The sequence below is a fragment of the Gymnoscopelus braueri genome, assembly GCF_963280865.1.
Source record: "Gymnoscopelus braueri genome assembly, chromosome: 6".
NCBI classification, from domain to species: domain Eukaryota; kingdom Metazoa; phylum Chordata; class Actinopteri; order Myctophiformes; family Myctophidae; genus Gymnoscopelus; species Gymnoscopelus braueri.
This window is the reverse complement of record NC_137607.1, coordinates 49,172,641-49,279,331: the sequence shown is the minus strand read 5'-3', so window position 1 is coordinate 49,279,331 and position 106,691 is coordinate 49,172,641. Positions and strand designations below refer to the sequence as shown.

Sequence of the window (106,691 nt, the reverse complement as noted above, 5' to 3'; positions counted from 1 at the left end):
TCTTAACAGAGTATAGAGATAAATAAAGCTGGGAATTGCCCTTGGTGGCTTGTGGGAATCTCCCAGCACGGTGCACAGCTTCAGGGACATTCCCAGGATACATCTGTCTTTGGAGTTGTCCAGTAAAATCCGCTGTAGTAAGGCTGTGATTTAATTGTGGCTTCCACACACATACATTTTACAGTTCTGGAAGTTGTGTAACAAATCTATTCTAAGGTAACCTTTGCCAAATGTACTATTAAAGTAGACTTAATTTAAGCACATAGCGCCGAAACCACTTCAAAATAATATGAAGTATTTTTTGCAACTCAAGTCCTAAAATCACCTGTTAATTATACCATGTAAACCCAGCCTGGGAGAGATTCCAGCAGAGCTGATAAACATCTTCTGGCAGGTAACTAAAGAGCATACCTGCCAACCTCAGACCGTCCGATAACAGGAGATTTTTTTTCCCAGGGGGGGGGGGGCTCTTGACCACGCTGGGGGTCCCGACCCCAGGACATTTTTAACAGAGTAGATGTAATTTCCAGTATTCTGGTGGATTTTGGGAGTTTGACACTTTTATCAGGCTTCACTTACATAGGATCCATTAAAAAGTTAAAAATAGCAATAAAAGATCCATATTTAATAATAACATTTTGCTGGGGACCCCCTGGAACCCCCCCAGGGCCCCTGGGGGTCCCCGGACCCCACTTTGAGAACCAATGCTTAACGCTTTTTGAAAGTCCTGAAAAAAAAAACAAGACTCGCGCAACAATAATCGGCAAGACTCCGGTTTACTTCCCGTATCTGCATAGTCTCACGTCTCGCGTAGCTATCTGCGTGAAGTGGGCGGACGCCTTTTTAGGAGACCGGAAGCAGGTTGGTTTAATTAGTTTCAAACTCTCAGCACCAGGTTTCCATGTTCAAGTCCCAGACCTACGGTAGTTGATTATGAAATTGCTGTGAATTTGTTAACATAAAAAAACTACTAAGTCATTGACTGAGTAATGGTGTAGTAATACACTAGTCTTTCAGCAGAGAGTTTCCATTGTCAAGTTTTGCAGCTAAACTACAAAAGAACAACTCAAGAGCATTCAAAGGCAAAAGCAGGGTCGAGCAGGAAAGTTACATAATGAAGCTTTAAATGCTGGAGTATTTCAACTTTACTAACTGAAGGCTAACACAAAATAGCGCTTCAAGTGTACGAAGAGACATAAGGTGAGTGGCTGAGAGATGGTGTAGTGGTCTAAAGATCAGACTCTCCGTAGTGAGATTCTATGTTCAAATCCCAGTCCTTCTTTGGTTCATTGCTTTTCAACTTTACTAACTGAAGGCTGCTTACATGTAAACACTTCAAGAGTACTAAGAGACATCAGCTAAGAGACAGTGAGAGATGGTGTAATGGGATAGTGATTGGACTCTCAGCACAGTGGTTCCATGATCAAATCCCAGTCATCCCGTATTTCAATGTTGTAGCACTTTGAAATTTTCAAGGCCAAAATACAAAAAAACAAGTCAAAATCACTAGAAGACACCTGTTGAAAGACAGTGAGAGATGGTGTAATGGGATGGTGATCAGACTCTCAGCACAGAGGTTCCATGTTCAAGTCCCAGTCGTCAATATTGTAGTACTTTGACATTTTCAAGGCCAGAATACAAAAAAACAAGTCAAAAGCAATAGAAGACACCTAGTGAGAGATGGTGTAATGGGATAGTGATCAGACTCTCAGCACAGAGGTTCCATGTTCAAATCCCAGTAGTCCCATTCTTCAATATTGTAGCCAAAATACAAAAAATCACACCCTGTGTGAAGTGGGCGGTGTCTTGCTAGCTAATCACAATACTGAATGGAGTCAACCAATCATGTACAAAAGATAAATACATTTATTGAAACACTCTTTATGATGGACGAAACCATAACTTGAAAAAAACCAAATTTGGTTTTTTTCAAGTTATGGTTGCTTATATAGGGCTATGCACATGTGTCATGTGACACTGGCCAATCACAGTCCTGAATAGACTGTGATTGGCCAATCACAGCGCAGGATAATTGTACAAATTTCCTGGGCCCAGATCACAGCGCAGGAAAATGTACATTTTTCCAAATCTCACTTATAGGGGCGGTTTCACCGCCCAAAAAGCAAGTCAAAATCACTAGAAGACACCTGCTAGTGCTGCACATATTCTTCACGACCATAACCTCAGATTTGGTTGAAAAACTACCCCCTCACTCTGGGTGCTATGGTGAAGAGTATGTTGACTCATTTTACGAAAAACAGGGTGTACGCAAAGATGATTTTAAACTCTCCCCTGTGAAAACAGAAGAGGTGTTTAAAAAATTGAGTGCTCTTCATCAACACAGAGCCACAGGCCTCGACAATATCCCCGCCAAATTTCTAAAAGACTCAGCCGGCTCCATTGCTCCAATCATTACCCACATAATAAACCTCTCCATCATACAGGGACGGGTCCCTAACGATTTCAAAAAAGCAAGGGTGACCCCTCTGTACAAAAAAGGAAACAAATTAAACCCTGGCAACCCTATTTCTATTCTTAGCTCCATCTCGAAAGTCATGGAAAAAATAGTCTATGAACAGAGGTCGATAAGTATCTTGCAGAGAAAAATCTAATCTACAAATTCCAATCTGGTTTCAGAACAAACCACTCCACTGACACATGCCTTCTCTTTTTGAACGACTCTATCAAACAAGATGTCGACAAGGGCAAATATTGCTGCATGGTCATGCTGGACCTCCAGAAGGCCTTTGACACCGTTAATCACCCAATTATGATCAATAAGCTCAAAGCAATAGGTTTTGATGATACGTCAGTGAACTGGATGAGATCCTACCTGGAAGGGAGGGAGCAAGTGGTGGAAGTAAACGGCACCCAGTCCCCCCCCCTCCCTGTGACTTGTGGTGTCCCTCAAGGAAGTATACTAGGACCTTTACTGTTCCTGATATATGTGAATGATATGTCATCAGCCTGCGACTGCAAACTGTTCCTGTTTGCAGATGACTCGGCCCTGCTAGTCTCGGACAGGCTGCAGGTTGAGAAAACTCTCAGCTCTGAACTCAACAAGATCTGCATCTGGCTCTCTGACAACAAAATTTCATTACACCTGGGTAAAACTGAATCCATCCTCTTTGGGTCCAGTCCTAACCTTAGCAAGGCCTCTGCCTTGCTAAGGTTAGTAGACCCACTTTCACGATCAAAGTGGGTGATGATGTCATCAAAAGAAAGGATGAAATTACCTACCTGGGCTCCATCTTGGAGGCAAACCTCTCTGGTAACAAAAACGCTGAAAAAGTGATCAAAAATGTCAACCAAACAACACGCTTTTTGTGGAGGATTGATCGTCTAGTCAGTAAGAATACTCTGAAGATTCTTGCAGGGGCCCTCATTCAAGGTCATTATGATTATGCATGCACTTCATGGTATCACAACACCTCCAAGGCCTTAAAAACAAGGCTCCAAACATCCCAAAACAAACTTGTAAGGCTACTTCTTGGCCTCAATCACAAAACCCATCTAACCCCTGCTCATTTTGCTAGGATTGGATGGCTTAGGGTTGAGGACAGAGTACAGCAACTTGCTATGGGCCTGGTCTTCAAGATACACCACAACATTGGGATCCCCCTGTATTTGTCAAAATACTTCCAAAATGTTAATGAAGTCCATGATCATAACACCAGAGGCAGCTCCACAAATCATGTTCAACCCAGATTTGGCTCAACTAAGGGAATGAACTCGTTCTCATGCTATTCATCAAAAATGTGGAATGCCCTACCAAAAGGAGTAAAGGAGTGTAAAACCCTACTCACTTTCAAAACTGCCCTAAAGATACACCTTCAGGAGGCTGCAATTCGAAAATGGCCCCTGTCTAAGTCTTAACCTGGCTCCCACGGGTCTACTATCTTTTTTCGCCTTTATCATAAAGGTTGCTGGACAATATATTGAGGATGAAATGCATAATGTATTAAATAATATAAAGGTAATATTAAATACATTGTAAAAAATGAGAGACATGACGCTTTATTAGCAAGACAGTCTTTTATTATATTTTTCCTCATTTTGCTGGTTTCCCCTAAAACCCCTTTACTGTTACAGAGTAGGACTGCCTTAGAATCTCTACTGATGATGTGGCCATAGCTGAATGGTTAGAGAGCCTGCCTGGCAAGCCATTAATACCAAGTTCGATCCCAGGCCTCAGCAGTGCGTCAAAATGTCCCTGAACAAACCACCATAAAGAATAATTCACCCCAAAAATACTTATTTTCTATCAATTACACACTCCATGAAGCCTTGAATTCATGGAGATTTTTTTGTTTTTGACACATTCCTGAGCACAGACTCAGACAAATTGGTTGGATGCATGGCGCATATAATAGGCTATCGCATTGTAGATTAGTAGGCGATAATTCCAATATTCACTATACACTCCTCATGTTTAAGCCTAACTGAATTATATATTCATGGACTTGTATATAAATTGTATGTATTTGTGGACGACTTGTGCATTTAATTTATCGGCAATACTTTGCCACGCTTTCTCCCTGGATCCATTTATTGCGGCCGTGTTTCCTTTCTTGCTTATTATACATTTTACTTCCTTGTATGATTCCGAGGAGACATCAAATTTCTCTTTTGGGTCTTGAGTCAAGACCCAGGCTCCCGGGGAGACATCAAATTTCTCTTTTGGGTCTTGAGTCTTGGACTCAAGACCCAAAAGAGAAATTTGATGTCTCCCCAGGAGCCTGGGTCTTGACTCAAGACTCTTTTGGGTCTTGAGTCTTGGGACTCAAGACCCAAAAGAGAAATTTGATGTCTCCCCGGGAGCCGGGACCCAAGCCTCAAGACTCTTGAGCCAAAAAGTGTGTGAACCACTGCCATTTAGAACAGTGGTTTTCAACCTATTTCATGCCAAGGACCCCTAAATTGATATACATTTGGCCGCGGACCCCCATCTGAAAATGTTTTGTGCCAGGGACCCCCAGAAGCAAAGATTTGAGTTAAAAACGTAAAAATGTACATATATTTCAAAGATATGCACACATTTTCAAGATTTTTCAAAAATAGCAGATCTAAGCTCATAGCGCAGCACTCGGTGCCGCGCTATGAGCTTGTAGATCTGCTATTTTTGAAAAATCTTGAAGCTAAGTGGCCAAAGCTAAGTGGTTATAAATGATTGTGACACTATCAGTTCAGTGGCGTACCCAGGCAGGAACAAAAATCTCGCTTCCCCTAGAAAATGAAGTAAAAGACTGACTGAAAAACAGGCAGTTAAAAAAATCCAAACAGAATAGTGGCCGTCGGACCATTAGCCCGCCTCCTCGTCCATTCATGCGGGCAGGCAGCTAATCACCACTGTATCCATTCAGCAGAGCGACCCTCGCCTATAAAGTGATGCAAATGTATGCCTTTGTCTTCATGGGGTACCAGGAGTGCCAGGGGTGGGGGTCTGGGCCATCACCTGTACTCACCTGGCATAAAAGGGGCTCTGAGAGCAGCTTGAGCCATTCATTACTAAACTACAACATGAAGAGACCACCGCTGAAGAATTGATTGATTGATTATACTTGCATATTGTTTTTATTAACGTTTTTCAGTTTTGTAGTCAGTGTAGTGTTGTTGTTAACTTGTTTCCCCCGAGATTTTCCCACAGAGTACCCCTGGGAAAATCCCTTGGGGGATCTCGCTTGCCCTGGGAACGCCACTGTTCCATGAGCTGCTGCAGAGCTGCTGCTCCACGATTGGTCAAGTTCAAGGATTCTGCTATCAACTTTCATGGTTTTGTATAGGAATACGTGAAGCCTGGCTTTACCATCCTGGTTCGACACAGCCTGGCTTGACAAGGTCTAGCTCAACAAAGTCGTTCCTTTTCAGCCTGGCTTGGCGTTCATGAAACGGAATAAACCAGGCTGTACGGACCAGACTTTGTCAAACCTGGATTTGACTTAAATCCAGGCTTATTTAATTCTCCTTTCGTGTAATAGGCGGCTGGTCTACAAATGACCTGGCATCTGTTTACATAACATGCTATCTAAATTACATTTTAGCCTTTGCAAAAGGCTCCATTATGTCTGGAGTTTATCCAGACATAATATACATAAAGCGACAGTAAAAGAGTAACATTCCCATTCTCTCAGAAAGAGGGTGTGTGTGCCAGAATCAAAGAGAGAGAGAGAGAGAGAGAGAGAGAGAGAGAGAGAGAGAGAGAGAGAGAGAGAGAGAGAGAGAGAGAGAGAGAGAGAGAGAGAGAGAGAGCCCACTCACAGAGTGGCAGGTATGACTAAAGAGGTCAGACCATCCGGACACCTTTCAGCAGTAAATGGTTTTCACTGTTTTGTTATGTGTGTTCAATATGCTCATATCACATTTTTATGGCTGTCACGTACAGTATGATGTGCCCGGAAAGCTTTAGGGTACATAATGTATCCATGAGCGCAAGTATGCCTGCAGGCCCTTTGTTTTATATCCTTTTTTTTATACCAGCACGCGCCCTCGGTGAACCTACAGTACAGAGTACAGACTGGAATTTCAGCGGAGACAGAGCCAAGCATCTCATTGACAATCTGTGATTTTTACATCGTATAATGTTCCTGTCTGTCAAGCACCATTAGTCTCAAGGTCTCATTGAAGTTATAGACAGAGTTATGCAACCATCAAAGAAAAATGAGAATTGGCCTGTTTCAATGGTTAAACTACACTGAAACTACGAGGTAGCCTACAACTATAACTGTGTAACTGTAGCACCTAAACGTATGGAATTCTTCCCCGAATTGCTGGATTATAATTGTATATTTACATCCAGATGATGGTTAAAAAAAACTAAAAAAAAACCTAACCCTAACCCTGGACAAACACTGTTTGGTTTGTTCAACTGAAATCCCATATGAAGACAGAGGTAGACATAATGTCATGGAGCCTGTTTAGTTACTCAGCCGCCACTTAATATCAGCCTGTCTGTCTGTGAACTGAACTGAACTTTTGTTCATTTCTAATTCAGGAAACAGAAGAGTAGAGACTCGAGAGATACGGGTCTCTTTGGGTAAACATCCTTGACAGCCACCTGCATGTGAAACCAGACCTTTTCTCCCCTCCTCCTCCATTCTATCCCCTTATTCTCTCTCTACTGACCTTTGATTCGGTATCGGTGCTGTAGCCAACCACTGAACCACACTGAGGTCTGACTATACACAAACGCCTCTCTTTTTCTGACATTGTTATTATTTTGTATTTATTTCATTTCTTTCAGTGTTACCGGACAACTAGTGTGTGGAGAGAGAGTGACAATAGAGGTGCGATTCCAGGCCTTAGCAATGCGTCGAAGTGTATGAGCAAGACTGATGATGTCAGTATCATGGTCAGTATATCATGTCTTTATCATGTCAGTATCATGGTCAATATCATGGTCAGTATCATGTCACAGGGTAACTTGTGACATAGCCTGACCACCCTGTGAAGGGGCCTGTGACAGCCCTGTCACAGGAATGTCAGGCCCTGTCACATCAGGCCCCTCTCACAGCACTGTGTGACAGGGATGTCAGGCCCTGTCACACAGTGCTGTGTGTGTATCAGCCTGATCAGAGCCCCCACTGACTTCCATTTAGAAATGAATGTTAAATATAATTATAAAAATGAGATTAAAAAAAAAAGTGGAGTTATAGTACTTCTTTGGCGCAGATCGGACCGGCGGTTTGAAGGAGAACACAGACACACAGAGACCAACCGTCTTCGGCTAGCCTCCTGCAGGGCCAGACACACACACACACACACACACACACACACACACACACACACACACACACACACACACACACACACACACACACACACACAGGCATTTTTTTGGTCTTAAAGGGGTAGTTCACCCCCAAAATAACTTTTTTTCTATTGATTACTGACCATCTGGAGCCTTGAATTCATAGATATTTTTTTGTTTTTGTCACATTCCTAAGCCAATAATTTGATTATAATAAATGTGTCCCCATTGATTCCGGTAGGAGACACAAATGCATTTGTGTCTCCTACCGGAATCAATGGGGCTAAATTTATTATAATCAAATAATAAAGGAAGGAATGCGACAAAAACAAATAAATATCCATGAATTCAAGGCTCCATGGGGTGAAAAAAAGTTATTTGGGGGGTGAACTACCCCTTTAAGGTTTCTGTACTTTATTGACTCTGTAGGGAGAGTTTGTTTTGGCCAGAAGGTATACATGTTTACTAGGGATGCACCGATATATCGGCCACATATCGGCATCGGCCAATATTTGCCGTTATCGGTTTGGTGTTTGTGATATGAAATGTAAGCTTACCATAATCACAGTAAACATTATCATGTCATATTCAAGGGCTTTTTTTTTAAACTAACTCCAGTCACTTTCAGTTCAGCACAGCTGACGCTCGTTGACACTCGTTAAAGTTACTTGCATCAAGGTGTTGTGTTTCTGCAGATTCTGAACAGTTATTTCTTATAATGACGATGTATTTGTTTCCCTGGCACAAAAGGGGGATATACTAATATATCGGTATCATCATAATAATGTCCATATGGGTGCATCCCTAATGTTTACAGATGTGACATACATCATAAGCATAATGTATATTCACTTCACTTAAGCCTACTGTCTAGTTATTGCTCTCTGTCTGTAACCAGGATTACCATAGCACCCAATTAGGTATTATTTACAAAGAAATACTCAGCAGTATGTTCAAATACTCATACATCTGTCAGTGAACATGTTCAGGTATATAGGCTTTTATTGATTCAAACTAACGTATCCCCAATACATACTAACCATGCAATTGTTATGAACATGGGCTTGCTAAGCCTATAAGTAATTGCTGGGAACCTTTAGGCAACGGCCCTGGACAGACATTCCATACATGCACTGCCCTTCAATGGGAAGGCTATTAATCACATTTTACCAAAAGTCCCAGCCTTTCTGATGTGTTTTTTGGGGGTCTTTTGTTCCCGACAGGCCGGCCCCTGTACTTGGCAGCTCATCTGAGGGCTCCGGGGGAAGATCTGTGACGTAGCGATGACAGATCCCCCTGCTAGCAGCCCTGTTCTGGACCGCTACGATGATGAGAGGAACAGAGGCAAAGCAGGTCGGAGGGGAGAAGACAAGGAGAGCGAGAGGTGAAAGTGAAGAATGGAGGGAAGGAGGAGAAAACAGAAAAGCGGCTCCTTAGATGCCTGGGGGCCGGGCCTCACACACACACAACGCACGTATAGGTGCACTCTCTCCACCACCGCCCCGCCGCCCTCCACCTCCATTGCTCTGTCACTCAGGACTAGACTATTTCATTTTAATAAGGCTAATCCCTCTTAGAAGTAAGCTGCTCATCACCTCTCTCCCTCCCTCGCTCCCCTTTCTCTCTCCTCCAGAAGAGAGCAATCTCCTTTCAATGTGAGGACAGGATGAGGGTTTGGGTCAGCTCCGCTTGATAGGAGAGAAAAATGTGAAAGGTGAGCCTGAGAAGGAGCCTTGATGGCAGCTGCGCGATGGCTCAGTGAGAAGATTGTGGGCCTTCCCCTGTAGGTTTGATAACTTTGCAGGTGGCACACACCTTCACCCAATGCTCAGTGATTCATCATCCATCTGTCCTTTTAGCATCACGCTGATGTGAGACTGAGCGATAGCTTTGTTCTCTGTAGGGGAAGTGGAGCGATACTGTTGGTATTTTAGTGTGATATGAAATCAGCTGCGGCCTCTCTTGAGTTTTCCTCAGCCTCTCAACAGCACTGGTTTCTGTCTTAATCCATTAAGACCTGAGGCCGATTCTACAAATGCCTTCTAAATCAGCTCTCACACTTTCAAGAATCTTTTTTTTTAAATGTTCAAAAATAGCAGATGTACAAGCTGGCAGCGCGACACATAGTGATGCGCTGTGAGCTTGTATATCTGCTATTTTTGAATAGCCAAGGCAACAAAAAAATAAAGCTTCCCAGCTTCTCAGGGAGAAAGTTCCCTGGAACATTGACCAGGACATAGGGAGCACCCCCCATTAAAGACGAGCTGAAATGAAAAACGTTTTTCACCCTTTTAGATCCACGGTCATAATAGGGTCAATAGAAACAGAAGAGAAATAGGAATTACATTTTTGAGTATTTTTTTTGTCAAAAGTCCAATCTTAATTGCTTCCTGTCAAACAAAAACGTAATTTGTGATTCCATCAGCAGGTACTAACGACATATTTTAACCAATTACAGTATGATGACATCCACCTGGAAATCATACAGGTGCTTGTATGATCATAGTCGATACCTGGGGGATGCGCACATCCAAACTACGTGCAAACTTGAGACCACAACTGCCACTACAGACCCACAGCCTAAGGTGAAATTGCTAAAAGTAAAAAAATCCGCTTCAATCAATTTCAGATCAATATACGAACCACTGACAATGAAAATGGCCACGTTACTGTATAAAAGTCCTGTGCACCATGCTGAGTGCTACTGTGGCTTCTTGCCCACACAACTGATGAGACCGTTTTGTATTTAAAGCTTCTGCTTTATTGACCAGACGCACGCACGCACGCACGCACGCACGCACGCACGCACGCACGCACGCACGCACGCACGCACGCACGCACGCACGCACGCACGCACGCACGCACGCACGCACGCACGCACGCACGCAGTATCATGGTCAGTATCATGTCAGTGTCATGGTCAGTATCATGGTCAGTATCATGGTCAATATCATGGTCAGTATCATGTCAGTATCATGTCAGTATCATGGTCAGAATCATGTCAGTATCATGGTCAGTATCATGGTCAGTATCATGTCAGTATCATGTCAGTATCATGTCAGTATCATGGTCAGTATCATGTCAGTATCATGGTCAGTATCATGGTCAGTATCATGTTAGTATATTGTCAGTATCATGTCAGTGTCATGGTCAGTATCATGTTAGTGTCATGTCAGTGTCATGGTCAGTATCATGTCAGTATCATGGTCAGTATCATGGTCAGTATCATGGTCAGTATCATGTCAGTATCATGGTCAGTATCATGGTCAGTATCATGTCAGTATCATGGTCAGTATCATGGTCAGTATCATGTCAGTATCATGGTCAGTATCATGTCAATATCATGGTCAGTATCATGTCAGTATCATGGTCAGTATCATGTCAGTATCATGTCAGTATCATGGTCAGTATCATGTTAGTGTCATGTCAGTATCATGGTCAGTATCATGGTCAGTATCATGTTAGTGTCATGTCAGTATCATGGTCAGTATCATGTTAGTGTCATGTCAGTATCATGGTCAGTATCATGGTCAGTATCATGTCCAGTATCATGGTCAGTATCATGTCAGTATCATGGTCAGTATCATGGTCAGTATCATGTCAGTATCATGGTCAGTATCATGGTCAGTATCATGTCAGTATCATGGTCAGTATCATGTTAGTGTCATGTCAGTATCATGGTCAGTATCATGGTCAGTATCATGTTAGTGTCATGTCAGTATCATGGTCAGTATCATGTTAGTGTCATGTCAGTATCATGGTCAGTATCATGTTAGTGTCATGTCAGTATCATAGTCAGTATCATGGTCAGTATCATGTTAGTGTCATGTCAGTATCATGGTCAGTATCATGGTCAGTATCATTTTAGTGTCATGTCAGTATCATGGTCAGTATCATGGTCAGTATCATGTTAGTGTCATGTCAGTATCATGGTCAGTGTCATGTCAGTATCATGTTAGTATCATGTCAGTTATTTTATTAAAAGTGAACCAAAACAATCACAATAAAAAACAATGCATAATATATGCATTTGTAATTACTTAAAAATAGGCCTGTGTCCAACTCAGGAATTATGCAAGTCGGGAACGTTGCAAGTTGTGCATACTCGTTGTACCCGTATCCGACCTACTCGACACCTGCGATGTGCACGTTGAGTTTGAGGTCAATCGGTCAGACAATTCTCAAGATACATTAACTACAGGTACACACACACACACATACAAGCTTTAATATAGGCTGTTTTATTGAGGAGAAAAGATATATTTTTATATTATTAAATCAGATATTTAAAGTCATGTTGTTTGGTGCAAAATGCACCAAATGCTGCTCATTACTGCTTTGGAGGGGGGGGGGGGGGGTGCAGTATTGTTACAGGAATCCAAACTGTTCAGAGCTTTCAAATTAGAAAATGAAGGGAGTCAAGAGGGAACATTCCAAAGCAGTGCCCCGGCCACCTGATCTCTTATGAGGTCAAGGGTCAACTAATGAAATCTACCACCAACCTCTCAAGGGTTTTAAAGAGAGACACAGCTTTAGGATACATGAACACACATAGCATGATAGACCCCAAACTTACTTCAGTTTTACAGGATTAAGTGGTTTCAGAGAGAATGAAGCCTATTCAGCACTATATATATATATCAGTACTGAAACTGGTCGACATACACTGTCAACCAGTTTCAGTACATATTCTGAAAACTTGTAAACTTGTCTCTTTCCATACTCTACTTCACACTCTTCAAAATAAATTGCATGTTGATCCGGTGCTCCTCTAGTCTATTAAACAAGTCCATGGTAGAGAAGAGCCATTGTATTGAGCCCTGCTGTCTCTCTCTCTCTCTCTCACTCTCTCTCTCAGTGGCACCCGCTCATATTTTGCCTTTGTGTCATGGGCCGTTTCACGACGTAGCCCGGAGCGAGCAGTCACTCCATGTGGCCTCAGATGTTGGCGGAGGAGGTGTGTTTGACTGTGCTGTTGTGTGTGTTTGCCCCCAGCAGTCGGGGTGAGCTAAGATGAACATGTGTGAAATGTGCGAGTACCCGTGCAAAGGGAGATTTAGAAGACCCCGACCCACCCCAACCCCCTCCTCCTCCCCAGCAGGAGAAGCTAGGAGGCCAAGCCTGAACAATGCCCAGGCAATGGCTTAATTCAGCTGGCCAGATTTATAGCCCCTTCTGCCCAGCACCTGCTTGCATTGTTTCCCAGGATTTGGGGTGAAAACCTTCAAGAATTGGTGATAAAAATTGGAATGTAGCCCCCCCCTATGTGCGCGTGCACCGCACCCCCCCCACACACACACACACACACACACACACACACACACACACACACACACACACACACACACACACACACACACACACACACACACACACACACACACACACACACACACACACACACACACACACACACACACACACACACACACACACACACACACACTCTCTCTCTTTTATGTTTGGGAAATCTCATGGGCTTAGAGATGAAGAAATCAACTGCGGAAAGTCTGACACTATGAATACCCTCCTCACTAGTGGGGTCAGTGGGTTTATGGCTGTGCTACTGTTGTGTGCTGCCTGCCTGCCTTCATGCACGCCAATTGTCAGCTAAAAGAAAACGTGACCAAACGGTCGTACGACAAAGTATATATTAGGCTTAAAAAAGCCAGGGAGCACCTGGAACAGCGAGGGTGAATCCATCCCACACTATATGTCTGTTGCCTCGCAGAAGGGAAAGAGCACATTCCTGAGTTTTGGTCTGGGAGAAAGAGTGGGGCGCCAGAGAGGAGAGGAGAGGGGCCCGCAAACAAAAAATTCCCAGAGAGGTCTGAGGAGAGGAGCGGAGAGAGAGAGAGGCCCCTTTTGTCACCATGGCCTTGTTGGTGCCTCAGGGGCCATATGGACGCCTGGCCTGGTTTGCGCTCTCAGGCAAAAAGCCCTTTTCCTTTACCCCCCCCCCTCCTCCTCTCTTCTCCTCCTCACACCACTCGGTGACAGGTCTGTCCTCGTCAATGAGTTATGGAGGGAGTGAAGTCAGCCATGTGCCGTTTAATCTGTTGGACACTGGCGTATCACACTTCCGTTCAGGAGGGCCCCCCATCCTCTGTTTTCTTTCTCCACCGTTTTCCCTTCTCTCTCTCTCTCTCTCTCATTGTGCGCCCCGTTTCCACTGTCATCTCTCATTCAGCCTTTCTCTTGTCCCTTATTTTACTCCGTCCTGATCCCCTGCCTTTCTCGCTCACCGGTGCTCGCAAGCAAGCACACTTTTTATGCTCTCCCTCCTTGTGTCTTTTAACCCATTCAACCAAGTAATTTAACCATTCAAACGCATCTACAAATGTCTTCTAAATCCTAACAGTTTTATGAAAACCGTATGTTGCCGGTATCAGTGGTGCTCAAACTTTTTAATGTCACGGACCCCCAAAATGATATGTATTTGGCCGGGGACCCCCATCTCAAAATATTTAGTTCCAGGGACCCCCCAGAAGCATTGATTTGAGTTACAAATGTTCGCTTCAAAAAATATACATATTGATAGAGTTGCAAAAATTTTCATGATTTAAAAAAAATTGCAGATCTACAAGCTCATAGAGCATATGAGCTTGTATATCTGCTATTTTTGAATAGGCAAAGTATAAAATAATGCTTTCCCGGTCTTAACTGGTTAAACACATTTTATACTCACTGTTTCATCTAACACAGTATTACGTATTAATATAGAGTACAGAGAATAGAGTATGAATGTAACATAACAGGCTTCTGCAATTGCCTAATACAGTTCTGCCTCCCCATCTCCCTGCCTCCACATCTCCCGCTATTCTCCTCTTTCACCCCCTTCAGCTGCCCTTGGCCTGAGATGTGAGCTTTCCTTATTCTTTCTATTCCCATGCAGGAGCAGAGCATGGCTAATGGGGGTGTTCGATTGGAAAATGACTTAGGAAGGGACACTCTCTGGCGTACCATAGTCATCTCTGTTAATGGTTAGTACAGCTAAGATAGCAGACATAGGATATTAATGAGGCTGTCAAGGAAGTGAGCACCGGTTCAGGTTAGGGCTTTCACCAACTAGTCGACTAGTCGACTAGTATAACCACTAGTCGACTAGTATAACCACTAGTCGACCTGGTTGGTACTAGTCGAATAGTTTTTTTTTTTTTCTCCATTGTTTTAATGCCATAGTAATGGCCCATTACTATTATTATTATTATCCTCCTGCCTTTATTTTTTTCAAAAGGGGGTCAAAAGTATGCCCAATAATAGCCTGTTATTGGGCAATAACCCCCTTTTGAGGATCCTTGGAGACGCTGCTGTGCTGCTGTGCCAGAAGCGCTTCCCTTAAAACGGCATAAAAATAAAAGGCAAGAGGATAATAATAATAGTAATGGTATTAAAACAATGGCAAAATTGTTGGCATTGTTTGGCAAAATTGGCAAAATTGTCGACTAGTCGACTACCACTAGGTCAAATTAGTCGAGCAGTAAAAATCTCTAGTCGTGAAAGCCCTAGTTCAGGTGTGGGTAGATGTTTGACACAGCTGCCAGTGGAGTGTTGAGTAAAAGTATTATTTTGACAATGTAACCCATCCTTTTTTTTAAGTTGCAGGTGCTACTGTATTGGTTATTTCCATTACAAAGGTTACACAAACATTTCTATACAGCTTAAATCTGAAGTATACCCATAATGAAGTACAGTAGTACCACCAGCCAAGCAACACTGCTGCAACTGTTTACATGATGTGGAGCGTAGCGCTACAGAGCTACACTATTTACCCTTTGCAGTATTTCTGCAGACTGAAAAACAATGTACCTTAAAATTGACTTTTTCGCTCCACTGATTCGAGGGAGATAATTTACGATGTGCCAGTGGTGTAGAGAGTGCCCTCCCTATGTGCTATGAGCACTGGGATGTTTCACAGAGTGCTGCAACAGCATGAATCAATGGTGTTTAATCAATAGCAGGCGAACACGAACCAAATTAATATTTCATATGACAGCCGAGCCATATGAAACTAAAGCACCATGAATAGATTTCCTGCCAAGTTCAGATCCTTGAGGTATTCCAGAATGTATTTTACTTGCGCGACTCCGGGGGAACAATGGTGAACATAGGGGACAAATGGATGGCATTACGCAGTAATCAGATCTCACGTGAGGGACGTGAAAAGTCACTCACTGACGCCGAACCTTCACCCCAACACTGTCTGAACTGGATATAATATTCCCACAATATCAACTACTGTACATATAAAATACTCAAAACCTTCAATTAACAACTATATCTTACTAATATGTCAGTGTTATTTGGCAAAAAAAATTACCAGAAAAACAAAAAAACATACTAAGTAGAAAAGTGCGCTTCTCGGAGTAGAAATCTCTGCGAGGCCGGGTTGCCTACACAGGGTCTGTGTCAGTCGGACACAGACATCAGTACATGAGGAAGCTGAGGGGGGGGGTTAGAGTTTGTACGAAAGAGGGTGCAACTATTCGCGTTTGTCGCGTTTATGGGCAAAAGTGAAAGGGGATGGGGGTGATTGGATGTTGCATTAAAGATATACATATGCAGTATTCGAAATAAATAGAATCCGGCCACAATTTGGTGAGTGTAACTAGGCAAACGATAAGTCATTGTCACATGACGCACAAGAGCATTTGTGCCCAATTTGGTGGAAAACAAAATCATGTTTCTGCAACAAAGAGTGATTTGTAGAATTTGTGGTGCCTCCCATGGGTGGACGTTAAATAGCTTTTGGCTCTGTGTTGTTGGCCCCTCAATGTGTGATTACTATTTGGGGCAGATCGGATCAGTTCATGATTTGTGGCTTTTTTTGCAAAACGGGCCCCTACCGCAAGCCAATCGTATCCAATCGGAATGGAATCTGAAAAATCTGACAGATACATCTTAATTACTCCAGAGATATTGTGTACTGATTTGAGTGAGTTTTAGACCATATCTGTAGGAGTTGTAGTAAAAAGCGTTTTTTGAAGAAAACGCAAAATGGTGGAAAATCTTGACAGGCAGAAATGGGCGGGGCATATAGGAGAGTTGTGTCAGGAATAAAGGCGGTTACACACCGGCGAACTCGTTCCGAATAATTAAAAGACGCTTTTTTCGCTCCGCGAAACTGACAAAGCTTGCATTGACTTTATAAGGTTTTTAAAAAAAAACGTATTATTCGCATGAAAAAAATCTCCCCGGTGTGTAAGGACCTTAACTCTTGAGTTATAGGCCAAAATATGAAGAGGTCTGTTATAGTGCCACCATGAGGCTGAGTTGGAAAAAAATGGGGAGGAGGTTCTTCCTTAAGATATTTACAGTAACACAAACAAACATACAAACGGACTGGGGCAAAAACATAACCTAATCATAAATTATTATCACTATTATTAAAAAAACATAATAATAGTAAGGAAGACAACCAAACTTGCCATAGCGTGAACTAATGCCTGATTTTATACTGCCACATTGCATCCCGACCTGTTGTGAGCTTGTAGATCGGCTATTTTCGGTGCGCAACACCAGCTCACAGTCACACGACTAAGTACAAATCAGGCTTAAAAGGTTTTCACAATGTCTGGGTATGTGTGTATGCGTGCATGTGTGCATGTTTGTGTGATGAAGACTGCAGGAAGAAAAGGGAGAGGTCAGGCGTGCTGTTTAGTGTGTCTGACGGAAGAGCCATGTCCCTGAGAATGGCTTCCTCCAGACTGCAGTAGTCGTCATATTCCTTTAAGCTCTCCTGTTCCATCTGTTCCAAAGACTTCTCCGGCACGATGGCCTCCTGCAGAGAAAAGCTGAATCAGTTATTACTTATCTTAACCACTTTCAACCTTGCTTCCCTATTTTGGGTATGTCATGCATGACAAATAGGGGATTTTTTTCTTTTTTCTTTTATTTATTCAGGGGAGCCCATTGAGAGCAAAGCTCTCAAGGACGCCCTGATAACAGCATCTAAAACAAATGAAATACATACATAATGAAAAACCATAACAAACATTTGAATCAAATTACGATCATCACAGATACAAATAAATATAGTGTTACATGAAACAGGTGCAGTTACTATGCAATGTGTCCTCAAGAAGTACCCTAAATGTTTCTATTGAGACCAATCGCAGTTTCACAGAGTCCTGAAGTTTGTTCCATTTGTGTGGAGCATAATACATGAAAGCAGTCTTTAGGCTTAAAGGGATATTTCACTTTCAAAAAAACTTTGGGTCATTTTATCGTCTACTCAGGCTTTTGTGAGCCCCCCAGACCGTTTTTAAGTTGCTTGATTCAGTATTTAGATATTTGATAATCATTTTATCAGACACGCCCCCTTCCTATACAAACCCATTATAACTTCAAACTCAATTTTTAACATGTTAGATTCATCAATAACACCCGTCCTTGGTTCTGGTGACTCACCCTGCCCGCCTAATACGTGAGGGGGCCGTGTTTTTTCGATTACTTTTTCATTTATTTAAAAAAATAAATAATTGTGTTTAACTTTTTTCATTTTCCCAAAAATATATAAAAAAATAAATGAAAAAAGTTATCGAAAAAACAAAAAGGGCAGGGTGAGTCACCAGAACCAAGGCCGGGTGTTTTTGATGAATCTAACATGTTAAAAATGGAGTTTGAAGTTATAATAGGTTTCTATAGGAAGGGGGCGTGTCTGATAAAAATGAATATCAAATATCTAAATACTGAATCAAGCAACTTAAAAACGGTCTGGGGGGCTCAAAAAAGCCTGAGTAGACGATAAAATGACCAAACGTTTTTTTGAAAGTGAAATATCCCTTTAAGGGTAGTTCACCCAAAAAAAATAGATTTTTTCGTTTTTGTCCAAAAAAATACAATTTGATGACCGGCAGAGTCTCCTACTGAGTCTCCTATTGACCGATGACCCGGTCATCAAATTATTATCTCAGGAATACGACAAAGTCCTTTTTTTGGGTGAACTACTCCTGCACATGACATTTTTGCCATTAGAATATACTGGAAAGACAATTGTGTAATGGCTACGTTATACAGTACTCTGTCAGAAGACTCACCGAAAATAGATTTTCAAATATATTGAAGTTGAAAATTATATTTTCAGTGAGCGACATGGTTGGTTGTCATAATGTGTAGGCCTACAAGATTATGGTAACAAGGTTGGTTCATGTTTGTTTTCTCTAATTATCACTTTGTCACAGCTGGAAAGGACAAATAAAATAAATGCACAGAGGCAGACAAATACACACTCAAGAATTGTAACCAATTCTTGAGATGCAGTGCATTCAATTCTGGAATGTCGTGTTTGTTTGAAATTCCTGAGCTGTCTTGTTGTCCTCATAAAGAATTTGACCTCATAGTTAATTAGTGCGTTCACAACTTCAGCTGAAATTGCCAAGCTATAGTTTGGAACAGGAATGAATGATTGCTGTTTTGCTTGAAAATACGTGCCTTTACTACTCATGTTCAATCATATTGTCAAGATATGTGAGATAAGTAACTCTCATGCCTTTATTTCAGAAGACCACAAGGAAATTAACAACCATAGCAATGGGAACAAAAATAGAACCTGTGCGAATGTTTTCTAAATAAGACACACCATCACTGTTTTCACGTGTGTGCCTAAACAAAGCCTGGCTAAAAACACACATCAAGTTTCCAATTGCTTCTAAAAAGCTTATAAAGATATACAGTACACCTCCTTGGTAAGATTTCCCCTACTAACAATACTTTACTCAAATGAATAGACAGAGATACAAAGAGGACATACATTTCATACCAAAATGACAAAAAACAGCATCAGCATTATAATGTATGCTGATAGTCATCACAGACTTTAAAGGTCTGAATACTCCCATGGAGATGTACTGTAGCCTCGGTTGGTTTAAAGCCAAGCATATCCCTCAGATAAATTATCAGGCATCAGCTGTCGATAACCACGCTCTCCATAGTACTGAGCTCAAATAACCATTTGAATGAACTAGAAGTTCAGAAGATTAATAATAGTAGAATAGGCAGAATAGGCAGCATAAAAGAGTTGGAGCATGGCACATCTCCACTGGGAGAGAGTTCCACAGGGTTGGGGCTGCCACACTGAAGACTCTGTCCCCAAAGGGTTCGCTATCACTTTACTCTAATGCAGCCTTTAACTCTTTGACTGCCAGAGTATTTTCATAAAGTACTCCCCCAGTGCCAGCAATTTTCGTGTTTTTTTATTTTTATATTTTGAATTTTTCTCATGAAAATAATTTAAGGACACATAATGTAAAGACCCAGCACAAATCCGCCACTAGAGCGCAGCACATGACAGCTTTGATCATGTCGTTGGGTCTCTCTCACCCTTCTTCATAGATTAGACAAGGAAAAACATGAAAACGGATGTGACGTCCCCCCCATTGTTTTGATCAGCGAAAATTACGTTGTGATATACGACGGCGATGACTGATCGTCACCCAGACCATAGATTATAGAAGAGAAACTGTCCGTTTGTCCGTCATACCGTGTGAAAGACCGTTTATTTACCTATTTTGGACGAAAATGACTGGGGAAAAGAATCAAAAACCGGAAACGGAATCCAGGTCATGAAACCGGATGCAGATGTCCGTGAAGTAAGTGGAACTCGAGAATAACATTGAATATTAAGCAGCATAGCGCAATCAGAGATTAAACAATGAACGCGCGTCCAGCGCGTCGAGCGCGTCGACGGCCAACTGGACAAAGTAGCACTTGACGCGTTATCGCGTCGTCCGCAGTCAAAGAGTTAAGACCAAAGATTATATTATTTTTCATTTTTCCCAATTTGGTCTTTATGCCAGCTCCCATTTCCCCCACGTACTGTGGTCCCTATACTGCTGACCTCTACACTGTTGGGTCTTGGGGAGCGTCACGATTGATGACCTTTATCTGCTTGACCCAGTACACGTACATGTGGTGAACCGCTCATCTAAGTAAGCATATTGATATGCGTGATACGATGACCATCAGCTACTTTATCAGAGAGACTGACGTCTGGGCACAATGACACAAGATGTTTTATTCTATCCTTGTCCTTGTTTTCATATCTTCTGGTCACGTCATGTGTCCACTGTCCAATACTAGTCTCTATGTGTGTATTAAACTTCAGAGTCGTTGTGATACTGCCTGGTGTCGTCATGTTTCTCAACAGAAACATCACTCACCAGCCTTAGTTAGAGGGAGACTCTTTAGGGACCATATGGTTGGTCAACCGATATCACAACAAGGAGGGTGAAGACGACCACATTTCCTCCAATACACGTGACATCGCCCAGCCGTGTCTTTTCACCTGACAGCAAGGAGTTTAAAACGGGAGGACTAACGCATGCAGAGGAACATGCTGTCCTTCTCAGTTCCGCTCCCTACTGACCAGGTGCCCCAACAAACCTATAGGCTTCCCACCCGTGAATGACGGTCAGTTGTGTTCGTGCCTGGCCAAGCTGGAGGGCACCGTCCTAAACATGAATAACAGTCTCTCCACGGCGGTGGGCAGGAAATGTTACTCCCTGTGCCACCCGAGCGCCCAGAAAAGACAACACTTAACACATGATAATCGCATGATTGAATGGGGAACGCATGACTTTGGCTATTCAAAAATAGCAGATCTACAAGCTCATAGCGCAGCAACGAGTACCGCGCGATGAGCTTGTATCTGCTACTTTTGAATAACCAAAGAAATCTAAAATGACACAGATGCGTTCCCGGGTTGAATGGGTGTTAAGTTATATCACAACACCATAATGGATCAATTCCATTTCTCACCGTCTTCTTTCGGACTTCCTCAGCCTCCATGTGCCTCTTCTCCTGGGCCCGCATCTCCTTCCTCTTACTGAAATACAGCAGCCTGTCCACGTCCTTCTCAAAGTACTTACTCATACTCAGCTTCTGCAATGCAGAGAGAGAGAGAGAGAGAGAGAGAGAGAGAGAGAGAGAGAGAGAGAGAGAGAGAGAGAGAGAGAGAGAGAGAGAGAGAGAGAGAGAGAGAGGAGAGAGAGAGAGAGAGAGAGAGAGGAGAGAGAACAGTAGCATCAAGAGCAAGGTCTGCATGTGCTGTAAAAGTAAATGAGATCAGGACAAGGACGCTGATACTGCATTCACTTTACTGGCGAACAAAAGCTAAAAACAGAGTGGCCGGCGGCTACATTGCTGCCGAGTCGCCGAAGCGTGAAAATGACTTGTAGCCTGTTGACTTGTCGAGTGTGAACGCAGTATGACGCAGTAGAAAACCAAAATACAAAAGTTCTGTTCAAAATTTATTTTAATTACACCTGCAGTGGTTGGTGAGTGCTGATGGCATTTCACCGCTCTTGTTCATATCATAAAAATGCACGGAATCTCTGTACGCACGTTCGTCTGTAATTCGCGTATCTCGAGAACCGTTCGACCAACCGAATTCAAATTCCGTACGCATGCCGCAGGCGACCCGCGGGAGTGCAGTGCCCGGCGTCGAGTCGGTCGGATAGGCGGTTTGTCCAGAACCACCAGAAAAGGCTCTGGCCGTGGCCCAAAATAAGCCAATTGATTGCCATGGCAACCCCAGCCTAAGCTTTATTTGGAATTCCCCAACCTGCCATTTGATTAGTTATAGTCAGTCTTAGTTTTCACAGTCAGTTTGCACTCTGCAGACATTCTCCACAGACGTTTACCACTGCACCAGGACTTTCCAGAACTGCCCGATATCCCCATATATGGCCATACCCATGTATGGATAACATCAGGGCTCTCCATATAATATATAATATGTATGTATGGACATGTATGGACATAAAGGGGACAAGAACACACAGACACAGATATAGAGAACTCCATATATGGGCATATACAAGGGACACAGACAGTTACAACGGGTACTCTGATAACGGGTATAACAGGTACCGCTTAACAGGGTGAGGCATGCATTCCCAACTTGCATCGATCCCGAGTAGGCCAGTGCGTTAACCCATTCAATCCAGGAATCTCTGTCATATAAGATTTATTTGGCTATTCAAAAATAGCAGATATATATTATATTTGTGCTTGTAGATCTGCTATTTTTGAAAAGCCAAAGACAACTAAAATGACAGAGATGCGTTCCCGGATTGAATGGGGTTGAAGTAAACCTGCAAAACATGACTCTCCCTCTCGTACGGTATCATTCTCGTACTCTTCGTCGTCAAGAGTTTCAGGAATCATAATCTGTTATGGGCGTCTTTAGAGTGAAACAGGAGGGGATTGGAATGTCTAACCTCATTACTGGAGGGTCTGCGGAGGGTCCACGGGATCTCAAGTATGTGGAGCGTTCCAAGTTCATCGGACGCTGCCAGGAGGTGCTGCTTGGCTGTGTTAAGACACGCACGCACGCACGACACACACACACACACACACACACACACACACACACACACACACACACACACACACACACACACACACACACACACACACACACACACACACACACACACACACACACACACACACACACACACACACACACACACACACACACACACACACACACACACACACACGCGCGTTGGTGAGGGTATCAATGATGATGATTTTCATAGCCCCAGCAGAGGCAAAGAAAATTAGGTTCAGAGGCACCAAGGACACAGGAAGGACTCACAGGAGACGATGCAGGGTTTGATGCAGGTGATCTTGACGGGGGAGACGTTCTGCACCTGCGAAGGCTCGTGGGTCTTTTCCAGCAGGTCCCACACCTCGACGTTGCCGTCCTCTTTTCCGATGAAGAAGACGGCCGGTCGCGACTGGGACCAGTAGCCCACCGTGCACATCTTCTGTGAGCACGACGACCGCACGACCGGGCCGACCTGGGCGAAGAGAGAGGTTATAGAATGTCATATCCATTCAGGCTCATGAAATGGGCTCATGAAATGTGCTACCCATTTAATCTTCTACGTCTCCATGCAGGGTCAAATTACATCAATGGCTTGGAATCAATTTAATTTAAATTTGACCTTGGAGGTCATGAGGGGGTGATATTTTAGAGTGGCGGCGGGTCTGAAATCTCTTGTTTCTGTGCTTAGAAGTCGTGCCAGGGTCAGTGGTTCAGATGCACTGAAATGCGATGCTTAACGTTACTTGCGGTCAGTTACTGTCGTTACCGTGACTCCCTCCTTCCAGATGGCAAATGTCCAGCCGCCAACTGTTAGAATGATGTCTTTGAAGAAGGGCGATCGCCGCACGGTGTTCACCGGCCCGTCGTGGATATTGAAACAGCGAGAAGGCTTGGCACCTCGGAAAGAGACAGAGACGAGCAACCGAAAGGTAGACACACAGACAGAAAAGAGACTATAAAATATATATATACTGTATAATTCCACACAAAACCCTGCACAGACGGCAAATAAATCACACTGGTTATGGACAGTAGTATTCAAGAGTGAATAAATCCACAGACAAATGGAGACACAATAAAAACACAATATAGACAGAGAGGGAGAGAAAGAGATGCTAGCTGTGTCTATTGTCTACTATACAGTCAGTGGTGTATAAAGTAACTAAGTACATTTACTCAAGTACTGTACTTAAGTACAATTTTGAGGTATTTTTACTTTACTGGAGTATTTCCAATTTCCAGTACTTTTACTTCTACTCCACTACAACTCAGAGGCAAATATTGTACTTTTACTCCACTACAATTATTTGAAAACTTTAGTTACTAGTTACTATATAAATTATTACAATATAAAACATACATTAACCACTTTAGCCTTATTTTATAATTAGGCAATTTGAAAATAGCCGATCTACAAGCTCACAACGCGACGCATCGCGACGTGTTGTGAGCTTGCATATTCAAACATTTTAGTACTTTTACTTTTGGTACTTTTAAGTACATTTTGATACCAATACTTTTGTACTTTTACTCAAGTAAATATTGAATTCCGGACTTTTACTTGTAACAGAGTACTTCTGCATTGAAGTATTGATACTTTTACTTAAGTTAAACATTTGAGTACTTTTTCCACCACTGTATACAGTATGTGTTGATCAATGTTAAAATGTGTTGATGGATGGTGCCATGTTTGTGTACCAGACACCCTGGCACTCAATGTAATGACATTTAGTTTAACTGGTCAAATAAGAAGTGCATTTTAAGGAAGCCTGTGCCGTGCAATAATGTAATTTCCCTTGGATGCTTAGAAGCTATTTTCTCCCATCATTAATCACTAATCGAGAGCAAAACATGCTGAGAGCAATTCATTACAAAGAGCGATTTACCTTCTATGTCCAACTACTGTAAATCACCCAAGTACCCAAACTGTGTTATGACAAGAGGCAATTTATAATCACATTCCTTTGGCATTCTAAAGCAACATGAGGATATTGACATAATGATAGTTATATTAAAAAAACGGAGTTTAATATTCAGGAGACAAGGTATTTCCAGTCAATGGCTTGTTTTATCTCTAAACTGTAGCATTTTTGTGGGCAACCATAAATCAACTGTCTCTCGGTGAACACTACAGGTATTGTTGGAGTCTCCTTACTAGATGCCATTGTGAAAATTACATGGGCAAGATTTCTGGGCATTGATTTCTTTCAAAACAGTCTTTCTAATTGACTATATGCCCCAACTTTTTGGCTCAATGTATTTTACATGTGTTTTGGGACTGAATATGATTGGCAAAACAAATGTGAAATGCGTTGTCATTTTCAAGGGACAAATGTTCTCATGAATGTTATTTACCTCTGTAAAAATTCCAATCTATGGACCACCACTACCATTAATAAGTCCTGCATACTCACTGTACAGTCTCCCTGTGTCATTGTCTTTCTCCAACTTCCAGTCAGTGTAAACAAGCCCGCCTTCCTGTTGAATATTAAAATGTAAAACTTTAGGATAAACACGATTTATCATTTTAAAAAGAGACATCTTTAAACCATCTGTATTTACAAATGTAGTATGTAATCCCTTTGATTTACTAATAGATATAATGTTGCATTTGTGTTTATGTTGGGTCAAGTACTACTGTATCTGTTAGATGGCTCAGTCAGTATATAAACAAGCCAAAAGAGTTTAACTACAGCTTAATGTTGTGTAACACGAGCTGAAGCTGATCTTATTGAAGGGTCACCTCAGTCCCGACATAGAGCTTGGTGTTGATGTCTTCCAGAGGTTTCAGTGTTTTGGCTGAGGGCGCTCTGAGCAGACCATACTCCGGGACCACCTCTGACCTCTCTGCATACAGGTGGGCCCTGTCTGTTAGGGAACATGTGACAGGAGGCAGCAGGGCATGAGGTCAACATAGTTTAACAAATGCTCTTTCGGTTTAGGTAGAAATACACAGATTTTACTTATGTATTTGTTAGTTAGTCAATGGAGACTTCACCACGAACAATTAACACAAGAAATGGGACACAATAACCATTTATAACTAACTATTTTTAAAAAAGTGCAATATTTAACCCATTAAGACCGGGAACGCATCTATGTCATTTTAGATTTCTTTGGCTAACATTTTAGTACTTTTAATTTTGGTACTTTAAGTACATTTTGATACCAATACTTTTGTGCTTTTACTCAAGTAGATTTAGAATTCCGGACTTTTACTTGTAACAGAGTACTTCTACATTGCAGTATTGATACTTGTACTTGAGTAAAACATTTGAGTACTTTTTCCACCACTGCTGTGTTGTGACAAAACTGACTCTGACTCTGATTCTGAATAGAAATCAGGACTGTCATTTGACCATCAGCAGCGAGAACAGAGGGGAGTAAGGGGAGGAGGTGAAGGCGGGGGTGAGGTGCGTAGTACTGGAAAAGCAGTGTGCAGGAGGGGGGGGGGGTGAAGAGGGCGGGAGAGCTATGGAGAGAAGGAGGAGGAGAGGCAAGGTAAAGGTGAACGGTGAGGGTCAGCGGTGAGAGAAGTGGCCTTTTCCCCTCACAAAAGCCCTACTGTCTGTCAGGGACAGTGTGGCGGGACAATCCGTTCACACCCCCTTATCAGCGGGGCTGCTCCCGAACCACATCCCACCCGGACTCTGTTAGATTAGCTATCAGAGGTCAGATCACATGACCCCCATACCACACACTCTATACAGACACTTTCCCTGGTTAAGATGTGTAAAGATACCAAAAATACAGCCAACATAACAGATACAACCCACCTCTTTACGAATGTTTTTGTACTGTACTGTTAACCACTTAAGCCCCATATAGAGTACATCGTTGCACGATGAAGAGCAAAAATAGCCAATCTACAAGCTCACAGCGCGTTGCAGTGCGATGCAGATCAGCTATTTTTGTTATTAAAAGAAATAATAATAATAATTCACCTATAATAACATGCCCAAAATACGGTTGCCGGGTTTAAAGTGGCCTGTTGCAACAGCCTCTAGAGGGGCTGCTTGGTGTCTAAATGTTAGCATTAGAAATCTTTAGCATTAATACTGGCTGTCGTTGGCTTTCATTTTAACTGCTAGTGATGGTTGAGGGTGCATCATAGCGCACAGTACCGAGCAAGATGTTAAGTTATATGTCTCGCTTATGGGGGAGCGTCCCCTGGCATGATCACTGAAGCATTTATTGTACACTTCCAGACACTTCAATTGGCTGGATCAAGGTCGCACCAGGCCACGTCAGCAGGGTACCACCCCCCTTTGTGCCAAATAAGGGACTGCCGTGGCCCGGTGCGTTATTAAAAATGTCCTTCTCGCAGATATCATTTGATAGATATCGTGCCGGGTGGGAAGCAGGGAGGCGGGTGGCGTTTACCAACATGAGTCAAATGTTCTTAAGTAGCACAGAGGTTTTAATCACAAAGGGATTCATTAAAAAATAACATCACACCGCCCCAGGGTCACTGAAAAATGCAGCAGATTTATTGCCTGAGTAAGTAAGCATATTAATTCTATAACTGCCAGCCTCCAAAGCTTTGTTTATGGCAGCAGACCCTCAGCCAGACAAAGGCAGGTCTCTTCTTGACCAGCCGAGACACACAGGAACATCTTTTGGCCCCGAGGGGCCTCGAGTAGCATATTACAAACAGCTGACAGTCAACAAGGCTAATGCTCCACGACTATGAGGGCCTTGTCTGGTAGGTATTACTTAATAAAGTGCTATGAAACCAAAGGAGAGACGAGAGCGGGATAAGAAGAGAAAAAGTGGACTTAGGGCTCTGCTTCACTGATCACGGAGCTCACTGGTCCAAAGCAGAATCCAATACAGGGTATGCACACACGCTTAGATCACGCACACACACACACACGCGCGCACGCACGCACGCACGCACGCACGCACGCACGCACGCACACACACACACACACACACACACACACACACACACACACACACACACACACACACACACACACACACACACACACACACACACACACACACACACACACACACACACACACACACACACACACACACACACACACACACACACACACACACACACGCACACACACACACACACACACACACACACACACACACACCTCTGACAGGGCAGGTTTGTGTTTGAAAGTTCCATTATGAAAACATCTAGTCCCGTCTCTCATTTCTGCTATGTATTACTTATTTTTCAGAATGTTTCAACACAGTAGGATGTGTGTGTGTGTGTGTGTGTGTGTGTGTGTGTGTGTGTGTGTGTGTGTGTGTGTGTGTGTGTGTGTGTGTGTGTGTGTGTTGCTGAAACGTGTTAAGGAGAAAGCAGGAAAATAAGTAGAAGTAAATATACAATAGACATTAATGCAAGCTCAGCCAGACCTGGATACTGTAACCATCAAATTAGATGTATTTTGATTCTGATCATCTGCATTATAGACCTACGATATGCAGTACACACAGTATGTTGAGGTATTGTGAGTGTGCAGACAGAGTGTGTGTGTGTACAGAACAAGTGTGGAACATACACTGCATGGTAGGCTGATGAGCCATTTCATGACATAATTGTGTATTCTTTTGTGTCATGCTGAATACATGTTATTGTTGCACTCAAGTGTCACTCAAGTGTCAACCCGCCTGGCATTGTTAACAATGTTACAATGCAGCAAGCCATCTTTCTTATTTATGATCTAATCTCTGTTCTGTTCTGGTGGCAGGACTGGTAAACTGGAAGTGGAGTCATTCTTTCAAAAATGAAACCAATGCCAACTTTGAAAGGACTTTCCTGCCCGACTTCACTTCTCTCCTAACACAGAGCAAATCAGAGCACAAGATGGGAAATGGGTTACACATCACCATTTGAAGCATAGAGAGTATGTGATTGACGCACGTGTTTCAATGAGATGAGACGGAAATGTACAGAATGGAGGAATTCCCATCTGTGTGAATACTTTAGAGCAAGAGCAGAGGTGGGAGAAGGAGACACATATAAACACAAGAAATTAACTCTCTCACCTGCATTGGTACCTGTATGACTGTCACAGCTGTTGTCTTCCAGGCTGAATTTCAAAGGGCTGTATTCCCCACTGTTATCAATCTTTGGCAGAGCAACCTATAGCAACGTGATGGAGATGAGAAGAGCAATTTTAACACCTGAAGTATTAACAGGCACACGCACGGCATACATGCTCACTCACACACAAAAAATCATTGTGTCAGGTTGAACAACTGCAGAGACAAGTGTCTGCTGTCCCTGAGAGAAGATCAAAACCACTATCTGAGCACCCGTCAGTCCAGAAACAGTCTCCATACATAATGCATGTATACATAATGCCAGCCATGCGTGCATAAATGCACGCATGGCTGGCAATGCGGTCCGCCAAATCTTTGTGTGATATGATTTTTTCTTTTTTACATTAACCACTTGAACCCTGGCATCACTTTTCTAAGTAGAACTTTAGCCAAAAATAGCAGATCTACAAGCTCGCGCGAGGCGTTGTGAGCTTGTAGATCTGCTATTTTCTGGCAAAAAGGTATAGGTGTAGAGGGAAAAAAGAGCAGACCAGGTAAAAAAAATAGTTTTATCTGAAACACAATTTTATACAATATAGAGGGGGTCCCTGCTTCATATCTCTCTCAGCTAGGGGGTCCTTGGCCTGAAAACGTTGAAGACCCCTGGTCTACATCATACCCGGACTAGTGGTTTCCAGGTCAGGTCCAGGTGTCTGAAGGTCTCGGGGACACCATGGGGATTCTCCTGGATCTTCTCCTCAACCCTCTGCTTCCTGTCTGTCACTGGGGTGGCTCTCTGTGAAGCCCGGATGTCCCAGAACATCACACAGCTTCAGGACGAGAGACATGGAGACATGGGGAGGAGACAAAAAGAGACACAGGGTGTCAAAGATTTAAAAAAAAAACTACAACAACCAAAAAACTACCAAAAACAACAACGACTGAGAGCACACAGAGAGGGCATGACAGAAAACAGAAAGATAAGAAAGATGACCAGTGGTGTAAAGTAACCAAGTACATTTACTTAAGTACTGTACTTAAGTACACTTTTGAGGAATTTCTACTTTACTAGAGCGTTTCCTGTTTTCAATACTTTTACTTCTACTCCACTACATCTCAAAGGTAAATATTGTACTTTTACTCCATTACAATTATTTGACAGCTTTAGTTACTAGTTACTTCAACCCACTTCAACCCATATATTTCGGCCATTTGAAAAAAGCAGATCTACAAGCTCACAATGCGTCGCGATGCGACTCATTGTGAGCTTGTAGATCTGCTATTTTCAAATTGTTTGTATGCATTTTGAACTTGTGAAATGCGACATTCTGCACAATGAGTACTTTCTACTCTTGGTACTTTAAGTACATTTCTATACCAATACTTTTGTACTTTAACCCAAATACATTTTTGAATACCTTACTTTCACTTGTAACAGAGTATTTCTACATTGCAGTATTGATACTTTTACTTAAGTAATGTGAGTACTTTTTCCACCACTGAAAGATGACAGAGAGAGAGAGACAGTATCTGGCCCTCATACATGAAGACAGATGATAATGTTTCAATCAGTATAATGAACAGGCATACTTGTACTTCATAATTCAAATGCAACCATACATCACTTGCATTAGTTGTGAGGCTGACAGGTCTTCATATGATCAATGTTTTCTTACCAGTCAGGGGCGCAGGTGACGAGTTGAACACATACATTATTCTTGTTCTCGACTGGTACGCCCATCCTTGTCACCTATAGTAAGAGATGGAGAGGGTTCAGGAATCAGCAAAATTGTAGCACTAAGTGATGTCAGGCATTGATAAGTGGCGGACAAGGCTGTTGCGTAGATTTATGTAGCTTTAAGGTTCCTCTGGAGGGCACTTGTGATGATTGCCTTGTTTTACTTATACAGATGACTGTCGGTGTGTTTTATGACTCCTTGATGGATGACAGTGTAAGCCACACGGTGACAGAAGAGAAGCTTTTTTATGAAACTCACTTGTTTCAAAATCCGTATCAGCCAAACATCTCAGATCAGAGGTGCTTTCATTGCAGTGTTGATTTTGACAGCAAATTTTGATTTAGTTTTAGTCATAGTCTTTTGAATAAAATTCCATTTAGTTTTAGTCATATTTTAGTAATGTATTTTGGCGGTGCCTTGAAGGCGTCATAATGGCTGATTTTACACTTGGTTGCATGCTGAAAATAGCCGATCTACAAGCTTACAACGCATCGCAGCGCGACGCGTTGTGAGCTTGTAGATCTGCTATTTTCAGAGCACAACAGCAGAGCGCAACAAACATAAAATGACTTGTCTTTTAGTTCTACTGGATCTCTTCTCCACTAGTCCCTCACTAACATTTTAGTCTAGTTTTTATTTGTTGACGAAATTGTCAATATATTTAGTCTTATTTTTAGTTTTTATTTAGTTTTTATTTAGTTTTTATTTAGTTTTTATTTAGTTTTTATTTAGTTTTTATTTAGTTTTTATTTAGTTTTTATTTAGTTTTTATTTAGTTTTTATTTAGTTTTCGTCAGTGAAAAAAGGTAGTCGACGAACAATTTTCGTCATAGTTTTAGTCGACGAAATCAACACTGTTTCCTTGTCATGTCATGCTGTAGAAACCACGATATTTGGAAACACTGGAGTTTTGCACACCCTGCAGGCGTGCGGTTCAGTAAATCCTGCTCAAAGCTTGTTTGTATCTGTTCTCCGTGGTTGCTGCGTGCACCTCACTGAGCCTAACAAGTGAAAGAGCCTGGTGATAATCACATGTCATATTATGGGTTTCATGACATGTCACTTAATCAGTGGTCTCGTCCAATACCATCTGTCAGTGTCTGTCAGAAGATTAATGTCAGAACTGACTCCATGTGGTATTTTGACAAGGAGCACTATGTCAGCAGTGCCACTGATGCCTATAAGGCATTTCGAGTCAGCCTGTACATCAGAGCATGACACAACACATACAGCTATCTACTAACCAACCATCTTTTGAGACGATGAAATGACCAGCATTAAAAAAAAAAAAAAGATTTATGTTGAAGAAAATCCACATTTGTTTTAAAATAAAAAACAACAGAAATAGCAAATCAACAAGCAATGTGATGCGTTGTGATCTGCTATTTTCGCTATTTGTCAAATGAAGAAGTAGTAGAAGTATAGGGCTTAAAGTGGGTTAAGAAAATGCAAATCGAACCCTGATTATGACCATGTTCATGATGATCATGTTTTTCAATTCCAGTTATGTTCCATAAAGCACACTTTGGTGATTCACACATATTGTTCCATTTCCCAAACCACATTCCTTCTCAGTGTTGTATCGCCTATCGCCCACTGGCTTCTCACCTTTACCCACCTCCTTTCATGAGCCCGCTGGCACCCCACCTTCTGTCTTTACTGTTTACGGTCAAGGGGCTTTTAAGCCTGGTTGGATTACAAACACTGGAGTCATTATTCCAAAATTAGATGGAGAAATCATTAGGGGCCGATAAGGGACCTGAGCCTTTCAAGTCAAAAGTGTTTTACTATCAGCGAATGAATTGGGTGTGAAGGCTTAAAAGCATCTGTTATGTGTTGAGTTGCACTTGGTGCTTTGGAGACTTTGTAAAAGTGTTTACTAGAGATAATGATAAGACAAAGCCAAGTGGGCCTGAGATCAAGAAATCACTGAACAATGTTTTCCAATGTTCACCAGGATGTAGAAGCAGCACTAAGTAGTCCTACAAATAAGACGCCTTATCACTATATATGTTTTTATACTCGAGAGACAGTCCAACAAAAAACTAAACGGACAGAAGAACATATTGAGAGTTATCTAATGCAGTGGTTCTCAAACTTTTTCGTGCCAAGGACACCCAAATTGATATGTATTTGGCAGCGGACCCCCATCTCAAAATATTTTGTTCCAGGGACCCCCAGAAGCAAAGATTTGTGTTAAAAATGTTCGCCTACAAAGCAGATCCTCCAATTTGTGAGCAGTGGCTGTGCATTGTGGAGAATATATTTGTAATGGAGAAACTAACTCATGAACTGAGATTGCAAGAGACTCTATTTCTTGAAAAATGGGAGAAATGGACTGAATATAAAACCCAGCAAGACGACACCACTAACAATGATGGACATTCATGAATGGACTGGAATATGATGCTTGATAATGTGACATATGAACCCATGCACTGTGACTGTAACTGAAAATGTGCAAATAAAAATTAAGTTTACAAAAAAAGATTTGCACACAATTTCACGATTTTTCAAAAATAGCAGATCTACAAGCTCATAGCGGTGCCGCGCTATGAGCTTGTAGATCTGCTATTTTTGAATAGCCAAAGTATAACATATGGATAAAGGGGTTAAAATGATTGTGACGCTTTATTGACTAATTTTGCTGGGGACCCCCTGGTACCCCCCCCAAGGACCCCTGGGGGTCCCCGGACCCCACTTTGAGAACCAATGCTCTAATGCTACTGTAACATTCCATTAATGACTCACGCACCAAGTAATCAGAGTTCCATCTAAATATTGCTCCCTTGACTCTCCAGGCCCCCTTCAGCCCTGCTCCCCTCCGCTCCCATAAGACCCCTGTACTGTGTACCTCAAAGGTCTCCGGCAGCCATTGGACATCGGTAATTGGCGCTTTGTGACTGTTCTCGATGGCAGAGACGGCACTGTAGCGCACCGCAGGGGTCTCACTTTCTCTCTTCTCTTCAAAGTCCTTCTGGGAGGGGGCAGACACAAAGGATGCAGTATATTGAATGTTACAGCATGGATGGAGAACTCTGACAATTACAGTCCTAAAATAATAATAATAATAATAACTTTATTTATATAGCACCTTTCAAAAACAAGTTACAAAGTGCTTTACAATAACAACAGTTAAAAAATACAATACAAATCAGACATTAATTTCATAAATAGTACAGCAATTCATAATCTAGGAAAAAGCAGTGCGATAAAAGCGAGTTTTTAGAAGAGATTTGAAAGAGGACACTGAGTTTGCCTGCCTGAGGTCCCCAGGTAGTGAGTTCCACAGCCGAGGGGCCTGAACGGCAAAAAATGGAATTCAGAGAGAGGCTTCGGTACAGCTACCGTGTACCGACCCCACCTTCCTCATCATGTTTCCATATTAACCACTTTCAACCTGGCGTTTGGGCATGTCATTATAGGTGAAAAAAATACAAAATATCAAAGCTTTTTAAAAATGCAGGCCACATCACATCGCAAGTTGAGTTGCTCTTTTTGCTGTTCATCATACGACAAAGTAATGTATATAGGGATTAAAGGGATAGTTCACCCAAAAATACTTTTGATTGATTAGTCACCCCATAGAGACTTTTTGTTTTTGTCACATTCCTAAGACAATAATTTGATGACCAGCGGACCGGTAGGCAGCGGTTCCGGTAGGAGACACAAAGGAGACTCTTTTTGTCTCCTACCGGAACCGCTGCCGGTCATCAAATTATTGGCTTAGGAATGCGACAAAAATGAAAAAATTACCATTCATGTCTCCATGGGGTGACTAATCGATTAGCCTCGGGAACCCATGCCTTTTTTTTTGTTTCAAAAGAAAAAAAGCCTGGGGTAACATTGCAGGAACTGTGGCCTAGGAGTGGGAGTGAACCTTGTATTTTCCTAACCAATCAGAGTGCAGAGGGGCGTTGCTCAAAATTTGGTGACGTCAGTGTTCTGTGCACAGCCCGGGGGGGGGGGGGGGAGGCGGGGACATAGATTGGTGAAGCAATAGGGAAGCGGCGTTGTCTCCCAGCGCTAGGTTTGGATCCGCCCCTCTATGCCTTGGAAAGCCTATAGACCATATTCACACAGCGGCCGTGTTGCTATTAAGTCAATGAAGTGCCACCCCGGTTGCCACGGCAACAGGGTGGCACTTTCAATGTTAAATTCCAAAATGGCCACCGTGTGAATATGGTCTATAGTTCCTCCAGCCTACTAATCAATAGAAAAAAAGTCATTTTGGGGGTGAACTATCCCTTTAAGTCGTTAATACTGCCGAGTCTGCAGCAGCTTATTCTGCAGCTTATTCTCTTTCAAATAGTAAGCACAATTGCAATGAGAAAAAAACTAAAATAATTTATTTTTACAACTGATTCAAGTGTTTGCTCCTTCAAGTGTTTAACCTGTGAAAAGAATCAAAATTCCAAATAGTTTCTTTCCAACAAGACAGGTACAGTATAGCGCAAGCTGCAATCAGCCTTGAGGCTTGGAGTGAAAAGTGGGATTTCTACAATGGCCACATTTATGGCACTGCCACTGTCGTGTGGAAAAAAATGTCAAAGAGCAAGCCAGTGATGGAGTAGTTTTACTGTAATCTAAGCACAACTATTACACAACGTCAAATTCACTAAGTGGAAATACCAGCTCAGTCTTTTCCAAACAGCGTCCTCTTGTTGAAAGCCTAAATCTCTGCATGTGATTCCAGTTTGTACTTTGGCTTCTGCTGTCACTGTGTCTGCTTCTCATTAAAAGGGATCACTGGCTAGTCAAAAATCCACCCTAGCGCACTGGAATTGGTGCTGGGTATTCGTGTGCGTATATTATATTTTGACCGCTAGCTGGGCCAATGCAGTGCACCTGTTGTTTGATCTATCACGTAAAGTCAGTGGGAAACAGAACAGAAATGTACCCTAGGCTTTTCCTTCATCTGATAAGTTAGCAACAGGTGCCATTGGAGAGCACCGCTCTGCCGCGCTCGGGCGCCAAAATAATGGCTTTCGGAAGATAACAACTGCCCACTGTTTGCACTGCAAACACACAGGGGTGGGTGTGTTGATCTGATTTGCCCATGTTATCTGCCCGTGGGACAGCACATTATGGGGGGAGACAATGGCCTTGTGCAGCAGCTGGACAACGTGGGGGCAGATGATGTTGACTCCAGGAGAAATGAAGAGCAAATAGGGGGGGGGGGGGCAGAGAGAATGGAAGTGGTTTCCAGTGGTGGAAAGTAACTAAGTACTATACAAGTACTGTACTTAAGTACAATTTTGAGGTATTTGTACTTTACTTGGGTATTTTCCAAATTCCAGTACTTTTTACTTCAACTCCACTACGTCTCTGAGACAAATTTTGTACTTTTACTCCACTACGATTATTGCGAACGCAGTGGAAGGAGGCGCGGCGAAGGCGCGCCTCCGCGCAAGTGGAGCTTACTATGAAACCGTGCTCGGGTTGTGTCTCTCTCTCTCTCTGTGTCTCTGTGTGCACTGCCTGTGTGCAGCTCCTCTGAGATAAGTAAATGTCCAATTTAGACGTACCATACATCAAATGAAAGGTCTTGGAAAACTGAACACACCTGTCAAGGTTGCGTTTAAGCCCGCCCCTTCCCCCGGAAGCCACGCCCCGGAGAAGGCTCCTAAAAACTCCCCATTGAAACCCCATGTTAAATGAAAAGTGCCCGAATCGCTCCGAAACTTTTTCTACCCCCCCTAAGTGGGGGTCTACGAACAAATACTTCGGGCTCGGATTTTGGCTCCGCCCCCCGGAAGTGGGTGAAACAGGCACTTCAAACACTTTGTTGAATTGTTCAAAAACATTCAAAGTAATTTTTTTGTGAATTTGTATTTTTCTAAGATGCTCCTTGTAACGCAGATTTCTTTTGTATTTAAAAAAAATTTTTTTACTGGTTACTTTTTTTTAAATATTTGTTTTCATTATTATAATTTTTTTTGTGCGTTCGCTTACCGCGTTCGCGCGTCTTACTTGTCTTAAAACTTTAGTTACTAGTTACTTTGTAGATTTTGATTATTATTACAAAACATACATTAACCACTTCAGCCCTATATACATTTTGTCCATTTGAAAATAGCAGATCTACAAGCTCACAATGTGTCGCATCGTGACGCATTGTGAGCTTAGAGATCTGCTATTTTCAAAAGATTTGTATACAATTGAAAACTTGAAATAGGACATTCTGTATAATGAGTACTTTCACTTTTGGTACTCTAAGTACACTTTGAATACTTTTGTACTTTTACTCAAGTAAATTTAGAATTCCGGACTTTTTCTTGTAACAGAGTATTTCTACGTTTCAGTATTCAGTAAAAAATGTGACTACCTTTCCCACCACTGGTGGTTTATGTGTGTGTGTGTGTGTGTGTGTGTGTGTGTGTGTGTGTGTGTGTGTGTGTGTGTGTGTGTGTGTGTGTGTGTGTGTGTGTGTGTGTGTGTGTGTGTGTGTGTGTGTGTGTGTGTGTGTGTGTGTGTGTGTGTGTAGACTTTTGTGTGTGTGTCTAGACACACACACAAATTCTGTGTGTGTGTGTGTGTGTGTGTGTGTGTGTGTGTGTGTGTGTGTGTGTGTGTGTGTGTGTGTGTGTGTGTGTGTGTGTGTGTGTGTGTGTGTGTGTGTGTGTGTGTGTGTGTATGTGTGTGTGTGTGTGTGTGTGTGTGTGTGTGTGTGTGTGGTGGGGGGTGAGCGAGGCCAACGAGGAAGATGGGAGGCAGACGAGAGACGGTGAGACAGCAGGGAAAGTGTGCCAGAGGAGGACGAGGGAGGAGAAAGATGGAGGGACGGTGGGAGGTTGATAAAGAAAGCGAGAGAAGAAGGGAGAGACAGCTGTTCCAAAGCAGAGGCAATAAAAACACACACAAAGGAAACGAAGGGCTGGATGATGGTGGCATATGTGTCTATTTAAGCACAGCGGCCGGGTGGAAGATGTCAGCAGTGGTTATACAGTAGGCTCTGAGGGACAGTATTACGGAGGGCCGTCTGGGTGGTGCAGCGGCCAGTGGTGTGAAGTAACAAAGTACAAGTACAAGTACTGTACTTAAGTACAATTCTGAGGTATTTTTTACTTTACTGGAGTATTTCCATTTTTCTGTACTTTTACTTCTACTGTACTCCACTAGGCACTCAGAGGCAAATGTTGTACCTTTACTCCACTATAATTATTTGGAAACTTTAGTTACTAGTTTGCAGATATAGATTTAGATTATAAAAACATACATTAACCACTTCAGCCCTATTTTATACATAGGCTATTTTCAAACATTTTTGTACTTTAGCTTTTGGTACTTTAAGTATATATTGATGTCAATACTTTTGTACTTTTACTCAAGTAACATTTTGAACACAGACATTTTACTTACTTAACTTAACGTAACAGAGTATTGTTATATTGTGGTATTGCTACTTTTTACTTAGGTAAATATCTGAGTACTTCTTCCACCACTGTGCCTGGGGCACATGTCATGCACTTGTGATAGAAAGTCACTGTCATGTAATCGCAATGCTGTGGGTTCGATTGCGGTAAATATTACCGCTTGTCAAATTTCATCCCCTGACTTTTCTCCCACCTTTCTGTCTTTCTGTCTTACACCACTGTATTATACCATCTAAGGCAGTGGTTCTCAATCAATGGTCTGGGGACCACCAGTGGTCCTTGCGAAATTAGTTAATATAGCGTCACAATCATTTTAACCACTTAGCTTTGGCTATTCAAAAATATATATATTTTTTGTATCTTGAATATGTGTGCATATCTTTGAATGTATATATATTTTTAAAGTGAACATTTTTAACACAAATCTTTGCTTATGGAGGTCCCTGGCACAAAACTTTTTCAGATGGGGGTCCGCGGCCAAATGTATATCAACGTAGGGGTCCTTGGCATGAAAAAGGTTGAGAACCACTGATCTAAGGAACATGAAAAGTAAAAATAAAAATACTGATTCATACAGGGTTTACCGACCGTGACTATTATTACATGCAATCTGTCAAGCAGCTGAGCTGTTTGGATCGTTGGCATTCAGATAATCATACATGCAAGAAACACACAACCACTGGTGTTGTTGTTGTTTTACTTGAGGTTTGAAGTCTAAAAAGTAACTAGTGACTAAAGTTTTCAAATAATTGTAGTGGAGTAAAAGTACAATATTTGCCTCTGAGATGTAGTGGAGTAGAAGTAGAAGTACTGAAAATTGAAAATACTCCAGTAAAGTAAAACATCTCTCAAAATTGTAACTAAGTACAATACTTGAGTAAATGTACTTAGTTACTTTACACCACTGGTTATTAATACTATTAGGCTGCCTGTAAACTGTGCTGATAGGAGTGATTACGACCCTCAAACTACAAAGTAGCAGAGATGAGGCACGTGGCCATTAGTAGTGTAGTAGTTGTGACAGCTGTGGCTGGGCTTGAAAAGGACCATCAGGCCACTGCCTGCATTCCCCTCTAATGAAAGGCTGGGGCTGAGGAGAGAGAGACCAGCGGGTATCATCAACGCTCCCTGTCATACAGCACCTTTTGGAAAGCACAAGCCTGTCCTTAACGGTAAATATACCAGAATTCAAGTCTTTAACTCATTCCAACCGGGAACACATCTGTGTCACCACTTTATCCATGTTTTATACTTTAGCTATACAAAAATAGCAGATATACACTATACAGCGCGGAGTGTCGCGCTATGAGCTTGTAGATCTGCTATTTTTTTGAAAAATCGTGAACATTTGTGCAAATGTATTTTTGAAAGGGAACATTTTTAACTCAAATCTTTGCTTCACGGGGGTCCCTGGACCTAGATATTTTGAGATGGGGGTCCACAGCCGAATTCATATAATCTTGAGGGTCCTTGACATGAAAAAGTTTGAGAAATGTTCACGATTTCTCAAAAATAGCAGATCTACAAGCTCATGATGAGCTTGAATATCTGCCATTTTTGAATAGCCAAAGAAATAAAAAAAATGACACAGATGCGTTCCTGGCCTAAATGGGTTAATAAAGCCATGATCCATATTGGTATATAAACCAAAGCAACATCACCAGCAGTCGAGGAAGCACATTAACAGATGGCAAACAGCACGCATGCCGGATGCTGTTACGGGCATCACATGTGCACCCCGAGGCCATTTAAAACCAACCCATAGGAGGATATTATTGGGTACTCACAAAAGCGTGGGCATCGACAGAGGTGTTCTTTCCACCGCCAGCTTGCATGCCCAGCAGCAGCCGCTCGCTGTGAGCGGAAATGTCCCACAAGACGACCTGAGACGACAAACAATGCAAAGTCAATTAACTGGGGGATCGATTACCTTGCAGGGAAACCGTAGCCATATAAAGCACACATCCTGCCATAAAGCACACATCACCCATACCGTATCCATCATAACTAGACCTGGTTTCCGTGTGGAAACAATACAGGAGAGCAGATATGAATAGCACAGTGAGAGGGCCTATTCTCTAAGTGTAATTAATATATTTTTTTGTTATCGGTACCTTGAAATGAAAAAAGAAAGGAAAAACATATTAGGTGTAATAAAAAAAAAACATAAATAATATATTATGATAAGGTATGACAGTGATTACTAGTGAGACAGCGGTTCTCAACCAGTGGTCCGGGGACCACCAGTGGTCCTTGAGGGGGTTCCAGGTGGTCCCCAGCTAAATGATGGAGAGTTGGTAACCAAATGGACCCGTATCTTTAACTCTTGAGAGCGTAAAATGAAACCAAATGGACCCGTTTCATTTTACGCTCTCAAGAGTTAAATTATTGTTAAACATCTACATTGCTTAATTAAAGAATTGTTATTTTGATCAACGTTTGCCTGTTATCTCTCCTAATGGTGCTAACATCAATACAGCATGGAATTGTATCCCCAACGACAACAAAATATTCGTCTTATTGGGTCGCAGAGTCTAAATCTCATCAAACGGTGCTCAAATGACGAATAAATAATGGGCCTTGATATGAAAAGGGTTGAAAACCACTGCTGTAGGAGGATCGGACAGAGAGAGAGACATAATCTGTGGCCAGGCCACTTTAACCTCTTAAACCCCATAAACCTTTCAGTGAATGTTCGTCTATATTATGCCCAGAATATGGATGCTAGGGTCCATGTGGTTAAGAGATGGAAAGGGAGACAGTGAGGGAAGGAGCAGCTGAGAGAGACAGACACACACACAGGTAGGTAAGACAGGCAGGCAAGCAGGCAGAGAGCCTAGGTCAGCACCTGGCCATTCATGCAGCCGCCAACGATAATATTTGGATCCGAGGGGCAGAACTCGAAGGCAAAGACGTCGTCTGGGCACTCCAGCAGCAACTGTGAACGACACAAGCGAAAAAAAAACCCGCATACACATTGCAGAGATATTACATTTCAAAGTGGAGACTTTCATGTGTTGGGTCGCTGCCATCTCAAGTATTTATTTATTCTAGTCCATACAAAGTTCAGCTTTTAATCCTGCAAGCCAAGCATATGCGGCGCGATCCTGTTTCACCAGACGTGAAAAAAAAGACCTTGGAGTTGCGGGATTGTTTTACAAAAGCATTCATTTTTCAGTGCCATGCTTCATTCTATGGGAGATATTTAAGTCAGCTGCAAAAATGAACTCCAGTAGTTTAATCCTTTAACTAAATAAATGTTTCCCCCCCTATATAATGTCTCTCGTTTCCTCTATCCAGGATCTATTTCTATTCTTATCACAGACAGTGAAACCTAACCGTGATGCATGCAGCAGTGAGAGCGTGCATGCACAACTCACGTTACTTAGTGAGTAGTTTCGCAGTTCATTTTTATTGATTGAGCACCTCAGTTACTTTTGCCAAACCAAACAATGGTGATGAATGACAGCAGAAAGCAAATCTTTCAAGCCATTTCTTATGAAAGGTCATCTGAAAGCAGATCTGACATGAGAGAGAAAGAAACTGGTTGTAAGCTGTCAGTGAGGATTTAGCAAGAGAGAGAGAGAGAGAGAGAGAGAGAGAGAGAGAGAGAGAGAGAGAGAGAGAGAGAGAGAGAGAGAGAGAGAGAGAGAGAGAGAGAGAGAGACTGCATGAGCAGACAAATCTAAGTTGTAACCCTTTGTGGAGTGCATTTGATCTTCTCATCACTGTCTAACAAGGGTAAATAGGATCTTGAGTGTGTGTTTTGTGTTTTGGTCCCATAGACACCCAGATCAGATCTGAGCCAACAAAAAAAAAGAAAAAAACACAAGACGAAAGAATTAAATCCTTTGTGGCTGTGTAAATATAGGCCGTGAAATGAGAGAGGAGCGATTCTCATACCTGCGGGTTGATGGGGTCTGAGAAACTCCAGAAGAGAATGAGGGAGGGGTTGAGGAGCAGCTTGGTAGAGTGGTCGATCCGCTCCTCGAAGGACAATCTCTCTGTCATGGCCACTGCTATCACACCTAGCACAGCAAACCACACACCATCGTCACCACACACCATCGTCAATTCACTGGACAGAACACCAGTAAAGTGGAAAGGTGTTAGGAGCATTTAAACCATGTGATGCACGTTAAAAGAATTCCACTGATCGAAAGAGACTGTTATAATCTGAGCTCACATACAGTTCGTTCATTTCACCCATTGGAATTAATAGACTCACGACCTGCTTCTGTGCTCCTAAAGTATAACACAGATACAGGAAATTACTCTGGGCTGTCTTGGTTTTGTATCTACCCCGTTTTCACATGCAGGAATTATAGTGGAAAATTTGAAATCCATCTCATGTGAAACCATCATGTGGTGGGGTGGCAGTTCTGGTGTTCGGAATTTTCCGGCAAGCTTCCTAGTAATTTTTCCGGCATGTACTGCGGGAATAAATCAAAGTTCCGGGATAACGTGATGCCAACTAGCCAACCAGCATGGAAAGTGAATAAGTTCTTTCTTGCCCCATGACAAACCTTTCCCAGGATAGTAGTGTTCTATATAGTTTTTCATAAAGGTGCCATAGATTGTCTCCAGTAGTTTTATGAATGTACTGTATGGATTGGTAGTCTTACTTCTCAAGAACACAGGTTCCTTGAAAAAATAGTGCACCAAAATCCCCCCCTGGCCACCCTGCCTTCAAAAACATCTCCTTGCTATGATTAGGCGTACACTATTGTGCCTTTAAATGCTCAACAAGCCATTTCCAGAACAGATTCTTCCCAAGTGCTACATGTAAGCATCTTGAATAACAAATCATGATATTGAACCTTCTCCAAAAAGGGCACATGATGGTGTGCATGGCACCACAGCACTTTCAGTCTCCTACTGAGCAGATATTTCTGGAATTATTACATTTTATTTCAGCTATAGTAGCACTAAAAGAAACCTCTCGTGACCTGTGCACCTCACCGTTGATGGTGGGATGCCATTTGATGTCGCTGATGGTCTTCTCCTTGCTGTAGTTCAGGTCTGTGAAGGACTGATACTCCTTCAGGTGAGTGTCAGTCTTTCCTCCGAAGCCACTGTCCTCCTCGCTCAGGGCCTTTAGGTCATCAAAGAATACATCCATAATCTCGTTCTGCTGGATGGCTATATCAAACCTGCAATACAAGGGAAGATTGACAGACTTATTTGAATGGTGACTCTTTCCTTCCATTTCACCCATTAAGACCTGGAACGCATCTGTGTCACTTTTTGATTAGAGCTAAAATGCATTATTTTACACTTTGGCTATTCAAAAATAGCAGATCTACAAGCTCATAGCGCGGCACCGAGTGCCGCGCTACGAGCTTGTAGATCTGCTATTTTTGAAAAATTATGAAAATGTGTGCAAATCTTTGAATATTGTTTTAAAGATTTTATTTTGAGATGGGGGTCGGCGGCCAAATAAATATAATTTTGGGGGTCCTTGACATGAAAAAGTTTGAGAACCACTGATATAGAAACATACGTTTTTCAGAATACAGTTGAGATTTAGGAGACATGTAGAATCGGCTTCAGGTCTTAATGGGTTGATTGTCTTGAGTGTGAAATGAGTAAAGATGTGGATGTGGATCATGATCTTTTATTTCAACAACCTGTACACACAGTACATAACACAAAGAGGATAGGGTGTGGTGAGGCCAAGTGATTACTCTACAGCATGGGTTTTCAACTGATTATGAACCAGGGACCACCACCCTGAATGAGAATCAACCTGGGGACACTGTTGTGTTGGGAGGGGGGATATGGGCGTGGTGTGGGGGGAAAAAGCTTGAAGTTAAATAATGACTGTTAAGGCCTTCATTTAATTTGTTAATTCGAGGTGAATCAAATCAAGCCCTTAACAGTCATTATTTGACTGAGATATGCTGTTCCGTTCTCTTAACCTTCCATATTAAACTCATGTTGACTGATTCATTGCAACATATGTATATGAGCAAGCACATGCGATTGATATGGGCACATTTCCTACTAATGATGACACAACCAGGTAAACCGGTACAGTTTCCCTTGAAATTCTAACTCCCATTTCTGTGGAAGTTGTTGACATCCGACTTCCAAGTAACTGACAACATTGATGCGTCATCATACATCATACTGTTTCTCAACTAGTGGTCGATAAAATAAAATATAATGCAAATCTTCACTTTCCTACATTACTAAATGCATGCATGGTCAGGGACCACATGCAATACCTTCACGGACCACCAGTGGTCCACGGACCACCAGTTGAAAACCCATGCTCTATACAGTATTCTCAATCCTTTAATTCAGGACCCCCAGTTTGATATGCATTATTGCAGGGGTCCATTTTATGCAATTCTTATCTCTGGAATGCCAATCTACACTGTAAAATGTACAGTGTAGATTATATATGTATATGGAACCAACACTCTCTGGGTTACAGACCCCTTAGGGTGTATTTGGTTCCTAACAATTCCCTGGACCCCATGTTGAGAACCACTCAAGCTTACGGTGGGCCTACGGCATTGAAACCACAATGTTTCACCTTTGCAGGTATCATTCTTAAGTCTGGGAAGTACATAAATACAAAATGTGTTGTGGCTGACAAGGGGAATGGTCTGAGTCATTGTCCTATACCTGTGAATACCTTGACACGGCTCACATTTTAATAATGGATGTGCACTGGTCCCCTTGAGGCTGGTGTGCAGTAATGTATAAGCTTTTGAATTGGCTTTCAGTCACCCCATACATTCAAATATTGCCCCTAAGAAGAAGCAGAGAGACCCCATCAATCACTGAAATGCAGGCCTTTTTACCTAGAGGCCACAGAGTTGATGAAATTCTTCAGATTCTCAGATTGAAGTAGCTTTTCTTTTTCTTCCTCGCTAAACTCTCGTGGCTCATACTGAGTGCACATATTCTTTGGATATTTCCTGTAAAAAAAAGTACATTTGTTTAGTAAGAAGAGTAGAGCAGAGATGCAATTAAACAATAGAGAGAGAGGATCTTTTATTATTATTATACTATACTATATTATACTATTGGGTGAACATAGATTATAGGGCTATGCCATTCAGTTTGAGGGTAAAGCAGGAATAAATGCACTGTAAATGCACTGCAAATGTCTTAAAGCTGCAATCCATAGAAATCACCCGGGATTTGAACTCCGGTCTTCCAAGTGGGAGACCAAACTTTTACCGTTCTTTCAAGAGGGAATACTCGCTCGTCCAGGGGAGATATTGCACTTATGAGCTTCAATCACTCCTTGTCAACCAGGGTCTAAATTTCTACAACGGAATAGTAGGGAGGCCTCTTCCAACCACTGCAGATGTGCTAGTCATATTGTATTAACATACTCTACCATAGAGATGTGTTCAAATTATCTTTTATTCCTTAAAATAAGTTCTGGATTGCAGCTTTAAGCAATACAACCTGTATTCGATCATGAAATATGCAGATAATGTGATAGTTAGCAAACCAAAATTGTATGTGTCATTATTTCCAAGCACACTGTACCACTGTGTCTGAGTGCTGGAGCTTTGGAGCGTGGAGATGGCCTGGACCCCACAGTGCCTCTCCATCTGCTTGATGCTGAAGTTGGGGTCTTGGTAAGGAGTACACTCTATGAAGCCATCTTTAGCATCTGCCACGTTCCGGTCCGAAAACTTAACAGGCGCACCAAACTCCCTCCTTATCCTGGAGAACCTGTACCTCAGCTGATTTGGAGGCGAAGAGATCAGAGGCGTGAAATGATAGGGAGATAAATGGGAAAAATCGACTCATTGATGAATGAATCAAATAATTCATTCATTCAAATAATGATGATGAATGTAGTCTGCTCCACTGGATCAGTGTTGATTTTGACATCACATTTTTTTTTAGTTTTAGTCATTTTTGAGTAAAATTCCATTTAGTTTTAGTCATATGATTTTTTAAAGTTTTTGTCTAGTTTTAGTCGACTAAATATCATAAGATTATAGTCGACTAAATCTACAGTAGATTTAGTCGAATAAAATGTATTTTGGGGGGCCTTGATGGCGTCGTAATGCCTGATTTTACACTTGGTTGCATGCTGAAAATAGCCGATCTACAAGCTCACAACACGTCACAGGGCTACGCGTTGTGAGCTTGTAGATCTGCTATTTTCAGAGCGCAACACCTGAGCGCAAACAAGCATAAAATGACTTGTTCTACTGGATCTCTTCTCCACAAGTCCCTCCCTAACATTTAGTCTTAGTTTTAGTCATCATACCTTAGTTTTTATTTAGTTTTCGTCAGTAAAAAAAGGTAGTCGACGAACATCTTTCGTCATAGTTTTAGTCGACGAAATCAACACTGCACTGAATGCTGCATTGTGATTTGTGTGGCTTCTTTCACACAAAGTAACTTCGATAGCAACAGACTGGACAGGGAGGACATGCCGTTATTAGACTCCAATGTAAATATTTACTGCTTAACTGCCAAAGACGTTTATAAACGTCTTTGGGCCTTCAGCTATTGCCTGCCAAAGACGTTTAAAAACGTCTTTAAAAAAAAAAAAAAAAAACATTTTTTCAAAAAAAAAAATTTTCTAAAAAGATTCTCTAATTATTTAAGATTGACACCTTTTCGATATTCCAAACGAATAAGGAGATAACAATTCCCAAAGATTTGCTGCTCCATCCACTTCAATGTTAAAATTGAAACGGACAAACAATTCACAATGTTTTTTGGTTTGAAACTACTGGTTTTACCACGGTTCTCCGTTTACTACTCACTATGGGATATCAGCGTCCTCAGGCGATGAGACAGAGCAACACACACGCTCCCGGTGCCAATACTGATTGGCTAAGGGTATGTCACGAGTCCGGAAGACCCGGGAGTATAAAGCTCCCTCGTGACGTAGGCTCTCCACTCTGCAAGCGAATGCGCAGAAATTCACACACAAGAAGCAAGAAATTTTACAACTTAACCCAACGCGGAATACAGAGTATTTCCCCACGGGAAAATCCTTGCGAAAAATTAAGTTTTCTCCCGGAACTTATTTAAGTATTATTGTTGACTATCCTCTCAGTTTTCCCTTTTCCTGGTCTTTGAATTAGCCGGTAGCTTTTTCATTCATTCAGCGGCTAGGCTACTGGTAGCAGCTAGCTAGGTGCTACTAGCCAAGTTAGGCCGCTGTGTTTCCAGACCAGGAATGGAACCACAGAGGACCTGCGGACGACCGAGCTGTAGCCTCCTCGTCGCCGCAGACGACCCCCACCGCGTCTGTATCTACTGCCTGGGGGTCGACCATGCGCTCACCGCTAAGGAGCGCCAAGGCGAGAGGGACGAGTGCCAAGGGTGCTCGTCCTTCACAAGCCAGCAGCTCGACGCCCGGCTGGACAGGGTAGAGACCCTGGTCCGCTGGGTCAGGGAAGACTCAGCCGGAGCTTCCGCCGCCACCGGCACAGGGACCCCAGGAGTGCCGCCCGAGAAGACACTCATGGGACCCCCACCGGTGCCGACGCCGAAGATGAGGCGGCTAGCGGCGACGACGCTGACGCCACCCTCCGCCGCTGCCGCTGCGCATATATCGCCGCCGCAGCTAACTAGCAGCGCCTCCACCTCCCCCCGTCGACACTACGACTGGGCTGCTTCGCTGGCCGACAGCGAGGAGTCACTGGCCTTCGAGGAGCTGGAGGACGAGTTGGACCTCGCGTCTTACCAGGAGGTCCAAGAGGTGTCCATGGCGAGCGCCGACGGGGTAGGCGGAAACCCCGAAACCGTCGAAGAAGTGGTCGTCGAACCGGTAACGGCGGTGTTCAAGCGGGCCATCGCCAGGTGCGGTTTGGTGCAGCCCGTGGAGAGCCGCAACGCCACCGCTACTGCAGTAGGTTTCCAGGGCTTGGAGGCTCCACCAACACGGGTGGTGGAGTCCAAGAAGCTCCCTGAAGCGTATGGGTTCAAGACGGCCTTGATGAGCTCCTGGGGGGATCATCAAGACCCGCAAAGGCTAGCCTTCCCCATCGACCTAATCTCCGCCAGGGACCTGGGGCTGATCGAAGTCCCTCCGATGGACCCGGTGCTGGCAGAAGGACTGGAGGACATGCAGTCAGGTACGGTGGTGCTTGGGGGCGCCACACCGTCCTTCTACAATGAAGAATTGAGAAAATCCTCCGCGGCGTTGAAAAAGACCTACGCCGCGGCCGGACAGGTCGCAAAGACCCTCAACGCCGTCACCATCCTCCAGGGCTCCTCTGCCGTGCGGCTCGCGGAGCTGAAGGAAAAATGGGGCGATGACGCGAAGGAGCTGCATCGCTTGAACCAGCTCACCATCTCCTGCACCCAACACGCCATTAATTGGACCGGCCGGGTGTTGGACGACTGCGCGACCATCGAGAGGGTGCGGTGGCTCGACCTCGCCACCTTCACAAAAGTCGCGCAGAAAATCGACGCAAAGAATAAGCTGCTGGCCCTTCCACTCACAGCAGGTAACCTCTTCTGCGGGGCAGAAAAGTACCTGAAGGACTCCACGGAGTCGGCGAGGGCCCGGAAAGAGGCAGCGGCGGGTCTTTTGGCCCCGAGGTCTCCCCAACCAGGCAGACCCCGCCAGGAGAGGTCTGCCTTAAGGGGGAGACTCTCCTCGCCTCGCCAATCCAGCGCCAGCGGCAGCTCCCGCAACTCCTCAGCCCGTCCCACCAGAGTAGAAGGGCCCATGTCGCTGGGAGTCGGCGACGTCCGTCGCAAGGACCTCCGCTCCCCCCCTCCCCCTTCTTCCCCCAGACAAAATGGCGGCGCGGGCCGAGGGTCACCCCAATGTTTACAGCCTGCCGTGCACCGTGTCACGCCAGCCTCTGGAGGGCAACAGAGTGCCTCCGTCAGTAGAGGCGGATCCGTCGCTTCCTTTAGTCAGGCCGAGGGGCCTAGACAAGATGGCGGCGGACCTTGTAGGCAACAAGGGGATAGTGTGGAACACTTCCGCACTAGGCCACGTGATCTCTTCACGCAGAACGTCAGGATCGACGCGACCTCCTTTGTCTCTAGCGAGCTCCACAGCTGTAGCTCCGCTGAGCAGAGTTTTAGCGTCTCCGGTTCCCATGGTCACGGTTTCACGACCAGTGAAACTAACGACGGCAGCATCCAGCAACAAGCCTCTCGCTCAATGCTTGGATCAATGGAAACTTTGCAAGCCGTCCCCTTGGGTGCTGCGCACCGTTCACAAGGGTTACAGACTGCAGTTTGCCAGGAAGCCGCCCATGACAGACAAGGTATTGTACACTCGAGCGTCGGGCCAAGCGGCCAAAACCTTAAGAGAGGAGGTAGCCTCCCTTCTAGACAAGGGCGCGATAAAGAAATTATCTCCGGATCAGAACCGTCTGGGGTTCTATTCGGAATATTTTCTGGTGAAAAAGAAAGGGGGGGGCGTAAGACCCATATTGAATCTGAAGGGACTCAACAGGTTCCTGCGGGTGTTTCATTTTCAAATGTTAACGACCGTGAAGTTATTACGCACGGTGCGTCAGGGCGACTGGTGGACAAGTATCGATCTGAAAGATGCTTACTTCCACATCCCAATTTATCCCCCGCACAGAAAATTCCTGCGCTTCGGCTTCGAAGGGGAAGTGTACGAGTACATGGTTCTCCCTTTTGGTATGTCGTTGAGCCCACGGGTGTTTGTGAAGTGTACCAACGCGGCCATTGCTCCACTACGGGGACAGGGAATCCGTCTGTCGACCTACATCGACGACTGGTTGATAGCCGCAGGCTCGGAGGAGGAGGTGGCACGGCACACGGCCGTGGCCATCTCCCATCTGACGTCACTGGGTTTCACAATCAACGTCAAGAAGAGCGTTTTGGTTCCGTCCCAGCGGGCCACCTTCCTGGGAATCTCGCTGGACTCGAACACGCTCAGAGCACGTCTATCCAAGGAGAGGACAGACAGCGTTTTGGCTTGTGTGAGATCTTTCCGCCTGGGGCACGTGGAGGTCGGAGATAGCTCCGCTCCTTTACGATGCGCCTCTGCCCCTCCCTCCCAGGGCAGACCTGGTGAGGCAGGGAGGGAACGAGCTGTTCCACGAGCGCCCTCAGGACCTAGACCTATGGGTTTGGCCCGTGAGAGGGCGAATTTGAATTCATGTGGCTTCCCCCCTGACGTGGTGGCTACCATCCAGGGTGCGAGGGCCATGTCCACAAGGGAAGATTACGAGGTCAGATGGAATATGTTCGCATCTTGGTGTCTGGAGCAGTCACCAGTGGTGGTGGCTGTCCAGGCCCCGGTGGGCAGCATTCTTACTTTTCTACAGGGAAGGCTAAATCAGGGTTTATCCTTCTCGACGGTGAAAGTATATTTGGCTGCCATTTCGGCTTGCCACCTAGGTTTCGACGATGGCAAGACGGTGGGTCAGCATAACTTCGTGCGCCGATTTATGAACGGCGCCAGAAGAGCTAGACCGGTCAACAGGCCACTGTTCCCAGTCTGGGATTTGACGGTGGTGCTGGAGGCACTGTGCCGTCACCCGTTCGAGCCTTTTGAGTCTATGGACCTGAAGGTCATTAGTCTGAAAACGGTCCTTTTGGTGGCCCTGTCCACGGCTAAACGGGTCAGTGACTTGCATGCGCTCTCGGTGAGCCCGGAGTGCATGAATTTTCTGAACAACGACAGGAGGGTTTTGCTTAAACCAAACCTGGCGTTCGTTACAAAGACCGGGGTGGTGGCCCCAGATCCGGTTGAATTGGTGGCTTTTCATCCGCCTCCCTTCGCTTCGGCGGAGGACAGGCGGTTACATTGCCTCTGCCCGGTGAGAGCTTTGAAGCTCTATTGCCAGAGGACGGCGGCCAGTCGCTCATCGACACAACTCTTTGTCTCTTTTGGCGTGGGGGTTCAGAGGAAGGCGGTCACCAAAGCGACGCTTTCTAGATGGATCCGTGATGCCATTAAGCTGGCTTATGTGAGTAGTGGTGTCCCTGTCCCGGGGGGTCTGAGGGCCCACTCTACTAGAGGCATGGCTACGTCCTGGGCTCTCTACAAGGGAGCTTCGATCCAGGAGATTTGTGCGGCTGCAAATTGGTCGTCACCGTCGACTTTTGCGGCCTTTTACAGTCTGGACGTGGCGGCGTCATCAATGGCGCACGCTGTCCTGGGTGTGGCTGCTGCCTCCAGGTCAGTGGAGGATAGGGAGTAGGCTTGGGGCCTTTCTCCGTATCTTCCGACTTCCTCTTTAGGTTTCCTTGGGACCAGCAGGGCTGTGTCTTGGGGATAAGGCCCTGCTCCTCATTATTATGAGGCGGACTGTGTCTGCCTGTTAGTGAATAAGGCAGACTCTAGAGTCTGTCAGGGCCTACTCTTGTTATCTATCCCGCACCCCAGCCCGGTGGGCTGGGGGGGCGCCCAGGGGCCGTGAGGTCGTGGACCTATGGCCTGGGGGTCTTAGGTCACGTCCGGGGGGGACGTGGCCTAGGAGCTGAGGGGCGTGCGGGGTTGTCAGGGTTGTGTGGCTCATTACCTCAAGGGGGGTTTATGAATCCCATAGTGAGTAGTAAACGGAGAACCGTGGTAAAACTAGAGGTTACGAATGTAACCCCGGTTTTAGTAGGTTCGGAGTTTACTACTCACCAGACACCCCTTTCTGTGCGCATTTGGCATGCAGAGAGGAGAATGTTAAGAGGAAGAGCCTACGTCACGAGGGAGCTTTATACTCCCGGGTCTTCCGGACTCGTGACATACCCTTAGCCAATCAGTATTGGCACCGGGAGCGTGTGTGTTGCTCTGTCTCATCGCCTGAGGGCGCTGATATCCCATAGTGAGTAGTAAACTCCGAACCTACTAAAACCGGGGTTACATTCGTAACCTCTAGTTTTGAGCTATTTTCAAACATCAAACAGACAACAAGGTCAAATTGACCTCGTTGACATTTGTGAAACCACACCTGAATCTCATCTGTGATTAGAAATTATCTGGGATCAATCATACTGGAGAAAAATATTCTGTGGCTATGCGAAAAGGTACCAAAATCGGTCAAAACCCTGGCAGAGGCTACAGACTTTTTGAAAAAACTCTGGCAGTCAATGTGTTGTACTGTAACTCTTCTATACCCTCCAATACCTTTGGTCTCGACTCTGTGACAGATTCGTCCTCCATCTCCAGCTCACTGCCCAGTGATATCCATGGCTGGGGCTCTGGGCTCTTCTGGACAAACACTTCAGAAACCTCATCCTCAACAGCCTCCTCATCTCCAGCCTCTAGAGAAGGGCTGGGCAACTATTTATCATTGGGGATGAAAAATTCATAAATCATATTGCTGTTGAGGGCCAAACAAATGAATGTGCTCCTAACCATGCCTTTTCATTACATTTTCTATTAGCTTATAGAAAACCTTATGTGCTGTAAATCAGTGGTTCTCAAACTTTTTCGTGCCAAGGACCCCCAAATTGATATGTATGTGGCCGCGGACCCCCACCTGAAAATATGTGGTGCCAGGGACCCCCAGAAGCAAAGATTTGAGTTACAAATGTTTGATTAAAAAATACACATATTCAGAAATGTGCAAACATTTTCAAGATTTTTCAAAAATAGCAGATCTACAAGCTCATAGCGCGGCACTCGGTGCCGCTATATCCACCATCTGCTATTCTGCTAAACCTATATCTGCTATTTTTGAATAGCCAAAGTATAAAAGGTAAAACATTTTGTGACGCTATATTAACACATTTTGTTGGGGACCCCCTGTAACCCCCCCAAGGACCCCTGGGGGTCCCCGGACCCCACTTTGAGAACCAACGCTGTAAATAATGTTTAGCATTATTAGCATCATTAGCATCACACTTGCATGGCTTACTTACACTGAGAATTCTCTCCTTGGCCTCTGGTGTGAGAACCAGGTAGAAGCTCTGTCCAAAGGTGAAGTCACAGTCAAACACCAGCAGGAGCTCATCTTCTGGGTAATCCTACAGTATACCAACAATACAGATGATACATTCAAAATGAAAACCACATTTTAAATTTAAAAGTTACAGTATTAAGGTATCCATTTTCTTTGTAGCCTATGTAGTAATTGGTATAAATGAATTAATAAAGGGACAATGAGGAAAGTTGGCACTGTGCATTATTATTAGTGAGATGGTGGATATGGGATTGAGGTTTCCTCATAGTATACTATGTACAACACAACCCTACACCGTACAGTACGTATGTCCATTTCTCTGCAAGGAATATTCTCTAGGGACTGTACTATGCCATTATGCTGGTGGCACAGACAAGGCCAGCATACATTTTCCAGATGTATTCAGCACTGCATATAATAACTGCCATGAAACGATAATGCCCTTCAGACAGCTGTCCAGTTTCCCCCAACCTTCAACACTCACAACTCACCCTGCCTGTCTCTTGAAGGCGGAATTAGGTGCAGCACACAAGGATGAGAGCTGTATGAAAGATGTTAGCTTGGTGATCTTCTAGATCAGTGGTTCCCAACGTTTTCTGAGCTCTGGACCACTAGACTATTTTGAGCAATTCTACCCAACCCACCTCCATATACCGGAATATATATATATATATATATATATATATATATATATATATATATATATATGTACTGTATATATACATATACACACATATATATATATATAGTATATAAGAAGGCATAACAGGGTAATTTCCTTTTTATTAAATGTTTTTAAACACCAGATTTATATTTGTTGCGCACCGGTGTAGTGCCCTGAAAATAGCCAGTCTACAAGCTTGTAGATCAGCTACAGTAATTATTTCATTTCAAGCTTTTCTTCCCACACTACGCATATTAGTTCAAACAATGCAAGTTTGATGGACTTATAAAATATGATTTCAACATATTTTGATAAACAAAAGTACAATATACTATTGTTTTGTCTTTGTTTGATTTTTGTACATTTTGCCATAGATCACCTGTAACTATGCCATGGTCAACTAGTGGTCCGTGGACCAGTGGTTGAGAAACGGTGACCTAGATTGTCTGAGGGGAGAGGGAGTGGATGCTATAAGCTCGTTCCCATGGTCCTCCATCGTTGGGGTCTGTGCATCTTCAACATGGCTTAGGGGTTTTGTCTGAGTGCATGGTCTGTGTGACAATGGATGAGTCTTACCAGCACAATCTGCTTCACAGGGCTGAAATCAGACACCGCCGCCCTCGTCTTCATGTCCTGTACTATGTCGTCTTTTCTCAGCAGCTTGTAGGGGCTGTCCCCTGTGACGTCCTCGTCGGCACGACAACCAAACAGCTCCTGGGTGGCTGAGGTCAGGACCATGGGGAAGATGTCATCGGGGTGACCTTGGTGGAACAGGAAGCACTCGACTCTTATTATCTTTTTCTACCTTTCCTTTTCTTAAGACAATTTATTACATCATTATCTACTTAAATATCTGTCTACCGCACAGGTAGACAGATGGGCTCAGGGAGCGGCTGTGATATACTCAAAGGTTATCGGGATCAGGAGGATTTGATTTGAACCTACAATACAACATCTAGAGTACATGGTGTATGCATCCCAGCATGCTAAAACAATTGTTGCTTATGTCTGTTCCTTTGTTTTGTTTTAATCAAAGCACGTAATTTAAGTTTCTACAGTGGTTTTCTCTTTATTTAAACAAGAGGTGGTTACAGAATCTGAGTGAACACAGCTCAGTGAGGGTACGAGATTGGAAAGTATCACACTGGAGAAAACATAATGAGTTATGCCTGATTTATAATCGGTTTGCATGCCATGTCGCACGACGAAAACAGACGATCTATAAGCTTGTGATGGGTTAGGAGGGCTTATGAGCTTGTAGATCTGCTATTTTCAGTGCGCAACACCGCTGAGCAAATAATAAATCAGGCTTAACAGACAAGGTCAGAAAACAGATAACAAATGGCAGACTGAAGAAGTGATTACAGATGTTAAACAAATAATGTACAATAACACAAAAAGAGAGTTAAAGGGATAGTTCACCCCCAAAATGACTTTTTTTCTATCGATTAGACTTCCCATGGAGACTTGAATTCATGGATATTTTTTAGTTTCTGTCGCATTCCTAAGCCAATAAATTGATGACCGGCAGCGGTTCCGGTAGGAGACACAAAGAGTCTCCTTTATGTCTCCTACCGGAACCGCTGCCTACCGGTCCGCTGGTCATCAAATGATTGGCTTAGGAATGCGACAAAAACAAAAAAATATCCATGAATTGGGTGAACTATCCCTTTAAAGAAGTATACACAAAACAGCTACTGCACACCACCAACAGGAACCTAACCCTAGTGCACAAGGGGGTTTCGTATAATGCTTAGCCTTGAGAGTCAATTCAATTCAATTCAATGGAGCTTTATTGGCATGAGAAAACATACGTTTACATTGCCAAAGTGTAAAAATACAATGAAAACAGTTTAAGAAAATGGGGAAAGTATATACAGTTGGAGGGAACAGAGCTATGTCACATTGTGTCGTTATACATGCTATATACAGGGTATAAAGCTTTTTTGACAAATAGCAGCAATCTTTTGCAGTCACTTTGGGACAATTAGCAGCATTTTTTCTCAAAACTATTTAAATAGTATACAGAAAAGCTTCAGATTTGAAATGCGTTTAAAAAGGTATAGCAGCTCTGTATGTATGTGAGAGTCACCCAACTATACACAAAGAGACAGAGTCTCGCCTGCTTTCCTGATCAAACATACAAACTCTGTGATCCTCACGTTGCCCCTCCCTGAGGGACGGACCACCCTTGCAATATAAATTACCTGCAATATCATAGACTGGCTCAACTCTAGAGGATAGCCCATTATGCAATATCCAATGACCAAAACTAACAATATTCAAGTTTTTCTGCGTTATATTTTTTACATGGGTCAAGATAAAGATCAGTATTACATGAACCCGATACATATAATCTGCCCGGTTTGTTACACTAACGTAAAGGTCCATCCTATGAGAGAAATGCAGCAACACAACTTTTTTTCTTTTTTCAATAAACAACGTATGGAGATTCCCTTGGATATACAGTATAAGCATCGGCTGGGTCCAGTGCACGCTACAGTAAACAAGGCTTTGCATAATGATAGTTTTCATCCCACTTGTGGTCGCTTCAAAGTCTTTCCATAAGGTTGCTCAGGGGACGCTGGGAATGCTGAAGTACAGCTTAAGTAACCACTTCCCAACTGGGTGTGTCAGCCTTTTCTGCCCAGACCACTAAGGGCCCATGCCAAATCATTGTAGTGGAAACTCACACCCTTCATTTTCACACACAGTAATGTGTCAAGTTTGGCACTTCTATTCATGGGAAATATTTGCTCGAGAGAATAAAGACAGGATGAGGTGCAACGTGCCACAGCCTTGTATAACACCCTTCAAAAGTTATATCACACACTACACACAGGGGATCTATTTTTGTCAGGGCCTGTTTTGTGCTGCGCAGACCATATTTGACTAAAATTCCTTCAACTCAACACTCTGAGACAATTAATGTTGTTTTTAGCCCTGGTACTGGTGGGGCTCTAAGGATGGCAGGATGTCTGTCAGTTGGTCCCTCTATATCCGTCTGTCAAGCCATCCACGACTTTGGTCCCAAACGATATTATCTCGAACACTTACTGCTGGGACTGCCATGGAGATTTCTGGGCGAGCTCATGTTTCCCAGGGGATGAATCTTAAGGCCAGACTTTCCATTTGCACACAAGTATTATCTCAAAATCTAATGGGCAGATTGCCATGAAACTTGATGCACACATTCCCCCGGAAAATGACCTCTATATATTTGAGTGACCTCGTGACATTTCCTCGGTCTAGCACCATCCTCAGGCCAAAATATCACCTCTTCACACATAATCTAATAGGCAGATTCCCAGAAGAATCCTACAACTGTTTTAGATGAGCCCATGGCTTTCCCTCTAGCTAGTGCCACCCAGCAGTGTTGCCAGATTTTGTGAGAGAAACAAGCAACCAGGTCTAGGAAAACAAGCCCAAAAGAAGCGACTATGGGCCACATGAGCACTTTAAACATATGCATCAGCTATTTGAAAATAGCCGATCTACAAGCTCACAGATGCGACGCGTTGTGAGCTTGTAGATCTGCTATTTTCGAATAAAATCTTGGGGGGAAATTATAATAAGCAGATCTGGCAACACTGCCACCCAGGCCAATTTCTGGTTGGGGGTAAGGAGCAGCATGGCCTCTAGGGACTAGTGTAGCTTTTACACGATCCAAAGGGCCATTCACACTGAGCACGATAACTATAACTATAAACATATCGTTTTTAAATCATTCTAAGTCAAGTGGATGGCATCACACCACCTATAAAAGAAATACAATGGTGAACGATATAGTTATCTTTATAGTTATAGTTATAACTATAAAAGTGTGAATGGCACTTTAGTCTTGGTAATCTGTTGATAACTCTGGATAATTTTATTATTCCCTTTTACTGTGTGTGTGTGTGTGTGTGTGTGTGTGTGTGTGTGTGTGCGTGCGTGTGTGTGTGTGTGCGTGCGTGCGTATGTGTGCGTGTGTGCGTGTGTATGTGTGCGTGCGTGCGTGTGTGCGTGCGTGTGTGCGTGTCTCCCCATCTTAGCTGGCACCATTTCACCATATGACATATTAACTGTACGCTGGAACAAAGTGACTCTGAGAACTCTTCTATTACCATTATTACAACCAACCCACGTAAAAGCTAATGACCTAATCTGAGGTAAAAAGATACACTGTTCGTTTTGACCCGTATTTGACCAAAAGCATATTTTCAGGGCCGGCCCACTGAATGTAAAAGAATCCGTAACAATGAGGAACCGCAAGTGAGTAGAGATATAGCTTACCTGTAGACATGTGCATGTCCAAGGGCTATGCAACAGTATACATGGGCTCACACCAAAAGAATGCATATAGCTTTCCTATACCTCTCATGGATAGCTCTGATGATTGGGCCGTGTCATGCTCATTACATCACCACTTCATAGTAAAACAGGCTTGTGCCTTAGGCCAGTCGTTCTCAAACATTTTCATGTCAAGGACAACCTGAACCAAATTCATATGTATTCGGCCACGGGACTCCATTTGAAATGATTTTGTGTCAGGTACCCCCATAAGAGAAAATGCGTCAAGATTTTGCACGATTTTTCGACAATAGCGGATCTACAAGCTTACAACGTGTCGCATTTGTTGCCAAGAGCTGTTTTTCCTGTTGTTATAATACACATTAGTTCATAGAGTTTATCTTCAGTGGGTGACAAGATGAAGACAATGACAAACACCTACCCATAATGTTTTTTGTTTTATCATAGTCTTGACTCTCAACATTAATTTAAATCTATTATATAAATATCTTCTTAACGTATTATATAAATACTCACTGTGGTATAATAATCAGTTGTATCAGACAAAGCAGGGATCTAAACATCTCAAGTTACTATTTTCATCTTGTTCTAGTAGTTCACCTTATAGTGATAACTGACTGGGGATCAACTGTATTGTTTTCCCATGACTCTTTGTGTTAAAACACTCTGGCGGCCTATTCAGAGAGCAGAGTTCAGGTTGCTAATGGTTTATTGAATTTCATGGGAATCAGTAGAGAAATGGTATCAGTGGACAAGAACACTGCAGCTGTATGGACCAATTTAGATTAGAGGGTTTATATCGGCTTGTTACTGGTCCACTCGTCATCATAGCAGGCCAGGGCACAAAGCTTGTATTTGCAATATTATGATTTCAACTTATCTCTCTGGACCTTTGGCATCTCATTTCCTTTTTAATTTGCCTATCTTCCCACTCTTCATACTTATCATTATAGTGAGTCATGTTGATGACTTCCTTTAAGTCATCAACATGACTCACTACACAGTAACCTGAGTCCGATTCAAAACATTTCTTATAAATCCTAACAGTTTTCTGAAAAACTCATGTTGTTATATCTGTGGTTCTCAAACTTTTTCATGCCAAGGACCCCCAACATGATATGGATTTGGCCGCCGACCCCCCATCTCAAAATATTTTGTTCCAGGGACCCCCATGAAGCAAAGATTTGAGATTTTTTTTTCGCTTCAAACAATATATTCAAAGATTTCCACACATTTTCGTGATTTTTGAATAGCCAAAGTATAAAATGACACGGATGCTTTCCTGGTTTCAATGGGTAGGGGTGGTGTAAGTGATATTTTATTGTTATTAAATGTTTTTGTTAAAAGGTTAACGCTCTATTCAGATCATTGCTAGATTGTTCATGCATCTCTCCAGGTCAAGGTTTCACTTGTTTATCCTATCCTGTATGATTTCTCTCTCCTGATTTTTATTTTATTGTATTGTTATCCCGACCAGATTTCTTTTTCCTGATTACTAAAGAGACAGGATGACCCCGTGTTATTGAACACTCTATATCAATGATTACTACTGGAATATAGAGACATTTAACACTTATTTTATTTTAGAGGACAATCTTTCCAGTGAAAAAATGGCAACAAAAGTCATCAGGAAAGTCAACCAAAGAACACGATTTTTTAAAGCAGGATCTCCTCGTTGGTCAGTAGGAATACACTGAGGACACTAGCTGGAGCACTCATCCAATGTCATTTTGACCATGCATGCACCTCATGGTACCATAGCACCACAAAGGCCTTAAAAACAAGGCTTCAGACCTCTCAAAACAAACTGGTCAGGTTACTGCTTGGCCTCACACCTTGAACTCACCTAACCTATGGCCATTATTCTAGGGTGGGATGGCTCAGGGTAGAGGACAGAGTACAGCAACTTGCAATGGACCTGGTCTTCAAGATACTAAAGACTACAGAGACACCCATGTATGTACCTGTCAAACTACTTCAATAACGTAAAAGACACACAGGCACAACACCAGGAGCTCCATTGATCTCGTTCAACCCAGATTCGGCACAGGGTTAAAATGTGTTCTACTGCTATGCCACCAAAAGCTTTTCCTGCTTTTATTGGATAGTACAGTGGAAGAGTGACAGGAAACAGGAGAGAGAGAGAGACGGGCCCGGGAATCCAACCCATGACTCAGTGTGAGGCTGCATTAGATATGTGGTATTCGCCTTAACCACTAGGCCAAGGGTTCCCAAACTTTTCAGGCTGCAACCCACCAAAATAATCATATTTGAACTGGAGACCCCCCACCCTGACAAGCACTTGGAATTGTAGGCATTACGTTTAGTTTGACTCGGTTCCACAGATAAATATTGGGAAAATAGCCGAACTACAAGTTCACAACGCCTCACACTGCGAGGAGTTGTGAGCTTGTAGATCTGCTATTTTCACAATGTTTGCCACTTTCTTACGTAATATTTGACAATTTGGTATTAAAAAGGTCTTAAAAGTCATTACATTTTAACTTCAGAAATGTGCAGATACCCTGTATATACGCTTATACTGTATGTTGGTTTGTTTACTGTTGAGTGAGAAAACAATGTTGCACATTCAGCTAATCATCTGGGGACCCCGCAAAATAATTTGGGGACCGACCCCCAGTTAGGAACCACTGCACTAGGCCATCTGTGCCCCAGTAGCATATTTCAATGATTGCTTTTGGCAAATTGGCATGCATCTACTGATGGCTGAACCAAACCAGTATACAAGTCCTTCTAAATAATGATATTCTGATACATGGAGCATACAGAACATGCAATCCACATACTGTAGCAGCATTGTCACCCAGAAAGAAACCTACAGTCTGACATGTGTAAGCAAGCAGTAAGATACTGGCTGGTTTCACATGCAGGCTACATGGGAAACATGTACATTTTCCTAATCAGGAATAAAGGAGAATGACAAAGTAGCAGGGGTCATCATCACCATGCTGTCTTGTGGTGGACATTTTGGTCAAAATATATTATTTAAATATATAATATATATATATACCAAATGGACCCTTACGGGTCCATTTGGTTCCATTTGTACACTCTCAGAGTTACAGAGATCCTTGCAAATAAAACATTTGAGAACCACTAGTATGACTCCTAATGTGTCATTTACTGTATAGTGTCATAGTAAATCAGAGTCATACATATTCTGAAGAAAACCTGGAGACTTGACATTCAGTAATTGGGACTTATGATCAAAATAAGAACATCATAACGGTGTGTAAATCAAAAATTTGCCACGGACAAGACCAAGTCTTTGCCACGGACACATTTGTCTGTGTACGGACATATTGATGACCCCTGCAAAGTAGCATCAAAACGTTCATGGTATATTTACATCAAGGTTTCCTTACCATACTCTGCAACACTCCCCATGCCAGAAGGTGGTGTAAGACGTAAATCTTCCTTTTTGTCTAAAGTGGAAAGTAAAAGCACAGCACTTTGCTATGAAAGAGATTTAGTAGTATATTACAGTTATTGCCTTTGGCATGAACCTGCTAATGGCTAATGGCAAATGGGAACTGGGCCCTGAAGAGATCATTTTGTCAGGAGAACTGCATTTGCACCTAAATGTATGCTACATGGAGTAGCCCTGCACCAGAAAAGAAAATACAAATGCATCTACAATCATATAGAGATACACTAAGCAGTATGATATTGGATGGTTTGTGTGCTTTTCGTAACCAGGAAGAAAAAGGAGAAATAAGCAATCATCAATAAACTACTGTTGTCAGTGGTGGAAAGTAACTAAGTACATTTACTCAAGTACTGTACCTAAGTACAATTTTGAGTTATTTTTTTTACTTTACTTGAGTATATCCAATTTACAATACTTTTACTTCTACTCCACTACATCTCAGGGGCAAATATTGTACTTTTAGTCCACTACAATTATTTGAAACTTTAGTTACTTAGTAGATTTGTATTATTATTACAAAACATACATTAACCACTTCAGCCTTTTACTTTTACTTAAGTATAAAGTTTGAGTACTTTTTTCCACCGCTGACTGTTGTTCTGTTATGTTACAGTAGCTCTAGAACATTCCTTACCAGACCCTGCAACACTCTCCATGTCAGAAGAGGAATCTTCCTTTTTGTCTAAAGAGTAGAAATGAAAGCAAGACAGTTTTGCATTAACAATATCGCTTAATTGGTTATTTGTTAAACATACAGATGTAAATAAATGTGTATAAATGTTAATGTTTAGTCAACTTGCTCACTTTTGCCTTTCCTTGCACTGCCAGCACCCTTTGGTATCTTGGAGGGCATATCTGTTCCTGTAGGAGTCTTGACTACTGTAAGGACAGTAAGATGACATCATGTTTATCTACAATAGTCATTCTAATGATAAATGATCCTATCATATATTTTTATACCGTCAAAATAAGTGTTTACTGTTTACCAGTGGTGTAAAGTAACCAAGTACATTTACTCAAGTATTGTACTTAAGTATAATATTGAGGTATTTTTACTTTACTTGAGTATTTCCAATTGTCAGTACTTTTACTTCTACTCCATCTCAGAGGCAAATATTATACTTTTACTCCACTACAACTATTTGTACACTTTAGTTAGTTACTAGTAGTAACTAGGCTAGTTACTTTGCAGATATCAATAATTATATTATAAAACATAAATTAACCACTTTAGCCATATTTTATACATAGGCTATATGAAAATAGCCGATCTCTTGTAGATCTGCTATTTTCAAACATTTTTAGTACTTTAACTTTTAGTACTTTAAGTACATTTGATGCCAATACTTTTGCACTTTTACTTAGGTAACATTTTGAACACAGGCCTTTTACTTGTAACAGAGTAGGTTTATATTGTGGTATTGCTACTTTTACTTGAGTAAAATATCTGAGTACTTCTTCCACCACTGTTTTTTACACCCAGCAGAGCAGACTACCCCACTTGTAGCTTTGATACATCAATTCCCGATGCAAGAGCGACATCTTGTGGTATCTGACTGTAACGTTCACTGGGGTGAATAGAATGTCATGGCAGAATTTCACAAACAACACAACAGTACTAAGAGTTTTAACTAGCTTTCTACCCATAGTTATTGTTTTTTTTCTTAACGTAACCAGCTATCCACAGCTGTCCACGCGTTAATACAAAACAATAACGTTATTAGAAGCTGAAGAATAACTAAAGACGCTATATTTCACGTGTTGAGGGTCTGTTAGCTGATGACCGATTTAATCCAAACAGCACAGATTACAATTAATAAGACCTTACGTTCTTTTAGAAATACTCCCACACACACTTTACTTCATCTCACTCCTTTTCGGATATGTTTAGATTACTTTCTCTATGTTTTCTCTTGTTTCTTTGTTTTGCTATATTTTAATCTGATATTCATTTTTAACTGTTTTTCTTTGTGATTTCGAAAGTACAAAAACATTGTTTCTGTTTTTATTAACATATTCGAAATAAACTAAACTGAACTAAGCTAAACACCCACAACAAAGAACGTGGTGCATTTTAAGGATTATTATTTTACCCCTTCAGATCCTTGGAACGCAGCGCTGCCTGAGATCCTTGAAGTTGTTTAGTGTGGTTGCCATGGTTACAGCGGTAAATGATACTGACAGCTTCAACAGCCAATCACGTCCACCAGTAAACTATAACACACACCTCTCGAGCTACTTAATATTTCATGACCCTTTCACAGTGGTGGTCTGGTGGAAAAAGTATTCACATTTTTTACTTCAGTAAAAATATCAATACTGCAATGTAGAAATACTCTGTTACAAGTGAAAGTCAGGAATTCAAAATGTAGGCTACTTGAGTAAAGGTACAAAAGCATTGGCAATTTGGCATCAAAATATAGTAAAAATACCAAAAGTAGAAAACTCATTAAGCAGAATGTCCCATTTCACACGTTTTCAAATGTATAAATTGCAAAAAAATCTTTTGAAAATAGCAGATCTACAAGCTCACAACGCATAGCATCATGGATCTGCTATTTTCAAATGGTTGAAATGTATAGGGCTGACTGAAGTGGGTTAATGTATATTTTGTGATAATAATCCAAATCTGCAAAGTAACTAGTAACTAAAGTTTTCAAACAATTGTAGTGGAGTAAAAGTACAATATTGCCTCAAGTAGTGGAGTAGAAGTAAAAGTACTGAAAAATACTCCAGTATAAAAGCAAAAAACACCTCAAAATTGTACTGGAGTACAGTACTTGAACTTGAGTAAATGTACTTAGTTACTTTCCACCACTGAATGATACTGACAGCTTGAGCAGCCAATCACGTCCGCCATTAAACTAAAGCACACCTTGATCTACTTCATATTTCATGAGCCTTTCACGTGCCTGTCTGGTGAGCTTTGTTTGTGGGAAGAGACAAAACAGCCTTCAGAACAGGTGCAGCAGAGTTGACTATGGAATGGATGGATCAATACCAATGGAACATCATCATATTTAGTGACAGTGTTGGAAAGTAACTAATTACATTTACTCAAGTACATTTTGAATTCTGGACTTTTACTTGTAACAGAGTAATGCAGTATTGATACTTTTACTTAAGTAAAAAATGTGAGTACTTTTTCCACCACTGCGTAGTGAAGTATAGTGAAACCTACCTGAAGATTTATTGACAGGACTGATCTGAACGCTGGTTCCACAGGTGTAGGCGATCAGCCAAATTGACCCACCTGATACGTCACGTTATAAGGTAAGTGTTAACCCCATTTATGCCATTGTTAATTATCCACTGGTCCCCTCAGATACAGTGTAGCTGACTGGGATCAAACGCAATGCCAGATGATGATAAAGTATCTATTAACCGCGAGATGCTGTTTATTATTCAGCACGACTCTCACGGGCGCTCAGGTAAGGCTATAAATAGCCCTGATACATGAATGGCATAATAAATGACAGTCATGGATGAACTTCAACATAGTGTTTTCTTTTTCTCTTTTTTTGGCCCGTATATCTACATAAACATTCAGATTTCAAATATAAAGTGCTTACCCCATGGCCACGGATGTTACAATTATTTACGGGCCTTCGGAAGTACCAGTTTATTCCGTATTGTTAAATAAAAAGCATTTTAATCCGATTGGTGGCCATTTTTTCCATGTGCTTTCAGCTATGCGACCCTATTGGTTGGGAGGTGTATTGCACTCTGGTACATTATAACTATGAAAAAATAGCCACCGATCGGATTAAAATCCTTTTTATTGAACAATACGGAAGATGCGGGAACTTCTGAGGGCCCGTACATAATTGTAACATTCGTGGCCATGGGGTAAGCCCTTTATATTTGAATCAGAACGTTTTGTACGGGCCAAAAAGGGAGAAAGTGCAAACACTATGTTGAAGTTCATCCATGACGGTCATGACAGATGACCACCTTGCCCTTGATCCATGGCTAAGACTAGTGTTCGAATCAATGATTGATGATCAAATAAGCCCTGAAACTTTAGACAAACACAGTGTGAAGGTAAAGTTATAGCCTTGTTCTACATCTTTACACACTTTCGAAACAACAAACAAGGGTGGCCCCACGTTCACTTACGCACCGATGCTTCACGGACTCAATAAGCCACGTCTTCATAGTTATTTTTTTCAGGCCAAGGAGCAGTGCAGTGGTGTAAAGTAACTAAGTACATTTACTCAAGTACTGTACTTAAGTACACTTTTGAGGATTTAAAAAAAACTTTAATAGAGTATTTCCCATTTTCAACATTTTGACTTCTATTCCACTTAATTGGTACTTTCTACTCCAATACAATTATTTTGAAAACTTTAGTTAATAACTAGTTACTTTGTAGATTGAAATTATTATTACAAAATGGCTATTTGAAAATAGCCGATCTACAAGCTCACAACCCGTGTACTACTTTAAGTACATTTTGATATCAATACTTTAGTACTTTTACAATGAGTAAATGTTGAATTCCGGTCTACAATGTCTACATTGCAGTATTGATACTTGTACTTAAGTAAGAAATTTGAGTAGCCTACTTTCCCCTCCACTGGTTGAGAACCGAAGCAGGGAGTCCAGGGAGGGACCCCCACATTATATTTTTGAGGAAGCCTCCCATGCAACTTGATAAGAGCTTTTCAAAGCTATCTCACCCTATGATCTCACACCATATTTAGCTGATTGTCACAGTCTCACCAATGTCTGTTGGCTGTGTTGAGAGATGAGACTACAGCTTGGAAGTATTCCACAGTTTGTAGTTTTTAGTGCCTATTGGCATCCAAGTACTGCTGCAGCTTTGATGGCTTTATGAAGTGTTTTTGTTTGTTAACACATTATCTTGGCTAATATGTTGGATTCATGTTAATGCGTATTTTCAGACATTTACTGTACATTGAAGAACTGTTGAACACTGCAATAAGCAACAGCCTATACTTGATACAGCTGGCTGCCCCTCTGGCATTTTAATGGCAATTTAAGTCAACAAAGCAATAAGCTCAGTTTCTGTACATTTATGTATAGCCTACTAGTAACTTATTAAAGGACGACTTCACCCATTTTCAACCTATCTTCATATAATAGATCCTCACTAATGCTCCTGATAAAATTGTGTATTTTTTTCCTACTCTGCCTCATAGGAGGGCTGTGAACACTTCAGAAACCCGTCTACCAGTGACATCATTGTTTTTTTTCCTCTTCAATATTTCAATGTTTTTATTTTTATTAACACGAGAACAATGGCTTCCATTATAGCATGCTAACTTTCCAGGAATAGAAAGCCTGTAGTTTCTATTAGCTTGGATTCCCCATCGATGATGTCACTGGTAGACAGGTTTCTGAACTGTCCACAGCCCTCCTCTGAGACACAGACTGAGTAGACAAAAATGGTACCATATTATCATGAGCATTAGTGAGGAGCTGAGGACCAATTATATGAAGACAGGTTGAACATGGTTGAAGTCGTCCTTTAAAGGAGGAGTTCACCCAAAAAAATACTTATTTTCTATCAATTACACACCCCATGAAGCCCTAATTTCATGGATTTATTTTTGTTTTTGTGGCATTCCTAAGACAATAATTTGATGACCGTGTGTATTTCCGGTAGGAGACACAAATAATCTACTTTGTGTCTCCTACCGGATACATTAGCCGGTATAATATTGGCTATTGGCTATTGGCCAATTCTTTTGTTTTGTTCTCAACACAGACATTTTGATAGCATCTTTATACAGAATGTAGCTCAAATAACTAAATGTAATAAACACATGAGGTGCATTATAGCCTACATGTTTAAGCCATATAGATAGCCAGGATAGATGTTACTTATCTCATCATGTCTCCTACATTCGCCTATTCCCTAAAAACTTGTAATGTCGTCCATGTGTCATCACATTTCAGACATGGAGGAGTCCAGTGACATGTACTCATCAGCGTGTGGGACAAATGGCCTCCCTTCCTGGGAGAACCGGGACCATCAGGACGAAGAGAACCTCAGGAGGAAGATCAAATACTATTTTATGAACCCCTGTGAGAAGTACCACGCTCGTGGTCGTAAACCATGGAAGCTCATCCTGCAGGTCATCAAAATCGCCATAATCACAGTTCAGGTAGTACATTCTAATGTGGTTTGAGCAAATGGTTCTGTGACGGCTGTTTAGAACAGTGGTTCTCATGGTGCGGTCCAGGGACCCTCAGAGGGGTTCCAAATGGACACTTACGGGTCTGTAACTCTGACAAAAATGGAACCAAATGAAAATGTTTGAGAACTACTGGTTTAGAAGCTGAAGTCGTACGTGTTACTGACTCTTAATTGTTCTCATGCCAGTTGGTGTCTTTTGGACTGAGCAACCAGATGGTCGTCACCTTCAAGGAAGAAAATCTGATGACATTCAAAAACCTCTTCCTAAAAGATTATGTCGATGGAGGCATGGCCACATATGCTCTATACAAACAGACGGATGTCTATGACCATATCTACTACATCATTGAACAGGTACATGGTGGCAATATTGTTTGGTTTCTTGTTACTGGAAGTACAAAAAATGATGTTGTGCTTGTTACTTTTTCTTTTACACCCCTTGAAGTCAAAGTCTGCAAGTAGTTCATTATTCCTGAATCTTTATGTTTTGGTGGCGTGACAATACAAAACCTTTTGTTTTGTATTGTCGTCAATTATTGATGGACTTTTATTACTTTGCTTATATACAGGAGCCCAAAACCCTATAAAGTTGTAGGACTTTGTCCTGGTCACCACCATACACATGAATTTAGTGTTGAAGTGAATTAGGCTACGATAAGATTAGCTAAAATAAAACTGCTCTTCAAGACAAACCAATTATACTGTGGCTATCATGTAGGCTGTCTTACCATATATCTCAGGTTAAGTATAAAAGGTACACTGTAAAATCCTGAGTGTTAATTTTTTTAAACAAATTGATAATTTAACACTGCAGATGTTACGGTTTACTACTGTACAGTGGCCATCTTGTGTTTTGTTTACGTAAGTTTGATGACAGTACTGTACATACCATCTGAGGGGTTTCTATTATTGAATGGCTCATTTGTAGTATGGACGGCTACGCAACATCTCGGTAGGAAATCATGAGTATGAGAGGAACGGTGGAATGTACACCCCCATGTCTCTGTGTCAAGCATACTACAGCAATGGTACCATCTATCCTGGAAATGAGACCTTTGAGATAGATGCCACGGTGGAAACTGGTAGGATATGGATCTTTATTAGTGATATGGTTTGATATTTGACAATACATTTCATGTATGCCTATTGCCGAATTAATGGTAAAGTGAAACTTATTCAAATGTAATGATAATTAAAAGAAAATGTCCTGCCTCCTAGACTGTCTGCAGATTTATCCAATGAGCGATCATCAGTCTGCAAGAGATGCACTACCGGTACCTTTTGAACTACATTTTAAAAGGTTGGTAAACACTATAAATGATTTTATATGATTGGTGTGAGAGAGAAACTGGAACATCGTTGTTGGTTATTGGTGTATTAAATTAACCAATTAAGTTCAGGAAAGCCTATACGTTGTTATACCTTTTAAAACCGGGTAAGCATCTGTGTCATTTTAGATGTTTCTATGTATATACAGTAGCAACAGGATTTTCTTTTTCTTTTAAAGAAAATACGTTTTTAGGAAAACTTTTAAAAATCGGCCTCAGGTCTAAATGGGTTAAGTGACAATTCCTGTCTGTCCTAACTTGCCCTGCTTTATTTGACTTTCAGATTGCTGTCTGTGACAATCACATTTGTCCTCAAGGCTATAAACCTGCAGACCGTGAGACACAGAGAGCTGCCAGATTGCTATGACTTCAATGTGACGGTGTGTCACTTGACCCGTCTTTGTGGCTTTGAGTTCATTTGTTTCCATGTGACGCAGATTATTTCCTTGCTGCCTTACCCATCCATAACAATAGTTTTGTGAAGTATTTATACATTCATATACAATGTGGTACTTTTCATTGCATAATCCGTTTAAGCTAACTGGAGGACTGAAATTTAAACTATTTAAGGGTGCTTTCATGTGTAAGTGTGAGTGGAGCTACAGGGTTTGGCATGTGAATGTTTAGCAATGGGGTTTGGCTGTTTGAATGTAACCCTTTGTAAAATGATCTGCTTCCCTTTGAAAACCACTTTGGGTAACAGATCTTTTTCGACAACCAAGTCCACAGTGGCAGAATAAAGGTTGACCTGGACAATGATGTGGACATCAATGAATGTAGAGACTGGAAAGTAACTGGGGCAGGTAAGTGTACAGTAAGTAGTGCACTGGATGTAAGAAGGCATCTGTGGTCTGGCAGCATTTCTGTTTTTATGAAGGTTGCCAACTTGAAAGTCTTTCTTGATACTTTCATATACCTAAAAAATATTAACAAAGTAAACTATCTAAATTTCTGTGTTCCCAGCTGCTAGAAGCATATACATGACACTCCTGTTTGACTGCTTCATCATCATAATGTGTATCACATCGCTAACCCTCTGCACTCGATCTATGCTCAACGGGCTACAGCTGCAGTTTGTAAGTTAACTAAACACACATAAACATAAGATGGTAGAGTCGCTCCATGTTGTGATTTTTTCACACTGTTCTCTACCTCAGTGGTTCCCAAACTTTTTCATGTCAAGGACCCCCAAAATGATATGCATTTGGCCGCGGACCCCCTTCTCAAATATTTTGTTCCAGGGACCCCCCGGAAGCAAAGATTTGAGTTACAAATGTTTGCTTAAAAAAATATATATTCAAAAGGTTTGCACATATTTTCAAGATTTTTCAAAAATAGCAGATCTACAAGCTCATAGCGCGGTGAGCTTGTAGATCTGCTATTTTTGAATAGCCAAAGTATAAAAGGTTAAGATTATTGTGACGCTATATTAACACATTTTGCTGGGGACCCCCTGGTACCCCCCCAAGGACCCCTGGGGGTCCCCGGACCCCACTTTGAGAACCAATGCGCTACCTTATATCAAACTACTTGTTACATTGTATTTCTATTCTTCATAGGAGTACACAATCTACTACAGGAACCACAATGGTAAAGAAGTCTCCTGGTCAGACAGATTGGAGTTTCTAAATGGCTGGTATTTAATGATCATCTTCAGTGACACACTGACCATCATTGGCTCCATTCTCAAAATAGAGATTCAGACCAAGGTGATTAAAAGTTGGTATATTATAAGGGCTAGGCTAAGTTCAAGGTCCAGTCATTTCAAAATGGACACAATAACAGCCAGTCAACTGGGTCCTTCAGTCAGGTACAAAGATTTGCACACTTTCTTTCAGGCACTGACAAGCTACGACGTGTGCAGCATCCTCCTTGGCACAGGCACCATGTTCGTCTGGATAGGTGTCATCCGCTATATGGGCTACTTTAAGAAGTACAATGTAAGACTAAGAAGTTGTTTTTTTTAAGACATTTTTATGTGTTGGCTCATTTTATTGATATCTTTGCCTTTGAGTGTTGTCAAACTGTATATTAAAAAAAACTGTATACTGTACTAGATGGCTCTGTACGTGGTTCTAGTTTTCTCTTTATAATTTTTTTCCCGTTCTGTGAATATCTCCCAGACTCTCATCCTGACACTAAGGGCTGCTTTCCCAAATGTTATACGTTTTATCTGCTGTGCTGGGATAATCTACCTGAGCTACTGTTTCTGTGGATGGATTGTCCTCGGCCCATATCATGAGAAGGCAAGTAGTGTTCACATAAATGAGCGAGTTCAGGCAGATTCACTGGGATGGGTTATGCAACTGGAACGAGTCACTAGCAGGTGACCAATTTATATCACTTAAACCCTATATACTTCATTGACTGGGGTCCCCCGTTGGTCTATAGGTGGTCTAATCCCTTTTCCTTTCTGCACCAAATCTATTCGGCGAAAATAGCCTATCTACAAGCTTGTGTTGTGAGCTTGTAGATAGGCTATTTTCGCCAAATGTTTGCCTATTAAATGCCTAGAATATGGACGCTAGGGTTCAAGTAGTTAAGCATTCCTATTCCATTGTCACACACCTCCAACCCTGTTGAATGCATTTCTTCCCAGCTCCATGATCTGTTGGTTCTGGTTTCCTCGGGTGGATTTAGTTTTCCCTGGGTGGGTTTTGTGTTCCAACTTCTTGCTGCGTGGGAAACCAAACATCTACTGTAGGTCAAGAGAGACCCGACCCCCCCTTTGGCCAGGGTAGATATTGGGCTTCAGGCTGAGCTACTCTGACACACAGACAGGACCACCAGACTCACTGTAGAATACAACAGAGCTGATACAGTACTCTGAAAAGGAAGCGATGATGATGATGACCCTTCTGACATTATTTCTCTTTTCTTCGACCTAGTTCCGGACCTTGAACACTGTGTCAGAGTGTCTGTTCTCGCTGATCAATGGTGACGACATGTACCCCACTTTTAAGAACATGCAACATAAAAGCAGGCTGGTGTGGGTTTTCAGCAGGGTGTACCTCTATTCCTTTGTGTCTCTCTTCATCTACATGATCCTAAGCCTGTTCATCACTCTCATAACCAACACCTATGACACCATCAAGGTAAAAAAAAACACGGAATTCTAACTATTTTAGCCCCATTTCCAAATGTTCATGTTTTTATGACGTTTTTGATTTATATATTTAGCAACAGCAGGAGAGTGGAGACCCAACATCGGAGCTACAATGTTTCTTGTCAGAGTGTAAAGATCATCCAAACTCGGGGGTATACAGAATAAAGGACAAGAGTGGCTGCTTCTTTAACTGCTGCATGCCTAGGTATGGACAAAGGTCACATGTAGCCTACTTGGTCCAAAGATGGCTTTCAAGGGGTTGGAAATGTAGTTGGCTTTGTCTAACCATTTTGTGGAAGTTTCATGTAATTTTATTTTTTCTTTCAGATGCAAGGAACATCAAGAGAGGCTGACCTCTGAGGCATGACATGTCCTTACATGTTCTATACTGTATACTCAAATCTACATGCACTTTAATGTATAAAGGTATAAAGTCCACTGACTAAGCAACATATACCAGTTTGAATATGAATACTGAATGCCTGTTGAAGCATAGAAAGTATTGAACTGTTTCACATGTTAAGCTCCCTTCAAGCTGTGTAATCAAATCAAGAGAGCTGTCGAAGTGCAATAAATAGCACATGCTTTAAATAGTCGTGCTGAAAAGGCCATACCCAGTCTAACTATAATCTAATCCACTGTACTTGTTTTGCACTATTTTCGGTTTTTATATCCTGAATCCGAGCCATTGGTTTGTGTCTACATGTGGATGCTATGCTGTGTTTTTCTGTACAACTAGGTTTTATTGGCTACAAATGTATAACTGCCATCTATAATCTAGCCGGGTGTAGTTTGGGTGGCAAAGAATCACATGACACTTTGCTACAGTCAGCAATTAAGACTGCAGTTGAAACGTCACTAGATATGATTCACAAATGAATAAACACATTAGAATGTGTTGCACATCGACCCATATCCAACCTTTCCAGCAGGAGACATCCCACTGTATTTCATACATCTTAAATCAAGGTTGAATAAACAAATGGCTAAAAATCTGCAATCTTTCTGATAAATTGAGTTTTATTTCTGTCAGGAGAAGTGAATATAAAAAGACATTTTCTCCCCCTCACATTTAATTCAAAGAACTCTCCAAAAAAGTTTGCGCTTGTAAAAATGTCAAGCCCTTTTGAACAATTCATTGCACATTTGTTTCTACATGGTATTGTCCTCAAAAGAAAAAAATCACCAACCACAATCCAAGGAGTGGAAGATGGGGCTCAAATCGAATTTCCTAGAGAAGCGATGAACATGTCATTTTGACTTCTGTGAAGATGCACTTAAATATATGCTACACTTGGTTCTTCCTGAAAGGCTGGTTTGATCAGAGTCATATGCCCTAACAGAAGATCTTCACCCTGATTATAAAGTAGAATCTCTTTGCCATCACTTCTGATCTTGGGCAACAGAATGCCTTGAATGAAACCCAAAGAACCACAAACTACATCATCTTTAGGTTTGGTGGTTGCTCTTCGTGCCATAATTCATACTTGCATAGTCAAGAGTACAGGCCTTAGTGGTGCTGTGAAAACAAAGGTTACCACATAAATTAAGTGGGATTTATTTTGATTATATAGTCTAAATGTCCAGTATTTACACCAAAGGCTCCGTATTCTTCATAGCATCCCTGAAAGGCATCAGTAGAGATGCAAGCTGAGCGACATGTACTGTATGTCAAGAAATAAACGATGGTAGTGCTTGTGGAAGAACAGGAACACTGGATGGATGTAAAAGAGACGTGCCTCGCACTGGCCCCCACTGGGTCAGTCTGGTTTGGACTGAGTGGAGCCAGGCTGCAGCAGTGGCACCCTCTGCTCCTCTATCCTACTGGCCTGTGAGCGCAGGATGAGGTTGAAAAAGTCCTCGTCTGGTACTGTGGGACCCCTAGTGGGAGGAGGTGGAGCAGCACATCGCTGGTCATCTAGTCTGGAGCTCTGAAAGAGGGAAAGAAGATTGAGCGATAACACAGATCACAAGCAGCCTCGGTGAACATGTTGGGGACTAAATGGAGGAAATTATCACCGTTATCATAGGAAAAATAGCTTTATCTTTAACATGTAGAATATGAACAGACCTCTAAAATGTCAAAACTGAGATTTATTTTATAGTATTTTCCTCTATTCCTGAAAAACTCTTGACTTACATGGATTGTAGCTTTGTTATTACACTCCCAACCTATTTCAAGTCAGAGGTCAAGATCACAGAGGTCAAAGTTTAGCCCTGGGCCAAAGATCCTCAAAAGAGAAGGTCCAAGCCTTGCCAATGGTATGCAATGATATACACTAAGGTGGGCCTCACATGAACATCTCGTGGACGTCCTGTGATTGGTATTGCCAGATACAAAATGGTAAATGGTGCACATACAGTATATAGCGCCTTTATCCAAAGCACTATACTACAGTATGTGCATTACATTCACCACATTGACACACCGATGGCAGAGGAAACCATGCAAGGCACCAACCTGCCCATCGGGAGCAATTAGGGGTTCAGTGTCTTGCTCAACACCAACTCAGGGGGAGCCAGGGAATCGAACCGGCCCACCTTTCCTAAGTGGACCCGGGTATGGATGTTGATACGTCCCCGGGCACAGTACACCAATGTTCACACTAATCAAAACATCTGGCAAGTGGATCCGGTTCCAGATCCGAGTCCTTGGTGTGAATCCAGGTTTCATCTCTACCGTAGCTTGTTGTCAGCTGCACAGGGAGGGGTCACAGGGTGGCACCCCGGTGCAGCAGGATATGTGAGTAATGTGCAACAACCTGTGACAAATTGAGCTGACAGCCAAGAGTCAGTCGGTCAGTCAATCAGCTTTTCTCCGTCTCTGGCGCTTCATTATCATATCCAGAAAGAGCGGCGGAACCTCACAAGTTGGCGCCACCTGTCCATTGAACTCAATGGACGGTGGCCGCCATGTTATGAGGTGCTGCACTTTCTCGATGCAGACAGAATGTAGTGCAGAACCTCATTTCTAGTTAAATATCTTGAAGCAACAAGAAGCAAAGTACTGTATACGTGAGGCGTGACCATATTTGACACCGGAGTCAAACAATGTTGGTCACACTGACCTAGAAGTGAAACAACTGACCTGGAAGTGAAACATCACAACCCAGGCAACCAACCCATCCTTTCATTCCTATATAACATAATACGCTGAGGCAGAGTTGTGATTTCTGTGTCCATCAACCGTAAAGATATTTTGGATAGGAGCTTAGCTGCTATCCAAAATGGAGCCATAAGACAAGACCATAACAAAACAATAGGGGATTGAGACAAATATAAATAAAGACATGTCGATGAGACAAAATTACCAAGCATTCTGCACTGACTGAAGTCACTAAGAGGCACGTGGTCTTGGATGTAGGACATAGACAAGCACATGAAATGTCCTCCGACTGCCTTGTTTTTACCTGGCACTTGAGAAGCATATCAAAGAAGACATCGTCCCCATCTGGGTGCTCAGCGTTGGCCTCCAGACGCTGGCAGAGGGAGGGTATGTGTGGAGGATCTGTGTTGGAGGAAGGGCCTGGAAGGCCAAAATATCATTAAGACCTGGAACGCATCTGTGTCACTTTTTGATTTGAGCTAAAAAGTATTATTTTACACTTTGGCTATTCAAAAATAGCAGATCTACAAGCTCGTAGCGCGGCACTCGCGCTATGAGCTTGTAGATCTGCTTTTTTTTTTTATTCTTGAAAATGTGTGCACATTTTTGAATATATATTGTTTAAAGCGAACATTTTTAACTCTATTCTTTGCTTCTGGGGGTCCCTGGAACAAAACATTTTGAGATGGGGGTCGGCGGCCAAATACATACATGTATCATTTTGGGGGTCCTTGACATGAAAAAGTTTGAGCACCACTGATATAGAAACATAAGTTTTTTTCAGAATACTGATTTAGAAGACATTTGTAGAGGCTTCAGGTCTTAATGGGATATGGATGGGTAAAAAAAAAGGCAAAAACAAAAGAGAAAACATTGATGGGCACAGTGTACAAACACCCCCCGTCTTTTTAATTACCTTGTGCTTTGCCTGGATTTGTGCTGGAGGTGGAGGGAGTGTGAGGAGGGGGTGAGGAGCTGCTGAGGCGCAAACCAGGAAAGTGACTGAGGCTGGCCCTCTGGTCGTCCAGACGACGACCCTGGGAGCTGGCCACCTGTTCCAGGAAATGACCGGGATCCTGGGACGGTGTCTCGCCACCCAAAATACCTACAGTACACACAAGAGATATCAATTATCTATCAAATTTAATAATGAGAGGGGGATGACAGTTACATTGTCATTTTCCCAACGTCCCAATGTTTCTATATCAGTGGTGCTCAAACTTTTTCATGTCAAGGACCCCCAAAATGATATGTATTTGGCCGCTGACCCCCATCTCAAAATATTTTGTTCCAGGGACCCCCAGAAGCAAAGATTTAAGTTAAAAATGTTTGCTTTAAAACAATATATATTAAAAGATTTGCACACATTTTCAAGATTTTTCAAAAATAGCAGATCTACAAGCTCATAGCGCGGCACCGAGTGCCGCGCTATGAGCTTGTAGATCTGCTATTTTTGAAAATAGCCAAAGTGTAAAATAATGCTTTTTTAGCTCAAATCAAAAAGTAGATCTCCAAGTTCACGTGTCGCAAAGTGCATTGAGCATTGTGAGCTTGTACTATATTTTAGCTATTCAATTTTGAAAGTATAAAATAGTGATTAAGTGGTTAATGTGCATACAAAACATTAGCCTCTTCAAAGTACACCTCAAGTATTTAATATAACAGTGAAATCAGCATGAATTAATCACAATGATTTAAGGTGCGTTCGTAAATCCACGCTGATGCTCTGCTGTGGAATCAGAGTGCTCTCATCTGAATTATTCAGCAATTTAAGAAATGACAATTGCTTAACCAGAATGCAAAGACAAACATTATTGCCATGATACAAAAGAATGTTTCTACCCCTTTTACATGTTCTACAAAGCAATGAGGAGGAATATGAAAATAATGTTACTTCGCAATAACACAAAAAGAACACTGAATACTGGAACGACAAGAAAGAGTTTTCCGACACCCTCAGGAGAGAATTTACGAATGCACTTAATGTTTAATCAAGCATTCTCTGTGTCTTTCTTTGTGCCAGCGTATAACATATGCTGTCATGTCATCTACTTTGATACTCTTTTGGCTGATTATTATTATTTATTTATTTTTCTCAGGTTTTTTATTCTTTTTGTCTTTTTTCTTCTCCTTTTTCCACTTTTTGCCCTATTTCCTGTACTTTTTAATTCACTGTCAATGTACTCAATAATATTGAGAGGGATGGGTGGGGGGGTTTGTGTTTGTCTTGTGCGTCTGTTTGTTTGTTTCACAGAAAACCTGAAGAGTTTCTCCATCATTGTTTATCCTCCTGTAAAGCTGTGACATTTCTTCAATAAAAATTGTGAAAAAAAATTAATAATCAGTAAATAAATAAGAAATACGTTAGTAAGTAAAGGATATAGGATATTGCCGCACAACTGCACATAATGCATTCATATCATATAGGACGGGAGTAATGGTAAAATCATATTTGAGTGGGATTTGACAACTTGCACTTAGTGCAACTTGACCTCAAAGAATGCTCATGTTCTACGTGCAATGCTCCTGCCTGCTGTTCACCACTTAAGCCATATTCCACATTTTTCCAAAACAGCAAGTATCTACAAGCTCACAACATGTTGCGAGATTCTTCTAAGTCAGAAGGTTATGTCTCCATTTACTCCACAAAATGAGGGGATGATAGGGTCAGGAGGCTAAACTCACATTTTCTCTCAGCTACAGGTGGGGTGGTCGAGGGGGAGGGGGAGTCAGGGAGGCCGCTTTGGCCATTCAATAGGGAGCACCTTTGGTCTTCCATTCTGTTGCCCTGGAAACGTGACAGGAGGTCAAAAAAGTCATCTTCACCCAGTGTGTCTGGCGGTCCTGTCTGCAAATAGGTAAAAAAACAAAAGAAAACTTCAATTTTAGTAACAGCAAAAAAACACACAAGCTACCACATATAGCAGAGCATGATAAACCGGCCATCATACAGTACATCTGTGTGAGCCAACAACAGCCATGCAACATTTTCAAGATAATTATTGGCATTTGTTTATTTGTGATAGTGTCAGTGAGAGACAGGAAAGGTGTCAGATTCTAATCTGGGCCAGCTGTGGGAAGGACTATAGCCTTGTTTATGTGGTACGCACTCTTACCAGTTGAGCCACCAGGGCACCACAACGACGTAAGATTTTAACATTAAAAGTGTGCTCTTCAAGATTTTTGGGGTTTAATAAAAAATGATTTGAAGTATTTTCTGTAGTGATACTTGATATGATTTATTCCAACCACTAGATGGCAACCACAACTAGTCCCCCTGTAGCTATATACAGGCCACACCTACAGACAACTGGAGATCTAAAATGTACTGAGAGTGACATGTGTGTAAAGCTGAAGCTGCCAGTCCTACAATAAAGTGAAAAGAACAGACAGAAACATTACACTTTCTACAGGGTTACAGATGAAGAAACAGTCAATGCCCCCACACAACTGATAGACGTCTATCAACAAAGATACATTCTACATGACAAAGAAAGGAGAGAGTGGACTGTTATAACCTGGTTGCACTACTCCAGTCCAGATTACTCAGACCTGCCCTGTTCCCAGTCCATAGCTATTTCCTACTCTGTACATGTGTCTGCTTGCGCCGTTTAAGACCTGAGGCCGATTCTACAAATGCCTTCTCAATCAGTAGTTCTCATCTCAAACTTTTTCGTGTCAAGGACCCCCAAAATGATATGTATCTGGCCGCGAACACCCCCCCCCCCCCCCATCTGAATGTTTGTGCCAGGGACCCCCCGGAAGAGAAGATTTGTGTTAAAAAAAAAATCTAAATGATTCTAATTTTTTCAAACACACACATGTGAGCTTGTATATCTGCTATTTTTTAATAGCAAACGTATACAATATTGATAAAGGGGTTAAAATGATTTGTTGCTATATATATATATATATACACACACCGCTAAAATCTAAAATGACACAGATGCTTTCCCGGTTTAAATGAGTTAAAACATACTGTTGTGGTGTGGGTTCATTTGAACTGCTTTTAAAAAGTACACTTCTTTTTTCTCTCCCCATCATAAAATATTTTCTGCTGGTTGGCTGTGATAAGGGATGCAATCTATATAAGAGACACTACACTGAAATGTACTGGGATACTAGATTAGCAACATATATTGGCCTCTGCCTCCACGTGGACGGATGTGTGATAAAGAAGAAAGTTTGCTGCTCTTTTTCACATCTTTAATCGTACTATCAGTAAGATGTTGATATACAGTTAGTACAGTATGAGCTTGTAGATCTGCTAGTTTTTTGCCTATAATGTCATGCCCAACAAAGGACTCCAGGTTGAAAGTAGTGAAGAAATACAGTACCTTAGGTGAAGCTGATCTGGCCAACTCAGGAGATGGAGGCGTATTGCTGCCTTCTTTGGAAGGAGATTTGCTGTTCTTTTGCTTCTTGCTTTTCAGGCGTTGGAAGAGGAAACGTTTGGTTGATGCCTTGATCGAGTTACTTTTGGGAGATTTGTTGAAATCATCTTCATCCCGTTCCTGTCCATTGGTTATACATGAACATTTATAATGTTAAAAACAACGCTCATCTGAATATGTTAATATGATATGATCATCAATAACAGACAAATCACAGCCCTGAAAAGAGAATGATTGTATGATTCAAACAAGAGCTACTGTAACTCGCTACTGTACTGTTGAGTGGATCCGAACAAAGTTTGCAAATGTTTTACCCTAAATCAGCTTCATTTGGCAATAACAGAAATATGAAACAGGCAAAGGGACTCTCTTTACCGATCATCATTTTGAAAAGCTAAATGAACAATCCTGGTCTTTTAATCCCTGACACGTAAATAATAAGTGGGAATAATACAGTTTCAGAGGTAAACCCTTCTTCTTTGTGACATGTTCTTGATTTTATTTTGTGTATCATTTGTTTATCAACATGTTTGCTTATAATATGACATTATCCCTTGCGTAGATCTCTGTGCATCGTGCGTGTGTATATCTGTGTTTGGTTGTATAAATACTGAATATGGATGAATACATACAGCAGGATTTATGTCAGGCCCCAAGTTTTCCGTACTGTCCCCTTCCCCTGACTGGGTCTCGAAACTCCCGACATCTGAAACAAAGACACCACACACCTAATATTTTAGTCATAGACCTCCGTCAGGGGTACATCCCTGCAACAGCAGTATGTAGGACTAAGTAAAAGTATCAATAGTAAAAGTAAAAAAGTATTGGTATCAAAATGTACTTAAAGTACCAAAAGTAAAAGTACTCCTTGTGCAGAATGTCCCATTTCACTAGTTCAAAATGTATTAAAATCTTTTGAAAATAGCAGATCTACAAGCTCACAATGCGTCGCATGACGACGCATTGTGAGCTTGTAGATCGGCTATTTTCAAATGGCCCGAAATGTAATGTACATAGGCTGAAGTGGTTAATGTATGTTTTGTGATAATAATCTAAATCTACAAAGTAACTCGTAACTAAAGCTGTCAAATAATTGTAGTGGAGTAAAAGTACAATATTTGTCTCTGAGATGTAGTGGAGTAGAAGTAAAAGTATTGAAAATGGGAAATACTCCAGTAAAGTAAAAAATCCTCAAAAGTGTACTTAAGTACAGTACTTAAGTAAATGTACTTAGTTACTTTACACCACTGCATTTACCTGAGAGGTGGTAGTCACCCTGGTGGCCTGACAGAGCAGAGCTATTAGTGTTGGCGTTGTAGTGGCTGTTGAGGCGACTGTTGGTGTTGGACTTGAGGCTTACGACCAGTCGTAGGTCCGACAAATTCATCGTGGCGGTCACCTCGCCTCCTTTGTCTCCAATCTAGAGCAATGACATGATGAAATGTTGATGAAGCCTTGTGTAAGACAGCAACTGAAAGGGCAACACAGGAAATGAGACGAACACACTGCTGGTGTGTCAATGTCAGTGGCACTGCCTACAGATGATCTAGGCTTCTTTCAGTACAGTAATGACTAATTTATATTTTGTCATCTGATGCTGTCCTGAGCCGAAAATAGCATATGAACAAAGCTTTGCCAGGAAGTTTAAGTTATTGCCACATTTTCACAAATACTCAACTGAACACTACCAATCAAACAAATGATTTCTCTATCAAGTATTTGTTGTTAGTGTGCAAGTTTCCCCCCGTCCTAGAGCTATAAACCTTTCCCCACATCTCAATGCCATTAAATATTAAAAATAAACACAAATGTGTGCAAATAAAACACAATGGCACAACATCACCAGGATCTTTGTCATTTTTGCATGTAGGTTATTTTGTCTGTCTGCACTTATGTTTTAGTTCCCTGTTGTTCTTCAGATGCCCACCAGGTGGGGTTGTGGCAGATGGCACAGCTGATTGTGCTCTTCTGCAGAGAATGCAATAAACAGTCAACAATCACCTCTCTGGCAATTTCCAGATGTTTCTCAGCAAAGTGCATGGCCTGCTCGTGATTCCCCAGGGCAGTGTGAGCATTTCCGAGACTCCAGCACGCTCTGCCCTCCCCAACCCTGCAGGAAGACATAAAGGGGAAATGAGCCGTGTCACTCCCAATTTGGGTATGGGTAAAAACCAATGCCCATTCTGTATCATAAACTACAGTGAGGCAAGTCTGAAAGAAATATGTTATTTACACACTGTACAGTAGTGTTGATTTTGACAGCAAATTTTTACTCAGTTTTAGTCATAGTCTTTTGAATCAAATTCCATTTAGTTTTAGTCATATTTTAGTCATCAGAATTTTTTTACTGTTAGTCTAGTTTTAGTCGACTAAATATCATAAGATTATAGTCGACTAAATCTACAGTTGATTTAGTCGACAGACTATAATGTATTTTGGCGGTGCCTTGATGGCGTCGTAATGGCTGATTTTATACTTGGTTGCATGCTGAAAATAGCCGATCTACAAGCTCGCGACGTGTGAGCTTCTAGATCTGCTATTTTCAGAGCGTAACACCCAAGCGCAACCAAACATAAAATGACTTTGTCTTTTAGTTCTACTGGATCTCTTCTCCACTAGATCCCTCCCTAACATTAGTCTAGTTTTTATTTGTTGACGAAATTGTCAGTATATTTAGTCTCAGTTTTAGTCGCCATAGCTTCGTTTGTATTCAGTTTTTATTTAGTTTTCGTCAGTGAAAAAAGGTAGTTTTAGTCGACGAAATCAACACTGCAGTACAGTAACTGAATAGTGAAAGGATTAAAAAAGAAAATGTATCGTAAAATGGCAAACCTGCATGATAAACGTGAATTATTATGTTCAACACTCAGGGTCATGAAGTAACCCTGAGAAAAATGAATCCTATCCACCCTGTGGCATGTACCTGTCTTTGAGGTCCTGGGCAATGACCAAGTGTTTAAGGTGATAATCGATGGCCCTCTCATAGTCCCGGAGCAGTGTGTAGGTGTTGCCCAGGCTGTAACAGGCCTGAGCTTCCACTGTCCTGTCCTTCAATAGCCTGGCTAGCTGCAGAGTCCTCCTAAGGGGGCAACATTAGGGGGAGGGGGAGAGTAGAGGTAGGTCAGAGGAATGTCAGGGGTGGGGGCAGTGTATGATCAGATATTGTGTCTTTCTTTCCCTCCCTGTTGACCACAGAGGTATTGCCTGTATATAGTACAGACAGTGGTATAAAGTAACTAAGTACATTTTCTCAAAGTACTGTACTTAAGTACAATTTTGAGGTTTACTTTACCAGAGTATTTCCAATTGTCTATACTTTTACTTCTACTCCACTACAGCTCAGAGGCAGATATTGTACTTTTACTCCACTACAATTATTTGAAAACTTTAGTTACTGGTTACTTTGCAGATATGAATATGTTACATAAAAAAACATACATTAACCACTTTAGCCCTATTTTACACCTATAGGCTATTTGAAAATAGCAGATCTACAAGCTCGCGACACGCGCGACACATTGTGAGCTTGTAGATCTGCTATTTTCAAACATGTTAGTACTTTTACTTTTGGTACTTTAAGTACATTTTTATACCAATACTTTTTACTTTTACTTTGCAGTATTGATACTTTTACTTAAGTAAAACATATTTAATACTTTTTCCACCACCGAGTACAGATGGCAATAAAAGGACAGACATTTTGGAATGCTGAATCTAAGAATCACAATAGTCAGAATACTTGCACTGAAAATAGCCTGGCAATCTTTAGCACAAGGGGAGAGGAAGAAGACCGGTTAACTCACTTGTAATGACGAGCAGCCATGTCAAACTGGCCCAAAAAGATGTATGCGTTTCCAAGGTTACAGTGGGCCCTCCTCTCAGCAGATTTATCCCCAAACTCTTTAGCGATCTGCAGGCGCTGCCAACCAGGGCAAACAGTAGGGTACACATTACTATCTGCCACTATGGTCAAGATAAAATAGCAACATTTTGAGGCAAGAAAGAAGGAAATTAATGCCTACTGCAGTGGCGTCCCCAGGAATTACATTTAGGGCAGGCTAGATTTTTTTTTGCACCCCCCACCCTCTCTATTACCGCCAAAAAAGAAATTTCGAAAATCGGCAAAAGAGGCCGTTTTCTAGATGTTTTGGCCATTATCTCTGGAACAGAAGGTCCAATCTGCTCAGTTCAAAGCTTGTTGGATGCGTGACTTTGAGGACATTAAGCACGCATGACACCTTTTCGGGTTATTTGGGTTTTCTAGGGGAGGCGAGATCTTAGTTGGGCAGGCGACCGCCTGCCCTGCCTCTACAGTGGGTACGCCACTGGCCTACTGGTATTGGAAAAATGTACTAAATGCATCTGGATAATGTTGTGGGACAAAAAGAGCTAAATTACAGGAAAAAGACTAAGGTTTATTGTAATTTAACTTTAAGGGAAAAGAACTAGGCCACACATCAATTTAATGGGTATTGGTTAGGTCAGGGGTTCCATGCCAAGGAGGACCCCCCCACACATAGACATAGCTTCAGCCTATTGCGAAATAGCAAAAAAAATGAAAAACCTGCAAATCTTTGAATATATTTCTTTGACATTTTTTGACAATGACAAGTCCAGAATAGGGAGTCGGGACACCAGGTTGAAAGTGGTTCAACTGGCACAATAAAAATGTTGTACAGTATACGTACATTTTTTAATATTATTTATCATCATTTTCCTCTCCTTTCCAATTAGCTGACATTGCAGATGTGCAACAGGTAACACATAGTTGCTAGTACTAACCTTTTCGTGGGCAGCCACTGCATTTTCGAAATCACCGAGCAAGTAGAAGGTGTTCCCCAGGTTCCCATAGGTCCGACCCTGAGCTGCATGATCACTCAGCTCTGTCACCAGGGCCAGGTTTGCTCTTCAGAAGCGCCAACACAAAGCACACAACTATTATTACATTATTACATTAACTACTATTACATATACGTGTGTTTTACAATCATTTTTGATACATTCATTTTAAATGCAGCTGCACGTTTTTGTTTGTGTTAGAAAATTCAAAATTCTAAACTTTTGCATTATAGACTATATCGTTGCGGTCAGGCAACCAGCTCCATGTTTTAACTTTTGTATTTATTTTTTAAATAAATCAGTGCTATTGAACACCCTTTACGTCTGTATGTGGGTTTTACAAATATTGAACCAATAAAAAGTATTAAAAAGCGCTTCTGACTAAACCTCCTAACCATTGGATCCTCAAACTGTCGGTCAAACCACATAACTCCAACTTGTGGAGTTAGGTGGTTTGTCCATCATTGATTAGAATGACGAAGTCAGACGGAAAAAAATACCTATCTCCACATCACTGGTCAAAAACCTCCTAACTCCACTTGAGCTGTATTTGGGTAAACTAAATTGATGATAATATGAGGACACATTCAAGTATCTGATCATGTATAAAGTCACCATACTATAAACTTTGATGAGGCAGTGTTGCGTTGTTCTAAATACATGTTTTTTTTTCCCATTTCCTGAAAAGTTAATATTTTGGACATAGCTGGTTTCTGCCCGACAGCACAGATATAATAAACAACATTCAATAAGCCAACAGCTCAATCCAGCATTGGGGGTAATGATTTCCCCATTTGAAATCAGAGTGGCTGAATATGTCCCTGCACTTTGAAATGTTTACATTTTAAGAACATTGAGTGGACCACACTAAGCCCACCTGCCGTTCAGCCGGCTCCTTTAATTTCAAGTCAGTGAATTGAGTATGCTACATATTAATGCAGTGTAAAATCCTAGCTCACTGATTAACAATGTTTTGATTGTTTTGTCAAAAAGTGCTAAATGAATTTGAAAATTTTCGATTTGATTCAATATTTTCAATCCACAAGCAATCTACAAGCTCGCAACAAGTCACAAAGCAATAAGTTATAGTGTTGTCGATCTGTTATTTCTTAAATTATTTGAAGAAAACCTTTGAAAACTTCCAGCTATTATAAAATGCCCAAAGTAGGGACATCAGGTTGAATGTGGTAAAAGAATCTGATTCTGGACACATCAGCTGTATAATTGCAGATACCCCTGTCAAATAATGGCCAATATATTGGCGAAAATTTTAATGGGTCTTAAGTGGTTAATCAGACTAATCAAATTAGTTGATTATAAATGATAAACTGGAATTGTTTTGCATTGATTCGTTGATATATACTATTTTTTTATGTATTAAAAAACAAATCACTAAGAAAATAATTGATAGTTGCAGCCCCGAATCAAATCAAAATCAGATGTTTAGAACTGGCGGAAACACTGTCACCAAACTCACTCATAGTACTCTGTGGCTTTCTTCAGAGCGGTCCTGGCTTCCTCAGGGAACTCGCCAGGCTCAGCTCCAATCCAGCAGATGCTCTTTCCCTTGGCGTGGTAAACATTCCCGAAATTATACAGCGCTCGAGCCTGTCCAACCTACAGCATGCACATGAGATTTTCACTGAATAAGAGTAACCAACATTGTAATTATACACTTAAAATACACTACAGACGCCAGACCCTCCATTTGCAAGTGGGCTGGCAAACTATTCAAGATGCTGGTAACGCAGCTGTTCCACAGCCATGGTGCGTACCCAAACTATTCCATGGTTGGATGCCATGTCGTGGTATGATTTAAAACAACATCACAGGATCAATTTAGTTGTAAATGCATATAATCAAAAGGAAATTGGGCTTTTAACCACCTGTCCATCTTTTCAAAAAGAGCAAGATTACTGTGCTTCTTTTAGTTTTTCCACCTTTTAGCTGAGAGAGAGATGAAGCAGGGAGAGATGAAGCAGGGACCCCCTACTCTATATTGTATAAAATTGTGTTTCAGATTATTATTTTTTTTCTTTTTTCCCTCTACACCTATAGCCTCTTTGCCAAAAATAGCCAATCTACAAGCTCTCAACGCCTTGCAGCACGAGGCGTTGAGAGCTTGTAGATCTGCAATTTTCGGCTAATGTTCCCCTCAGAAAAGGAATTCTAGGGTTGTGGTTAATGAAAAAACGAAATCCTATCACACAAAGATTTGGCGGACACCCTATAGTAGCTCTGAGGACCCCCTAGGGGTCCCGGGCCCCCTGTTGAAGACCCCTGATCTAAACATTAGCTCCCTAATTCTAAACTAATATTACATTTATATTAATGACATTAACCAACATGGATTATTTTCTGTTACACTCACCCTATCATACGTGGATCTGGTGATTTCCAAGTGTCTTTGGCAACAAACCACTGCTTCGTCAAACCTGCCAAGAAGCTTCAATGTGTTGCCCAGGTTACCACTGGCTTTGGCTTCTCCAAGGTCATCCCCTATTGTCCTGGGGAAAAAGACAAACTATGATTGATGTGAAAAAATTACACTGGCTCTAGGCCTGCCACAATTATTACATAATCGTCTAATCGCAATTATATTGCATAGTCATCATAATCGTAAAGAAATTAACAAGCTTACAACACAACAAGCTTGTAGATCAGCCATTTCCGCTATTTTAAAATGTTTTTCAAAGTACAAAATTATTAAATATCAGTCATTTCTTCGTATATTGAAGTTATTTGTCAAATACGTTTTGATTACGAAGCCTAAAAGCCAAACAGAAAGGAAGTTTTTATTCATACAGTATGTTCCAATGTTCGATGCCAAAAACACGATCTGTAATCGTGACAGCCCTAACTGGCTCACTGTACTGGTTTCAGATTACAATAATTACTCTCAGTTACAAACACAACTAGCCTCAGGTGCAAAATGCACAGTTGTATTTCTCGAAACACAACTGTGTTCACAACTTCAAAGTATTTACCTTGTAATCAAAGTAGATCCTGCCAGTGGATACTATTTATTTTATAAGGTCATGACATTGGTAGTGTTTAGCTAACTGCACCAAAGGTAATGGAACTTTCTCTGAAATAAGGGGGGCACCGTTTTAATGACAGGAAGCTTATGGAACCGTTTACAGTGAGTGCAAAGTTACCCAGTGAAAATAAGGTGGTGGAACCGTTTACCTGGTAAGTGTGAGGTCATGTCGGTGGTACTCCAGTGCTTTACCATACTCCTGCAGGTGGAAGTAGGCATTGCCGAGCTGGCTGTAAATGGCACTGAGGATTTGAAGGTCCTCCGTTCCGATTTGGATGGCAGACTCAAAGTGGGAGACGGCAGCACGGTAGTCACCAGCCTTACACAGCCTCTCGCCTTCTAGAGCTAGTTCCAGACATGATGCTTCCATCCTGCAGAGATGATAATCAGGGGGGAACAAGTACTCAGTCCAGCTAAAAGCATGTACAGAATAAGTCATTCATTTCTCAACAAAACTGTTAACAACACCATAGCGGGAGCAACACAAAATGTATTACTGAAGATGCTGCTGCATGAAAAATCAAAAAAGAGAAAGTAGATCTTCAGTAATACTACATTTGATCACTGAGCCGGGAAGAGGGGAACGTTGCAAATTTGATACATATGGAAATTTGGAAATTTTAAGTACAGCTCAGGGCGCACACTGTACTTTTTCTGACTTTATTAATAGTATTGGAGAGAGACAGGAAACAAGCAGTGACGTGCAGCATTATGGTCTGCCCGGCCCGGGAGTCAAACCGGGGACTTGCTGTCAGTTATCAGAGCCTATGTGCTACACGCACTAACTACAAGGTTATCGGGCACCCCAGCCTCGCACACTGTATTAAAAGGGAAACACCCATAATATTGTGTGGTAAAAAATACCCTATGGTATAATTTGGACAACATCAAATTTCATGTCAATCGGGTGTACTGTAAGGGGCCGCTGATACTCGATTAAATCTAACAGATACTGTACTGTATATCCCTGGATAGCTCTGTGACCTTATATCTAATTGTTTAAATTAAGGTCACAGAACTATCCAAGGATATACTATTCATTTTGTTTGAAATCTGTCCAAGGCATCGGTATTAATTGTCACGGGCCAGAAAAATACTGTACTTGGTCTGAGTTTCATGCACTGAATCCTGAGCCAGCCAGACAGCTTTAAAAGTCTGACAGCTTTTAAGACACGCAGGGGCTGGGGCGAGGGGAGTCTGCTGTAAAGTCTCCACCGTTAGCTCCTTTACCTGATCGGCAGCATTCATGCAAAGTAGGCATTTGGCAGAAGACGTTTTAGACGGTTTGTACTGTAACAACAAGCAAGAAGAGAGTCTGACTGAAATAGGATGTTCCATTTCCTGTAAGCCAGGGAACTCCAAAGAATCCAAAAATACCTTTGGAATGAAAATGTGTGCCTTAAGGTTTCACCATGAACACAAAGTAGTAGACTCAGACGTGTTTGTGGTGAGGAGGGCCAGCATGTCTTCCACGCCCTTCCTGTGAAATTTAAGTCCATTGCTTTTTTTCCCCTCCTTCTGCCCATAACAAAAAAAAATCTAAAACAGTTATTCTACAACTCAGAAGTTAAAACAATTCCAACAACAGGCTATGCTACGATGTGACGCTCACGTTGACCCCCTTAGGATTTTTTTTGCAAGTGCCACAGAGGCCAAAAAGATTACTACATAGGCAGTTGCAATTGCATAAGTCCCATCAATCACACACCTCATACTGTACAGTATGTGTACAGTCATGGTCCCTTGGTACTACAAAGGCTCAGGAGTTAATAAGGCTTCTTGATTTCTTAAAAATATTTTCCCATGACATGCTTGTGGTTGGCTGTTTTCTTAAGGCCTACAAAAGCAACCAAAAGGTATGGCACCCCCGTATCTTATCTTCAAAGCCTGATCCAACCCTACAACCCCTCCTGCTCTCAGATCAGCTAACACAGGGAAGCCGTCAGAACCTTCGCTAAAACATCCGGGGCAAAACGCTCCACACGTCCCAGACTCTTCTCCCCCCTGGCTCCCAAACTAGATGGAATGAACTCCCCATTGCAATTAGAACTGCAGACTCACTCCCAATCTTCTGCCGTACTTCTTCAGACTCCATCTCAGCCCGTAGCACTTGCCCTAGCCTTGACGACCTTGCAGCATGTTACGCAGACAGATGCTAGGTCATTGTTGGCCTGGCATCTAGTGTGTATAGTTTCAATGTAGGCTGATGATAGGTTCTTGGTTTACGTATGTATTAGTTATTATTGGATTACTATTTTGATGCATTTGATGTATTATGTGTATTATGATGTATTACTATGTATTATCTTGTGTTCTTGCTTACTGTAAATCGCTCTGGATTAAGAGCATCTGCTAAATGCCTAAACTGTAAACTGTAAACTGTAAGACACCTCCTGTGAGCTGGCAGACAGATTCCTCACAGCTCCTGCTCCATCCATGACATACAGAACAATACAAATACTTCTCCATAGTAGTAGTAGTAGTAGTAGTAGTAGTAGTAGTACTGTGACAACTGTTGTAGACTAATCATCAGGTGCTACAATTGAGTTAGAAGTGACTGATAACAGAAAAACACATTTGAGTTGTAATTTACAAGTTCACAGTGAAAATGTAGGATGTACTACTAAGGTAGAGCGCATGGTGATTCCAAGACACAGTATAAACAGTCACTACCTAAATGCAGTACAACTTAAGAGTTAATTAAAATTTAAGTCTCACTACAAATAGATAGATGACATTTCTGACCCACATACCTTTTGCCTCTCCATCTGATACGCTCTAGACAACGTGATATCATAGACATCTCTCAAGCTTCTGGAGCTCTCATGAAGATCAACAAATACGGCCCTCAGCTTCTCTCCTCGATGATGAGCATATACGCACAAAGGCACACTACCACCACGGTGACACACTATTAGCCCATTAACACGTTTCCTTTTCTGCTGCCGTCCCTCTAAAGGCGGCTTTCCATATACATGGACTTACCTAGCCCCACCCCACACCGCCCACCACAGCAACGGTTTCCACTACAATGAAGTGGGTAGAGTGGTGTGTAAGTGGTACTAAACTGGTGCCTAAAAAGTACCCAGTCTTGGGTAGGTCTGAGCTGGGCTAAGCGGGGCTAAAGCTGTGACTGCTACTGATTGGTCGGCTCACAGCTGTGTCTGTCCACTCAGGTCTCTGTAAAATGTAAACACTACGGTAGCAGTGTTGCCATGTCCACTTATTATAAGCGACATTGGGCTTATGTTTCTGTAAAGTTGCTTGTAAATATTGGTAGTACTTTTACTCCACTACAATTATCTGAAAACGTATTAGTTACTAGTTACTAGTTACTTTTCAGATATAAATGATTACATTATAAAACATACATTAACCACTTAAGCCCTATTTTATACCTAGGCTATTTGAAAATAGCCAATCTACAAGCTCACAACGCATCGCATCTTTGTAGATCTGCTATTTTCAAACATTTTAGTACTTACTTTTGGTACCTTAAGTACATTTTGATACCAATAGTTTTTGTACTTTTACTCAAGTAATTCCAGACTTTCACTTGTAGATGCTTCTACATTGCAGTATTGATACTTTTACTTAAGTAAAACATTTGAGCACTTTTTCCACCACTGCTTGTTTCTAAAATGTAGTTGATTATTTGGGGCTTGTTTCCATATGTTGTTGAAACCAGTGGTTCTTAAACATTTTCATGTCAAGGACCCCCAAATTAATATGTATTTGTCAACATTATATATGTATATATATTTTTTAAATAGCAGATGCACACACTCACAATGCGTCGCATCGCTACGCGTTGTGAGTTTGTAGATCTGCTATTTTCAAATAGCCGTAGATAGTCGCTTCTTTTGGGATTGTTTTCATAGACCTGATTGCTTATTTCTTTCTGCTAAACCTGGCAACAATGAATGTGCGACGATACACGCTAATAATGTTTTTTATATAAGTGATGGCAACGTGTTTAGACACCACACAGGTCTTCCCAACAATAGCGAAGATTAAAGTCAGGGTGAACATGGCCAAATAATAACTTAAGAGCCAAACTAGCTCTGAGGAAGCACGCTAGCATTTAGGCTAACCCTGTAGCCTGAGGCTAAGTTGGTGTGTTAAAGAAAGGGGCGTTGATTTCCTTCGGGAGGGGAGGGGAGGGTGGGGATTTTGCGAGTGGGGACTTTTGTGCAATGGAAACGCAAGACATTTTGAAGCGGTGCGGTGCGGTTCTGGACTGTACTGGACAGTGTCGTGCTTAAGCTGTGATGGAAAAGCGGCTTAACAGGCCCTGTTTGACAGGCTGGGACGTTGAGAGCTGTCAGACCCCTCGCCAGGCCTAAGGATGAGCGGGGAGGGAGGGGGGGGGTGGGTCGTGGGGGGGATGGAGGAGAGCACAATTAAGAGTGCCTTGCCAACCTGCAGCATAACAAAGGACTTAATCTGCTGTGCGCTTCCAGCTCACCTCAACTGTCAGTGTTGTGGCAGAGTCTTGTTAACTGTAGCTTAACCCATTAACTTAAGACCGGGAAAGCATCTGTCATTTTTAGATTTTAACCAATTTAACCATTACAATACCAGATATACAAGCTCATAGCTTGTATATCTGCTATTTTTTTTTAAATCATGAAAATTTGTGCAAATCTTTTAAAAGTTTGCTTATATTTTTTTAAGCGAACATTTGTAACTCAAATCTTTACTTCTGGGGCGGTGGGGTCCCTGGAACTAAATATTTTGAGATGGGGGGAGTGCCGCGCTATGAGCTATTTTTGAAAAATCGTGAAAATTCGTGGCAAAATCTTGGATTATATATTTTTTAAAGCGAACATTTGTAAAATATTTAGTTCCAGGAACCCCCAGAAGCAAAGATTTGAGTTACAAATGTCCGCCAAAAAAAAAGGGAAAAAATCTAATATTTGCACAACTTTTCAAAAATAGCAGATCTACAAGCTCACAGAGCGGCACTCGGTGCCGCTCTATGAGCTTGTAGATCTGCTATTTTTGAATAGCCAAAGAAATCGAAAAATGACACACAGATGCGTTCCCGGTCTTAAAGAGTTAACTGAGGGTTATTCCATGGTCAGAGAGACACAGAGTGGTCAGATGGGTTTAGTGTGGTGGAGCTATCACTCTTGACACGTCCTCCGTCCTCAGTCAGTAAGTAGCCTGTGTCTCTGAGCCTATGGAGGCGTGTCACTTCCAATTAGACCAGAGGATGAACAGTGATTATAGTGGCTGTGGGGAGTCCTAATGCTCTTTGAAACGACAGCCGGGGCGGCAGTAGCGGTGCCGGGAGAGGGATAGTCTGGTTACCTTTACATGCAATCACGTTTTAGCATTTCCTAATTCCCCGATTAGATGGGAAAGCTACACTCTCTAATGTGACCGTGTTGTGTTGATTAGGCTACAGCTGAACTTACGGTGAACTGAACTGACACCTTGCCCTTTTCCAGTAAATCAGAGTTTAATAGCAATTATTTCACTCATGTCTTTGTATGTTTGAAAACATGTGTATATTTTGCAATAAATCTGCAGTCAAACAAATTTGCTATATATGGATTGAGGTTGTGTTCATCATTGATAAGAACAGCTGAATGGACCTCCAAGCTCACAATGAGGTTGGAGGTCAAAAGGGGGTGGAGCCTGGAGTCAGCAAAACCAAAGGAGTTAACAATGGAGTTAGCTGGTTTTGTCAGAAGCGCTTTTTAATGCTTTTAATTGGTTCAATATCTTTTTTATCAACACACAGACGTAAAGGCTGTTCAATGGCCCTGATTTATGGAAAAAAAAATGCAAAAGCGTCAAAATGGAGTTAGCTGGTTTCTGCCGAACAGCAACGAATGCACTAATATACACACACATTCAAGTATTTAACAATACAAAATATTACTCCTTGGCTGTATGGCATTCTCAATAAGACACTGACCTCTTTGTGTCACTAATTAAATTATATTTGAAAGATTCATAACACTTGGTAAGACTTTGGGTTAGACTGAGAGATGTTCCGGTCGGGATTCGAACTGGTGACCTTTTCGATTCACAGCTCCCCTTTCCCCCTCCCCCCTTTTAGCGGAAGAGATAGAGCGGCTGCTTGAGAAACGGAAGGTTCCCGGTTTGATCCCGACTCCCCCTGTGTTAGTGTACTTGAGCAAGACACTGAACCCCTAACTGTTTCTGGTGAGCAGGTTGGTGCCTTGCATGGTTTCCTCTGCCATTGGTGTGTGCATGTATGGGTGAATGTAATGCACTGTGTAACACGCTTTGGATAAAAAGGTGCCAAATACTGTAAATCAGGGGTCTTCAACAGGGGGCCCGGGACCCGTAGGGGGTCCTCAGAGCTACAATAGGGGGTCTGCCAAATCTTTGTGTGATAGGATTATTTTTTTTACATTAACCACTTGAACCCTAGCATCCCTCTTCTGAGGAGAACTTTATCCACAAATAGCAGATCTACAAGCTCTAAAAAGTTGAATCTGCAACACGATTGTAAACTACCTTTTGTAGTGGGGGGTCCCTGCTTCATCCCTCTCTCAGCTAAGGGGTCAGGGTGGGAGGGAATTTACTTTGTCCCCACAAAATAGTTGTGGACTAGATAATTTTAAAATAATAATCAGGAATCAGCTTAACATCAGCTTGAATGACCAATTTAAACAAGGTGGCCAAATTGAATACAGCCCACCAACACCAACTATGACACTTACAGGCCTAGCAAAGGGTAAAAAAGCATAGCAGAATCCAGAACACTGCATGATCAGCTGACAGGACAGAGAAACCCACTGCATTATATAACTCCCTTTGCCATGGATCACACAGGGTGTAAGGGTGCTCTACTACAAGTAGAGAAATCCACTTGTCTGAATTAACTGGGATGACTAGCCCAAGGTGCTCTCCAGGAGAGCTAGAAACATACAGTCAGTTCCTTCTAAAACTAATTCTCAAGTTATTTCATCATGTTTAATTTGACAATGTTTAAGATCATTATCCCACATTAGCTCTTTGGAGTAGTTTACATGTTTGTTTGTATGTTGTTGTTGTTGTATGTTTACGGTGTTTCTTGTTACAACATAGTGTTGATTTTGACAGCAAACTTTGATTTAGTTTTAGTCATAGTCTTTTGGATAAAATTCCATTTAGTTTTAGTCATATTATATGACATTATATCTGAAAGGTTTTCGTTTTTGTCTAGTTTTAGTTGACTAAATCTACAATGTATTGTGGCGGTGCCTTGATGGCGTCATAATGGCTGATTTTACACTTGGTTGCCTGCTGAAAATAGCCGATCTACGTGAGCTTGTAGATCGGCTATTTTCAGAGCGCAACACCTGAGTAGTTCTACTGGATCTCTTCTCCACTAGTCCCCCCCTATAATATTTTAGTCTAGTTTTTATTTGTTGATGAAATTGTCAATATATTTAGTCTTAGTTTTAGTCATCATAGCTTAGTTTTTATTTAGTCTTTATTTAGTTTTTGTCAGTGAAAAAAGGTAGTCGTCATAGTTTTAGTCGACAAAATCAACTACAACAACAAGTTGCTCGAAACTCATCGTGACAGTGGGATTAAAAAAGTTGTTTGAATTGAATATGAGCTCTCAGAGGAGCCAGGTGACATCAAGGCAGTAACGTCAGTTGACATGATGCCGGTTCACACAGCCCACCGCTAATGTAGCACGGCTGGTATGGCTACAAATCCACCAGCCCTCTGTAGTACAGCAGATGTAAATTAGGGCTTTGGTGCCCTTTATTGTAAAGCCCTTAAGAAGTAATGGTAGGCAGTCAAGGCACCAAAGCTGCTAGCAGCCACTATTCAGCCCATCCATGTCAGTATCTATAATGTACAGTACAGAAGACAGGGTGAATGCATCAAAATGGAATTTATAGGGACAGGAATTCATACCAATCTGCTACACTGACTTGACTAGACATGCATCCAGTAGGCATCTCTATGGAGTGACTTCATTTAAGAGAGACATTTCAAGTGAACTGGAATATTAATCTGTGACATACTCAACAAGATATTCAATATGGCTTCCTGTAAGTAAGTAGGGCTCAACACAAATATACTGGTGGTGCATCAAAGTTCAAACATTATTGGCCACTCAATGTACTTAAAGGTAGGGTAAGTGATTTGCTTTGGTTAAAATAAGTGTTAAATAGCTCTATATTCTGATAGTACTCATTGCTATAGAGTGTTTGTTCAGTATTAGGAGTCTCCTTGTCTCTCCACCTCTTTATTAAACAGAAAATGCATTTTCGTTTCATTTCCAATTTTATCCAACCAGGACAGAGAACTCAATCAGGATACAGATTAAACAAGTGAAATTGGAAGTGATGACACTAAGAAATGAGCAAGCAAAATTGGAACTGGAACACTATACAAATGAAGCTTAAAAATGGGTACTTTCTCCTGATTGGCTGAGATTTTGACACCTACCGAAAAATGTATTTTCTGTTTATTAAAGAGCTGGAGAGACGGGGAGACTCCTGTTACTGAACAAACACTCTATAGCAATGATTACTATCAGAATATAGTATTTTAACCTTTTAACAAAATACTTTTTGTTTTAACCAAAAAATATCACTTACCCTACCTTTAACCAAACAATCACATAAAGATTCTCATCATCTCTACTCGGTATATTTCTGCACTGACATGATGAAATATTGACATGGTCCAGCCCAGCCTATCATGACTGGCCTTATACACATCAACACCGGTCAATAACTGGCCAATGAGGTATCATCTTACTTAGACAAAGGTAGGTATACTTAGAGAACACTGCCATTACCTGTCCATACAAACTGATCGATAAATAGATAACTATAATGTAGATTTATTTTTACATGTAGGCTAGTATAATAAAACAACCACCGGCAACAACAATAATGACATCGTCAAACCTTTTCAAAGAAATGATGAACTAATAATTTGATCATCCGTGCTAACAAGGAGACACCATTTACTGCAGTGATTATTAGTATAACCAGATACTTTGAAAATGTAATCTATTTAATTGAATCTAAATCTAAAATGAAATATCAAGGAGCTGAGAGACAATAGAGCGATTCTGGGTCCGATTCTGAAATCGGAATATAAGGCAAATGCGTTTAAAGTTGTATAAGAATTCCAACACATTGAAAGAAGTAAGCAACAATATCAGCTAATAGCCATCGTGAGTACAATGAAAGCATAGCCTAGTACTGTCGAATCTCACACCTGATAACATCAGCTAGTTTTTCTAGATTTGTATAACACCAGAGTATACTGCCTACCTGTGGCGGGCATGAAGTTCCTGCTCCCTGTCCTTTGCACTGTCCAGAAAAGTGCCACTACCATACATGACAGACAGTCTATTGGGCAGCTCAGCAGTCCTAGTGACACCCTGAATAAACACAGCCAGAGGACAGACATGAGGCATCCCTGTCAACTGCAACGCACACACGACAAAATGAACAAAGCGACTCTGCTGCTGCTTACAAAATAGACTGATCTCTCAAATTCATTGTTCGAAAGCCTTCAAGTGAAAGTTGAACACCACCTCCGATGGCAGAGTGGGAGGACCTAGCCTTTAGAGTAGACCTTAACACACCTCAAGCTCCCTCTCCCACCTCACTCTAGAAATTGGAGATGAAATACGAGAAAGGATGTGTTCACCTAGTGCCAGTAAATGACAACACTCATGGCATTACCCAACACAAACAGATGAAGGGGTAGACGCCACTCTTAAGGGCCACTGATATACTGTACATTTAGGGCAGGTCATATTTCAATTACATTCAAACTATTTTCATCTGAACCAAAGCCAGTATTAAAGGGATATTTCACTTTCAAATAAAATAACATTTAAAAAATTGAAAAATCACGGCCCCCTCATGCATTAGAATGCCCTTCTAATGCGTGATTTTTCCTTAACTTTTTTCCTTTATTTTTGGGCGGTGAAACCGCCCCTATAAGTGAGATTTGGAAAAATGTACATTTTCCTGCGCTGTGATCTGGGCCCAGGAAATTAGTAGAATTATCCTGCGATGTGATTGGCCAATCACAGCCTATTCAGGACTGTGATTGGCCAGTGTCACATGACACATGTGCATAGCCCTATATAAGCAACCATAACTTGAAAAAAACCAAATATTTGTTTTTTTCAAGTTATGGTTTTGTCCATCATAAAGAGTGTTTCAATAAATGTATTTATCCTTTGTACATGATTGATCGACTCCATTCAGTATTGTGATTAGCTAGCAAGACACCGCCCACTTCACACAGGGTGTGATTTTTAATATATATGTTTTAATATTTTATTTGAAAGTGAAATATATATATATATATATTTAATACTCATTTGAAAATAGCAGATCTAACATTTCATCAACAAATACTATATTGCTGGTCACAGTTCTTAAATGGAAACATTTCAGTTTTGTTATTACCGTAGTAATCTTGTTTCGTATTTAGTAAACTCACTCAGGAACAGGGAACATAATTTATCAGAAATGAAGTCTGATAATAATGTACCGTGCATGTTCACATCATGAATACTTTACATTACTTAAGACCATTTTTCAAATATTATTTTTTTGACATTTTGGACAAAATAGCCAATTTTACATCGAGGTGCCCAGATGTCCCTAGTGCCCACAGGTCTATCCTGTATCCATAGGCTACTACTCAACAGAAAGTTTGAAACTGACAAGATGAATTTATAAAAGAATATCCTGTTCTAGCAAATAGCACGGAGATTGGACTTACAGTAGCCTATGTTTTCTCAACCCTATGTTCCTTCAGGGTTGGGGTTGAGGTTGGGGTCAGTTATGTGTCTGAGGTAACATAACATATAGAACAGTGGTTCTCAAAGTGGGGTCCGGGGACCCCCAAGGGTCCTTGAGGGAGTTCCAGGGGGTCCCCACTCCCCAGCTAAATGATAGATAGTTAGGAACCAAATGGACCCTTATGGGTCTGTAACTCTGAGAGTGTACAAATGGAACCAAATGGACCCATACGGGTCTATTTGGTTCCATTTGTACACGCTGATGTGCCGTGGCAGACCTGTCACTCTTGGTTCAATAAAACCCTAAAGTCCAGTTTATAGACGACATACACAGAAATGACCGTTCACATGCGCAAGGCATCTTTATTGACAAACACGGGAGATTCCCTCTATACTATGTGAATAAAAGAACAGCAAATTAATGATATTAAAACAATACGACCTGATATATCACGAAGGCAATTCGCTCCACATCTAAGTCTGCATGCAAACAAGCGCTCGGTTGAGCGCCTGGAGAATTCTGAAGTTCTTATCTATTACATTCAGTATATCAACGCTGTGGCTATCAAGGCCTGTCTTCTGACTGCACTCTATAAAGTAAAGGTTGACGGCCCAAGGTTCCACAATGGACCATCAACCCCTCCTTGGGTACGAATTTAGTACCCACAACAACACAAGATTAAAATCTAAACAGTACTTTATAGCAATTATCATTTAGCATAACATATTGCATGTTTTAAAAAAATCTGGTCCCATTTTTTCTTTTTGAGTCATGTGAGCCGAGGAAAACCCTTTTCTTTGAAGGGGAAACTCTGAACTAGGCTGGGGCAGTCCCAAACCTACCATCTGGACATGAGCTCTTAATGGGGACAATCACACAACATTTGTCATTTGATTCCAATAAGTGTATTACTAGACTTAGGGTCCCTCAGTGGGGCACTCCCACTGAGTTTTTTTCCTTTTGAAGCAACTATTCTAACGTGTTTATTATTATTTTCTCTTGTAAAATGTATGCATTTTTGTTTCTTCTTCTCCAATTCCTCTGCTTGAGGTGGTCACTTTTCCGAGCCCGGAGGAGGAGGTTCCGACAGAGCCCAAGACTAGCCCCCCCCCCCCCCAACCCATCCAGTGCCATTAACAAATGTACTTGGCACTGAATGAGCTAAGAGACGGTGGTCCCACTCCCGAGCCCCCGGGTCCGTACCCTCCTGGGGCCTGAGACCGGAGCCCCCCGTATTATACACAGGGGCCCCAACCCCCAAGCGCCAGTCAGATCCGTACCCTCCTTGAGGTCAAAAGTCGGGGCGTAGATATCGTGCAGGGGTGTTCTTCGTCAAGTTCAGCATGGGGGCCCTGGTGGCGCTACGCTACAATGTTTAGGGGGTGTGAATAGGGATTCTTCTGTACCTGCTCTCATCACTTGCCATGTGCGAAAGGCAACACCACTTAAGTCTTTCGAACCTCCCCACCGGGGCGCAGTCCCAGGCTAGACCCCTTTCCACTTGAGGTCTACACCCAGGTCACCCTGGATAGAGAGTTCAAGTCTCCTGCTTCCCGGCGTCTTCTTTTCAAAGCCCACCGATCACAGGAGCATCACTCGCTTAGTAACTGTAGCACTCCGGCGGTCGCTTTCAGCTTGTGATGGCCTGACTGTACATTGAGCCGAACGCAGCGACCACACCCGCCTCCTGTCGGGGAGCACGCCATGGAATTAATGCTTATTGCGATCCGACCGGCGGGTGACCCAGTCGATAGCGATCCCTTACCCGTAGGCGTGGTTGGCGCCCCAGGCAGGAAACCGACGGTCTTGTCCTGGCCCCGCTTGGCTACGGGAACCAGAATATTAACCGTTTTCACCCGCCTTGCCTGTAACCGGTGAGTCACGCACTCCCGTCCGGTTAGGTGTGGACTGTCATCCACGCACCATGTGCTGCCAACCCTACGAGAGAGCGGCAGTCGGCACACCGACTAGACGGAGACACAGCTAGGATGTTGATTCATCCTTGACAGAACACGGGGGCCCTTCAGTCTCTCCCCAGCACTATACATTGTCTTTAACGTGCTCTGGGAGCCTTGCGACCCCGCTGCCGCCTGTTTAGGCCAAGGATTGGGGAGCCTACCCCCTAACCTCAGCCTATACTTAATGTGCCTAAAGCTGCCAGGGAGATCGCTACGATCAGATTACGTCCCCCAACATTACTATCAAAATCAAAAATCAAAATTTGTTGGACAACATGGTTGTTGGGTCTTGGGAAGCTCTCTCTTTTTGGTTTCTTATTCTTTCTTCTGGTGGAGAGTGACATTGGTACTAGTCAAATTAATTGTGTAGTGTCCCTCCTTTATATAAAAAAAATTGTGTAGTAAATATTGTCTAGTGGCAAGTCTTTCACTTAGGTCTTTGGCCCGTATTATGCTTTGGACTTTAATTATACTATCTCGACTATCGACTGTATTTGTACTATTATACTATCTAATTTGTGGCGTGCTTGTGTATGAGAGTGTGTGCGTGTCACTGTCTCTCCTTCCTTACACTTAAGTGTCTCTGTATTGGTCACTCTGCCATAAGTCTAAGCATATCTATTTAACAACAATTAAAGGCAGCATTACACGCTATTCTACTATCTCACTAGTATTTTATTATACTATAACTATTACATTATACTATCTCCCTCCTTGACCGGTCAGTACGTCAGTGTCCGACTGGACCGTACATCAGTGTCTGACTGGTCACAATAGCGCTGCCATCTGGCATAGAGAATGTACAGTGGTCCTGGTGCCACCCTCCTTTACCGTGACTAAATATACAATGGTACTACACATATATAAAGCAGCAGGTACATGATGTACCTTATTATATCACAAGGAGATATATTATGAGCAGCTCACACAAACACCTCACTTCGCTGTATGTGAATCAAATCAAGCCAGAGCACAAAAGGAGCCAACACGCACACAGCCCCGAAGTGTGCACCCTTCTGAGGCCATGGACCGTGCAGCTACCCCCGTGGTCATAAATGTTCTGCTAAGCGCATCCAACGTGCTCGTGAGTCCCTCGACAACACCACCTAACTCAAATGCAACAGAACTCCCTACATCAAAACTAAATGTGAGCAAAATCTCCCCACACACTAAACAATTTATTTTATATCCTCAAATAAGTATTGTTTTAGTGACCACAAACATAATTTTCTTTAAAAAATTATAATAATAAGGATAATGAAGATAATTAATGAGTTAATTCCAACTCTCAGTGCTTTCATAGTTTAACTGGTCGTTATTGAAAAACACAATATGTTTCAGTTAACTAGCGTGACACTAGGCTTGCATACTTAGATTACTTTGAAAAAAATATATAGTTTGATTGTGGCATTCTAATTAGCAATAATTCCAAGAGTTTGTCACTTGTCACTTAAGTCCATTGGACCTCCCTCAACAGGGTTGTTTTTTTCATTTATTACATTATTAAAGTTATCTAGGTCCGTGACGTCTAATTAACACTGCATCAAATGTACTATTGTCCGACTATAAAAATGTTATAATTAAATCCCATTACCCACTAACTCTCAACAACATTGTACACTCTCAACACTCTCAACAACATTGAAAAACATTGATTTTACAATATCAATTGGGGTCCCAGAGATAGAAATGCCATTAAGCGGGGGTCCGTATATAATGCATGTCAAACTGGGGGTCCTTGAATTAAAATGGTTGAGAATCACTGCTATGCTGTAAAAAAAAATCTTCTCTTATGGGGGTCCCTGGTATATCTATCTGTCAATTTGGGGGTCCTTGACATGAAACAGTTTGAGAACCACTGATATAGAACATGATGTAAAGTTAGGTGGCTGTGCTGTGTGACTGTAGAAAATAATATTCTCTCCTAGCTTAATCTCATCTTGACTCGTTTTAAAGTGCTATAACGGTCACACTGGAGTGGAAATGTTGAGTGGATAGTTTGCATGTTAACCATTTAAACCTTAGTTGACCGGAGTCCCCCAGAGGTCAGGTAGCCTACATTTCCCTCCACATATATTAGATCTGCTTTTTTTTGCAGAACGCTCGCCCCAATAGGGATGCTGCCGGGGTTCAAGTGGTTAAAGGAAGTGCAGTGCCCTACAACCACAAAAGCTCCATTGACCATCAGGTAAATGAAAAACCTTTTATACACCAGGTGCTCGAACAAGCAGGACCTGTATTCTATATTCTATAGGATCATGGGTTCATATCCTGTAGGATCAGTTCATGCCGATGACATCAGCAGTGGTGTAAAGTAACTAAGTACATTTACTCAAGTACTGTAATTAAGTACAATGTTGAGGTATTTCCAATTTAACAAAACTACATTTCAGAACCAAATATTGTACTTTTACTCCATTACAATTATTTGGACATTTTAGTTACTTTGTAGATTTTGATTATTACAAAACATACATTAACCACTTCAGTCCTATATACATTTTGGCCATTTGAAAATAACAGATCAACAATCTGCTATTTTCAAAAGATTGTAATGCATTTTATACATTTGAAAACTTGTGAAATGGGACATTCTGCATAATCAGTACTTTATACTTTTGGTACTTTAAGTACATTTTGATACCAATTTTGTACTTTACTCAAGTACATTTTGATTGTTTGATTGATTGAATACTTTATCAACAGTTTGCAAAAGAAAAAGCACAGAAAGTACAGTTTAATACAAATACAATGCTAAAAGGATTGAAACCAAGAAAGCGGCTTGTTTCCATTGGGGTCCTGTCAGTGTTACTGGACTTTTACTTGTAACAGAGTATTTCTACATTGCAATATTGATACTTTTACTTAAGTAAAATATTTCAGTACTTTTTCCACCACTGGTGACTGATGACATGTTTGGTGTGAACTTTTAGAATGTTCTACGCTCGCAGTCAGTCAGTCAGTCAGTCAGTTAACGAAGGGGACGTTAGGATCTGAACATGATTCCACACGTTCCGTTTCACTGGAAAAACTGGTGCGAATGAAGACACTTCAGTTTATTGGTGAACGCACAGTTATGTTATGACACACACTTCTGTTATGACACTTTAAAGTGAAGTTTTCCATGTCTTTGCCATCGCAGTGAGTGGTGCGATCTGACAGAAACCTGAGACATGGCATTACAACAACAAAACGCCTGACATACAACAAGAACTTAATACAAACAAAACAAACACAGTCTTACCTCACGATGTGTGCGCGTCCATATGAATCTGTATGACTTCAAGGGTGATGGTAAGTAACTCAACTATAGTTAAAACTGTTGGTTTCCAGATGTTTACCAGTTAGTTTCACTCAGTTTCCAGACAGTTATATTCCCCACCTGAAGAAAGAAACGGGTATCAGTGAGAAAGCAGAGCTACAAAAGCCACGCCTTGTAATCAAACCCAGCCTCCAGTTTAGATCTTCAACACAACGCGATCCCGTCGTTCTGATCTTAGATTAGACCAGTGGTTCTCAAACTTTGGAAGCAAAGATTTGAGTTACAAATGTTCGCTTAAAAATATATATATATTCAAAGGTTTGCACATAATTTTCAAGATTCAAAAATAGCAGATATACAAGCTCATAGCGCTGCACCGAGTGCCGCGCTATGAGCTTGTAGATCTGCTATTTTTTAATAGCCAAAGTATAAAAGGTTAAAATTATTGTGACGCTATATTAACACATTTTGCTGGGGACCCCCTGGTACCCCCCCAAGGACCCCTGGGGGTACCCGGACCCCACTTTGAGAACCAATGGATTAGACTTTTGGGGCAAGCAGGAGACAGTACAGTGAGTTATTGGCTTTGATTGCCCAATGCCCAGTTGCCCACTATTATTCTTACTTTACTACGTGGTGGAAAAAGTACTAAAATGTGTTACTAAAGTAAAAGTATCAATATTGCAATGTAGAAATACTCTATACTTACGAGTAAAAGTCCGGAATTCGACATTTTAGTAAAAGTACAAAAGTATTGGCATCAAAATGTACTAAGTAGAAAGTACTCTTAATGTAGAATGCCCCATTTCAACTTTTAAAAATGTATTAAAATCTTTTGAAAATAGCAGATCTACAAGCTCACAATGCAGCTCCAACTACATATTACATAATATATACTCTAAATACTGAATTATCTGATATCTGCACTTAAATACTGCAGTGGGGTATTAACCCCCAATCAAGCTGGTCAAGTCTGCCCTCTACAGGCTTGCTTATATATTACACCCACAATTGCATTTATGAGGCCCTTCATTCAGAGCTTTTAGCATTTCTAAATTGTACATTGTGGTATTCCAATGATATTTCTTTGTTATAATGTGTTCTTATTAGGCTGTTATTATTCCTACAACCATGTCTGAGAATAAAATAGTTGTATTCTTGTTATAACCGTAGGCTCCATCCATACAGGCGACCTCCTAGAGCGGCAGTTTGGAGAGGCGGCAAAAAGCGTTGGCTAAGTACCAAATAAACCACCATCAGTGCTGCAGTTTTGAGGAAAGAAGGTGAGAAATGCGTGCTATATTTTGTTATATGTAGCTGTTGATATTTTGTGAAGGCAAAAACAAAAGTACAAAAATGTCGTCATATGGCCATGTATTTTTTATCGAAATATAAATTGGGCATCATGAGACAGACTAAGGCCTGCACTTAAATTCTCTTTCCAGGCCTCAGACGGGGCTGTTCTGCTACAATAACGAGCCATCTGGGGTTTAATTCTCTAGAGAACTCCAGAGTTGTATTCCCCATGCGGTCAGATGGAAGAGTTTCCCCAGCTCTAGTGTATTTTTTAGGTCTTTAAAATGTGTATATTTATTTTACATGACTGTCTGTCGCTCAGGTGTTTGGACATGTATTTGTTGTGTGTACGAGGATCCTGATGGAAATAAGTCCTGGACTTTTAACTGTATGTTAATACTTCTCAAATAAACTTAACTCTACAGTATGCAAATATACAAGGCAGTTTGACAGTTTAGACATGAGAGAGAGAGTCATGCAAAAATGTATTTTGTCTATTGACAATATTATATCAAGTTTTAGAGTGTTGTGTCAATCATTTAATTGAAATGATTTAATTATTTTTGCTCAGCTTTAGTAGTTAGTAACTGACTCTCAACTCAATTGATCACTCGATGGAGGAATTTCAAACTGCACCTGAGACAAAATGACACCCCATCTAAAACCTTATGCTGGTGTTTACTGTTGTCTTTATTTTGGCAACTTAACTGTAATCATTTACTGAGAGCAAGAGAGAGAGAGACACACACACACACACACACACACACACACACACACACACACACACACACACACACACACACACACACACTGAGATATAGAATAGAGATATAGAATAGAGAGAGAGAAAGATTAACACAAAACACTGCAGCTAAATGTTTGGCTCACCAATAAACACTTTTATTGAATAGTTAAGATAACTTATGTTGATTCACGTTTTACTGATAGTGTTTTCTTTTTAACAATGTCATCATGGTATAACACCCTCAGGCAGTTTTGATCAAAACATAATTGGCATCAAAAGCGTTTCAAATATGTGCCAGGTAGGTAAAGCTCTCCACAAGTACTGAAACATTCATTTTCAAATGTATATTTTGCTCAGCTTTAAATATCAGAATCACAGTGGTAGCTAGTAATATAATATTGCTTTAGTAGAAATGGCAAGACAACAATTTGACATCTGATGAAGAAGGCGAATGGTATTCCTTATTCAGTAGCACAAATGATCTGCCTTTAGAGGACAAATGTAAGAACAGAACAAGGTCTCCCTTTCCCTTTCTTATCTCTAACCCATTAAGACCGGGAACGCATCTGTGTCATTTTAGATTTCTTTGGCTTTTCAAAAATAGCAGATATACAAGCTCATAGAGCACAGAGTGCCGCGCTATGAGCTTGTAGATCTGCTATTTTTGAAAAATCATGAACATTTGTGCAAATCTTTGAATATATATATATATTTAAAGCGAACATTTATAACTCAAATCTTTGCTCCTGGAACAAAATATTTTGAGATGGGGGTCCGGGGCCAAATGCATATCATTTTGGGGGTCCTTGACATGAAAAAGTTTGAGAACCACTGATGTAGCAACATGGGTGTTTTTCAAAAAACTTGTTTTGTACATGTTGTAGAATCGGCCTCAGGTCTTAATGGCTAAAACAACGTTTGCCAGCGTGCAACACCAATTAGACTGTAGTATACCTGGAAGGACCAGGACAGGAGCGGAAAGGGGAGGAGCCACTGGGGAAGACAGACATGAAGATAGGGGAATGAGGCGGCGCTGCTTCCGGCAAGGCCTGCCTTTTCTTGCGATATACCATCTTGTAGCGGAAGTTAAGTGGGGGACGCAGTGCCACGGGGCCCCCTATCTCCTCAGAGGAGGAAACAAAAGGCTGAGAGGGCGGTGGTGGTGGTCCTGGTTGTCGTTGGGCACTCGAGTCCGAGCTTTCATCCGAGCTTTCATCCGACTC

At 41.7% G+C, this 106,691-nt stretch overlaps 4 protein-coding genes across 6 annotated transcripts in view; 1 reads left to right on the top strand and 3 right to left on the bottom strand.

The window, feature by feature from the left end:
• Positions 1 to 17,225: 17,225 nt before the first annotated feature.
• Positions 17,226 to 62,138, bottom strand: dnai3 (dynein axonemal intermediate chain 3). The gene is made up of 22 exons (XM_080430628.1): positions 62,097 to 62,138; positions 61,398 to 61,457; positions 54,295 to 54,479; positions 53,014 to 53,118; positions 52,277 to 52,396; positions 45,730 to 45,929; positions 45,030 to 45,146; positions 43,177 to 43,367; positions 42,118 to 42,242; positions 41,063 to 41,152; positions 40,002 to 40,097; positions 33,693 to 33,815; positions 30,776 to 30,849; positions 29,779 to 29,929; positions 29,103 to 29,199; positions 25,828 to 25,952; positions 25,499 to 25,562; positions 23,851 to 23,981; positions 23,352 to 23,556; positions 22,969 to 23,060; positions 21,506 to 21,628; positions 17,226 to 17,528 (listed from the first exon to the last, which is right to left on the bottom strand). Exons 1-22 carry the CDS (start codon positions 62,116 to 62,118, stop codon positions 17,313 to 17,315), a joined length of 2,712 nt encoding a protein of 903 aa, XP_080286754.1. The 5' UTR covers positions 62,119 to 62,138; the 3' UTR covers positions 17,226 to 17,312.
• A 2,278-nt stretch (positions 62,139 to 64,416) lies between these two features.
• On the top strand, positions 64,417 to 72,891 carry mcoln3b (mucolipin TRP cation channel 3b). Its single transcript, XM_080431527.1, has 14 exons — positions 64,417 to 64,735; positions 67,388 to 67,596; positions 67,815 to 67,982; positions 68,557 to 68,710; positions 68,847 to 68,928; positions 69,240 to 69,336; positions 69,660 to 69,759; positions 69,920 to 70,032; positions 70,516 to 70,665; positions 70,795 to 70,896; positions 71,080 to 71,202; positions 71,845 to 72,051; positions 72,137 to 72,267; positions 72,390 to 72,891. The coding sequence occupies exons 2-14, from the start codon at positions 67,390 to 67,392 to the stop codon at positions 72,427 to 72,429; spliced, it is 1,674 nt and encodes a 557-aa protein (XP_080287653.1). The 5' UTR covers positions 64,417 to 64,735; positions 67,388 to 67,389; the 3' UTR covers positions 72,430 to 72,891.
• An 857-nt stretch (positions 72,892 to 73,748) lies between these two features.
• On the bottom strand, positions 73,749 to 103,546 carry LOC308086693 (G-protein-signaling modulator 2-like). Of its 3 annotated transcripts, none has more exons than XM_080430338.1 (16): positions 103,410 to 103,546; positions 96,714 to 96,823; positions 87,591 to 87,812; positions 86,773 to 86,908; positions 85,879 to 86,018; positions 84,345 to 84,468; positions 83,366 to 83,481; positions 82,486 to 82,641; positions 81,564 to 81,672; positions 80,820 to 80,982; positions 80,195 to 80,268; positions 79,506 to 79,682; positions 77,854 to 78,016; positions 76,085 to 76,273; positions 75,473 to 75,588; positions 73,749 to 73,993 (listed from the first exon to the last, which is right to left on the bottom strand). In XM_080430338.1, the coding sequence occupies exons 2-16, from the start codon at positions 96,779 to 96,781 to the stop codon at positions 73,823 to 73,825; spliced, it is 2,124 nt and encodes a 707-aa protein (XP_080286464.1). In that variant the 5' UTR covers positions 96,782 to 96,823; positions 103,410 to 103,546; the 3' UTR covers positions 73,749 to 73,822. The 3 variants fall into 3 exon arrangements, with proteins under 3 accessions (XP_080286464.1, XP_080286465.1, XP_080286466.1); XM_080430339.1 differs by having other exon boundaries at positions 75,473 to 75,570; XM_080430340.1 differs by lacking the exon at positions 96,714 to 96,823.
• A 2,673-nt stretch (positions 103,547 to 106,219) lies between these two features.
• LOC308086469 (fetuin-B) overlaps positions 106,220 to 106,691 on the bottom strand; it is a 6,320-nt gene continuing 5,848 nt past the window's right edge. The window contains exon 7 of the mRNA XM_080429999.1: positions 106,220 to 106,691. This exon is cut by the window's right edge and continues 255 nt beyond it. Within this exon, the coding sequence (XP_080286125.1) occupies positions 106,407 to 106,691 (285 nt within the window). The 3' untranslated portion in view covers positions 106,220 to 106,406.

What these genes read in the sequence shown, in the direction of transcription:
- dnai3 (XM_080430628.1), bottom strand. Translation starts at nt 62,118, where the DNA reads ATGGAGAGTGTTGCAGGGTCTG. An exon ending in TCATACAGGTACCAATGCAG is followed by an intron (nt 25,953 to 29,102) that starts GTGAGAGAGTTA and finishes GTTCCCTAACAG; the next exon opens with ACAGGGCCCACCTGTATGCA. An exon ending in CAAACCCTGCATCGTCTCCT is followed by an intron (nt 23,061 to 23,351) that starts GTGAGTCCTTCC and finishes GTCTTAACACAG; the next exon opens with CCAAGCAGCACCTCCTGGCA.
- mcoln3b (XM_080431527.1), top strand. Translation starts at nt 67,390, where the DNA reads ATGGAGGAGTCCAGTGACATGTACTCATCAGCGTGTGGGACAAATGGC. An exon ending in TTTGAACTACATTTTAAAAG is followed by an intron (nt 68,929 to 69,239) that starts GTTGGTAAACAC and finishes TTTGACTTTCAG; the next exon opens with ATTGCTGTCTGTGACAATCA. An exon ending in GCTATGACTTCAATGTGACG is followed by an intron (nt 69,337 to 69,659) that starts GTGTGTCACTTG and finishes TTTGGGTAACAG; the next exon opens with ATCTTTTTCGACAACCAAGT.
- LOC308086693 (XM_080430338.1), bottom strand. Translation starts at nt 96,781, where the DNA reads ATGTATGGTAGTGGCACTTTTCTGGACAGTGCAAAGGACAGGGAGCAG. An exon ending in CCAGATCCACGTATGATAGG is followed by an intron (nt 86,019 to 86,772) that starts GTGAGTGTAACA and finishes TGCATGCTGTAG; the next exon opens with GTTGGACAGGCTCGAGCGCT. An exon ending in GCCCAGGACCTCAAAGACAG is followed by an intron (nt 81,673 to 82,485) that starts GTACATGCCACA and finishes GTCTTCCTGCAG; the next exon opens with GGTTGGGGAGGGCAGAGCGT.